Source organism: Aotus nancymaae, unplaced genomic scaffold (genome assembly GCF_030222135.1).
Source record: "Aotus nancymaae isolate 86718 unplaced genomic scaffold, 86718_ANA_hifiasm-v0.15.2.pri h1tg000018l, whole genome shotgun sequence".
Lineage (NCBI taxonomy): Eukaryota > Metazoa > Chordata > Mammalia > Primates > Aotidae > Aotus > Aotus nancymaae.
The window spans coordinates 4,623,788-4,757,345 of record NW_026988430.1 but is presented as its reverse complement, the minus strand read 5'-3'; the positions used below and the strand labels follow the sequence as shown (position 1 = coordinate 4,757,345).

General features: G+C 49.0%; 3 protein-coding genes across 9 annotated transcripts; 2 read left to right on the top strand and 1 right to left on the bottom strand.

Moving 5' to 3' along the window:
• The first annotated feature begins 18,114 nt into the window (after window positions 1–18,114).
• Window positions 18,115–32,379, top strand: NATD1 (N-acetyltransferase domain containing 1). The gene is made up of 3 exons (XM_021667282.2): window positions 18,115–18,220; window positions 27,138–27,256; window positions 28,047–32,379. Exons 1-3 carry the CDS (start codon window positions 18,115–18,117, stop codon window positions 28,161–28,163), a joined length of 342 nt encoding a protein of 113 aa, XP_021522957.1. The 3' UTR covers window positions 28,164–32,379.
• A 22,514-nt stretch (window positions 32,380–54,893) lies between these two features.
• Window positions 54,894–71,690, top strand: TMEM11 (transmembrane protein 11). 3 transcript variants are annotated; one of them, XM_012461789.3, is made up of 3 exons: window positions 54,960–55,037; window positions 58,114–58,404; window positions 70,789–71,690. In XM_012461789.3, coding segments are annotated over exons 2-3 (519 nt in total). In that variant the 5' UTR covers window positions 54,960–55,037; window positions 58,114–58,402; the 3' UTR covers window positions 71,306–71,690. The 3 variants fall into 3 exon arrangements, with proteins under 3 accessions (XP_012317211.1, XP_012317212.1, XP_012317214.1); XM_012461791.2 differs by lacking the exon at window positions 54,960–55,037 and adding an exon at window positions 55,431–55,507; XM_012461788.2 differs by lacking the exon at window positions 58,114–58,404 and having other exon boundaries at window positions 54,894–55,037.
• Window positions 71,691–76,966: 5,276 nt separating this feature from the next.
• DHRS7B (dehydrogenase/reductase 7B) lies at window positions 76,967–124,408 on the bottom strand. Of its 5 annotated transcripts, none has more exons than XM_012461794.3 (8): window positions 124,368–124,403; window positions 122,486–122,617; window positions 96,387–96,565; window positions 90,250–90,359; window positions 85,496–85,712; window positions 84,901–84,993; window positions 80,510–80,662; window positions 76,967–78,142 (listed from the first exon to the last, which is right to left on the bottom strand). In XM_012461794.3, exons 3-8 carry the CDS (start codon window positions 96,538–96,540, stop codon window positions 77,937–77,939), a joined length of 933 nt encoding a protein of 310 aa, XP_012317217.2. In that variant the 5' UTR covers window positions 96,541–96,565; window positions 122,486–122,617; window positions 124,368–124,403; the 3' UTR covers window positions 76,967–77,936. The 5 variants fall into 5 exon arrangements, with proteins under 5 accessions (XP_012317217.2, XP_064234216.1, XP_012317215.2 ...); XM_064378146.1 differs by lacking the exon at window positions 124,368–124,403 and adding an exon at window positions 123,638–123,778; XM_012461792.3 differs by lacking the exon at window positions 122,486–122,617 and having other exon boundaries at window positions 124,368–124,408.
• Window positions 124,409–133,558: the final 9,150 nt, after the last annotated feature.

The window sequence follows — 133,558 nt, the reverse complement described above, 5'->3', positions numbered from 1 at the left end:
GTTGCGGCACCCACGTGTGGTCCCAGTTCTTCGGGAGGCTGAGGCTGGAAGATCACTTGAGCCTGGCAGTTCGAGGCTGCAGTGAGCCATGATTGTGCCACTACCCTCCAGCCTGAGTGACAGAGCAAGATCTTCTTTCAAAAATAAATAAATAAATAAACAGAGTTTTTAAAAAGTAATTATAAAAAGATAATTCCGGGGCCAGGCACAGTGGCTCACACCTATAATCCCAGCACTCTGGGAGGCCGAGGCCGATGGATCACGAGGTCAAGAGATCGAGACCATCCTGGTCAACATGGTGACACCCTGTCTCTACTAAAAATACAAAAATTAGCCGGGCACGGTAGCACGAGCCTGTAGTCCCAGCTACTCGGGAGACTGAGGCAGGAGAATTGCTTGAACCTAGGAGGCGGAGGTTGCGGTGAGCCGAGATCACGCCATTGCACTCCAGCCTGGGTAACAAGAGCGAAACTCCATCTCAAAAAAAAAAAAAAAAGAAAGATAATTCCAAGTATTGATGAGGATGTGCAGAAACTGGAACTCTCACACATTGCTGTGGGAATGTGAAATGGTAGGATCACTTTAGAAAACAGTTTGGCAGTTTCTTATAAAGTTAAATACACCTACTTAGGACTCAGCCATTTCACTCCCAAGAGAAGTAACTGTGTTTACACACACACACAAACCTGAACACAAATGTTAGTAACAGCTTTTTCCATAATAGAGAAAACCTAGGAAGAACTCAGCTGTCTATGAACTTGAAAAGGGATAAACAAAACCTGCTGTATCCATCAATGCAATACTACTCAGTGACAGAAAAGGAATGAACTCCGGAAACACACCACAGCGCAGATGGAGCTCAGATGCGTTCTGCCGAAGAAAAAGCCAGATTAAAAGGCTGCCTTCAATATGATTCCATTCATGGGACATTCTGAAAAAAGCAAAACCATAGTGGCACAGAGCCATCCGTGGTGGCAGGGGACTGGGGTGGGGAGGGGATCAACTGCAAAGGGGCACGAGGGAAATTTGGGAGTAAAGGAAACGTGTATGATGATTGTAGTGGTGGTTTTTTGTTTTTTGTTTTAAACAGGCCTCACTCTGTCACCCAGGCTGGAGTGTGATGGCGTGATTTCAGCTCACTGCAACCTCTGCCTCCCAGGTTCCCAGGATCAAGCAATTCTCCTGCCTCAGCCTCCCAAGTAGCTGGGATTACAGGCACCAGGCACCCACCACTACGCCTGGCTGATTTTTGTATTTTTTTTTTTTTTTTTTTGAGACAGAGTCTCACTCTGTCACCCAGGCTGGAGTGCAGTGGCGCATTCTCGGCTCACTGCAACCTCCGACTCCCTGGTTCAAGTGATTCTCCTGCCTCAGCCTCCCGAATAGATTTTTGTGTTTATAGTACAGACGGTGTTTCACGATGTTAGTCAGGCTGGTCTTGAACTCCTGACCTCACTTGATCCGCCCGCCTTGGCCTCCCAAAGTGCTGGGATCACAGGCATGAGCCACCACACCCAGCCTGTAGTGGTGCTTATACAACTGTATACATTTGTCAAAAATCATCAAACTGTGCACTTAAATGGCTGCATTTTATTGTATGTAAATTACACTTCATTAAAGCTGAGGGAGGAGCAGAGAAGCCTTTTCAATGAAGGGAAAAAACCGTGAGCAGTCGGGGCCACATTACTGTCATGTTACACGTGAGGAACCTGAGGCTCGGAGGGTGACATGATGGGCCCAAGGTCAAGAAAAGAGTCTGTGGTGAGACTGGGCTTTGCCTGTACTCTCACCCTCAGGACTCTGCCTTGCATTTGCTATATGACTACAGGCTGGTCTCAGTTTCCCCTTTTTTAAAATGGGTGGGGGATGAGCAAAACCCAGGCCTTCTCTGGTGATGCAGCAGGAAAACCCATGCCCACATAATGGTGGCACTCAGAGGGACTGCGGGAGCCACCGGCTGGTGCCTGACCCAACCTGGGCAGAGGATGGGGAAAAGCTTCTCAGAGTGAGGACATTTAACCTGGGCTTCAAAGGATGAATAGGAGTTTGCCAATAGGAGTGTGGGAAAAAGGACATTCCAGATAAGGGGTGAGAATATCCCATATATCTCCCCAGGCGCTCTGCGTCTTGCTGCCTGAAATTCCACTACTAGTTTCTGCCATTCCTCAGGGCCAAAGCCTGGCTAGTGGCAAACCCTGACAGGAGGAAACACGCAGAAGCCTATGGGGAAGCTGGAGGCGGGGCGGGGAACATGTGACAGAACTGACCTCGTGCAGGGCAGCAGGGCAGGAGCTTTCTCATGGGTCACCTCATTAACTCTTCACCCCTGAAGCAGCTCAGAGATGTCAGGTGAATCCCCAAAGGTCACACAGCAAAACCAGGGGTCCGGCTGGGTCTGCTGATCCAAAGCCATTGCTCGCGATTTAGGGATCGGAGGAAGTGGAGGCCTCAGGACCAGCTCCCCACCCCAACTCACTGTGCGGCTCAAGCAAGTGACTTCTGCTACCAGGCCCTCAGCTTCCACCTCTGTGAAATGGGCTGTAACAGAACCACCCTCTCAGAGCTCTGACAGGAAGAGAAGAGACAAAGGGATAAGAAGTGCCGACTCAGCCTCTCCTGCCCAAACACTTGCTTGCACCAGGCGTGGCGTGAGGAGAATGGAATTAGGGAGGGAAGTCTGCTCTGGAAAGAGACCCTCCCTCCGCCCCTCTGGGCCTCAGTTTTCCCATCCTGCATTGGGGAAGGATTGGGCTGAATGACATGTCACAAACCAGGGGCCATTTCTAGCACCCGTATGTTTTGTTTCACCCCCGTGGTCGCTTTCCCCCACTTTTCCTCTGAATTTTTATTATGTAAAATTTAAGCACACAGGAAGTCAAAAGCAGAATCCACAGCCACCATCTGGTACAACCTGCCCGGTGCTGGCGCTCCACCGCGTGCACGCTCCCCTCTCTACACACAGCTATGCGCTGTTTTCTGAATCATCTGAAAGTAAGCTACTGGCCAGAAGCAATGGTCACGCCTGTAATTCCAATGCTTTAGGAGGCCAAGGAAGGAGGATCACTTGAGGCCAGAAGATAAGACCAGCCTGGGCAACATAGCAAGACCTCCCCATATTCCTCAATCTTTATCTAAAAGTCATTTAAAAGAAAAAAAGAGGCTGAGTGCAGTGGCTCACGCCTGTAATCCTAACACTTTTGGTGGCCAAGGTAGGTCGATTATGAGATCAGGAGTTCAAGACCAGCCTGGCCAAGATGTTGAAACCCTGTCTCTACTAAAAATACAAAAAAATTAGCTGGGTGTGGTGGCGGGCACCTGTAATCTCAGCTACTCAGGAGGCTGAGGCAGGAGAATCGCTTGAAATCGGAAGACAGATGTTGCAGTGAGCCAAGATCACTCCAGCCTGGGTGACAGAGTGAGACTCCATGTCAAAAAAAAAAAAGAAAAGAAAAAAAGAAAGTTTACCTAGACTAAATAGTATAAAAAGAAAAAAAGAAAAGAAAAAAAAAATACCTAGGCTAAATGGTATTAAAAAAAAAAAAGAAAGTTCGTGACTTTGTGACCTTTTGCTCCTCATCCGTCAGCATGCACCGGCTGAGAAGAAGGCAGTTCTCCCACAAGACCACGATATGCTTCCCTCACCTGTGAAAACGCTGTAATTCCTCGGATACCTAACACACAGTCCACACTCAGCTAACCCAGTTGTCCCCAAAATGTCTTTCATGGCTAGACTTTTTGTTTCAAAGTAGGAGCTAATCAAGATTCAGATGTTACATTTCGTTTTATCCCTTTTGGGGTGAGTAATTTTCTTATTTTGAAAAAATTAACACCTCCAGAAAAACAGCGAGGATTGTGCAGTGAGCCTGTACCTGGCCTTTGCTTGGACTCAACAAGGGTTTCCTGTTTACCAGAGTACCCTTCTCTTCTCCTCTCTCTATCTCTCTCTCTCTCTCTCTCCCCCCCACCCCCCGCCAACAACCATCAAAGTTACCAGCAGACACACCTAGCTGTGTTTTAAAATCAGTTACCATTTATTTATTTGTTTGCTTATTTATTTTTTGAGACAGAGTCCTGCTCTGTCACCCAGGCTGGGGTGCAGTGGCACCATCTCTGCTCACTGTAACCTCTGCCCCCCCAGATTTAAGCAATTCTTGTGCCTCAGCCTTCTGAGTAGCTGGGACTACAGGCATATGCCATCACACTATTGGCTATTTTTTGTATTTTTAGTAGAGACGAGTGTTCGCTATGTTGGCCAGGTTGGTCTCAAACTCCTGGCCTCAAGTGATCCCCCGACCTCGGCCTCCCAAAGTGCTGGGATTACAGGTGTGAGCCACCACGCCTGGCCTATTTATTTTTGAGACAGCGTCTCACTCTGTTGTCCAGGCTGGAGTGCAATGACTCAGTCTTTACTCACTGCAGCCTCAACCACCCGGGCGCAAGTAATCCTCTCGCCTTGGCTTCCCAGCCCAGCTAATTTTTGTACTTTTTGTAGAGGCAAGGTCTCACTATTTTGCCCAGGCTGGTCTTGAACTCCTGAGCTTAAGTGATCTGCCCACCTCGCCCTCCCAAAGTGCTGGGATTATAGGTGTGAGCCATCACACCCAGCCAGAATTAATTGCCTTTTTTTTTTTTTTTTAAACTTTTTTTGTTTTAGAGATGGGGTTTTACCATGTTGTCAGGCTGGTCTTGAACTCCTGACCTCAGGTGATCCACCTGCCTCGGCCTCCCAAAGTGCAGGGATTACAGGCTTGAGCCACCAGGCCTGGCCTAATTAATTGCCATTTAAACATCAAGAAGTCTCACATTCTTATTTGATTTTCAGCTCCTACTGAAAACCAGAAGACTCAGCCCAGGGCTCCTGTATGGAACAACCTGCTGGAAGGAGGAGAACCTGCCCCCAGGACAGACTGGGTGGTCCTACTTTGCCACACTCCACACTGCTCCCTCCTGTCTGACGCCCAGCCATCTCCTGCAATCATGTAAACTGCCTGGGCCCTGCACCGTGGAATTTTTGATCCTCAATTAATTCCACTATATATATATATATATATATATATATTTTTTTTTTTTTTTTTTGAGACAGAGTTTCGCTCTTTTTGTCCAGTCTGGAGTGCAATGGCGCAATCTCAGCTCACTACAACCTCCACCTCCCAGGTTCAAGTGATTCTCCTGCTTCAGCCTCCCTAGTAACTGGAATTATTACAGGCGCCCGCCACCACGCCCGGCTAATTTTGTATTTTTAGTAGACACGGGGTTTCACCATGTTGGCCAGGCTGGTCTAGAACTCCTGACCTCAGGTGATCCACCTGCCTCAGCCTCCCAAAGTGGTGGGATTATAGGCATGAGCCACCATGACTGGCCAATTCCAGATAATCTTTAAGGGCCTCAGCTCTCTTTGGGGTGTGAGACCATCCTCACCCTGGGGAGGCGACTGCCCATCAGTGTCAGTGGCTTCACAATACACTAACTTTGTAATCACTTATCCTCTGCTGTGGAGGTCAGATCCAAATTCCACGAGCTACCAACAAGGAGACCTTTGGAAAGTTCACAGGTTCCTCAGAGCCCAGTCCCCTCCTGCTCCCAGAGTAGGTGTGAGGACCGATGAGAGAATGCCCAGGAAGCACTGAGCATAGCACCTGGCCTAGCAGGAGCCCCCAGGGACCATTTTCCTGAGAAGACGATCAGGCAGGTGGGCAGAAAGGACTACAAACACACTCATCCATTGAAACGCAATAAAACAATGGAAATGACCTAAATTCCAACAAGAGGGAACTTGATAGATCGTGATTGTATCCCTAAGATCAAAGAATCAGGCTGGGCGCGGTGGCTGACGCTTGTAATCCCAGCACCGCGGGAGGCTGAGATGGGCGGATCATCTGAGATCGGGAGTTCGAGACCAGCCTGACCAATATGGAGAAACCTCGTCTCTACTAAAAATACAAAAAATTAGCCAGGCATGGTGGTGCATGCCTGTAATCCCAGCTACTCGGGAGGCTGAGGCAGGAGAATCGCTTGAACCCAGGAGGCGCAGGTTGCGGTGAGCTGAGATCGTGCCATTGTACTCCAGCCTGGGCAACAAAGAGGGAAACTCCGTTACAAAAAAAAAAAAAAAGATAAAAGAGTCAACAACAGAGGCCGGGCGCGGTGGCTCACACCTGTAATCCCAACACTTTGGGAGGCCGAGGCGAGTGGATCATGAGGTGAGGAGTTCAAGACTAGCCTGGCCAAGATGGTGAAACCCCATCTCTATTAAAAAAAAAAAAAAAAAAAAAAGAGGCCAGGTGCGGTGGCTCACACCTGTAATCCCAGCACTTTGGGAGTCCGAGGCGGGTGGATAACGAGGTCAAGAGATCGAGACCATCCTGGTCAACATGGTGAAACCCTGTCTTTACTAAAAATAGAAAAAATTAGCTGGGCATGGTGGCGCGTGCCTGTAATCCCAGCTACTCAGGAGGCTGAGGCAGGAGAATTGCCTGAACCCAGGAGGCGGAGGTTGCGGTGAGCCGAGATCGCGCCATTGCACTCCAGCCTGGGTAACAAGAGCGAAACTCCGTCTCAAAAATAAAAAATAAAATAAAAATAAATAAAGAGAGAGATTGAGAGAGAGAGAGAGAGAGAGAGAGAGAGAGAGAGAGAGAGAGAGAGGCCGGGCGCGGTGGCTCAAGCCTGTAATCCCAGCACTTTGGGAGGCCGAGGCGGGTGGATAATGAGGTCAAGAGATCGAGACCATCCTGGCCAACATGGTGAAACCCCGTCTCTACTAAAAATATAAAAAAATCAGCTGGGCGTGGTGGCGGGTGCCTGTAATCCCAGCTGCTCTGGAGGCTGAGGCAGAATTGCTTGAACCTGGGAGGCGGAGGTTGCAGTGAGCCGAGGTCGCGCCATTGCACTCCAGCCTGGCGCCTGGTGGTGACGGAGTGAGACTCTGTCTCAAAAAAAAAAAAAAAAAAAAAAAAAAAAGAATCAACAACCGAGACAAAGATGCTGTACTTTGAAACGACCAGATAGCCGTCGATAAAGGACTGCTGTATCCAGGAGGATGGTTAGGGTCTTGCGCTGCGAGTGCCACGCCCCCCAACTCCGTGGACTGCTGTGCGGTAGGGAGAGATAGGTGGGTCTCCAGGAGAGGCTGCTAAGTGATACGCCAACTTGCAGGTTAAAAGTGGGGGAAATAATAAACAGTTGTATTTACTTGTATTTATGTGTGGAAAACACTGGAAGCATTCATGAGTAACAAGTAAAAATGCTTCCCTGGGTGAAGTAGAGGAGCTTTGGGCAGATGGCAGATGGTGGACAAAGGCAGTGGGGAGATTTTTTCTTGGTACCCATATATACTTCATTTTAGTTTTTGAAACATTAATATATTACCTAATCAAAATTATCTTTTTTTTTTTTTTTTTTTTGAGACGCAGTTTCGCTCTTGTTACCCAGGCTGGAGTGCAATGGCGCGATCTCGGCTCACCGCAACCTCTGCCTCCGGGGCTCAGGCAATTCTCCTGCTTCAGCCTCCTGAGTAGCTGGGATTACAGACACGCGCCACCATGCCCAGCTAATTTTTTGTATTAGTAGAGACGGGGTTTCACCATGTTGACCAGGATGGTCTCGATCTCTTGACCTCGTGATCCACCCACCTCGGCCTCCCAAAGTCAAAATTATCTTTTAAAGTATTTTTTTTTTTGGTGGGGGGAGATGTTTCCCAGGCTGGTAGCAAACTCCTGGCCTCAAGCGATCTCCTGCCATGGCAGGAAGTGCTGGGATTACGGGTGTGACCCAGCCTGCTCAGCCTAAAACTATTCTTATAGAATAATTCTGTGGTTTCCTATATATTAACAAAGGAAAATGATCACAGTATATTGTTAAATTTTAAAAAAAAAAAGCTATAAAACAGAAATCTGATTTGATTAAAATTTTGTTGGAAAATATTCTTTTTTTTTTTTTTCTGTGAGGCAGGATCTTGCTCTGTTCCCCCAGGCTGGAGTACAGTGGTGCGATCTGGGCTCACTGCAACCCCTTCTTCCCCAGCTAAAGCGATCTTCCCACCTCAGCCTCCAAAGAAGCTGGTGCACGCCACCATGCCTGGCTAACTTTTGTATTTTTGGTAGAGACAAGCTTTCACCATGTTCCCAGGCTGGTCTTGAACTCCCGGACTCAAGCGATCTGCCCACCTTGGCAAAGTGCTGGGATTACAGGCGTGAGCCACCACACCCAGCCTTGTTGGAAAACATTCTATTTGCATATAAAGAGCTCCATGTGTGCAGGGCTTTGTCTGTCTGTTCACCGCTGTTTTCCCAGAATCCAGAACACAAAGCAGTTGCTCAATAAGCATGGTGTGAGTGAGCAAGTGAGTGAATGGGTAAATGAATGGATGGTTACAGGATCAGGAAGATGTCTGAGGTCATGTGGCCAGCTGAACAGTTGTGGATTTATGACTTTTATCTTCTTGATGTTTTTCTGTGTGTTTTGAAAATTTTAAATGAGCACTCCTCATGCTTCTAATCAGGAAAGAAAAACAGTAAAGGCAGGCCAGGCGCAGTGGCTCACGCCTGTAATCCCAGCACTTTGGGAGGCCAAAGCTGGTGGATCACTTGAGGTCAGGAGTTCGAGATCAGCCTGGCCAACATGGTGAAACCCCGTCTCTACTAAAAACACAAAAATTAGCCAGGTGTGGTGGCGGGCACCTGTAATCCCAGCTGAGGCAGGAGAATCACTTGAACCCGGGAAGTGGAGTTTGCAGTGAGCTGAGATCGTGCCACTGCACTCCAGCCTGGGCAGCAAGATCAAAACTCTTTCTCAAAAAAAAAGAAAACAGAAAAACAGTAAAGGCATGAAAAGAAAAAGCAAAGGCTCTGTCTGCAGGTGTCATGGCACCCGGGGCTGGGCAAGGGAAGGGGGTAGACTCACTGGGAAGGAGCCTGGGCTGGTGACTGGCACGTGTCCCACATGCCTTGCCCACACTGTTCTGCCCCAGCAGCAGAGCCAAGATTCCCGGGGTGGGCAGCTCAGGAGTACAGAGAGTCAGGGCTGCAGGAGCCCTGTGGTGGGAAGATAAGGCACAGAGAAGGGCTGTGACTGGCCTGAAGCCACACAGCAACACCAGGATGGAACCAGGCCTGCTCAGGTGTCACCCTCCAACACCAGGACACTTTGATGCTGGATGAAGCAATTCACACTTCTTCCCTCTGGTTCACAGATGGGGAAACTGAGGCCCAGGTGGGTAGAGCTAGAGGCTCTAGAGACAGACTTAGCATCTCAGCCTAGACCTATCGGTCACTAAACTTTTTTTGGTTCTCCTCCCTCTCCTGCAGGGGGCAGTAGGATCTGGGCCAAACCCCGGAGCTGCCTGCACACATGGGGGTCCTCACGCTGCTGTTGGCTAATAGGATTCTGGGGTCAAGCTTGGCTGCCACCCTGGAGTCAGTTCCCTGGCCCCACAGAGGGGGTCAGAAAATCTACAAATGTCCATAGAGCCCCTGGGGAGCCCTGTAGAGACTGCGTACTCCTGGAGACAGAACACAGAGGGGTTGGGTTTGAATCTGACTTTGCCACTTGCCAGCATGTGACCCAAGGAAGTGACCTCCCCTCTCTGTAAAGCGAGGCTGAACTGTGCACAGCACCTTCTGCACAGCACTGCCGTGAGAGGGAGGAGCTCAGGGCCACAGGCACCGCCACTGCTGTCACTGTGTGTAGGGAGAGGACAGGGGTCCCCTGCTCCCCACCTTCCCATCCAGGGTTCATCCCCCAAATGGAGGGCAGAGTGGTTCTCAAAAACGAGGCCAGCACATCATTCCCTGGAATCCCACGCAGCTGTGAAGGGAAAGACTGCAGATCTGTGCAGCACCAGGTGACCATTCTTTTTTCTCTCTCTCTCTTTTCTTCTTTGAGACAGGGTCTCACTCTCACCTAGGCTGGAGTTAAGCGGTGCAATTACTGTTCACTGTAGCCTCCACCTCCTCGGCTCAAGTGATCCTCCCACCTCCACCTCCCACGTTGCTGGGGCTACAGGCACGTGCCATTACACCCCTCTAATATTTTTTATATTCATAGAGATGGGGTTTCACTATGTTGCCCAGGCTGGTATCAAACTCCTGGGCTCAAGCAATCCTCCTTCCTCAGGCTCCCAAAATGCTGGGATGATAAACTGTTTCATAACTTTGTAGTGGTCGTGGTTAAACGATCAGATATGTTTGTCAAAATTTGCAGAGCGTGCTGAAAGAATTTCTACTCCATATAAACAGTACATTCAATTTTTCTTTTTATTTATTTATTTTTTATTTTTATTTTATTTTATTTTATTTATTATTTTTTTTTTTGAGACAGAGTCTCGCTCTGTCACCAGGCGCCAGGCTGGAGTACAGTGGCACAATCTCGGCTCACTGCAACCTCTGCCTCCCAGGTTCAAGCAATTCTCCTGCCTCAACCTCCCGAGTAGCTGGGACTACAGGCGTGCGCCACCACGTCCAGCTAATTTTTATACTTTAGTAGAGACGGGATTTCACTATGTTGGTCAGGATGGTCTCGATCTCTTGACCTCGTGATCCATCCGCCTCGGCCTCTCAAAGTGCTGGGATTACAGGTGTGAGCCACTGCACCCGGCCTTTTTAACTTTTTTTTTAAGACAGAGTCTCACTCTGTCACCCAGGCTGGAGTACAGTGGCACCATCTCAGCTCACTGCAGCCTCCACCTCCTGGGTTCAAGCAATTCTAGCACCTCAGCCTCCCAATTAGCTGGGACCACAGGTGGGCACCACCATGCCCAGCTAATTTTTGTATTTTTAGTACAGATGGGTTTTTGCCATGTTGGTCAGGCTAGTCTTGAATTCCTGGCCTCAAGTGATTGGTCCACCTCGGCCTCCCAAAGTGTGGGAGTATTAGACATGAGTCATCATGCCTGGCCATAAACAGTACATTTAATTTTTTTTAATGAAAAGAAACCAAACTCCTCAGCCATAATACAGGCACGTGGGGCTTCATTTTACTATTGTATATGTTTACATATATCTTTGAAATGTTCTGAAATTTAAAAAAAAAAAAAACCACTAAGATTGTCACTGGAAATGGGTCCCAAAGAGGGGGTTCTTGGATCTCACCCAAGAGAGAATTCAGGGCAAGTCCATAGAGTAAAGTGAAAACAAGTTTATTAAGAATGTAAAGTAATAGGCCGGGCATGACAGTTTACGCCTGTAATCCCAGCACTTTGGGAGGCCGAGGTGGGTGGATCACCAGGTCAAGAGTTCAAGACCAGCCTGGCCAACATGGTGAAACCCCATCTCTACTAAGAATAGCCAGTTTCTTTACTGCAAACTATTTTATCAGCAAGGTCTTTATGACCTGTAGCTTGGGCCGACCTCCTATCTCATCCTATGACTTAAAATGCCTGATTTACTAAGAATGCAGCCCAACAGGTCTCAGCCTTATTTTACCCCGTCCCTATTCAAGATGGAGTCACTCTGGTTCAAACACCCTCTGACAAGATCATGCCCCAAATCCTCCCAGGTCAGAGTCCAAGCCAAAGACCCCTCAATCCATCTATAGTACCTCTGGTCTCATCCCCTGTCCCCAGATTCACCCCCTCACTTCCTTCAAGTCTTTCTTTCTTTCTTTCTTTCTTTTTGAGATGGAGTTTCACTCTGTCGCCCAGGCTGGAGTGCAGTGACATCATCTGGGCTCACTGCAGCCTCTGCCTCCCGGGTTCAAGTGAATCTCCTGCCTCAGCCTCCCGAGCAGCTGGGATTGCAGGTGTGTACCACCACACCCGGCTAATGTATTTTTAGTAAAGACAGAGTTTCACCATGTTGGCCATGCTGGTCTCAAACTCCTGACCTCAGATGATCCGCCCACCTCAGCCTCCCAAAGTGCCGGGATTACAGGCGTGAGCCACCACCCCACCCCTGACTGCCTCTTCAAGTCTTTCATAAAAGACTCCACATCGGCTGATGTCTGTTCTGGCCACCCAGTCTGAAACCATGACCTCCTCCAGGAGCACACCCCGCCTCCCGCTGAAGCTCCCTCTGGGCCATGAGAAGGACCAGATCATCATTTTCTTCTTTGCTTATTGTCTCTCCCCCAGCTAGAGCATCAGCTCCTAAAGGACGGGGAGCTTTTCGTTTTGTTGACTGCTGAGTCTCCTTAAAATGGTACCTGGCATGCAGTAAGCGTCCAATATTTGCTAAATATTTGCTAAATGACTGACTGAATAAATGATATCCTACATCTACAACCTGGTCTCCACATGGTCTGGTTTCGGTACAGATTTCTTCCCCAGGGTAGGGAGGCAGAGCACATCCCCTGACTCAGCAGATGGTAAATGCTCACTTGATTCTTTTGTTTATTCTTGTTCCCTGAGGGATTTCTGCAAGGGTAAAAGATGCCAGGAGCTAAGGATATTCAAAAGTCGGGGAGAAAGAAGGGAGCCAGAGACAAGGAGGACCCTGGCTTTTTTTTTTGAGACGAAGTTTCCCTCTTGTTACCGAGGCTGGAGTGCAATGGTGCGATCTCGGCTCACCACAACCTCCGCCTCCTGGGTTCAGGCAATTCTCCTGCCTCGGCCTCCTGAGTAGCTGGGATTACAGGCACGCGCCACCATGCCCAGCTAATTTTTTGTATTTTTAGTAGAGACGGGGTTTCACCATATTGACCAGGATGGTCTCGATCTCTTGACCTCGTTATCCACCCGCCTCGGCCTCCCAAAGTGCTGGGATTACAGGCGTGAGCCACCGCGCCCGGCCCAGACCCTGGCTTTTTACTGGGCCTGGTGGGTGCTGGATTCTGCCAGGGACCGATCAGAGAGGAAACCTGCCCAGGATCTAGGCTAGCTGGGGGACAGACACTAAATAAATGTGACTGTAGACATGAGGGCTTTCCAGAGGAGGTGATATTTGGATAACAGCATGTGCACAGGCCCAGAGGTGGGAAAGCATATGGCCTGTTCATGAAATTCCAGTAACATGTTCTGGCCTCCCCACCCCACTTAAGTGCTCTGGAGATGAAGTCACCTGAGACACTCATAAGGTTACATCTTGCTTGCTCAGGACTGCAGGCGCCGTGACTCAGCAGAGGTCAAAGACTTCTCTGACTCCAGAATCCCTTTCTGTCTCTTAGCAAGTAATGACTCACTCTCTAGTCTTGTTTTGTTTACAAACTCCCCAATATAAGACACACTGGTTAAAACAACAATAAAAACAGGCTAGCAGAGGCTAGTCTCAGTAAATACATCTGACAAAGGAATGGCAACTGAACAACAAAAATAACTCCAATGAATTTTAAAATGAAAAAATTGGGCCAGGCGCGGTGGCTCACGCCTGTAATCCCAGCACTTTGGGAGGCCGAGGCGGGTGGATCACGAGGTCAAGAGATCGAGACCATCCTGGTCAATATGGTGAAACCCTGTCTCTACTAAAAATACAAAAAATTAGCTGGGCATGGTGGCACGTGCCTGTAATCCCAGCTACTCAGCAGGCTGAGGCAGGAGAATTGCCTGAACCCAGGAGGTGGAGGTTGCGGTGAGCCGAGATCGCGCCATTGCACTCCAGCCTGGGTAACAAGAGCGAAACTCAGTCTCAAAAAAAAAAAAAGAAGAGGCCGGACACGGTGGCTCACGCCTGTAATCCTAGCACTTTGGGAGGCTGAGGTGGGTGGATCACCTGAGGTCGGGAGTTCAAGACCAGCCTGGCTGTCACGGAGAAATCTCATCTTTAAAAAAAAAAAAATTAGAATGGAATACAATAGAACAAAATGGAACAGAATAAAACAGGACTGAACTGATGAATGAATCAGTGATTTCTCGGGAAGAAAGGAAAAAAAATAAAACCCACTGTGACACAAATCTACGCTTCTGGGCTGGGCGCGGTGGCTCACGCCTGTAATCCCAGCACTTTGGGGGGCCGAGGCAGGTGCATCACGAGGTCAAGAGATCTAGACCAATCTGGTCAACATGGTGAAACCTCGTCTCTACTAAAAATACAAAAAAAAAGAAAGAAAAAAGAAAAAAAAAAAGAAGAAATTGACCGGGGGGGTGGGGGTGGCTCACGCCTGTAATCCAAGCACTTTGGAGGCCAAGGTGGGCGGATCACCAGAGGTCGGGAGTTCAAGACCAGCCTGATCAACATGGTGAAACCCTGTCTTTAAAAAAAAAAAAAAGAAAATAAAATAAAAAATTAATTTTGGGCCACAAAAATTTTGGCACAAAAATAGGCCAAGGTGTTCACAACGGTGGATATCCAAATGGCTAAGGGGCACATAAAAAGAGGTGCAATATCTGCGTTCACCAGGTCACCGCAGATGACAGCTACGGTGTGATGTGACTTCACAAGCAGAACGGCTAACTTGGAAAAGACGGGGCAATGAATGAAACTCACAAAACTGTGGGCAGGTGTGTAAAATGGTACACCTACTTTGGAAAAAGCTCTGGCAGTTTCTAACAAAACTAAATATACACCTACTATAAGATCCAGCAAAGGCCAGGTATGGTGGCTCACACCTGTAATCCCAGCACTTTGAGAGGTCAATACCGGAGGATCACTGGAGGGCAGGAGTTTGATACCAGCCTGAACAACACAGAGAGGCCCCCATCTCTATGAAACTGAAAACAATTAGCCCAGCATGGTAGCATACACCTGTAGTCCCAGCTACTCAGGAAGCTGAGGTGGATCGCTTGAGCACAGGAGATTGAGGCTACAGTAAGCTGTGATCATGCCACTGCACTCCAGCCTGGGTTACAGAGTGTCTCTTAAAAAATAAAAAAGTCCAGCTACACACGAGGAATGCTATGGTGCAGACACTAAAAGACATGTTTAAGAATGTCCAGGCCAGGCGCGGTGGCTCACGCCTGTAATCCCAGCACTTTGGGAGGCCAAGGCGGGTGGATCACGAGGTCAAGAGATCGAGACCATCCTGGTCAACATGGTGAAACCCCGTCTCTACTAAAAATACAAAAAATTAGCTGGGCATGGTGGCGCGTGCCTGTGATCCCAACTGCTCAGGAGGCTGAGGCAGGAGAATTGCCTGAACCCAGGAGGCGGAGGTTGCGGTGAGCCGAGATCGCGCCATTGCACTCCAGCCTGGGTAACAAGAGAGAAACTCCGTCTCAATAAAAATAAGTAAATAAAAAAGAATGTCCATAGCAGATTTATTCGTAATAGTCCAGAACCAAAAGAGCCCAAATGCCCATCAACAGGTGAATGGGTAAACTGTGGTATATACCTCTAGAAACCAAAAAAAAAATTCTGAGCTCCCCAACCGATTGAATGGATCCCCCCTCTTCCCCAAGGGGATTCCAAAGGCACTTGAAAAGCTAGTTCAGGCCATGATGGGAAGGGAAGTGGGACATGCCTCATTTAAAACCCCCTCCCGTTGAAGTTGAGGCACAACTGACCAGCATTAACATTAAAATATACATCATTAGACTGACAAAACAGACTCTCTGTAGCACTAAGATACCAAATTCCAACCTGACTCTGGTATCTTATCACATGACAGATAACAGGCTCTGAAGGAAATGAAAGAATTTTACCCCAAAATATATTCTTCCACATATTCTGGAATGGCCCCGCAATGCCCTCTCTACTGTGGGAAATTTGCGTGTGTGGAGAATCTCCCTCCCTTTCTGAGTCTTTTCCTGATTAAGGAGAGATTTGACTAAGAGTCTGACACCTTTTAAAGTCCTAAAGGAGACATTTACCATCTATTCTTTCTAAAGCCTGCTACTCAGAGGCTTCATCTGCATAATAAGAACCCTGGCTTCCACAACCCCCCTTATCTTAACTCAAGTATTTCTTTCTGATATCAACTCTTTGGGCAAAGCTTAACTCTTTCAACCAACCGCCAATCAGAACATCTTTGAATCGGCAGGGCGGGTGTCTCACGCCCATAATCCCAGAACTTTAAGTGGTCGAGGCAGGTGGATCGCCCGAGCGTGGGCAACATGGTGAAACCCCATCTCTCCAAGAAATACAAAAAATTAGCCGGGTGTGGTGGCCTACGCCAGTGGTCCCAGCTACTTGGGAGGCGGAGGTGGGAGGATCAGAGGATATTCTCAGTAAATACATCGGACAAAGGAATGGCTTGAGCCAGGTAGGCAGAGGTTGCAGTGGGCCAAGACGGCACCACTGCACTCCAACGTGGGTGACAGAGACCCTGTTTCAAAAAAAGAAAATATTTGGCCGGGCGCGGTGGCTCACGCCTGTAATCCCAACACTTTGGGAGGCCGAGGCGGGCGGATTGCCTGAGCTCAGGAGTTCGAGACCAGCCTGGGCAACACGGTGAAACCCCGTCTCTACTAAAATACAAGAAATCAGCCGGGCATGGCGGCGAGGGCCTGTAGTCTCACCTACTCCGAGGCGGAGGTTGCAGTGAGCCGAGATCGCCCCACTGCATTCCAGCCTGGGCGACAGAGCGAGATCCGTCTCAAAAATAAAAAAAAGAAAAAAAATAAAATATTTGAACACATCTATGACTCGTAAGCCACTACCACCTTCTGGATGGCCGAACCAATGTACACCTTACATGTATTAGGTGTTTGCCTGTAACTTCTATCTCCCTAAAATGTATAAAACGAAGCTATAACCCAACCACCTTGGACACATGTTCTCGGGACCTCTTGAGGCTGTGTCCTGGGCCATAGTCACTCATATTTGGCTCAATATAAGCTCTTCAAGTATTTTAGAGTTTGGGTTTTTCCGTCAAGACAATGGAATAATTACTCAGAGGTGAAAAAGATGCAACCACAGGGATGAATCTCACAAATAAATATTGAGCAAAAGAAACCGGACATTAAAAGTACATATTGGGCTGGGCATAGTGGCTCATGCCTGTAATCCCAGTACTTTGGGAGGCCACGGCGGATCCACCTGAGGCTGGAAGTTCTAAACCAGCCTGGCCAACATGGCGAAACCCCGTCTCTACTAAAAATACAAAAATTAACCGGGCGTGATGGCGCAGGCCTGTCGTCCCAGCTACTTGAGAGGCTGAGGCAGGAGAATAGCTTGAACCCGGGAGACGGCGGCTGTAGTGAGCCGAGATCGCGCCACTGTACTCCAAGCCTGGGCGACAGGGCGAGATTCCATGTCACAAAAATTAAAATTAAAAAAAGTAACCTGTGTGATTCACTGCACAGCTATGGACAGCAAGCGTGCAGCTTCAGGTATGAACAAGAGGGGAGGGCTTGGATCTGAGGTTGAACCTTGTGGAGCCTAATTACTTCGCCTTTCAAAGAAGTCTGAGCCCCAAGAATCCTGCGTGTCTTCAAGCAAGTCCCTGCCCCTTTCTGGGACTGAGTCTCTCCATCTGTAGACTGGATCCAGGGATCCCCAAGGCCTCTCCCTACATTTCTGCCTCTTTGAGAGAGGTGGTATTTGACTCCTATCCCAAGCAAGGCTACAAGGGACAATTCCTCCCCAGTAGCCCAGGCTGCGCACACGGGTGAGTGCGCACTCCTAGCACCAATTGCCCCAGGGCTTCAACTGCATAAGAACTTATACATGTCTTTCACTGCCTTAGATCTCTATTTGCTCATCTGTAAAATGGAGTCAAGCATATCTATTGCTCAGGCTGTGGTGATACATCTCAGCGCAGTGTTCACTGAGCGCTTTCTGCGCGCCAGGGCTTTGCGATACACAGGCCATGCACACAGCAAGTGCTTAATAAATGGTGGCCGTCTTGGGGATGATTAGAATTTCCATACAGGTTGTTGCGTCTTTTTTAGAAGGGTCCTTGTGGTGGCTCCAAAGTTGCAAGTGGGGCAAACGCAAGAGGGAAAAGTAGCTCGGAGCTGCGGCGGCCCGTGTTGTTTTGTTTGGGGCTGCGAGCCGAACGCGGCCGGCGTGGCCCCTTTAAGAGCTGACTGGAATGTATCAAAACAAAAAGGCCGCGCGCCCACTGGCTGCGCGCCGCACGTGACCTCACAGCTGATTTCCTGGCCCCCGCCTCCTTTTTGTTGCTGCCGCCGCCGCCGCCGAGTGTCAGTTTCAGCGCCGCCGCCTGTGGTCTCCCAGGCCCGAACCAGCCCACTGCCCGCCGCCCGCGCCCGCGCCCGAGCCCCGCCGCGCTCCCGAGCCCTCCCCGCGCGCCCAGGCCCCCGCCGGCGTCACCCGGGTTCCCGCGCCGCAGCCGCGCGCGCAGATGGCGCACTCGGCGGCCGCCGTGCCGCTGGGCGCGCTGGAGCAGGGCTGCCCCATCCGCGTGGAGCACGACCGCCGGCGCCGCCAGTTCACCGTCCGGCTCAACGGTAAGGCTGCCCCGGCCCGCCCCCACCTTTTGTGTGCGAGAGAGCGGGGGCCGCCAGGGCCGTCCCCTAGCTGAGCGCCAGTCTCCCGCGCGCCCCCGGCCCGGCCCTGGCCCCGGCCCGCCGCCTGGGAGGGCTGTTGCGAGTGCGCGCCACGGGGTCGTCCCCGGCGGCCGGAGCTCTGGGCGCGGGCCGGGTTGCGCTCGGGGCCAAGTGGGGGCGCGGCCGGCGCTCCGGGAACGGGAACGCGCTGGGCAGGGGCGGACTTCCCCTGAGAGCAGGGGCCAGGGCGGACGGGCCCCTGGAAAACAGAGGCAGGAGCTGGGGCAGCGCGGGTTCCCCGTCTCAGCCGCAGGGGACCCACACCTGCTCAGGCCCAGTTGTTCACTGCTGTTGGGCACCCACTGAGAGCTGCTGTTTGAGATCCTGGAAAGCTGTTCAGCCGTCACCTGTCCCCTTCCATGGGTGTCATATGGCTTCTTGCTGCCCCGGGACCCTTAGTCTTTCTACACTGGGGAGATTGGAAGAATCCTCCCTTCGGACCTGGGTCTCACCGCGAAAGGGGCTTTTGGTCCCGTGGCGGGTGGGGCGAATGGCTCTCACTATCAGACTTTAGCGGCTCTGGGACTGGCCATTTGCGTCACTTCTGTGTGCCTCAGTTTCTTCCTCTCTGCAATGAGAATAGCACCAGTGCACACCCCATTGGCTAGTTGTAAGGATAAAACACTGTAACAAATGGAAAGGATCAGACCAGGTCGTGGGGCACTAGTAAGTGCTGGTAAACGTGGGCTGATCGTGATTCATTAAGCCAGAAAGCAAGGTCAAGTCCTCCTTTAGTGTAGAGAAGTTTGGACTAGCCCATCCCCCAGGAGGTCAGACGGGTAGGAAATAGAACTATAAAAACAAGGGCCTTTACCCACTGTGGCCCAGCCCGCCCCAGTGGGAATGTCCAAGCTGGACTGCCCCTTAGAGGCCACTGTGCCTGTTTTCAAGAAGGGAAGGTAGAAGGCCAGGAAAGGGAAGGGCTTGCCAGAGGTCAGGCCGAGAGTTGGGGCAGAGCTGGGATGGCATCCTGACTGGTCTGACTCCCTGAATGGTGGGGCTCTTGCAACCGGCACGTGGCTTCAGCCAGGAGGGGCCTCTGCCAGATCTCTGATGCCATTTGGAACGTACTGAGTGTTGAGCCAGGCCCCACTACAGCCTCGTGGATGGGGCTGTCACGATATCCTGACACTGTTTTGACACCCGGCCCATGTTATAGATGTGTATGCTGAGGCTAGGGGCCTCAGGAAGTGATTGTCCTGCATCAGCCAGATCTTCAGCGTTGGCCCAGCGGACCCTACACCACCAGGCAGAGGCTGCTACTGCTGTGGTGCCAGCGGGCTCAGCTGGCTGTGACACCCCGGGCCCTGGCCACTCGGGGAGAGAGGCCTCATGGCTTTCAAGTCCTCTTTTCTGAGGTTCCAGAGCAGCCTCTGGTTCCCTTGGGGACTCGGGAAGCCCATTATTACACTCAGGGAGAGAAAGAAGAGGGGAAATGTTTGGGTTTTTTTTTTTTTTTCTTTCTCTTCCAAGTGGGTACAGCTAAAGGACAGCCCTCCAGAGCTGGCAGTGGTCAGAGCTGGACATGCCCAACCATGTTTCTAAACTTGCCCCCTTCTGGAACTTACTGCCCAGATGGCTGACTACAGACGTGGCTGGGGATCCCCCCAGCCAAGCCCAGAGGAGAAAGAAGAGGGAGGCCAGAGGCCCCCAAGGGAGAGGCTGTGCAGCACAGGGAGGGCCTCCTCTGGGCCTCCAGGACGTACTGGGTTTGGGTGTGTGTCTTAGGGCCAGAGAGGGGTTGTCTGAGTCTGAGCCCAGGCGTCCCTGAGCTGGGGAGGGGAACAGGCTATGGTATCATTCCCGACCTGTAAGGCAAGCCTGGAGGATGGCACTGTTGTGCCCACTGAGAGATATGAACCCCGAGGCTGAGGGGTCAAGTAGTCCCGGGCTCCTGGTGCAAGAGTGTGCCTGGGCTGTCCACGTGGCAGAGCTAGACTGATTCTGTTCCTGCAAACTCTGGTTCTGAATGAGGGAAAAAGTTTGAGCAGCTTCGTTGATTAATCACTTACAGTGTTCTAGGAGGTCCTGTGCACCTGGAGTCACTTTATTCCATAGCTACACAGCACACAGAGAGGGAAGACTGTGTTGCCTGTATACAGCTGGGGAGACTGAGGCATGGGGAAGTGAAAGGACTTGCCCAAAGTCTTGCACCACAGAGGTGGAAACGCTGAGATTCACCCCGTAAGTCTTCACTGAGTGCCTACATGTGCCAAGCCCTCCTTTAGGTGTTGGGGTCTCGTGGGGCTGACAGTTTAGAGGGGAAGATGGACAAGAAATTGAGTTAGTTTTAACATGTCCTAGAAAACAAGGGCTCTCATGAAAGGTGCAGCAGCCAGAGGGGAGGCTGCGTGGGGGCAGGGCTGCTGTTTAGAATCGTGTGTTCAGGAAGGCCCCTCCCTGGAGGGTGGCGTTTAAGTGAAGACCTGAAGGGGCAAGAGATGGAGTTACAACAGGGAAGAGTGTTCAAGTGGGAGGAACAGCGAGGGCAAAGGCTCAGCGGCGGCTGGTGTGTGCAGGGCAGGTAGGAGGTCACGGTGGCAGGTGGTGCAGGGCCTGGAAGCCAGCGTCCTGTGGGCTTGGCTTTGACTCTCAGGCACCCAGGAGGGTCCTGGTAGAGGACGGAGGGGATGCGCCAGCTCCCTCTGGCTGCTATAAGGGGAGCAAACTCTGGGGGCCAGGACAGAGTAGGGAGGTGGCTGCTTTCCTAGTGCAGGCGGTGCAAACAGGCGTGGGCAAAACATCCAGATCCTGAACAGATGTAGAAGGAAACATGGCTGTGGCTTGCTGATGGGTGATAAGAGACGGCTTGAGCTCAGGCTTGTCTGATCCCACATCCCGGTTCTGAAATGCAAGCTCGTCATCACTTTGTAGATGGGGAAACTAAGGCACACAGCCTGTAGGCAGCTAAGCCAGAATCAAGCCCCTAGCCTCCATCTGAGGATGGTTTCTGAAGGTTGGAGGCAGCTGGAAGAGACCCTCACCTCCCAGGCAGCCCCTTCCTCGGCCTTCCCTCTCTCCCTCACAGGCAGGGCTGAGTATCCCACTTGCTGCAAGGGAAGGGTCAATCGAGGGTTGCAGAACCCTGGAACTTTCTGCATCCTCCATAACCCTCATTTTGCAGACAGGCGGACTGAGGCCCCAGAGAGTCAGCTGCTGCCTCTGGCCTCCCTCAGCACCCTGGATGCAGTGGAGCTGAGACCGCAGCCCCAGGTCTTGCGGGGTGCTCAGATCACAGCCCCAATATGAGGCCCCTGGCTGTGTTGGGCTGGGCTGGAACCAGGGTCCCGTGGGGAGGGGAAGGACCTATGGTTGAGCTTCTCCAGGCGCACAGTCACCTCTGCCTCACCCAGCAGTGAGCCATCAACATGTGGCCCCTCCCTGATCCAGACCATGCTTATGGAGTGCCTGAAAAGCCGGCCAGGGTGTCTGCTTGTCCTTGTTCAGTGCCAGGGCTCCGGGAGCCTGGGCTCTGCCTCTTGTCTGCCTCGGTTTCCTCATCTGTACATTGGCGTTTTGATCCGCCAGCTCTCCTTGAGGGGTTGGTGTGGGCTGAGTGGAGAAAGCAGAGGTCAACACCTTCTGCAGACTCCACATCTCCCAGGGGTCCTGCCTCTCTTCCTGACCTGCAAGCTTGGGTCTTTCTCCATGATCACCTCCCCTGACAACTTCCTAGGACCCCTTTGGTCCTGAGGTTGGGGAGGGGCAGAGACCCAGGGATGGGTCCCCCACTAGCAGAGTAGCTTTAACTTTGCTCAGACCAGTCACAGTCCATGACGTTGGTGGGGTTGTCAGGCCCAGGAGGGAAGAGGGTGGTGGGTGATCGTCCTGGGACAGATGAGGTCTCTGGGGCAGAGAGGGACTGGCCTGAGATCACCTGGCAGGGTTGAGACTGGAACTGAGGGCCCTGTTCTGCCCTCGGCTTGCTCCTGTGGCTCCCACGTGACAAGTATTGACCCATGTGCTAGTCTGAGGTTTGGAGCTCTCAGGGCAGCTCTTAGAGCCTAGCCCAGAAGGGGGAGGCTGTGCCCGTGTCACTGTGAGCTGAGATAGCAGGATCCATGGTGCCCAGAAGCAAGAGCGTGGCTGACAGTGCTGCCCTGGTGTCCTGCTGTCACATCATGTGGGCTGCGGGCAGCCAGGGGAGGCCTCTGGGCAGGTGATGTTTGGGCTCACCTGGAATGAGGAGGAAGGGCCCCTGGAGGCCTTGGGCAGAAAGGTGGCAGGCAGGGGCACAGCCACCAAGGCAGGGAGGCCAGAGAGGCAGCTGGACCCCAGGCACGTTCGGAAAGCTGCGGGTGCCGCCCTGCCGAGGGTCAGGTCGGATGAGAAACGCAAGGCGAGAAGGAGCCAAGGACCTTGGCTCAAGCTTTGGGGACTTGGGCATTTCCTGGGATCTCCAGGCAGGTTTGGGGCAGGACGAAGAGTTGAGTGCAAGGACCAGGATTGCATTTGTGGGACAGGTCATGGGTGTAGACACTTGTGACTGGGGGGCCTTTGAAGGCCCTCCAAGGTGGGGTTCAGGCCCTGGCCAGGTGCTCTGAGGCTGCTACCCAGGAGTCTGGCTCCTTGCCGGTGCAGTGCCATGTGATCTGGCCCATGTAGGGTGTCCCTTTAAACTTGGTGTTTTCCACACATGCAGCCCCACCACCATCCTGGCCACCCCAGACGCCCTCTGTTCCCCTTTCAGCCTGAAGAGTCTCCTTTGACTCAGCCCTATCCCTAGTCAACTCCACGCACCTCCATGACTCTCATTCCAGGTGAGCCCAAATGTCAGCCTAAGGTGATCTTAGGCCAGTCCTGACACCTCTCTGCCCCAGAGACCTCACCTGTCCTGAGATGATCAGCACATCCTCCTCCCTCCTGGGCCTCAGTTTCCCCATCTGTGTACTACATGGGGCTTTGGGAATCCTACCGAGGATTGCCATGTGGAGAGAGCAGAACACGAGCCTGCCCCGTGCTGGAGCTGCACACACTTGGGCCACCACCATTCCTGTCCTGCTGTTTCCCAGGAGCCACGGCCCGAGGCGCAGGCCCAGCTGTGGGAAGGCCAGCATGCTGGTCCAGCCAGTTGTCCACAGGTCTGCCGCAGGGCCCCAGTGTGTGTCTGGCAGAGACAGAACAGCAGTTGTTTTAGTTGGACGGATATTTCTAGGGTGTCTACCCGGAGCTGGGTACCTGGAATATGGTAGTGGCTGAGCTGTGTGACCACTGAGAGCCAACGGGAAGCAGAGGAGTTCTGAGGTCTCCCAGGGTCAGGCCCATCCATGGCCCAGGTGGCTACTCCAGAAACGTTGATCAGGGCCTGCACAGAGGAGCACTAATGAGCTTGCCAGTCTCCTTGTGTTCACCTCTCTGCTCACCCAGGCTGGAGTGCAGTGGCATGATCTCAGCTCACTACAACCTCCGCCTCCCAGGTTCAAGTGATTCTCCTGCCTCAGCAACTTCCTACCCCATGGCCTTTGCACTTGCTACTCTCGCCAGTGGACAGCTCACACCTCATGTGTCCTGTGGGGTCCCTGTATGCCCTCTTTATGGTGGCAGCCCTGCCCCTCCCCACCCACCTCTTCTGATGTGTAGTGATCCTTGGCATGTGTCAGCTTGTCACCTGTGTGCCCTCATTGATGTATGTATTTAGAGACAGAGTCTCACTCTGTCACCCAGGCTAGAGTGCAGTGATACAATCATGTCTCGCTGCAGCCTCGAACACCTGAGCTCAAGTGATCCTCCTGCCTCAGCCTCCCAAATAGCTGGGCCTATAGTTGTGTACCACCATGCTCAGCTAACTTTTTTTTTTTTCTTTTTTGGAGATGGAGTTTTGCTCTTGTAGCCCAGGCTGGAGTGCAATGGTGTGGTCTTGGCTCACTGCAACCTCTGCCTCCCAGGTTCAAGCGATTCTCCTGCCTCAGCCTTTCAAGTAGCTGGGATTACAAGCACCCGCTACCACGCTCAGCTAATTTTTGTATTTTTATAGAGATGGGGTTTCACCATGTTGGCCAGCTGGTCTCGAACTCCTGACCTCAGGTGATCTACCCGCCTTGGCCTCCCAAAGTGCTGAGATTATGGGAGTGAGCCACTGCGCCTGGCCAACTTTTTTATTTTTATTTTTATTTTTGTAGAGACTGGGTCACCATGTTGCCCAGGGTGGTCTTGAGCTCTCGGGCTCATGCGATCCTCCTGCCTCTGCCTCCGAAAGTGCTGGGATTACAGGCACGAGCCACCGTGCCCAGCCCCTGTATTATTTATAATGATACTATTGTGTAATAAGCAGATAAGATGTCCATGCTGGGCTGGGCGCAGTGGCTCACGCCACCCATGGTAGCTGGTTATTTTGCCAGGCTGGCCAGCATGGTGAAACCCTGTCTCTACTAAAAATAAAAAAAGTAGCCAGGCATGGTGGCAGGCGCCTATAATCTCAGCTACTCGAAAAGCTGAGGCAGGAGAATCACTTGAACCTGGGAGGCGGAGGTTGCAGTGAACTGAGATTGCACCATTGCACTCCAGCCTGAGCACAGAACCAGACTCCGTTTCAAAAAAAAAAAAAAAGATATCTGTGAGGAAGAGCGTCATCGGTTTTCTGCAGCCCAAACCCTACTGGGACATAGTAGGCCCTCAGTGAGCCTGGGGTAATTAAATGGCCAGGGTAGGTAGGCAGCTCTGTTGGTGACCGGGTCAGTCCCAAAATAGCCTCCCGCTCTCTGCTTGCCTGTCCTGGATGAGTTGAATTAACCCCAGTAGGTGAGGAGCCAAGAACCACGTCCCTTGCTGTGCAGCCAGGACAGGCGGCAGTGGCCACAGCTGGGCCTTGGCCAGGGTGGCGGGCACAACCCACAGAAGGACATTTAGGCCCACAAGGAGGAGGCAGCAGGGCCAATGGGGGGGTGGGGGCTGCAGGCCTGAGCAGAGTGGGGCTGGGGAACCCTCAGCTGGGCCTGGCAGGAACGGGGAAAGGACATCGGGCAGAGGGCAGACCTAGGTGATGGCAGCGCAGGATGTAGCAGGTGCGTCGCTGGAGCAGAAGGAGTGGCTGTGACTCAGGGCCATCAGGCCTGAGCTCCAGCATCCTCTTGGCCTGTGTGTGACTTGGATTCCCGGCTCTCAGTAGTTCCTCATCTGGAAATGGCGACATGAATTGTAGCCGCTCTCCTGAGGCTTGGGGAGAATCAAAGGAGAGACTGAGGGGCAGAAAGCCTCCTTGCTGCTGTTGGCCCCAGTTCCCGTGGCCCTGGACAAGTGGTTGGACCTCTTCCCCTCATGTCACCCAGCACAGGCTTTAGGGCAGTTCTCTGGGATTTTGAAGCTAAAACATATGAAACACAGTGTGCTCTTAAAGAGTGGAGAAAGACACGTGGCGATGAGCGTCTTTCAGGGCGAGCGTCTTTCAGGGCCAGCGTGGTGAGTTTCCCACCTGGGGCCCTGTGCCCCGGCCGTGCCCCGAACACCTTCCCTACGGAGGCTTCTCCTCGGAGGGGCCTCCCTAACGGCCCCACACAGCTTGTTCATTTCCTTCACACACTTGGAGCTCCCTGAAGCCAGAAACCTCGGTGTAGTCCTAGACTCCCCTTTCCCTGCTCGACCACGTCTGAGCCATCAGCAAATCCTGCTGGCTGCGCTTTGAAACCCCATCCAGTCAAAACCCCGATCCACACAGCCCTGCTGCCCTGCCCTGGTCTATGCCCCATCTTCACCCTCGGGGCTGCCTGCCCCCCATCAGTTCTCCCCATGGTGGCAGCAGGATCCTGTGCAGTCATGAATCACATCTGTCCTTTTGCTGACAGGCTTCCAGTGGGACCCAGCTCAGATGGCTTAGGAGGCTCTGCGGGACCTGCCCTGTCACCTCCCTGCCCCATTGATCGCCTCCGCCCTTCCCCTCACCGCTCCACTCCAGCTGCCCCTCATTCAGGCCCACTCCTGCCTCAGAGCCTTTGCACTGGTTGTGCCCTCTCGTCCTGTCTCCGCCTGCCCCCGTTCCCTGGCATCCTGCACATCCACTTGCTTTTCATGTCTATTCCCTTCCTCCCTTTTAGTTTCATGAGGGCGGGACTCCTTGCCTGGCTTGTTCGTTGCTGAATTCCCAGCTTCGGAAACAGTACCTGGGGCTCAGTAAATATTTGGTGGATGGATGGGTGGGCTGATGGATGGCTGGGTAAGTGGACAGAAAGATGAGACACTAAAAACTGTGGTTGGAAGAACTTGAGTTAATTGTTTGCCCAGCAGGAGTTCGGGGTGGGCTGGTGAGCTGCAGGCCTGGTGGAGTGTGCAGGCCCGTTTGCCGTTGCCTCCCGTGTCCAGCGTCCGTTTCTCATGGACTCTGCCAACAGGCCTCTGATCTTGCCCGCTGTGTCTCTGGCAGGTGACCCTGATGCGTGGCGCAGCGCTGCTTCTCTTGTCTCTGTGCTCTGCCTTCGTTGCAGATTTGCTGAACCCTGTTTTGTGTCCAGTGCTGGGTCCTGGGACTCCCAGATCCAGGGCTGTGGTGGGGTGGGGATGCAGAGAGCCGGGGTACAGAGGGGGTGGCAGGGCCCTGGGGTGCTGGGACTGACACAGTAGCAAAGGTTCACATGGGGCTTAAGTGTTCCAGGCATCGCTCTCAGCGTGTCACAGAGGTTAGCTCATTCAATCCTCTAAACCATCCTTTGAAGGACATTTTATTATAGCCCCACTTTATGGATGAGGAAACTGAGGCACCAAGAGGTTACTCAAGATTCAGCTGTAGCAGTTGAATGGCTCCAAATGCCTGTCTCTCCACCCCGGCCTCTGTGCCTGAGTCCGCTGGGATAGGAGTCTCCATAGGCTTACCTGTCTCCACAACCCCCAGGGTGTCATGACCGGGCCGTCCTGCTCTATGAGTACGTGGGCAAGCGGATCGTGGACCTGCAGCACACCGAGGTCCCAGATGCCTACCGTGGGCGCGGCATTGCCAAGCACCTTGCCAAGGTAGGGCAGGCAGGCGGCAGGGCCAAACAGGGGTGGGGACATGGGGGCCGCCACCCGCCGTCAGAGGAGGTGGTGGCCCCGGTAGCGAGTCCAGCCTGCTCTTGGCCCTGGCTCCTCTCGGGGCTGGTGGGAGCCTTTCTGGGCGCAGGCTCCTGTTCTGCAAGCCCCTGGCATAGCTGAGCCTCCAGGGTCCCCAGACACCTCCTGTGTGGCAGGTGCTTCATGGGAGCCTGATTCTATCCTGGGGCCAAAGGCCTGGCCTGTAGTAAGTGCTCAGTCAGGCTTGTGGATCCAATGGATGACTGTTCGGTATATTGGCTCCCACCCATTCTGGCCCCAACCCCTTCATCCTCACTGCATCCCAGACCCCAGGCTGCCTGGAGAGCAGATTTGGGCTTAATGAGGGGAGTTCCAGCCAGAGCCAAGAATGACCATCAGTCCTCTGAGGGACGCTGCTGGGACTTAGCTGGGCCCTCTGCCGGCTTCCCCTCCTCCACCCCCACCCCGCCAGGAGAATTGCAAGCAACCTTTGCCCTCCGTGCTGCCTGGGGCACTGCTGCCTGGGGCACGGGGCTTGTGCCTCCCTGGGGAGAGGTAATATGTTTTTTCCTTGTGCACTGGGCCAGTCTGTGGGGATCATCCCAGATGATACTGAAACTCGAGAGTGACTGACCTGGGCAAAGTGGGAGGGCAGTCTTGGAGCCGGGACCTGGGGAGGGAGCAGACGATGCCACCTCCCAGTGCCAGCTGCAGGCCCTGACCACTCTCCTCTCTGCCCCGCTGCTCCCAGGCCGCCCTGGACTTCGTGGTGGAGGAGGACCTGAAGGCCCATCTCACCTGCTGGTACATCCAGAAGTACGTCAAGGAGAACCCCCTGCCGCAGTACCTGGAGCGCCTGCAGCCGTAACCCTGGCCCGCAGGCGGGAGCGCTCCCTGCCGGACCCTTCCACGCGGCCTTCACCTGGCCCCGCGTGCTCTCAGGAACCTGCTCCTACTGGGAACAGACTCAAGAGTTATTTTTGTAAGGACACTCATCTGTGCCCCACATCCAGATTTCTGGAGGTGGCTGATCAATGCTGGGCAGTGACCCGGTCACTGAGGCGGAGAGGAGTCCGGGTGGTCCCCACAGCTCCCACTCTGCAGAGACCAGTGGCTTTTCGGGAGGCCTATGGGGAGCATGTCGGGGCTAGGGCTAGCCTGCATCCCGCCCGCCAGGCTCCACTCGGAGATCAGGAGGCCCAAGGCGGGACCCCTGCTGCCACCTCTCCTGGACCTGTGTTCTCTCTGGAAATTACAAGGGTGTGCCCCAGAGTCAAGAGGAGCAATAAGAAACCTCGTGTGCCAGCTTCTGAGGGTGGCAATGCCAGACCCCGCCTGCCACCAGCACTGCCCTCTTCCCTTTCTCAGACCCCAGGCCTGGTGCAGGCAGAGCCCCAGAAAGGGGCGGTTCTCCCTGACAGAGACCAGGAGAGTAAAGGACTGAGCACTGGGCCAGGCTCAGCCGCACGTGCGAGTCACACCTGTGAACCCACACAGATGCATAGGATGCAGCCTGTGGGCGGGCCGGTGGCGGGTGCTGTGGGTGTGTTTCCTCTCCTTGGTACCCCCATATATTTTTTGGCCTCTTGTGTGTAGGTTCTGCAGGATACTGAGGCCCCATCCGCATGGGCTGCTGTCCCCTATACCCCTGTCATCTGGGAGCAGCTCCAAGGGGGCCCGAGCAGCTGCAGTCCCGCCCCCTTGCTGGCCTTGGCCACCTGCCTGGGCCTTCTCGGAGGAGATGCCTTGGAGGTGGGGGTGGGAGAGAGGCGAACTGTTCTCCAGAAACCGCCCTCAGCATCAAAGAGGAAGAAACACACCAGCCGCAGGGATTTCTGTGTGCTGCCAGTCATCAGTGTCCTTTCATGGCTGCGCATAGCCAGTCACACTCACTGCCCATCCGGCCCAGGCTCCTCCCCTACCCAGCCTTCCTGGGTGCAGCCTGGGAGACACACCAGCACGCTTTGGTGGGACCAGCCTTTCTGGGGCACACTGGTTTCCCCTGGGGCTGGCTCAGGTCCTGCCCTCTTGTGTCAGCTTTAACAAGGGTCACATTCATCCCTGTTCCTCTGTGGGGCTGGAGGGCCACCCTGTAGCCAGGGGCCCTTTAGGGCTGAGACATTTGTCAACACCACATCCCTTGGGAGTGATGTATCCCAACCAGGCTTCTGGTGGTGTCAGGCTGGGCTCTGGGCAGTACAGGGAGAGGTTGATCAGGACCCCAGGACCCTGATGCCTTCCTTCTCCCCCATTCAGGGGCGCTGGTTGCCATGGTGACTCCTCCCTTTGACTCGTGCAGGCGCTGGCTGCCCTGTGGTTGCGTTTTCCATTCACCTCCTTGCTACCCCCAGTCTTGGCACTGAGACACCTCGCGTTCCTTCTCCAGCCACAGCAGCTCAGGCCTTCCTGCCAGGTCACAGGACCAGGGAGATCTTCATGTGCTCCCTGTCGGTGGGGTTCCCCTAGCCCCCGAGTCTCCTTGAAACCCCTGCTGTGAGTCACAGCGAGGAACAGTAGGGGTCACCATCCTGAGCAGCCCCCCATCCCTGCCCCTTGCCCTGTGGCACATGCTCCTGCCCTAGCCTCCAGGAAGTCAGCTCTGTTTGCAAAGGGCTTGTGTGAGAGGTCAGAGAAGGCCCTGGGCCTCCAGGGAGACACAGCTGGCAGGAGGCAGGCTCAGCTGCTCCCAGTCCCCTCCAAGGCTAGGGGTGGCCCATTGCTGGCAGAGTGTAAGGAAAGAGCAGGTTGTAGGCACAGAGGATGGGCAGCCAGGCCTGGACCTTCCCCTTACTGTCCCGGGGCAGCTGGGCTGGGGGCCACCTTTCCCCTCCCTAAGGTCACCCCCTTTCCATCCGCACGTCCCTCCCCAAGTTCGAGCACATACTCCATCATGACCATGGTGGGGCTCAGTGAGCTGGGGCTGTCCCTGTGGCCTCCAGGCCATCCACAGGCGGGTCCCCTGCAGTGGCAGCACAGGGGGCACTCACAGGAGGCCCTGAGGGCAGCATGGATGTTGAGGACCGGGAGGGAATGGGCCTGGCCCACCCTGTTCCTGCTCCAACCCGATTCCTCCCCCGTGTTCAAGCAGGTGGCTCCATCTATCCAGCCCACAGCACACTGACACTTGAACCAGGAGGCGTGGGGTCATGGAGGCCTGCACAGGCCGTGTGCCCGGGAACCGAGGCTAGGGCTTTCTGAGGAGACCTGATCCAAGCTCCCGCAGTTATGACTTGGGCCTCCTTGCCTTGGGCTGCCTTAAAGCACTGCTGACTCACACCGCGGGCCAGGCAGGACTCTCAGGGCCTGGCCCAAGGTCTCCAGCCAAGCAATAACCACATCTCCCCAGGTTGGGTCGCCACAGACACCCTGCCCTGGAGCCCCCAGCCCATCCCGTCTGGTGCTACACTGCCTGGCGGCCCAGCCTCCGCCCTCCCTGTCCTGGGTCACCTGGGAGTCCTCAGTGAGGATGCCGCCACGTGGGGCCGGTTTATGCAGCTGGGTGAGAGCCAGGGTGGGGCAGGGGATGCTCGGGGGGCCCTGAGGTCTCCCACAGAGCTGCTCTCCTGCCCACCTCACCCTGTGGGGTTCTCTTTCTTGCCAGGTCAAAATAGGCAGTGACTTGTGCCTTCCCTCCTCAGGCCCATGGCGGGGTGTGGGCCCAGCTGGTTCCTGGACCACCCCCTTCCTCACCGCAAGCTCCTCCACGGGTCTCAAAGGAACCTTTCCATAAAAGGTGTGGCCTGGTGCACAGTGCTGTCCCCGCACTGTCCCTCCCCCACAAAGCAACCTGCTGGTCAGCCCCGGCCTTAAACTGGTGGGGAGCGGGAGGCAGACTTCCCTCCCTGGTGTGTGACTTCTCGGTTGGTCCTCAGCACAGCCTTCAGTGTGTTGGGCGAGACCCTGAGTGGCACTGGGACTTGACTGAGGTCCTCCCACAGGATAACGGTGACCTCAGGACCCCAGGCGCCACACCACAGTTCCCGACCACCTCCAGGTGTAAAACGCGCCCCAAGGCCACAGCCCAGCTCTGAAGCAGCGTGGCTTTGTGGGGTTTCCTAGAACTGTGAGATTCGCTGTGCCGTAAGAAGTTGCTGCCTTTGGGATTCCTGGTCCAGTGCAGGGAGGTGAGGCCCAGCCTCGTGCTGACACATGACCGTCGGGGAAAGCTGTGGCCAATATTTCTAAAACAAGTGAAAATCTTGCACTGTGCCCAGGGCCACATCTCATTCTGCCCCAGCTCGCGAGAGCGGGAACAGCCTGCTGGAGGACAGCTTCTCCTCGTTCCCATTCAGGGTTATGTGGCTGCCCGGAAGGAAAGAAACGGCCAGGCCTGTTGCAATCTTACTCCACTTCGTTTTCACAGCAGCCCTGAGACATGCCTATTATTAGGCCCATTGGACGGATGGGACTGAGGCTCAGAGTCAGGGGTCACAGGCCAAAGCCCACGCTGACCCAGGGCCCAGCATCCAGCCCAGCTCCGGTCCGCTTGGTGGCGTGGAGCTTGTGTGATAAGAGTTCTCATGTCTGCCTGTGGTGACAGATGGCCTTGAAAGCAATAAACAAAACTTCCAGCAACTTTGCCACTCAGCTGCATGGTTGTGGCAGGTCCTGCCTCGAGCCATAAGGCGAGCAGCTAATCAGGAGTGCTGGGCTGGCGTGGAGAAGGCTGAATCCCATGGGAAGCCGGGGTCGTAAGCAGGAATATTCGTGGAGCCCCTGACCATATACTCATGCCGCTCTTCCTCAGTTCAGGGTTCTTGGATTTGCTCAAGTCCACCCAAATATCCTTTTACGATTCTCAGGGTCCCACTCCTTCCAGATCAAATGCCCTAAATGTTACGTAAGAGTTCCGGCAAGGCTGTGAATTCAACTTGCATCATAACTGCAACCTGCAGGGTCGGATTTAGGGTTTGTTTTCAGTTGTATCTGTCTTAGAGCTACGTGATATTAAAGAGATTTTTCTGTTTATCAAAGATGCTCTCTGGTTTTCTGTCCATGCCTTGAGCTGGGTTTGTCACTTCTGACTCCGGTGTGGTCAGAAGCCACCAGTCTCTCCAGCTGTCCCCATGACATAATGAAGGGCTGCAGCCGTTTGGTCTCTCAAGCTTTGCCTTCGAGAGACACTTCATCCCAGGCACTTACAATAGATGATGTTGTAAGGACTAGTTTTGCTGCTGAATGCTGTGATTTTCCAGGGTACCATGTCCCCTCTGCCAATGAGGGCATGACTGTGTTCCAGCCCAAGCCAGGCAGATAACCAGTCCCGATTTCCAGCATTAAGGGTCTATTTCTAGGAAGTCATTCCGGCTACCAAGGATATTATCAGTCAGTGAAGAGTGGAACTGGTTATGAAAACTGTTGGGGGCCGGGCGCGGTGGCTCACGCCGAGACCGAGGTGGGCAGATCACAAGGTCAGGAGTTCAAGACCAGCCTGACCAACATGGCAAAACCCCATCTCTACTAAAAATACAGAAAAAATCAGCTGGGCGTGATGGTGGGCATTTGTAAACCCAGCTACTGAGGAGGCTGAGGCAGTAAAATTGCTTGAACCCAGGAGGCGGAGGTCGCAGTGAGCTTAGATCGTGCCATTGCCCTCCAGCTTGGACAACAGAATGATATTCCATTTCAAAAAAAAAAAAACTGTTGGAAGAATGAGAGGAGTGAGAGAGAGATTACCCAAATATTGGTAATGGCAGGAAGCTTTTACATCGAGGCTGGAGGAACAGGTGTCACCCAGAGTGTCTAGGGATCACGGGACTGATGAGGGTGCTCCTGGTAGAACCTTGCTGGCTGAATAAGACCCAGATGTGCACCCCTGCTGATGACTGCTGTTGCCACCCCTAAAAACACCCCCAGATCCAGGAACTTTACTGCCTTCTAATTGATCAGTGCTTCCTACTGGCAGAAACAAATCGGAAGCCCACTGGTAAGGGCTCTAGCAAAGGTAGTTTGCAGGCTTCCAGCCTCTCTGTGATCAGAGGAGAGAAGGGATCTGCAACCAACAGACAATCAGGACAAGCAGAAATATTCACACTCGGCTATGACATAACGTGGCATATGACATAATGCCAGTTCATTGATACCAAGGCTGAGGCAAAGCATCTGGAGGACGACAGGCCTCAGAGCCAGGCAGACCCAGAATGGACGGATAGTAGGTAGATGATTGGGTGATGGATGGATGGGTAGATGAGTGTGAGTGGACAGATGGAGCGCTAAAAGTAAAAGGTCCCTTGTCCTGGGGTCGAAGGTCATTAAACAGGGAGTCATGGGGGAGGTCTGGCTGGGTGAGATTCTGTTGTTTTCTGAATTAGGGAGAGGGTGGAACCCAGGAGCTGAGTAAACCCTTGAGAGGTTTATTCCTGAAAGTTGTCCTGATTCAGGAGGAAACTTGATGATGGGGTCACACGTAGGGTGTGGAAAGACACCAAGACTGCAGGAATAAGCCTCTGCCTGGCCATTCTGGAATCTAGGGAAGGAGAACCAGGGAGTACGAATGCTTCGGTGTTTCATCTGCCATCCAAGACAAAAAGTCCAACTGGGTAGGAAAAGCAGGTCATCTCTTTTAAACTTCCCAACAAGCCATGAGAGAACCTGCATCCCTTTCAGGTGGAGCTGCTGCCCTTTGGAGATACGATGCCATCCGCACTGTGCTCAGTGAGGGTGACCCAGGCAGATGGGGCTCTATCTTCCCAGGACCAGAGTTCAGGGGAGGACGATGAGAAAGTGCACACGTAGTAAGAAACTCTGTGACCAGACTATTGGTGCACACGCAGGTGATGCACCCAGCCGCAATGTGGAGAACCTGCAAGGCTCTCTTCAAGAAAGGACATGTGGACTGGGGCCTGAAAGATGCGAGAGCTTTACAAGGGGCACAGCCTGCAGGCCACGCAGGATCAAGGCCTCATGGACTCTGGCCTCATCTCCCACTACTCTTCCCCTTCCTCACTCCACCCCAGCCACGCGGGCCTGCTGCTGGTCCTCATACCTGCAAAGCTGTTCTCACCTTAGAGGCTGTGCCCTCCGCCCAGAGCTCTCTTTGCCCAGATATGCTTGTGGTTCCCTCCCTCACCTCCTTCAGGTCCGTGCCCAATGATCTCCTTCTGGATGCGGCCTTCCTTCTTAATTCTTCCTACCCAACCTCTAAATTGCTACCTCCTCCACTTCTGATCCCCTTACCCTGCCCTATTTTTCCAACCATTGATTTCTTCTTAAGCAATGTATGATTTATTTATTTTATCTCGTTTACTATTCATTGTCTCTCCCAGCTAGGATACAAGCTCCATGAGGGCAGGAGTTTGTGGTTTTGTTCATTGCAGTATCCCAGCATCTGGATCTGTGCCTGGCACACATTTAGCGCTCAAAACATTTGTTGGATGGGTAAGTGTGGATAGGTGGGTGGGTGGATGGATGGGTGGGTGGATGGATGGATGGGTGGGTAAGTGGATGAATGAATGGATGAGTGGGTGGGCGAATTAGTGGATAGGTGGGTGGATGCTGGATGGATGGATGGATGGATGGGTGGGTGGGTGAGTGGGTGGGTGAATGGCTGGGTGAGTGGATAGATGGATGGATAAATGGAGTGTATGGATGAAAGGGTGGATGGGTGAGTGGGTAGATGATATGATGGATAAATGGATGGGTAAATGGGTGGGTGGATGGATGGGTGGGCGGGTGGGTGTATGAGTTGGTGGATGGATGGATGGATGGGTAGATGAGTGGGTGAATTGGTGGATGAGTGTGGGTGGATGGCTGGCTGGGTGGATGAGTTGACAGATGAGTGAATGAGTGGATGTGTGGGTGGATGGGTGAGTGAGTGGATGAGTGAATGGGTGGATGGATGGATGGGTAGGTGGGTGAGTGGGTGGATGGATGGGTAGATGAGTGGGTGGATGGGTGGATGAGTGGGTGGATGGATGGATGGATGGATGAAGGTGTGGGCGGATAAATGGCTGGGTGGATGAGTAGGTAGATGGATGGATCAATGGATGAGTGGGTGGATGAGTGTGGGTGGAGGCTGGCTGGATAAGTGGATAGATGGGTGAATGAGTGGATGTGTGGGTGGATGGGTGAGTGAGTGTATGAGTGAATGGGTGAATGGATGGAAGGTAGGTGAGTGAGTGGGTGGGTGGATGGGCAGATGGGTGGGTGGATGGATGGATGGATGAATGGGTGGATGGGTGTGGGTGGATGAGTGTCTGGGTGGATGAGTAGGTGGATAGATGGAGAAGTGGATGAGTGGGTAGATGAGTAAGTGGGTGGATGAGTGAATGGGTGGATGAGCGAATGGGTGGATGAGTAGGTAGATGGATGGAGAAGTGGATGGGTGGATGAGTGGATGGGTGGATGAGTAGGTGGACAGATGGAGAAGTGGATGAGTGGGTGGATGAGTGAGTGGGTGGATGAGTGAATGGGTGGATAAGCAAATGGGTGGATGAGTAGGTGGATGGAGAAGCGGATGGGTGGATGAGTGGATGAGTGAGTGGGTAGATGAGTGAGTGGGTGGATGAGTGAATGGGTGGATGAGCAGATGGGTGGATAAGCAGATGGGTGGATGAGTGGATGGGTGGATGGGCGGATGGGTGGATGGGTGGATGGGCGGATGGGTGGATGGGCAGATGGGTGGATGAGTGAATGCGTGGATGAGTGAGTGGATAGATGTTTGGGTGGGTGAGTGGATGGATGGATGGCTGGCTGGGTGAATGACTAGCACAGTGAGAGAGAGAAGGCTCCAGGAGGGCTAACCAGCATGAGAAAGTCCTAGAGATGAGAGAGTCTTGCCATCCTTGAGGGATTGAATTAAGATGAGTGAGGCTGGCAGGGATGAGGCTGGAGAGGTAGGACGGCTGGATGATGGAGAGCCCTGAGGTGTGGCGGAGATTGTTAGCAGTTCAGTGGGTTTTCACCCATGGGCACACAGCTGCACCTCCTGCCACCCACACAGCAGGTGGGGCCTGAGGTCTGCATTCTGCAAGGAGCATGGATATGGGCTCTCTCCAGGCTTTCTATTTCCCGATCCACTGCTGAATACCACTGGTGATTGGGCCTTGGGAAGGGTGAATCTACTCACTGTGAAGAACACGGGTTTCAGAATCACTTCATTCAGCTTTTCAGGAGAAAAGCCACATGCCACTAACGAGCTCTTTGGCTTGAATGTGTTCTGACTTATGTGAGTGAGAAATACATCTCTGTGGTGTTTTAATCATTCTGCATTTTGGGGTCTATTTGTTACAGCAGATAGTATGCACTGATGAGTACTTCAAAATACAGTGCTGCCATAACTTGAAACCTAAAACACATAGCAGCGGCTTAGTGGACAGGCAGCAGGGAACATGGAAACAGATGTTGCAGAATGGAAAGCGGGAGACGCACGTCATGCAGGGGTGAAATGTTTGTTGGAGCTGGAGCCTACAATAGCGTGGAGGGCAGAGTGGGGAGACCTAGGCCTGTAGCTCCAGAGGAATATGGCTAAGTGAGCTGCAATCAAAATGGATGTTGGGCCGGGCGCAGTGACTCACGCCTGTAATCCCAGCACTTTGGGAGGCAGAGGCAAGCAGATCACGAGATCAAGAGATTGAGACCATCCTGGCCGACGTGGTGGAAACCCCACCTCTACTAAAAATACAAAAATTAGCTGGGTGTAATGGCACGTGCCTGCAGTCCCAGCTACTCAGGAGGCTGAGGCAGGAGAATCACTTGAACCCAGCGGAGGTTGCAGTGAGCCAAGATCGCGCCACTGCACTCCAGCCTGGGCAACACGGCGAGACTCTGTCTCAAAAGAAAAAAAGTATGTAGGTCATTCGTTTGGAGTGTAGTAAGGCATTGTGAGGCAGAGACACACTCAAGCAAAATGTAAATAGTGTGCAAATGGAAGAAAGGGAAATATGAAGAGTTTGAGGCCGTGCAGTGTTGGAAAAATGAACTTTAAGTGGATCTCAAATAGCAGGAAATAAAAATGAAAAGGTTTGGGCTGGGCGCGGTGGCTCACGCCTGTAATCTCAGCACTTTGGGAGGCTGAGGCAGGTGGATCACGAGGTCAGGAGTTCAGGACCAGCCTGGCCAAGATGGTGAGACCCTGTCTCTACTAAAAAATGCAAAAACTTAGCCGGGCGTGGTGGCACATGCCTATAATCCCAGCTACTCGAGAGGCTGAGGTGGAGAATTGCTTAAACCCAGGAGCCAGAGGTTGCAGTGAGATTGCACCACTGCACTCCAGCCTGGGTAACAGAGAGAGACTCCATCTCAAAAAGAAAAGAAAAAGCTCTCAGCTCTACAAAGGCCTCAGTCCCGCAGCAGCGATCAAATGAAGTGGGTGGTCTTGCCGCACGGAGATGTTCTGAAGGTCGGTATCAGTAAATAGAGAGACAGAGACAGCAAAGACAGAGACGTGTGAGATGAGGAACCAAAGAAATAAAGCTGCTGGAGGAAGATGGTAGGAAAGTACCTCGGGTGTGGTCACATGGAACTTACTGGAAGGAAAACTCCCTAAAATCTGGAGGGAATTGTATCGCCAAAGACACACCACAAGCCTGTGTTGTAGAACGAGCCTTGGGCCTCCACCCTTGGACAGACAGGAAGAGAGCTGCAAAAACCATGTGGTCCCCACCTCAGATGTCGCCAAGGAGAAAACTGGATGAGGAGGTGCCTCCCAGAAACCAGAGCTGGGAAATCCTCCATGAGTAGGACCCGGGGCTTCACGACACCGCCCCTCACATTCTGCCATCGCGGGGTGGGGGCTGCCAGGTATCCCTATTCCACCCTTCCCTAATGAGAGCGCTAACTGCCCCCAGCCAGTTCAGAGGGAGCAGGGACTGGATTTTACTTGGGGGTCGCTGGATGGTGCTGGAGAGCATGGCATGTTCCAGAAGGTGCAGGGCCACAGGCAGAGACGGCTGGGGTTTGGGGTCATCCCTCTGGGGGAAGGTGTGATAGAAGAAAGGACACACTGGTATCAGGTTGCCAGAAGGACAGACCGTTACTGAGACTCATAGTGAATCATTACATTTTCTGACCTCCCTGGATACACAGACTATTTCATAGTCTCCCCTTACAGTCAATTGTGAGCAGAGGTGAACTGAGGCTTCTAAGAGGGGGAGGGGGAGGGCCCCTCCCTAACCTCTGTTTTCCCTTCACTGGCTGGATACAGAAGGGGAACAAAACAGCTGGAGCCTGGGTCCCTGAATCACTGTGTGGAGGAAAGCTATCCACTGGCAAGAGACACCTGCTTCGCACCACAGTGAGGAAGACCCAGACTGAACTGCATCCCAGCGATGAAGCATTTCTCAGCCCGTTTGTCCCAGCAGCTAACAACACAGGCCATGGCCAGGGGTCTAGACTTGCTGCTGAGGCTCGACTAGAAGATTCTAAGCAGAGAAACAGTATGGTTGTATTTATTGTTTTAAAAGAATTATTGTGGCTGGGCCAGGTGTCACACCTGTAATGCCAACAGTTTGGGAGGCTGAAGGGGGAGGATCACTTGAGCCCAGGAATTGGAGACCAGCCTGGGTGACACAGCAAACCTCTGTTTGAAAAAAAAAAAAAAGAAGAGAAAAGAAAAAAATATATGACTGTGGCTGGGATGTGGAGAAAGGATGGGAGGGATGAAGGCTAGAGGTAGGAAGGCAGATTAGGAGGCCATGACAGGTGCTAGGTGAGAGACCGTGACATCCCGCACTACAGTCGGGGCAGTGAGGAGTGAGAAAATGGGTAGGTCTGAGAGCTGACAAGTGGCAGGGTCAGGACTTGAACCCGAGTCTGTCTGGGCAGAAGAGGGTGTGTTGAGGTGTGTGTGGTGTATTAGATGCACGGCCCCCAGACTCCATCTCCGCTGCTGCCGAGTCAGGCCAGAGTCCACCACCCTTGCTTGATCTTTTGGCCTGACTGCCCTCTCGCCCCCTGTGGTCTCCATGCAGCAGCCAGAGAGATCTTTCTAAAACCTCCATCACATCCTATCTCTCCTGCTCAAAAGTCCCCAATGCCCTCTTATTTACTGCATGAAGGATCAAACCCGGGGGGCCCAGTGCGGCCGCTGCATAGCCGCGTCGCTCCACCTCATCACGCTTTAGCTGCACTGACTTTGTTTAGGTTCTTCAAGTCTTTCAAGCTTATTCCTGACTCAGGGACTTTGCACACGTGTTTCCTTTACCTGAAACCTTCTTCTTCTACATAGTCTCCTAGTTTGATCTTCCTTGTCATTTAGGCCTGTTTTAGTTAAAGATGTGTTCAGCTGCTAGAAAAACCTACCTCACGGGGCGTTTCATTTATTTCATGCATCATGAAGTCTGGAGGATGAAGGTCCAGAGTTTGTGCAGTGGTGCAATGATGTCACCAAAGGCCTAGGCTTTTCTCATCTTCCCTCTGCAGCATCCTTGCCGTGTTGTTTTTTGTCCTCACACTTCTTGCCTCATGGTCACAAAATGGCTGCTGTGTCTCCAAGTATCACATCCATATTCCAGGCACTGCCTTCCCTGACCGCCCCATCTAACTCTGGCTCCCTAGGCACTCTATCCCATTACCCCAGCTTATTCTGCTCCCATATCACTACTTGGAAGTGTCCTACTAGTTTCCTTGCTTGCTGACGATCTCCTGTCACTGCAGCGAAAGCCCCACTAGGCAGGCGCTTTCATTTCCATCTTGTTCATTGCCAAATTGCCAAAGCAATTCCATTTCCATCTTGTTCCTTGCCAGGGCCCAGCCCCGGCACAGTATCTGGCACATAGGAAATGCTCAATAAATATCTGCAGACTGCATGAATAATAAAGTCCCCCAGCTGGCTTGGTGCCAGAGGCAGGACTCGAACCCAGGCCTCCCACCTCACGGGCTTGGATATTTCCCAGTGTATCCTGGGGCCTCCCTGCTGCTCTCTGTGAGGGACCCAGGCAGTCCTGAGCAGCAGCCAAATCCTCTGCAGTCTTCAGCCACAGGAACAAGGAGCCTGTGTTTTGAGGTCCAGTGGAGAGACAGAGAATCCCACCACCAGGGTTTAGGGGCACTCCCTGCTCACAGGTGAGCAGCATTTCCTCAGAGGCACGCTGGCTGGCAGGCCGGCCTTCCTAGACAGTGCAAAGCCCAAATTCAATAGCAGCCCTCGCCTGCCGGGAAAGAGCCTCCCTCTTCAAGGATCTTGCAGTCACCTGTGTAGGTGAAGCAGGGCTCAGCTCTAGGCCAGCACACCCCTAACTCCAATAAATGCACAGCCCAGGTGCCAAGATGTAGGGGAGCAGCCAAGTCCATCTAGAATTTAATAATCGGCCTTGGTTTTGGGCTTCATTGTATTTACTTTCGCAGTTACCTGCACATGACACAGGTGTTCCATTTAGGTGGCTGCATAGAGTTTCCTTTTTTAAATGAAATGCTTATTTTTTGAGAAGGAGTTTCGCTTTGTCTCCCAGGCTGGCGTACAGTGGCACAATCACAGCTCACTGCAGCCTCAACCTCCCAGACTCAGGCAATCCTCCTGCCTCAGCCTCCTGAATAGCTGGGACTACAGGCATGCACCACCACTCCCAGCTAATTTTTTGATACTTTGTAGAGACAGGGTCTCCTGATGGTGCCTGGGCTTGTCTTGAACTCCTGGCCTCAAGCGATCCTCCTGCCTCGGCCTCCCCAAGTGCTGGGATTACAGATGTGAGCCATCACGCCCTTTTAAATAAATATGTTTCAGTGTTCAAAGAGTGAACCCACTTAAAAACCCATTATTAAGAGTAAATGAAGGGTCCAGCATGATGGCAGGGCTCATTTCTAAGCAGAGAGAGGAGGCGCAGAAGCAGGGGCGGCTGTTCAGGGCCGCTGCAAGCTCACGATGTCACTGAGGCCAGAGCCCAGACCGCTTACTCCTCGTCCAGTGCTCGTCAGTCCTAAGATCAGAGATGCCTGAGCCAGCCTTGGGCCAGATGACCCGTGCAGCTGACCACCATCATACCATCCATGGCAACATGTTTGTGTGGACGGGCTGCCTTCCAGAAATGGCCTGTTCTGCTGAGGTCATGTTAGTTTCCAAGGGCAGGGAGGAGGGCGGTGCTGTGACAAGCTTCCACGCCTGCCCCGCTGGGTGCTCTGGTGCAAGCATACAAGTGACAAGTGGCAGCACTCATAGCCCTGGAAAGAGGACCCTCTGCACTTTCCACAGGAGCCCTGCCTGCACTGGAGAGTAAGGACAGCCGGGCCCCACAGCTGCACAGCCAGGAGGGAACCAGGCGCTGCTCACAAAATGCCTGCAGTTCTTTCTGCACGAGTGTTGCTTTTAGAATTTACTGCACAACTAAGCCTAGCACAAAGCAGGTGCTCTTAAGTATTAGCTGAAAGAAAGACTTTAGGCCGGGCGCGGTGGCTCACTTTGGGAGGCTGCGGCGGGTGGATCACAAGGTCAAGAGATTGAGACCATCCTGGTCAACATGGTGAAACCCTGTCTCTACTAAAAATACAAAAAATTAGCTGGGCATGGTGGCGCGTGCCTGTAATCCCAGCTACTCAGGAGGCTGAGGCAGGAGAATTGCCTGAACCCAGGAGGCGGAGGTTGCGGTGAGCTGAGATCGCGCCATTGCACTCCAGCCTGGGTAACAAGAGCAAAACTCCGTCTCAAAAAAAAAAAGAAAGAAAGACTTTTGAACGAAAAAAATGGAGAAACTACACTTTTTTTCATTAAAAGATGGTTAGCTGGGTGTTGTGGAGCACACCTGCAGTCCAGCCAACTCGGGAGGCTGAGGCGGGAGGATCCCAGGAGTTCTGGGCTGCAGTGTGCTATGCCAATCAGGTGTTCACACTAAGTTAGGCATCAAGATGGTGGCCTTCTGGGAGCAGGGGACCACCAGGTTGACTAAGAAGGAGTGAACCATCCCTGCTGGAAACGGAGCAGGTCAAAACTCCCATGCCGATCAGCAGTGGGATCAATCACACCTGTGAATAGCCACTGAACTCCAGCCTGGCCAACACAGTGAGACCCCATCTCTGAAAAAAGAGGGAAAAGAAAAAATGAAAAATTAAAATTAAAAACATGAAAAGGATAGCAGGGTGCAGTGGCTTACGCCTGTAATCCTGGCACTTTGGGAGGCCGAAAGGGGCAGATCACCTGAGGTCGGGAGTTCGAGACCAGCCTGGCCAAACATGGAGAAACCCCACCACTACTAAAAAATACAAAATTGGCGTGTCTTTACTAAAAATACAAAAACCTGGGCTTGGTGACGCATGCCTGTAATCCCAGCTACTTGGGAGGCTGAGGCCGGAGAATTGCTTCATCCCGGGAGGCGGAGGTTGCGGTGAGCCAAGATGGCGCCATTGCACTCCAGCCTGGGCAACAAGAACAAAACTCCGTCAAACAAACAAAAAGATGAAAAGAATAAATGTATCAGATCACACCCTCCTGAACTCATTGTGGTCCCTATAGCCGGAGGGTGTCAGAGAGCAGCTCAGTGCTTCTCCCACAACACACACTACCCTGTCTCAGCTGCCCCAGGGTGGGTGGAAACTCAATTTGGGCTTATTCCTAGGAGAGCAATTCCCCCACCAGACACCACTGAGAACGCTCCAGAACAGATAAGGATGGGAGTTTGCTAGGAGGATACATTTACCTGACAGGCATGCCCACTCTAGACAGCAGTCTCAGGCTGGGCCTCCCCTGCTCTCTCTGGCCCTGGGGTCCCCTCACAGTCTCTCAGGAGACTCCTACCCACCGTCACCTTCCTTTTTTTGAGAGTGTCTCACTCTCACTGAGGCTGAAGTGCAGTGGCACAATCTCAGCTTGCTGCAACCTCTGCCTCCCGGGTTCAAGCGATTCTTGTGTCTCAGCCTCCCGAGTAGCTGTGATTACAGACACATGTTACCACGCCCAGCTAATTTTTGTATTTCTAGTAGAGACGGGGTTTCACCACGTTGGCCAGGCCGGTCTCGAACTCCTGACCTCAAGTGGTTTGCCTGCCTCGGCCTCCCAAAAATGCTGAGATTACAGGCGTGAGCTGTCACACCCAGCCACCTTCCTCCTAACCCTCACCCACCCCCAGTGCCTGGCACAATCTCCTGTACAGAGGACCAAGCTGGAAGAAACCTTCCATAATTCAACTCCTTTTTAAAGGAGAGAAACGGAGGCCCTGAGGTGGGGGTGACAGGTTAGTTAGGGGCAGGTGGGACAGAGATCAAGGTGTCCTGAGCCTCAGTGCAGGACTCCTGGCACACGCCGCCCTGAACACGTGTGTTAGATCTGGGGGCCTTGAGCGGCAGGAAGAAAACAGGAAGCGCCAGCAGCCTGGCAGGGCAGTACGGAGGTGGCCGCCCTGGCCTCCCTGATGCATAGGCCCGAGGGGCGCCTGATGGCAACTCCAGGTTATGCCCAACCCAGGCTGCTGTAGACAGGTTCAAAAATGTGCCATGTCAACACAGCTCTGACTCCCGCCACCATGAGCTGCCAGGGAAAGTTCCAGAGTGATCTGGTTGGGGAGCCTGTGACTGGGTGAGGAGGGGGTGGGCCCAGGCAGGAGCTGACAGCGGTGGTGAATCTACTCCCTTCTACTGAACTTTCAAACAATAGAGACACAGGTGTGAGCACGACAGGGCCGTGCTGCTCCCCTCAGGATGGGGGTGCTGAGGGCTGGGAGACTGCTGGGACCTCTGTAGCCTCCTAATCTCATCTACTCCCAAGGGCTCGCTACGCTGAAACTCCTGGCTCCAAGTCACCTGCCCGAATGTCTCCACAGGACACGCCACCTCTGATGGCCACAGGGTCTCTCCTTACTTCTGGGCTGATGGTCTCACTCCGTCACTTTGCAGCGGGTTGAATGGTGACCCTCAAAGTGACATGCCCACATCCTAATCCCTAGAACCCATGAGTGCCACTATATTTGGAAAAATGGTCTCTGTAAACATACTTAGGTTAAGGATCTTTTATTATGATGATGATGATTTTGAGACAGGATCTCACTCTGTCGCCCAAGCTGGAGTGCAGTGGCGTGATCTCAGCTCACTGCAGACTCGACCTCCTGGGCTGAAGAGATCCTCCCGCCTCAGCCTCCCAAAGTGCTGGGATTACAGTCGTGAGCCACCGCCCCAGGTCAGGTTAAGGATCTGGAGATGAGGAGATCATCCTGGATCATCTAGGTGGCCCCTAAATCCAACCACAAGTGTCTTCAGACGAGGGAGACGGAGGGAGAGCTGATACCAAGAAGGACCACGTGAAACCAAGAGGCAGAGCCTGGCACGATGAGGCCACGGGTCCAGGCAGGCCGCAGCCACAACATGTGGGAGAGGCAGGGAGCATCTCCCCAGAGGCTCTTGGGAGCATGGCCCTGCCAGCACCCTGTTTTCATTCCTCCAAACAAATGCTTGCTGTTTGAAGCTACCCCATTTGTGATTGTTTGCTGCGATGGCCACAGGAAGCTAAGACACACCTGTCGTCCCCCCACCCCCAATCCTGGGAAGCAAATCCGAAGTTCTTCCCAGGCCCCCTGCACTGTTCCCCCTCCCGGGCATCCTTCTTATCTCTCTTCCCTCGTATTATCTTCCTTCTTCTGACTCCGCCTTCCCAGGCCAAGTAAGCCCAGGAGGCCTGGGGACCTGTGTCCTCTCTTCTCCATCAATTCCTACCTTCTCAGGCATTTTTTCCCAATTCTAACCCCAAACCACGAAGTGAGATGCAGCCTTAAAAGGCAGCTTCTTTCTCCATCCAGAAGAGTAGAGGTGCCTTGGGCCCAGGCAGGGAGGTGAAGGCTGGTGCGTAAGGTATTCAGTCCTGGCTCTGCTGCCAGCTTGCTGTGGGGCCCCAGGGTCATCATAGGACCTCCCCAGGCTTTGCTGGGTTTCCCCTGCGGAAATGAGAAGAGTCGCACCAGATCCCTTTCAGAGGCCCCTCCGAGCTGCAGTGCTCTCTCTAAAGAATTGGAGAGGCCGGGCGCGGTGGCTCATGCCTATAATCCCTGCACTTTGGGAGGCCAAGACAGGTGGATTACAAGGTCAAGAGATCGAGACCATCCTGGTCAACGTGGTGAAACCCCGTCTCTACTAAAAATACAAGAAATTAGCTGGGCATGGTGGTGCGTGCCTGTAATCCCAGCTACTCAGGAGGCTGAGGCAGGAGAATTGCCTGAACCCAGGAGGCGGAGGTTGCGGTGAGCCGAGATCACGCCATTGCACTCCAGCCTGGGTAACAAGAACGAAACTGCGTCTCAAAAAAAAAAGAATTGGAGAGAAGTTTCTAGGAGTCCATGGGTTTCAGGGTCTGCAAGATAAGCTCCAGGTGCAAAATTCCAGAGAACCTGTAAGAGTTAGTATGAAGCAAAAGAATGCTAGCCGGGCACGGTGGTTCACGCGTGTAATCCCAGCACTTTGGGAGGCCGAGGTGAGTGGATCACTGGAGGTTGGGAGCTTGAGACCAGCCGACCAACATGGAGAAACCCTGTCTGTACCGAAAATACAAAAAAAAAGAAGCCGGGCATGGGGGCACATGCCTGTAATCCCAGCTACTCGGGAGGCTGAGGCAGGAGAATCGCTTGAACCTGGGAGGCGGAGGTTGCGATGAGCTGAGATCACACCACTGCACTCCTGCCTGGGCAACAAGAGCGAAACTCCATCTCAAAAAATATATATAATGATAATAACTTCACTTCTTTTTAACTTCACCTTTTTTTACTTTTTTTTTTTTTTTGAGACAGAGTCTAGCTCTGTCGCCCAGGCTGGAGTGCAGTGGCATGATCTCAGCTTAGTGTAAGCTCCACTTCTTGGGTTCAAGCGATTCTCCTACCTCAGCCTCCCGAGTAGCTAGGATTACAGGTGCCTGCCACCACGCTCAGCTAATTTTTGTATTTTTAGTAGAGATGTGGTTTCACTGTGTTGGCCAGGCTGGTCTTGAACTCCTGACCTCGTGATCTGCCCGCCTTGGACTCCCAAAGTGTTGGGATTACAGGCGTGAGCCACTGCCCCAGGCCACCTCTTTATACCTTTTTTTTTTTTGAGACAGAATCTTGCTCTGTCACCAGGCACCAGGCACCAGGCTGGAGTGCAGGGGCTCAAGCTTGGCTCACCGCAACCTCCGCCTCCTGGGTTCAAGCAATGCTCCTGCCTCAGCCTCCCGAGTAGCTGGGACTACAGGCACGCACCATGACGCCCAGCTAATTTTTGTATTTTTTAGTACAGACAGGGTTTCACCATGTTAGCCAGGATGGTCTCGATCTATTGACCTCGTGATCTGCCCTCCTCAGTCTCCCAAAGTGCTGGGATTACAGGTGTGAGCCACTGCACCTGGCCCTCTTTTTACTTTTTAAGTGTGGCTACTGGAAAATGTTAAAGGACCTTCATTGGTGACACAGTGTCTATCCTGCAGCTCTCTGCAGTAGTCTCCCTCAACTCTGTCCTGCTTGTGCCAGGGCCCCTGGCATGTGCTCTGTGGAAATGGTGTGTGGCAGATGCTGCCCAGATGTGTCCAGAACCTGCTATTTGTTGGTCTGGCCTGGGGAAGGAGACCAGCAAGGGGCCAGAGGGTTCGGCTTAAGTGATATCCAGGTGAGCCCGGGGGTTTCCATGGCTGGGACAGATTTTGCTCTCATGGTCAATTTCTTCTTTAAATTTAGGTGAAATCCACACAATGTACAATTAACCATTAAAGAGTGAATTCAGTGGCATTTGGTGCATCCACAATGTCGCACAGCCATCGCCTCTATCTACTCCCAAAACATTCTCACACCCCAAAGAAACCTCACTTGCGTCAGAAGCCATCCCCATTTTCCCTCCTGCCCCCAGCCCCTGGTGGTCACTCAGCTGGTTTCTGTCTCTGTGGATGTGCCTGTTCTGGACATTTCGACGTAGCTGGAATCATACACTACTTTCCTCTTGTGTCTGGTGTCTTTCACTTGAAACAATGTTCTCCAGGTGCCTCCCCGAGGTCCATGGACCAGGCACCACTCCCCTTTGGCTGAATCGCATTGCATCAGGTGGCTGCACCTCACTCCTACATACATACATACTCCTTGCGTGTATCCTTCTGTTCATGGACGCCTGGGTGCTGTCTCAGCCCCTGCCTGAGGCCAGATTCCACTTCTTGTGATAGCTGGCCCTGCCCATTCTTCTTGCAATCCCTAGGAATTCCTCATCCTACTGGGGTTCCCTTGTTTCTACAGCCATCACCTAGGGTGGGACAGGATTGAATGTAGCGTCAGACCCTCACTTCCATCCCCTTCCAGCCGGAGTCAGTAATGTAGTTGGCCCCAGCTCATACTCTGTGTGCTCCACCCTCTGTTCATGTCCTAGACCTCGGCTGCCAGGGAAGCTGCTGCCCTTCAGACCCCTCGAGCATGCTCCTCCATCAGCCTGCTGCCCCCAACCTGGGGACAAGGAGCAGTGTCCTCGCCCTGTGATGTCCTTGTCTCAAGTCAACCTCTTATCTTCAGCTCCCGCTCAGTCTCACAGCTTCTCTCAGAAGAGGCACAGGTGGAGTGAGACAAGCCTGTCTTCATTTTGAGGCCTTGATCCTATTGGGAAAGCGGGTGCTACGGGCTGCATTGTGCTCCCCTAGAATTCCTATGTTAAGGACCTAACCCCCAGGACCTCGGAATGGGTCTGTATTTGGAAATGGGGCTTTTAAGAGGCAATGAAGGTGCAATGAGGCCATAGGTGGCATCTTAATCTGACAGAAATGGTGTGCTTATAAGGAGGGGCCTGTCTCTGCTCAGCTATGATGCTCACTAGAGCCTCCACACCTGGCCTCTCCCTGTGGCTTGGGTGGGCTTCCTCAGCATAAGACTTCAGACTTCCATCACAGCACAGGGAGCTCCAGTGACAGAGCCTCTTTGGCCTTTTAGGAGCCAACCTTAAAAAGCACTCAGCATCTCTTCCTCTATATCCTACTGACTGAAGCTGTCGTAGGCCCATTCACATTCCCTGGGAGGGGACTCAGGCACAGTCACGGTATGTGTCAAAACTAAGAACCAACATCGGCAGTTACTATTAACTGAACTCAAGACTCCATTCAGATTTCACCTATTTTTTGTTGTTGTTGTTTTGTTTTTGTTTTTGAGATGGAGTCTCACTCCTTCACCCAGGCTGGAGTGCAGTAGCACAATCTCAGCTCACTGCAACCTCTGTTTCCCAGGCTCAAGTGATTCTCCTGCCTCAGCCTCCCGAGTAGCTGGGACTACAGGCACGTGCCACCACGCCACAGTTTTTTCTTTCTCTCTTTCTCTCTTTTCTTTTCTCTTCCCTTCCTCTCTCCCTTCCTTCTTTCTCTCTCTCTTTTCTTTCTTTCTTTCCTTCCTTCTTTCTTTTTTTCTTTCTTTCTTTTTCTTTCGTATTTTTATTAGGGACAGGGTTTCACCATGCTGGAAGGCTGGCCTCGAACTCCTGACCTTGTGATCTGCCCGCCTCAGCCTCCCAAAGTGCCGGGATTACAGGTATGAGCCACTACACTCAACCTGGATTTCACCTGTTTTTCCACAAACATCCTCTGTCTGTCCCAGGAGCCAATCCAGGCTACTATATTGCATTTAGTGAGATACCACTTTTAAATTTATCAGATTTGCAAAAAGAAAACACTTGCTAACAGACCATGCTGGCGCAACTGTGGGAAAACAGGCGGTGTAATATACTGCTAGAGGGAGTGGAGACCAGTTTGGGAACATTTATCAAAACAACAAGTGCTTACACTCTTTGACCCAGCAAGTTCTCTTCAGGAAACTATCCCAGTTTTATTTGCACATGGGCACCAGGATTTTATTGCAGCACGCTTTGAAATAGTAAAAGACTGTCTGGAGACTGGCTGATGAAATTATGGCACATCCAAACAATGGACTATCACGTACTGCTAAAACAAATCAGATATGCACTGATGCAGAGTGATCTCCGAGATACAATTACGCAGAAAAACCAAAAACAAACAAGTGGAGCAACGTGTATAAGATGCATGCTTTGGGCCAAAGAAAAAATTTGTTAACATATGTCTACCTTGTATCTGCAGAGGATCCATAACAAAGGTACCAGTGATAGCCTGCAGAGGGTGTGGACAGAGATGGAAAGACCCAGGTTACAGGATAATGGGCATAAATACCCTTATTTTCACTGTATATTGTTCTGTAATTTGAATTTTATAACATGAATATAGTACCCATTCAGACTTAAAAATCTACTTTTCTTTCTTTTTTTTTTAGACGGAGTTTCACGCTGGAGTGCCATAGTGTGATCTTGGCTCACTGCAACCTCCACCTCCCGCATTAAAGTGATTCTCCTGCTTCAGTCTCCCGAGTAGCTGGGATTACAGGCATGCGCCACCACGCCCGGCTAATTTTGTACTTTTAGTAGAGACAGGGTTTCTCCATGTTGGTCAGGCTAGTCTCAAACTCCCAACCTCAGGTGATCTGCCCACCTTGGCCTCTCATACTGGTGGGATTACAGGTGTGAGTCACTGTGCCTGGCCAAAATTCTACTTTTAAAATGCTCATTTTGATGCTTATAATGGTAAATTCAAAGCTTTATATAGGACTGTTTCACTTAAGATATTGTTTTGGAAGATTTGCCTTTCCCTGAATGCTACTACATGCTATGAGGAATAAAAATAGGGTTAGTTTCTACTCCTCAACAAAGCCCTACAAGATAGGTGCTGTGTGAACGGCATCTGTTTTCTCCCCTACACATGCCTTTTTTTTCTTTTTTGAGACGAAATCTCGCTCTGTCACCCAGGCTGGAGTGCAGTGGTGCAATCTCAGCTCACTGCAACCTCCGCCTCCTGGGTTCAAGTGATTCTCCTGACTCAGCCTCCCGAGTATCTGGGAATACAGGGGCGTGCCACCACACCCGGCTAATTTTTCAGTAGAGACGGGTTTTCACAGTGTTAGCCGGGATGGTCTTGATTTCCTGACCTTGTGATCCACCTGCCTTGGCCTCCCAAAGTGCTGAAATTACAGGCCTGAGCCACTGTGTCCCGCCTACACCTGCCTTCCTATACTCTCCATGCTCAGGGCTGGAAGCCAAAGAACTACATTTCCCAGAACTCCCTTGTCATCTGATTCAGCCAGTGGGAGGTACTGGTGGGAGTTTGGACCACACGAGGAGGGCAGAAGCCATTCCACTCTCTGGCTTCTGGTGGCACCCCAGGCCACAGTGGTGGTTCCAGTTGTGTCAGTAGCACCAGGCAGCAAGTGCAGCTCAGGCTCCTGCTCAGCAGCTGACGAATCAGTTTCTGGAAACAAATTTTCCTTTTGCTCCTCCAGCTTTGTGGGGGGTCATAGTAGCTACCTCCAGCTACTAGGCTTTGGGTGCCCTTATTCTCCTTTGCTTCGCATGCCCTTCCAACACCTTTGTAAACAATACCCTGTATTAAATTCCTTCTGGGTAAAGTAGCTTGGTCGGTTTTCCTCTAATTACACACTAGCTAATATAGATAAAATTTCTCATAGTTTACAGGTGAGAAACTGAAATTCAAATAGAGAAAATGACTTAGGGGCCGGGTGCGGTGGCTCACGCATGTAATCCCAGCACTTTGGGAGGCCAATGTGGGCGGATCATGAGATCAGGAGTTAGAGACCAGCCTGGCCAACATGGTGAAACCCCGTCTCTAAAAAAAAAAGAAGAGAAAGTGACTTAACCAAAGGCAAGTTAAGTACCATTCCTGTCTCATCATGCTCCAGCCACCTTGGTCCTAACCTTACTGGAACACCCCAGGCCCATCTGCACTGCAAAACCATTGCATTAATTCCCTCTGTACAGAACATTCTGTCTTCAGCCCTTCATATGCACACTCTTTTAAGTCTCACTCAAATGTTACCTTTTGAGACAGTCGAAGTTTTTTTTTTTTCCTTTTTTTTTTTTTTTTGGAGACGGAGTTTCACTCTTGTTACCCAGGCTGGAGTGCAATGGCGCAATCTCGGCTCACCGCAACCTCCGCCTCCCGGGTTCAGGCAATTCTCCTGCCTCAGCCTCCTGAGTAGCTGGGATTACAGGCACGCGCCACCATGCCCAGCTAATTTTCTGTATTTTTAGTAGAGACGGGGTTTCACCATGTTGACCAGGATGGTCTTGATCTCTTGACCTCATGATCCACCCGCCTCGGCCTCCCAAAGTGCTGGGATTACAGGCGTGAGCCATCGTGCCCGGCCCCCCACCTTTTTTTTTTTTTCTCTTTTAGAGACAGGGTCTCACTCTGTCCGTCAGGCTGGACTGCATTAGTACAGTCATAGCTTGCTGCATCCTCTCACCTTAGCCTCCCCAGTAGCTAGGACTAACAGGCACATGCCACCATACTTTGTTAATTTTTAAATTTTTTGTAGAGACAAGTTCTCCCTTATGTTGCCCAGGTTGGCCTCAAGCCATCCTCCTTCCTCAGCCTCCTAAAGTGCTGGGGTTATAGGTGTGAGCCATTGTGCCCAGCATTCAAATGTTACCTTTTTAGAGACCTTCTCTTACTACCTATGATCTCCAAGTCACTCCATTACATTATCCTGCTTTTTTTCTTCTTGATACTACTCTCTGAAAATATTTACTTAGCTGTGTATCCCATCAGAATGTAAACCCCCTTGAGAGCCAGCAACAGTTTGTCTTAGTAAACACTGTATCTCTGTGCCCAAAAGAATACCTGCAGAGTATGCCTTCAACAACGATTTGTTATAAGAATGAGTGAATGAAAAGTGTAGTAAGAGAAGGAGCAGATTACTTTGAGCACCAGCTAGGACATGCCCTTCCACTGGCTACCTTCGTACAGCAGGACAGAGGGCTCACGGGAGTCTCCACTGCATGACAGCCCCCAGGAACTGATTCCCACCACTCAGGCTGTGCCCTTGGGAGGTGCTCAGCTAATACACACTGAGTCAATGAGGCTATGATCCTTCCAGACAACCTCTGTGCATTCACCGTAACCAGGAGGCAACATTGTGAGGATCTTAGCCCAAGCTGGCAGACTGGAAGCAGATGGCCATACAGAAGTTAAGGGGAGAGCAAAAGCTGGAGAAATGGGAGGGTCATTAGGGCCACAGTTGTTTGCGCATTTACACTGACTGTGCACTAGACCTGCCTCCAGTGCTTCTTGAGAGGCACATGGCAGAGTGTAATCCCTGTAACTGGTCAGTCTGGACTCAAATCCCAGCACCTTTCCCGGCTGACAATGTGAGCAAGTCACTCAAGTCCTCTGTAAGTTGATATATCCTCATTTCAAAAATGAGATTGTTGATAATAACAGTATCACATTTTTATTAGACAATCTCACTCTATTGTTCAGTCTGGAGTGTAGTGACGTGATCTTGGCTCACTGCAACCTCCACCTCCTGGGTTCAAGTGATTCTTCTGCCTAAGCCTCCTGAGTAGCCTGGATTACAGGCGCACGCCACCATGCCCAGCTAATTTTTGTGTTTTTAGTAGAGATGAGGTTTCACCATGTTGGCCAGGTTGGTCTTGAACTCCTGGCCTCAGGTGATCCACCTGCCTCGGCCTCCCAAAGTGCTGGGATTACAGGCGTGAGCCACTGTACCCGGCCAACAGTATCACTTTCTTTTTTTTTTTTTTTGAGACAGAGTTTTGCTCTCGTTACCCAGGCTGGAGTGCAATGGCTCGATCTCAGATCACCGCAACCTCCGCCTCCTGGGTTCAAGCAATTCTCCTGCCTCAGCCTCCTGAGTAACCGAGACTACAGGCGTGCGCCACCATGCCCAGCTAATTTTTGTATTTTTAGTACAGACGGGGTTTCACCATGTTGACCAGGATGGTCTCGATCTCTTGACCTCGTGATCCACCCGCCTCGGCCTCCCAAAGTGCTGGGATTAAAGGCGTGAGCCACCGCGCCCGGCCAGTATCACTTTCATAGCGTTGTTGTGAAGATCAAGATGTAGATCACTCAAAATATAGAACAGCATTTGGCACTACATAATAATCAGTTGTTACTGTTACCTTGCGCTGTTTTTCTAAGTTCCATATATGTATCACCTCAGGAAATACAGCAATTCTCTGACAGGAGGTACCATAATAATATCATTCCATGATACAAACCAGGCAGCTGAGAAACAGAAGTTACACAAGCAGCCCCTGAGACAGAAGTGCGTTCTGGAATCCCTAGTGTACCCTCTGAATCACCACACTGATCCAGAGAAAAGACAGTCATATCTGCAGGCAGGGTCATACCGTGGAATTGTCCAGAGATCTCCAGCATGGGCTACACTGACACTTGGAGGCAGGGCTGTATGACCCAACTGGAAGACCAGGTACTTTAGAGACTGGACAGGTACAAGGTCTTGAAGCATAGAAGTTGGCTGGGAGGCAAGAAAGCATTTTAGGCAAGGCATAGAACATCTGTGTACCTACAAGCCCTGTGAATTTACTAGGCTGGTAAGTTCCAGACAGGAAAGGTAAGCAGTTGAATTTGGAGAGCGAGGCAATTTTCAAACTAAGGAGGGGCTTTTGGATTGTGCTAAGGAGTCCGAATCACACACCGTAGGTGATGAGGGACTGTGAGAGGATTGTAAACAGCTAAAACTGTGGTAGAATGTGAGCTGGAAGGAAATCCGAAAGAAACCTGAACAATGAGAGGGTCGCCTTCCGCCCGCTGTGGCCTGCGGGGGGGGATGGGGGCGGGGGTTCCACTGCACAGGAATGTGACACGACCGACTGGTCTGGATCTGGACCAGGTTTTTGCATTTAAGTATTTATGGGACCAACTAATATGTTTAGCAACGTTGTCTGTGGGAGCAGTAGAGGGACTGAGAAGTTCACAAACTGTAAGAGATCCCCCAGAGTCCACAGATCTGATGCAGCAGCACCTGGGAATCTCAAGGTTCCCGTTAGTCCTTCCTGACTTTGGCTCTTTACAGGAGTGTCCAGACAAGGAGATGTCGGGTCCTGGGTTCCCGTCAGGTGGATGGTTTAGCCCTGCATCTGCCTCCAAAGATCCCGAGATTATGCCATCGCAGCGGCAGGGCAGGAGTGGATGCAGGGCAGGAACTGAGTCTAAGAGGCCTGGAGGCCCTGTCTAAAACAGGGCTATCGCAGTCGCAGGGCCCTCTCTCCTTCACAGTAGTTATTACACAGCTATTCCCCTTCCGTGCTTTCAGATCCTCTCCTCTAACCGCCTGCACCTGCAAGCGGGGACCTCCGGTGGCAGCAGGGACCGCACGTCTGTCTCGGTCTCCAAAGTACCCCGGAGTCTAAGAGAATTGGGGGGATGGTGTGGGAGCAGCGCCTGCCTCCGAAGAGGGCCCGGGCGGCGCCTCCCGCCCCTCGGTGACCTTACGGGCCGAGGCTGTGAAGGGCAGGCGGGTCGACGCGGAGGGGCCGGGCGCTAGAGGCCCGCAGACAGAGCGGTGGCCCCCGGCCGGAGACACGGCCTGGCAGGACGGGGCTGCAGGGCCGGGCGCCTCCGCGCGGCGCTCTGGGAGTTGTAGGCACTTTGCTATCCTCTCTCCATCTGCTACTGACTCACGAAACCCGAGGACGTACCGGCGGGTAGGCGCCGGTGACTCCCAGGCTGAGAACGCCGGGAACTTAAGTTTCTTCCAACGTGCTCGAACCAGGACTGCTCCCGGGGGCCTCGCGCCCTCGCAGAAGGACTACGGGCCCGGGCGACCCCGGGGGCGGGGCTTCCGGCGCGCTGCCTTGTGGGCGCGGTAGTTCCGCCGGGTCGGGCTTCTGCCCGCCGAGCGGCCCACGATAGCGGGGTGGACTACACTTCCCGTCGGTTCGCCTGCTCTCCCGATGCCGCCTTGGCGCGAGACGTTGGCGAGCAGAGTGTCTCCAAGATGGCCGCTTGGGGAAGGAGGCGTCTTGGCCCGGGCAGCAGTGGTGGCAGCGCCCGAGAGAGGTGAGACCCAAGGGCTTGTTGCTCCCAGTGCAGGCGGCTTAGGGGCCGGAGAGCCCAGCGCGGCCTCCGGAGGCTGCAGCAGCCTTCCTGCCCTGGCCCCCCGGACCCCCGCCGGGCATACGGGGTTCCAGTTCCGGAGGATCCGGGATCCGGGTGGGAGCCAGGCCGAAGCTCGGCGGAGAGCTTAGGGGAAGGGAGGTTACCCGAGCTGGGTAAGGTGGGCAGCGGCCATGCGGGGCGGGGCCCGAAGCCGGGCTGTGCGGAGAGGAACGGGCGCCCCGCGCAGGCCCCAGGTACCTGCCTAGCTGCCCGCGGGCCGAGCGGCGGCGGAAGCACCCGCCCCGCTAGGCCACTCGCGTGGCCATCTCGGCCGCGGCCCCCGACGTGGCGAGGAGGACAGGGCCCCCGGAGAGAGAAAGAAGGGGAAGCCTTCATAGAGAAGGCCGGCCGCTGCAGGGGCAGTTTGATCGGTACGTTTACCAGGGAGCTTTAGCCCCCCCCCCCAACCCCCGCATGTGTGTCTTCCGGGCCTGGAGCCGGCCACTTCCTCGAGGGGCGATTCTGGAGACTTTTGGATTGTTCTGTGCGAGCGCTCCTGCCGTGGAAGTCTTTTAAAGTTACCTTTGCTAATGAATGGTGTGTCGCTAGGGAGCTAGGAGCGTGTTTCTTCCAAGGGGGACCTCCATTTGAATAACCAATTTCTAGATGAGATTGGAGTGGTTTCCGTATTTCATGTTGAAGTTGCAGTTTTTGCTTCTGGGAAGCAGTTTCAGCTAGTGGAAGTCACTAGAAGCTGTTCAGCCAGTAGAAGTTTGGGAGACGATGTATACTGGTTGAGCCACCTGGATTAACTATGCGCTAAAGCTTGATTGGAATAGCAGCCGTTAGCAAAAAAGGAAAGTTTTGGTTTTGCCGGGTCCCCAACTCCCCACCCCACCCCGTCTTTCTTTTGGTGAGGATTGTCTAACAGAAAAGTTCTCTTCCTCTCTACTATTCTGCATTATTCCTTTTCTATGACTGATTCCATCCTGTGTTCATTGCTATTGCTTGCAGATGGCTTTCCCAGCTGGGAAGATTATTCCTGTTTGGCAGTTGCGATAGAATCCTTTAGCTCGCCTTTTATTCTTGAGCCCGGTTATCCAACGTTGCCCATTCTGCATTTCCTCTTCCCTGGAAAAGCAATGGCAAACACTTTTGTTTTTCTAACTCCTGCCTGGTATTTCTTAGATTGGGCTATTTAAATGAGTTACCTCACTGGTTTTCACATGCCCTTAAAAAACACATTTTCAAGATATTCAATGCAAACAGTAATAGGAAATAACGTGTTTAGAAAACTCAAAGTATTAGAGAGAAACGTAGGCCCTCTAGTTGGATTAAAATCCACTGAAAAAGAGCTGAATAGGGACGCCCCAGGCAGGGAACAGGAGCCTTGCCAGCACGGGTTAAGCTTTTATTGATCTAAGAAAACGGATATTAAGAGTTGTTTTTGCTTTGGCTTGAGAAAAGTATTTATTCAAAATGGAGTCTGCAAACCAGCAGCGCAGTTGACTGTTGAACCTCAACAGTTGTTTTTTTGAGTCGGTGTTTCTCTCGTTGCCCAGGCTGGAGTGCAATGGTGCCATCTCGGCTTGCTGCAACCTCTGCCTCCTGGGTTCAAGCGATTCTCCTGCCTCAGCCTCCCGAGCAGCTGGGATTACAGACACACGCCACCACACCCAGCTAATTTTTGTATTTGTAATAGAGACGGGGTTTCTCCATGTTGGTCAGGCTGGTCTCGAACTCCTGACATCGGGTGATCCACTTGCCTCGGCCTCCCAAAGTGCTGGGATTACAGGCATGAGGCTCGCCAGGCCGAACCTCAACAGTTCTTAAGAGAATTTAAATTAGTTGCCAATAGATTTCACATAAAACGTTCCCTGAAAAGCTGCGTAGTGGCTGACTCTTTTTGGTCAGGACAAGCATCTCCAGTTCATGATTCCTCACCTGACAGCTTGACTCAATGCATTTACCTGCTTGGTCTCTGTAGGTGTTCAGGTTTGGCCTGGAGCTGAAGGCTCTACCCACACATGCAAGTGTTGTGTGCCAGCAGGAATGTGGCATTTGGTTTTGTAGTTTGGATGTCACCATCTACTCTCCTAGAACATGGTATGGGTGGAGACTACCCCTCTGTTTGCTTTTGCTATAAAGCCCTAGTCAGGTTCTGTTGGAAGAGTCACTTGCCCAGCCCAGCTTCCCTAAGATCTTCCCATGCTGAGGAGGGGCTGGAAACATAACCCGCTGTGGGGCTAGCGAGCTGACTTTTGGGCATCCCTCCATTCCTGCTTAGTTGGTGATGGGTGTTCAGGTGGGGCAGGGCGGATTAGCTGATGGCCTAGATTATAAGCTCTGACTGTATTATTGGCTCTTCTGACTGAAGTAGGCTGTTTATGGCTCTCTTAAATGACGTTGTTCCATGTCACATTTGTGCTGACTCAAATCTCAGCTCCATGTTATATGAGTGCTCTCCCCAGTTGCTGCCCATACCTGGTTGGCATCTGCTTTTGCTGAAGCTGAGGGAAACATTGTCTGGTTTGGGGCAGGGGGAACAGAGCAACACTTTGGGCAGACTTGCCAGATTTGCCAGTGGCTACCAACTCTTGAAGCATTCGTTGGCCATCCGGAGCCAGATTGTCCCCAGTATTACTGCCGGCGCTGTGTTTTAGATGCTCCAGCTTAGCACCTGCGGTGTGTGGGTTCCTGCTTTACCTTGCTGAGTCTAGAACACAGCTCTAGAATCAGTGCTCAGTTAACACAGCAGTTCAGTAGCCACCAGCCACATGTGGCAATTACATTTAAATTCATTAACATTAAATAAAATGAAGAATTCTGCTCCTCAGTCTCACTAGCCACGTTTCAGGTGTTCAGTAGCCACTTCTGGCTTGTGGCTACCACATTGGACAGCATGGGTGGAGAACATTCCATTACTGCAGAAAGTTCTGATATGGACGGTGCTGGTTTTGACTAAAGTTGGAGGGGTGGAAATAGCAAAATGGTAGTGCTTGCATGTTGATTTTTCTCTCCACTCCATTAAATCTAGGGAACCAACAGTGTTTGTAATGAAGAACATCAGACTCTGAGCTGTAACCTGAATTCTTGTCCAAAATTCAGCACACTGGCAACGAGCACATCAAACCGATTGCCACTTGTCCTGTCGGCGTCTTTGAGACACACTTGCCCATCTAGGAAAGCACAGTGCAGGTATCTGTGTTCTGCCGCCGTGTGCCAGCCCGGACCAGCTCACAGACAGCCCCGCCTGTCTTACTTGGGCTGCTTGGCTTCACTCTCTCAGGGCCCCTGAGCCTCCCGAGCCCTCCGTGATTGTTGGAATGTGAGTATAGCTGTGTGCTCCGAGTTCCTGTTTTTCTAATCACGTGAAGATGTACTTGATCTGCTTCTGAGCATGATATGAGGCAGCCTGGGGTATGCCGAGGGCCAGATGCACTGGGCTAAAGGTTCAGGTTTAAAGCGAAGTTCCTTGTTGTGGCCTTCCCCTCCCCTGGCTTGCATGGCTGTCTGCTCCAGCGCTTTACAGGCAGCCAGTTCCCTGGGCTGACGTCCATGGCTTTCCATGCCATACTTTATTCCCCAGGACCTGACCTCTTCTTTGTGAACTCAGGTGTGCCTGGGCCCAGGTGGCCCATGCAAGTTCATCCAGTGAGCAGATGGAACACAAGCCCTGGGCGCAGGTTGGATCATGGTCCTGGGGGGACAGCTTCCCTTTCCTTTTTGATCCTTCCCTTTTAGACTATCAGGGTTTGGGAGTATTTAATCTCTCTTGAAAGACTCCCATGTTCCCTTTGTGTGCGGTGGGAGTTTTTGTTTCCTTCTGGCTGGGATGAGATGAGCAGATATGGGATCTGCACCCAAATGTGTGGGGGTTTAGCCACTGGTCGTGGGGTTCTACTCAGCTACTTAACAAAGGAGCCACATGTTCTGGCTGCAGAAGTTGGATTCATAGGTTAGGATGGGGTTCATCCTCTTTGGCATTGATGTGCCTTCAAGTTTTCAAGAATTTCTTTTTCCCTTGGTTCACCCAAGCAACCTGGATTCCAAGTGCGTTAATTTGTGCCTCAGTGGTTCAGTCCTTTAGGTCAAAGTCACATTCCAGGGAAGACACCTCCCCCTACTTTCTGAAGAGGGGAGGGCTGCATCTGGGTCCACGGAGGTGGGGAGGTGGCTCCTCTGCCCCGGCGTGCGGGTGTGCACATATTCTTCAGTGAGCGAGGTGCCAGGGGTGGAGGTGGGCAGCACTCCATGAGTGAGCACACCCGGGAACCTCCCGGCCGCCACTGGGTTCCGCCCTGGTGCCAGCAGCCATGTTATGGGCACAGTTCTCAGGAAAAGCTGACAGCCGTGTAGTAGTCATAACCGCTCTTCAGAGCAGGGCCGTCCAGTAGGAGTTTCTGGCACGACAGATCCTGGTGTGTCCCTGCAGTTCACTGGGGCAGCCATCAGCCACTTGTGGCTGTCAGGACTTTGTAGTGTCTGAGGAACTGAGGTTTTATTTATATATTTATATATTTTATGAGACAAGGTCTGGCTCTGTTGCCCAGGCTGGAGTGCGGGTGTGACCTCGGCTCACTGCACCCTCTCTCCCTGGCTCAAACCATTCTCCCACCCCAGCCTCCCAAGTAGCTGGACCACAGGCTTGCACCACCACACCCAGCTCATTTTTGTATTTTTTGCAGAGGCGGGGTTTCACCATGTTGTCCAGGCTAGTCTTAAATTTGTGGGCTCAAGCAATCCACCCACCCTGGCCTTCCAAAGTGCTGGGATTATAGGCGTGAGCCACTGTGCCTGGCCAGGAACTGAGTTTTTTGATATGTCTAACTTTAATTAATTTAAATTTCATCAGCCGCATGTGCCTTAGGCAGAGGGGCAGTGCTTGGCGACTGTTCCCGTCTTCACTGCAGTCCTCTGGGAGAGCCACGGCCTCTGGCCCCCTTTGACAACACAGGAAACTGGCTGAGAGGGGCCGGGTGTGTTGCCCTTAGACACAAAGCCAGTAGGCAGCCGAGAGGGAACTTGAATCCAGCCTGTCAACTCCTATACTCAGTGCGCTGTGTTCCTGCTTCCCAGACAGAAGGGCTGATAGTTACAGTGCACAGAATAGGAAAGTGTCCTCTGAAGCAGACGAAAGGGCCAGGAGCCCTGTGAGAGTTCGTTGGCCTGTGGAGCCGTCCACAGGGTGTGGGGCCACCTGCCTGTGCCTTTGAGTCTGGGCACAGGCTTTCACTGCTGCATTCCTCTGCTTTCTGTAGGTCCCAAAGAAGCAGGGCTTAATTAGGCAGACGCAGGTGGAGGTCCAGCCTAGCACCTCCTGGATCATAGGTGAGCAAAAAGCAGCCAGACAGATGGACCTAGTTTGACTTTTTTCCAGTACTAGTTCTCTTAATAACCATAATTGTTTTTCTCCTCCCGTCACTCTGGTGGCGCATGCCTGTGATCATTACAAACGCCTTCCACCTTCGTCTTTTGGGAACCTGTTACATTTAGGCCCAGCGCTGGGGAAACTACGATGAAAATGCAGCCTCTGTCCTCGTGGAGTTTCAGGCCTGCCTGTGAGCCCAGGCCTCCCTCCAGGAAGGGGCTTAACGCGGATGCTTCCACTCAGATTTGGCTCTGCGGGGTCTCTCAGGACTGGGGAGGTGATGGTGGCTGGCCTGGCAGCTTGGCCAGTGTTTGCTCAAGGGAAACAGGGACCTGGAACTGTCCTCCTTTTGGGCAGGACTGTGGGCAGACATCAGCATGACACCTCAGCCATGAGAAGCTGTCTGCATCCAGACTACTGCCTCTTGTGGGCACCGAGAAGGTTCTGGAGCAGGAAGTGAGCCACTTCCTGCTCTTCTTGGCAGTGGAAGGAGGTCCCACGGGTGTCTGGTCTCTTCACCTCAAGAGATAGAATTCAACAGTTTTTAAGAATAAGTTTATAATTATTTTTCCCATTATAAAAGCAGCACGTTTGGTTTTTTTGAAAAATACAGAAAAGCATGAAGAAATTGAAAAGTCACCTATTAGTTCAATGGTGTAATCTTGGCTCACTGCAGCCTCTACCTCCCTGGTTCAAGCGATTCTCCTGCCTCAATATCCCGAGTAGCTGGGACCACAGGCATGCGCCACCACACTCAGCTGATTTTGTATTTTTAGTAGAGACACGGTTTCACCACGTTGGCCAGGCTGGTCTTGAAGTTCTGACCCCACCTCAGCCTCCCAAAGTGCTAGGATTACAGGCGTGAGCCACCATGCCTAGTTTTATCTTATATTTTTAAAAGTTATATGTTAAACACATCAAAAGTTATGTGTTTCTTTCTTTTTTTTTTTTTTTTTGAGACGGAGTTTCGCTCTTGTTACCCAGGCTGGAGTGCAATGGCGCGATCTCGGCTCACCGCAACCTCCACCTCCTGGGTTCAGGCAATTCTCCTGCCTCAGCCTCCTGAGTAGCTGGGATTACAGGCACGTGCCACCATGCCCAGCTAATTTTTTGTATTAGTAGAGACGGGGTTTCACCATGTTGACCAGGATGGTCTCGATCTCTTGACCTCGTGATCCACCCGCCTTGGCCTCCCAAAGTGCTGGGATTACAGGCTTGAGCCACCGCGCCCGGCCTAAAAGTTATGTTTTTAACATGTGAAAAGTAATAAACATGCCACAGCAGGATGGCCCTTAAAAACAAGGCAAACTGCAATCCCAGCACTTTGGGAGGCCGAGGTGGGCAGATCACCCGAGGTCGGGAATTCAAGACCAGCCTGACCAACTTGGAGAAACCCCGTCCCTACTACAAAATTATCTGGGCTTGGTGGCGATTGCCTGTAATCCCAGCTACTTGGGAGGCTGAGGCAGGAGAATCGCTTGAACCCAGGAGGTGGAGGTTGCAGTTAGCCAAGATTGAGCCATTGCATTCCAGCCTGGGCAACAAGAGCGAAACTCCATCTGAAAAAAAAAGAAAAAGCAAAATGAAAGAAGCCTTCTTCAGCAGAAGACCACATGTTATAGGGTTCCATTTAAATGAAATGCCCAGAATTGGCAAATCCAGAGTTGAGAAGCAGATTGGTGGTTGGGAAGGGCTGGGAAGGGCTGGGGGAGATGTGAAAGGAACACAAATTGTTACAGAGTTTCTTTCTGAGATGATGAAAATGCACCACGATCAGCCAGGATAGATGCTATTAAAAAAGAAAATGAGGCCAGGTGTGGTGGCTCACGCCTGTAATTACAGCATTGTGGGAGGCCAGTTGGGCGGATCATCACAGCTCCCTTGCCCTTTTGTATAGTGGCGCCACTGTACTCCAGCCTGGGCAAGTGAAACTTTGTCTCAAATAAATAAATAAATAAATAAGGCCGGGTGCAGTGGCTCACCCTGTAATCGCAGCGCTTTGGGAAGCCACTGCACTCCAGCCTGGGCAACAAGAGTGAAACTTTGTCTCCAATAAATAAATAAAACTGAGACCAGGTGCAGTGGCTCACGCCTGTAACCCCGGTGCTTTGGGAAGCTGAAGCGGGTGGATCACTTGAGGCCAGGAGTTCGAGACCAGCCTGGCCAACGTGGTAAAACCCCATCTCTACTAAAAATACAAAAATTAGCCAGGTGTGGTGGCTCATGCCTGTAGTCCTAGCTATTTGGGAGGCTGAGGCACAAGACTTGCTTAAGTCCCGGGAGGCAGAGGTTGCAGTGAGTTGAGATTACACCACTGTACTCTAGCCTGGCAGATACAGCGAGACTCTGTCTCAAAAAAAAGAAAATGGAAAATAAGTGTTGGTGAGGATATGGAGATTTGGGAACCCTTGCGCACTGCTGGTGGGAATGTAAAATGGTGCAACTGCTGTGGAAAACAATATGGAGGTTCCTCAAAAAACCTAAAAGATGGAACTGCCATATGATCCAGCAGTTCTGCTTCTGGGTATATATACCTGCGCAAAAAAGCAGGGACTCAAAGAGATGTTTGTACACTCATGTTTGCAGCAGCATTATGCACAGTAGCCAGTGGTGGAAACCTGAGTGTCCCACCACAGAGGAATGGATTAACAAAATGTGGTTTAATACAGTGGAACATTATTCAGCCTTAAAAAGGAAGAAAATTCAGATACATGCTACAGTATGGATGACCCCCGAGACTAATTATGCTGAGTAGAATAAGCCAGACACGGAAGGGCAAATACTATATATGATCCCACTTATATGAAGTACTTGTATAGTCAAACTGATTGGGGTGGAAAGTAGTAGAATGGTAGTTTGCAGGGGCCTGGGAATGGCGGGGACCGTGTAATGGGTGGAGTTTCAGTTTGGGAAGATAATCCTGGAGGTGGATGTTGGTGATGGTTGTACATCAGTGTGCATGTGCTTATTGCCAGTGAACTGGACACTTAAAAGTGCTTACGGTGGTGTGTTTTATGTGTATTTTACCACGCTTTAAAAAAGACAAAGTGATGAACCTCTGTGCTCCCTGCCCAGCATGATAGAGAACTAGTGTTACCCTGGCCTGCCTCCTGCAGCGGAGGCCCTGTGCCCAAGTGGGCCACAGCTTCCTTGCTGTCTTGTATAGTGGGCTTTCAGTGGCACATTCCCAAGCTCTGTGCGCCTTAGAGTGTGTGAGAGTTGTACCCTGGCTCAGGCCACTGGAGCTAGTTCATGTCACTCGTGGAGGAGGTGCGGTTCTGCCCTCCTTCTCCTGTCAGTCATCTTTTGCTCTCACTAAACAGTGCTCTGAACCTTCTTGTGTAGCTGTTGCATTCTGGGAAGACGCCTCCAGACATTGGCTGCTAGGACAGACACAGGGTGCCCACATCCCAGATTTGGAGTTGCTCTGCTGAGTTTTCAGTGTGACCGTGTTTTAACTGGAATGCTAGTGTTCCCAGGGGATTCCTTTGCTGACTGTGCGAGAGTTGACTGAGTTAGGCTCAGGTGGAGAGATGAGGGCCTGAAGGCTGACTCTGGTTGAAGGCTGAGGGAGGGAAGTTCAAGACACCCACTACAAGCACCTGTAAGCTATTCTGAGGCCAGAGGGGGATCCCATTCAGTGTCTGCAATAGCCCCCCTGAGGTGCTGGCACAGTCTAAAGGCTCAGAGTATACAAGGCGACCTCAGTGCTGGCATGGTGTATTTAGGAAAGTGATACTGATCCTTTTGCTTTTCTTCTTCCATATGTTAAGACCCACTTCAGACACTGATCTTTAGATACCAGAGATATGCCAGATTCAAAAAGATCAAAAGTCATTTACTAGAAAGGGCCTCCCTCCCTTTTCTTTCCTGAGCCCCTCAGTTCCCTCCCTAGTGACCAGTCAGAAATCTCAGGTCTTTGTGTATCCTTTCAAAAATGTTCTGTGCATATAAAAGCAAATAGAGACTTTTAAAAATATACTACAGATAGCATACTAAGGCAGTATGCTTAAAAAGTTCCTCTGAACTTCTTGATTTCGCTTGGAGACTTTGCTGTTCCCGGTGCTACCTTTTCCTCTTTTTTTTTTTTTGAAATGGAGTGCAATGGCGTGATCTCTGCTCCCTGCAACCTCTGCCTCCCAGGTTCAGGCGATTCTCCTGCCTCAGGCTCCTGAGTAGCTGGAATGACAGGCATGTGCCACCAAACCTGGCTAATACTTGTATTTTTAGTAGATTTAGGGTTTCGCCATGTTGGCCAGACTGGTTTCAGACTCCTGACCTCAGGTGATCCACCTGCCTCAGCCTCCCAAAGTACTGGAATTATGGGCAGAAGCCACCACACCCGGCCTCTTTTTTTTTTTTTTTTTTTAACATAGACTCTATTATGCTCTCTTACTGGTCATTTCACACCTGCAATGAAAAGCAAAAATACAGTCCCTTAGGAAGCTCAAAGCTCAGAAGATTCCAACTAGCTCTTAACAACAACAACAACAAAAAATACAAGGCCGGGCGTGGTGGCTCACGCCTGTAATCCTAGCACTTTGGGAGGCCGATGCGGGTGGATCACCTGAGGTCAGGAGTTTAAGACCAGCCTGGCCATCATGGTGAAACCCTATCTTTGGGGAAAAAAAAAAACCACACACACACACACACACACACACACACAAAAAAAAACTCCATATAATTTTTAAAAAAAGGAAAGAAAAAAATCTCCCACGCACCAGGTTTCAGGTCGCCCAAGTCCTAAAGCCCATGGCCTTACAAGCTGGGGGCAGCTGGTGATGCTCTCCAGTGGTTTGAGACACCTTCTGACTGGGTTCTTTGCTTCATTAGGTTTTGTTTGACCCACAAGCAGAAGCAAGCCATACATGGGTGGCTGCTGGGTGAGCGGGTGCTGGCTGGACACGGCTCTCTCCTGGGAGTACTTGGCAGTTTCTTTTTCTTTTCGTCACTTAGGCTGGAGTGTAGTGGCAAGATCTCGGCTCACTGCAACCTCTGCCTCCCGAGTTCAAGCAATTCTCATGCCTCAGCCTCCTGAGTATTACAGGCGCCCGCCACCATGCCTGGCTAATTTTTGGAATTTTGGTAAAGATGGTTTCACCACGTTGGCCAGGCTGGTCTCAAACTCCTGACCTCAAGTGATCGGCCCACCTTGGCCTCCCAGAGTGCTGGGATTACAGGTGTAAGCCACCGCGCCTGGTCATGGCCATGAGTTTCTGAAGTAAGAGAAGTCCAGCAGTCCCTGTCAGCAATGCAGACCTGAACCCAGGAGCCCAGCAGCGACAGCTTCAAAACCTGTGTCTGTGTGTGTTTTGGTTTGAACCTTGCTGTCTCCTTCTAGGGTCTGTCTCATTATGGAATCCCAGAAATCAGCGCAGTTGTGCAGGACGCTGCCTTTGTTTGGGGACAGTGTGGCTTATGCCCTTTGTGTTTCTGCTGTGGGTAGGTGTCTTAGATGGTGGGCAGCAAGAGTGCCCGGCCCACAGGAAGACACTGAGGCTGCAAGAGGCCAAGGCATTGGTTTGGCAGGCAGGTGGGGGCAGACCCATGCCACCATCTCAGGATGTATGCTGGCGAGCGCCCCCATGTCCACACACTTGTTCATGGCTGTGCCATTCACAGGACCGCCTGCAGCTAAGGGCAGAGGGTGCCCGGTCTCCTCACTCCCTGTGCTGGGTGGCGGGCCACACTTGGCAACAGCAGTGATGTGGGAGGGATCCTGGAAGGCCTTGGTCTCTCGCAGCTTCCAGGCTGGTTGGGACTCGTGGGCAGACCCACCCATCCCTCCCAGCAAGCAGTGGTGCCTGCAGAGGGGTCTGGGTGGATGTGGGTGCCAGCTGGGCTTGCATGGGGGCTGGAGGGCGTGAGGGGGTGGGATCTGCCCACTGCTGTGTTTCCAGATGGGGCAGTCTGTTCCGGTGGCTGTCTCAGTCGGACCAACAGTGGTTTTCACTACCTTCAGGATGACGCTGGCCTGCTGGGCAGAGAAAGGGACCGCACGAGGGTGGATTTGGGTGTTGGCGAGAACATTGTGTAGCCCCAGCTTTGCATCTCCCTTTTGCTTTGAGTGTTCCTGAAGGAGGAAGCCCACCTCTGGTGCCCAGTCCAGGGTGTCCCTGGCCTGGCTTTGACCATCAGTAGGATGCACAGCTGACTTGGAAGCAACTCCATTTTGGTCTGAAGATGGGGACAGGATTTGGTCCCCTACCCCTACCTTGTTCTCTAGCCTCTCTGCTCCTCTTGCCTGATGGACTTGAGACCAGAAGGGAGTTTTCTTTTTTCTTTTTCTTTTTTTTTTGAGACGGAGTTTCGCTCTTGTTACCCAGGCTGGAGTGCAATGGCGCGATCTCGGCTCACCGCAACCTTCGCCTCCCGGGTTCAAGCAATTCTCCTGCCTCAACCTCCTGAGTAGCTGGGACTACAGGCATGCGCCAACATGCCCAGCTAATTTTTATTTTTTGTATTTTTAGTAGAGACAGGGTTTCACCATGTTGACCAGGATGGTCTTGATCTTTTGACCTCGTGATCCACTCGCCTCGGCCTCACAAAGTGCTGGGATTATAGGCGTGAGCCACCGCGCCCGGCCCAGAAGGGAGTTTTCTTAGGAGTGCTCCCACTTGGGAGCGGAGGCCCCGCCCCTCCCCGCACTGTCGGGGCACTGCTCAGCCTTCAGTCCTCCAGCGCCAGTGAAGACCCTGCCTCTGGTCTGCTTGTTTGCTGAGTGTGGCTTTTAAAATGCTGAATCTGACTGGATGTGGTAGCTCTTGCCTTTGAATCCCAGGACTTTCAGAGGTTGAGGAGAGTGGAACACTTGAGCCCAGTTCGAGACCAGCTCCAGTTGAGGAGTTGGAGACTAGCCTGGGCAACATGGCAAAACCCCATCTGTACAAAAAAAAAACTTTTTTAGTGGCTCACGCCTGTAATCCCACCACAAGGTGGGCGGATCACGAGGTCAGGAGTTCAAAACCGGCCTGACTAACATGATGAGACCCCATCTCTACTAAAAATACAAAAATTAGGTGGGTGGCAGATGCCTATAACCCCAACTACTTAGGAGGCTGAGGAGGAGAATCACTTGAACCTGGGAGGCAGAGGTTGCAGTGAGTTGAGATCATGCCACTGCACTCCAGCCTTTGAGATAGAGTGAGACTGTCTCAAAAAAAAATTTTTTTTTTTAATTAGCCAGGTGTGGTGGCACACACCTGTAGTCCCAGCTACTCAGGAGGCTCAGATGGGAGGATCTCTTGAGCCCGGGAGGTCAAGGCTGCAATGAGCAAAGATTGCACCAGCGCACTCCTGCCTGGGTGGCAGAGCAGGACCATGTCTTAAAAATTGTTGGCTGGGCATGGTGGCTTATGCAATCCCTGCACTTAGGGAGGCTGAGGCAGGTGGATTACGAGGTCAGGAGGTCGAGACCATTCTGACCAACATAGTGAAACCCCGTCTCTACTAAAAAAAAAAAAAAACTTAGTCGGGCATGGTGGCACGTGCCTGTAGTCCCAGCTACTCAGGAGGCTGAGGCAGGAGAATCGCTTGAACCTGGGAGGCGGAGGTTGCAGTGAGCCGAGATTGCACCACTGCACTCCAGCCTAGGCGATAGAGTGAGACTCCATCTCGAAAAAATAAAAAAAAATTGTTGAATCCTGCCTGGGAATAACAGCTGACATGGCCTCCCCCTCACCTCTCCTCTGAGTTAAGACCAAGTGGAGAAACTCCACTGAGGACTTCAGAAGGAAAACCCTCCTTTCCCCATTTCATAAGCTTCTTGTGCAGTCTTACAGAAACAGCTCATCAGTTCACCCTGGCAAGGCAGGCGGCTTGGCAGCAACCCATGTTTAGGAGCCTCTCGTCCCACCCTCAGGGAACTGATTTCTCCCCAGTGCATGCAGTTTAATTAGGGCCTATGATTGAGTTAGGAGGCTTTGCCTTAGCCCAGCTTAATTACTTTTTCAGGATAAAGAGTTCCCTTTGCCCAAATCCAAGCCAGTGCCTTTTATGAAAGTGCTTCCCACCTGGGAGTAGGGCCCTCATGCTTGGGGGCACAGTCAGCCCATTACCAATGACTTTCATCTTCAGTGCAGCCACATGAGATGTTAACCAGTTGTTTATCCAACCAGAATGGAACCCTGCCTGTTAGGTTTGCTTATTTGTTTGCTGAAGGCTTTGAGCTGAGAGGAGTCACAGTAGTAGGAATACGATTGCCTGTTTTTTTCCCTTGAAGTTTGCCCTGACAGTCCGATTTCTACCACCCATCACTTGGAATTGCTCCCACCCTTGAAGGAGGCTGGGGTTACCTTCATGCTGGGCTGAGGTTCTGGGGTGGCTTGTTACGAATGTCTTCCCTCATCACTCCCATGTTACCACTGGCCAGGTGGCTCAGCTCCCCGTGACTTTCTTCTGCACGGCGGCCAGGCGTGCATGCCAGGACAGGACAGGCAGGCGGGCCGTTCGCATCTGGGCACACTGAGGGCTGTGCTTCTCGTTGGCCAGTAAAGGAACCTGCTTCCTGTCAGACATTTGGAGCCACAGGTAGATGGGCCATGTTGACCCTCGTGTGGCCGGAACACTGTTCCAGAGTCTCCCAGTTGGAGGGGCATGGGCTCCGGTAGGGGAGCAGTGACCAGCAGGTCCCTGGAGCCTCGTGTCCCTTAGTCGGATGGTTCTGACTGTCCTGGGGACCAGGGTTTGCTGAGGGAAGGGACTGCTTTTCACTGAGGCAGGTGATAGAACCCACGAGTTAGAAAACTTGATCCAGCCTCAAGAGTTGCGTGTAGCAGTGTCCCTATCAGGGCTCAGATAAAGCCTTCTTGCAGGTGAGGACAAGTAGTGTGCGGGGTCACTGTGCAGAGATTCAGAAAGATCTGTGCCAGCTGAAACCAGCCAAGGAGTGGACAGCCCTGAATTCAGGCCTGCCCGCCACAGGGGAAGAAGATCCTGCTTTGGGTGGGAAGTTTGCACCGGACAGGCCTGAAACCAGGAAAAAACCCAGATTGCCTAAAATGCAGCTTGGCCCACGGTCAGCGCCGGGGTGCAGCCGGGCCGCTGTCTGGCCTTGCTGCAGAGCTGAGCCTTCCATGGGCCGGATTACCCTCCTGCTGGTTGGGGTGGGGTCGTGTCGGGCATCCCCAGTCCCAGGGGGAAAGCCCCTTGTGTGGTCTCTGTGGCAGTGTTTCTTATGCAAATGAGTGGCTATAGCTGGTGGTGCAGGGGCCTGGGTCTACAGGGCCAGAATTGGTGTCATCGTCTGGGCTGGATGTTTTGAAACCCTTCAAGTGACCTTCCTGCCCATTAAATTTGGGGGCCACTACTGTTCATGCGTGTCTTTTCCAAAATCAGCAAAAGGGTCGCTTTTCCTATGGAATGGGCTAGTGTCCTGGGTCTCCTGTTCTCCCCTCTGAGATGGGGGCGGGGGTGGGTGCTGCTGCCGGCCCGTGAAGGACACCCAGGGCTTGTACAGCCTGGCCTCCCAGAATAGCCAAAGGAGTTTGGGTTTCAGTCACCCAAGGCAAAGCCCTTCCTTTCTGTCTCTGTTCTGCAGGGCCAGGATGACTACTGAGGAAGCATGCGGAGGGCAAGGGCTTAGCTTTATCTGTCCCGAGGTCTGTTGGTTTCCAGTGAAGAATCCTCCTGCAGTTGCCCTGATTAAGAGCGGCTTTCAGGCTGCCGGCCTGTGCTGCCATTTGTGTCCCTGTGATTCTCCACCCAGTCTTCTCTCCCCTTCAGGCTCGTTGGCTGACTCACAGGTCAGTTGGTCCACAGCCTTAGGCTAACCACCAGGCCTGCGTCTGTCATTTTAAAGTCAAGGCACTTCTTTTCCTGCCTTTTTTTATATTTCACTATTTTTTCAGGAAATTTTTTCTTTTTTTCTTTTTTTTTGAGACAGAGTCCTGCTCTGTTGCCAGACTGGAGTGCAGTGGTACAATCTCAGCTCACCACAACCTCCGCCTCCTGGGTTCAAGCGATTTTTCTGTCTCAGCCTCCTAAGTACTGAGACTACAGGCATGCATCACCACACCTGGCTAATTTTTTTGTGTGTGTTTTAGTGGAGATGGGGTTTCACCATGTCGCCCAGGCTGGTCTCAATCTCCTGACCTCGTGATCCACCTGCCTCGGCCTCCCAAAGTGCTAGGATTACAAGCGTGAGCTACCGCGCCTGGCCAGGAAAAATACTTTTTACTGATTGTCTTGTGTTGGGATGAGAACCTCAGCGAGATGTGCCCTCCGCAGTGCAGGCCGTAAGTTGAGTCGGAGGCTCAGACCTCCCCAGTGCTGAAACACACACAGTTAAGTGCTCCTTCGCCTAATCATCCTCTCTCTCTCTCCCGCCCTCTCCATCAAAAGGGTGAGCTTGTCGGCCACAGACTGCTACATTGTGCATGAGATCTACAATGGGGAGAACGCCCAAGACCAGTTTGAGTATGAGCTGGAGCAGGCCCTGGAAGCCCAGTACAAATATATCGTGATCGAGCCCACTCGCATTGGCGACGAGACGGCCCGCTGGATCACCGTGGGCAACTGCCTGCACAAGACGGCCGTGCTGGCGGGCACCGCCTGCCTCTTCACCCCGCTGGCGCTGCCCTTAGATTATTCCCACTACATCTCCCTGCCCGCTGGCGTGCTGAGCCTGGCCTGCTGCACCCTCTATGGGATCTCCTGGCAGTTTGACCCTTGCTGCAAGTACCAGGTAGAGTACGACGCCTATAAACTGTCGCGCCTGCCTCTGCACACACTCACGTCTTCCACCCCGGTGGTGCTGGTCCGGAAGGACGACCTGCACAGAAAGAGACTGCACAACACGATAGCACTGGCCGCCCTGGTGTACTGTGTAAAGAAGATTTACGAACTCTATGCCGTATGATTTCAGTAGCACAGGGAGAGAAGCAGAACCGCCTGGCCCACAAGAGACAACAGAGCATTCAGATCGCCACAGTCACGTTTCTTACTCTGTGAGGCAGCAGAGCCTGGGAAGGTGTTTGGCTTAATATTTGTTATTTTTTAAAAAATAACAGATCACGGGTGTACCCAGGGTTTTTTCAGCTCATTACACTAAGATGTGGATTTCCATAACCCAAGAGGAGGGTCTGAGGCTGTGGAAGTCTGATTGGGCAGTGGAACGCTGATGGAGGCAGACGCTGCTGAGGGGGTGTGGACGTGCTTTGGGGGAGGTCTTTAAGTATATTGTTTAACTGTACCATCCAGAGCCCACCAGAAGCTATTGACCATTAAAATTACGAGCATTTCAACTCCTGCTGTTCTCTCTTTCCCTGACTGTCTGCAGCTGCTGCTGCTGCACATCTGCTCTGGGCGGTGGCTTGCACGTGGAAGGAGCAGGAGCCGGTTGCCACCCTGCCCTACTCCTAGCGACAGCGCGGTGTTACCACTTGCAGCAACGACAAGCCTAGATCCGAGGTAGTCCTGGGGCCAGACCCCACCCAGGAGCCGTCTCCTGGCTCACCTTGGCCTCAGCGTTCCTAAGGCCAGCACTGCGACCATGCTCCTCAGGAAGATGGTAGCATAAGGCGACAAAGCTTGGAGGCCTTGGGGTGTCCACTTAGGTTCATGTGGGGAACTCTGGGCTCTAGGATTCCTCTTCAGAGATCTGAATGTGCTTCTTTGAAGCACAAAACTGGACCCTGAGTTTATTAACCCATTGCCCTAGGCTGACAGAAGAGCCCTCAGAGCAATCTTGGAAGCACCCCCTGGCCTCGGTGCTCCTTGTTCCACAGGAGCCAAGCCGGTGCTTCTCCCTCACACCAAAACGTGTGTCACCTGCCACGTTTTCTCTAAGGCAAGGGTGGTCAGTCTTTTTTTTGTTTTTGTTTGAGACTGAGTCTCACTCCGTTGCCAGGCTGGAGTACAGCGGCATGATCTTGGTTCACTGCAACCTCTACCTCTTGGGTTCAGACGATTCTCCTGCCTCAGCCTCCCGAGTAGCTGGGACTATGCCAAGCTAATTTTTTGTATTTTTATTAGTTTCACCGTGTTGGCCAGGATGGTCTTGATCTTTTGACCTTGTGATCCACCCGCCTCAGCCTCCCAAAGTGCTAGGATTACAGGTGTGAGCCACTGCGCCCCGCCTGGGTGGCCAATCTTTTGACTTCCCTGCACCACATTGGAAAAATAATTGTCTTGGGCCACACATAAAATACGCTAACACTAATGAAAGCTGATGAGCTTAAAAAAAATTGCAAAAAAATAATGTTTTAGGGAAGTTTATGAATTTGTGTCGGGCCACATTCAAAGCTGTCCTAGGCTGCATGTGGCCTGTGGGCAGCTGATTGATTGATTGGTGATTGGACAAGCTTGCTCTAAGGCCTTGGGAAAATGGGAAATTATCTCCTCCACAAAAAGGCTGAGGCTCCTGCCTTCAATTCTGCCTTCAAAGCCCCATTCACCCTTGAAGAGCCACATGGCACCTCTTCCTGAAGGTGAATTTTTTTTTTTGAGATAGATAGTCTTGCTCTGCTGCCCAGGATGGAGTGCAGTGACATGATCTTGGCTCACTGCAACCTCCACATCCCGACCGAGTTCAAGTGATTCTCAGGCCTCAGCCCCAAGTAGCTGGGACTAGGTGTGTGCCACCATGCCCAGATAATTTTTGTATTTTTAGTATAGGCAGGATTTTGCCATGCTGGCCAGGCTGGTCTCAAACTCCTGGCCTCAAGTGATCTGTCTACCTTGGCCTCAAAGTGCTCGGATTACAGGCGTGAGCTGCCGTGCCCGGCTAGGCCAGTCTTTAAGGGACAGCCAAAGTGGTTTTTCACCCAGTTTTAAAGGCTCCATCAGGAAGACCTGATGTCACAGAGTAATGAAGGGGTGCATGGGAGGGTTTCAAGAGGGGTGATGGGGCCATTTTTTGTAGGGGAGATTCAGAGCGTTTAAAGATTTTAAAAGGGACCCGTGGCCCACAGAAAGTTTAAGAAACTTTAATTCCGAGAGATTGAGAAATACTTATCACTCAGTTGAGTGCTGGGGATGTGATAGTGTTGGGTGTGTACCACTGTTTACGTGGCAGTCTCGGGCCACCTGGAATGATGTTAAAGAGGAAACTGTCTTGGCCACACAACTGATCCCAGAAAAACATGCCCCATCTCGGCAGTGTGACTGAAATGCAGGTGCGCATGAGGCCTCAGGTGTCTGCGTGCTGGCATCTGAGCCTGCTGGCAGTTTTTTTTTTTTTTTTTTAAATGCCTATATTTGGAAAAGCAGCCCCATGCCTGGCCTGGAAGTACTCTGCCTACAACTTAGATTTCATGGGGGATTTGACTAGAAGGCACAAGTTGGGTAAGTCGAGGCAACCTCAAGTCAGCTGAACAGAAGCCCTCACCCGAAGTACAAACCAGGTGCAAACGGGTAGCTCTGCCACCATTTCCCAAGCTGCACTGAACAAAGTGATTCTTGTTGGATGTCCTAACCCAGATTCTGAAACACCATCTTAGATACATGGCCCCTGGCCAGGGAGGTGCTGCTGTAGACAGCAGGCAGGGTTTGGTGTGCCTGAGGCCAGCAGCATGGAGGAGAAGCAAAAGTGCACCTCCCTCCCTGCTGTCAGCGCTGACTTCTCTGTTCCCACCACTGCCCCACCTAGATAAGCAGTCATGGCAGAGCTGCTCATCTGTGATATGCGACAGTATTTTTGAAGAAACAGCATTAGACGGCTGAGTACAGTAGCTCATGCCTGTAATCCCAGCACGTTGGGAGGCTGAGGCAGGAGGAGCATTAAATACTTGAGGTCCAGGAGTTCAAGACCAGTCTGGGCAACATAGGAAGACCCTGTCTATACAAAAAAAAATACAAAAATTAGTCAAATTAGCAAATGTCCCAGCTACTCGGGTCTGAGGTGGGACCATCGCTAAGCCTGGAAGGTTGAGGATGCGTGCAGTGAGCTGTGATCACAGCACTGCACTCCAGCTTAGGCAACAGAGTGCGACCCTGTCGACAAATCTTTTTTTTGAGATGGACTCTCTGTTGCCCAGGCTGGAGTGCAATGGCATGATCTCGGCTCACTGCAGCCTCAGCCTCCCAGGTTCAAGTAATTCTCCTGCCTCAGCCTCCCAAGTGGCTGGGATTACAGGTGCCCACCACCATGCCCAGCTAATTTTTTGTATTTTTAGTAGAGATAGCGTTTCGCCATGATGGCAGGCTGGGCTCAAACTCCTGGCCTCAGGTGATCTGCCTGCCTCGGCCTCCCAAAGTGCTGGGATTATAGATTACAGGTGTGAGCCACCACTCCCGGCCAAATTTTTGTTGTTGTTTAAACAGCATTCAGTAACTGCCAACTGAGAGAAAGCAAAGGCCAAGTTACTGGGGCCCTCCTGTGCAAAATCCACTTAAATGAGTCCTACATGGACCACTTTAGGGATAGACTGTGTCACTCATCTAGTAAATCAGTTTCAGCTACCCATCTCCACTCATTTTCAGAGAAGAATGAAGAGCCGTTATGTAAAAGGACAACTCATCAAACTGGATCCCGTTCTGGTCTGTCAGCTCGCTCCAAAGTTTTCACATCTGGTGCAGCAGCTGCTGGGCCCTGAGGGAAGGAAGGGAGACCTGCTGGGAGGTGGGCAGGGCGCCCAGGGGCTGTATACCATTTCTTGGATTCACTAATCAGCTACGGCCCCTCTACACTGCATGGAGATGCTGCTGTTTGGAAAAGCTAATTTGGTTTTATTTTTCCGTCTCTGGTTTGGGCATGATGTGAAACACCAAGGCGCTTGAAGAGCAAAGTGGAAAGTGCCTTTGAATTTCATCAGGTATCTGAAGGCAGAACCAATTAAAAACTGCTTTTTCAGACCTCCCCAGCAGAATTTAAGGATGAAAGAGAAGGGGGCAAAACCCCTCTAAAGACAGAAAAGAGAAACTGGAACAGCAGCATCACTAACCCCGCTGGCAAATGTTCCTATTCAAACACTGGTTTGAAAATCGGAGAGCAATGAAGGTTGCTCCGGGCCATCAGCTGCACCTGGGCTGTAGCTGGGCTTCTTGCTTTGGAGCAATGCACGTGGGGCTCACCCACAGGAAGCCGCTTCAGCTGCTAAGTTGGGACAATTCTAAAGGCTCAGTAAGTCCCACATTACCAAACCCTTGCTGTCTCCAGGAAGGGACACCGAACTCCAGGGACCTGAGATGACCATAGGAGCAGCATGGACATGAAAGAGCACAGCTGCTGGCCCTTAGTCCTCAGCCTCTGGGGGCAAGGAGAGCGTCTGTCTGGTGCTGGTGTAGGTCCCCTCTGGGAATTGCCGACCTCCTCAAGAACGGCGGGCCTCAAACTCTGCCTATGGCAAACAGCTTTATTTAGCTAGGTTTTAATAATTGTTCAGTTTGTGTTATAGTTTATATGGTAGAATATAAAGTTTTTCACGTTAAGTTTCACAAAGTGAGCTGAGGATTTTAGAATGTTAAGTAAACAACCAGTAGTACTGAGATCTAGCACGTCAGTCTCCAGCTGCTAACCCCTTTATTTAATTTGGGAGGAAATAAACTTTAGAAATGAACTTGACCTACTCAGTAAGCCTCAACATGTATTTTTAATAAATTAGAAAGGTGGTAGCCGGGCGTAGTGGCACACACCTGTACTCCTGGCTACTCGGGAGGCTGAGGCAGGAAAATCACTTGAAGGTGAATCACAGGAGATGGCGGTTGCAGTGAGCCGAGATTGAGCCACTGCACTCCAGCCTGGGCGACAAGAGCGAAACTCCATCTCAAAAAAGAGAGGTGGAAGCAGGTGTTCGTTCTGGCTGCAATCTAACCAATTACAACTCACAGGTGGTGTGTAGGTTAAGGAATCTTTAGTGCCAGCCCAAGCTCCATGCTTGCCAGCTGAGTCAGGTCACAACGGCCCCAAAACCAACCACCTCAAGAACATATTTGACGTTCCCGTCTTCTGATGACGGAGTACACAGTTGCTAAACTTGCATTCCTTTGAGGGCAGTCTATCACATCAACCTCCAGTTGCTGACCATGTTAAATAATGGAGAGGAAAGGACAGCACCTGGACACCAGGTGCCTCTGTGTGTGGCAGCCAACAGCATCCAACGAGAGATGTCCTCTCGTTTCCATCAGAGGGACAGCGCCCTTCATGGCTGCCATTTCCTGGAAACCTGCTGTGCACCTGGCACGTTCATTCAACCTCAGACTCGGGCTGAGCTTTAGAAAGGTGCTGTTGCTGTCTCGGTACCAGCTCTTGCCTGGGTTTACTGTCTCCACTGTGAACACCAAGGAGACCCTTCTCTTCCATGTCAGAAGGGAGGTTGGCAATTTACCTGGAAAATGAAGAACCACCCGTCACTATGTCCACATTTTACCAAAGGCTCTGGGAACGTCCAGGAAATGTTATGAGCTGGGGCAGGTCATCAGATCTAGTCACTCATTGGTCCTCCCACTCCCAGGAAACCTGAAACCCTCTGGCACCCTAACTAAAGGCTGGCTGTGGCCATTTTTATCATCTGTTTAGGGCAGCTGTGTAAAATACAATCTCAACAAGGCCAGAGTTGGGACATGGTACAAAATGTCAATATGATATGCTAGGAGATTTGTATTCCAATACATTTCAATTTTCAGTTTCAGTAACAGGAAAAGTTTCTTCCTAAACACTAGAAATGAACTTGACCTACTCAGTGAGCCTCAACCCTGTATTTTTAATAAATCAGAAAGGCAGAAACAGGCATTCTTTCTGGCTATGATCCAGCTAGTTACAGCTAACAAATGGCTCACTTCCACCAGACCGGGGGCTACTGTAGAATCTGCCCAGCTGGCCAGTTTGATGGTTTCACTTCTAGAGGATGCGGGGCCGTGCAGGGTTCTCCTCTCCCTTTTGGCTGCGCTCTCTTTAGTAAGTTTACCTTCTGCTTCGAGTGGTGCCTGGCATCCTGCAGGGATGTGGTGAGAGTTAAGAGAGAAATGGAAATTCCTATGAGGTGCTAAAGCCAGCATCCCTTGGGATACGCCAAATAAGTCATCACATACTGGTCCACTTTTTGTGTTGGATATCACAGGGCCCTGGAAATGGGCATGACTACTGACTTCTTAAAACGACTGAGTTTTCCCTTGAGTGCTGAAGGTGGTCTTTCTGCCAAAACAATGAGGTTTAAGTCAAATACGAAAACAGCTGGGTCAGGTGACATCACATCTTCTGATTCTAAGGTTGAAACAATTTCTAGGAGTTGGCAGGGCTGGAATTGACAGGACACAAGGCTCTAGTCCTTAAAGACTACAACTCTTACTGTTTGAGACGTTTATTTCTTATTTTCAGCGTTAAACCGGAGCTCCGTATTTATTCCTTAAGTTTTCCCTCACCCTGGGAAGAAGCTTGTTGCCTTTTTTGGTTCTCCTCCTCTGCCAGCAGATCTGCACAAGACATGTTTCTTCAGTCCTTCCCACTTGTAAGACAAATCTCCATTAAAGTCTTAACGAATGCAACTGCCCCTTGAAGAGGAACCGAGCCTAGGAGTGTGGCTTCTCTGCCCTGGCTCTGGCTGGTCGGAGCACTAGACGTTCTTGGATTTCCGCTCTTTTCTGGCCCTGGAGGCCATGAGGCTGAAGAAGAGCCCAGGAGCCAGAGTTCGAAGATAAACGGCCAAGGAAGGCAGCACATCAGCCAGGATCACATCTTTCTTCTTCTTCCCCACAGCAGCAAGAACGTCCTGGGCAACTTCCACAGGGCTTCGGCCCTGCGCTGTGGTCTTGTCCGTAACTAAAATAAACAAAGCAAAAGAAAACACAGTAACTTGGAAGCAGAGGTCCCTCTTGAGGATCTGAGCTGATGTCGGCCGTCAGGTCAGCCTGCTGCCTTTCCCACCACGAAGCTCTTCCCAGAGCCAGGAAGCGGTGGTGTGCCACCATCCCTGATGATTCTGTGCTCCAAGGAAACGAGGAACCATTTTGTGGTTGGATATGGGTCAGTGGGGGAAGCAAGAGGTAGGTGGGATGTGGAAACGAGGTAGACTGATGACCCCAGTCAGGGCTTGGAACCAAAGCGAGTCTGCCTGCCTGGTGGTCCACAGCAAAGGCACAGGGTGAGCCGGGTGAGCCCCTCACACCGCATCTGAAAAGCAGCCTCCTGACCTGGGAAGCATGTGCCTGTTAGAACAACCAAAGACTAAGAGATGCTGTGCCACCTCATTTGTCTTGGGTAGCTTGGCTTCAGGGTATCCACACAAGGTGGTCAGGGACTGTATGACCCCCATATGCACGACAAGCTCGCTAAGTCAAGAGCAGACAGATGCCCCTGTTCTCGATGTCAAGTATTAACTGGATGAGACACAGGAAGAAATCCTTAATTTGTTTTAGACGTTAGAAGGGACAGCTGGGAGAGATTAAGAGGAAGTGTTAGATTAACAGCAACTGATGTTCCTTCTACCCTAGTAATTTGACAATTTTGCCAGCAAAGTAGGACCAGCTGGCAGGCACACAGGAGCGACCATTACCACAGACCATGTAAAACCACTACTTTTTTTTTTTTGAGACAGGGTCTCACTCTGTTGCCCAGGCTGGAGTGCAGTGGCACAATCACGGCTCACTGCAGCCTCAACCTCCTGCCTCAGTCCTCCCGCCTCAGCCTCCTGAATGGCTGGGACTATAAGCAGTGCCACCATGGTTGGCTAATTTTTGTATTTTTTGTTGAGGCAAGGTCTTGCAGTATTGCTCAGACTGGTCTCAAACTCCTAGGCTGAAGTGATCTCCTGACTTCACCTCCCAAAGTTCTGGGATTGCAGGTGTGAGCCACAGTGCCCAGCCATATGAAACCACTCTCAAGTTGTCCAGATTGGCTGAGCTCTCTCACCAGTGTCTGTTCTCATTGTGTTTCTGTTAATGCAGAAAAACAGGAAGTTTTGGAATACAGCTTATTTTTAAGTGCCACAGAGATAATTTTTAAAGTGGTATCTTTTATGTATAAACAGGTATAAAGCTGTACCAGGCCCCACGCCTCTGTATAGTTTCTATTGTGGGGAAAACAAGACTTGCTGTGTGAGAGAGCAGCTGCTGCCAGGACACGGGCAGCTTGGTTCAGGTCTGGCTGGGCTGGGTGCAGGAGCATAAGGCCCCGGGCAGACACCACAGCACAAACCCCAGGAGATCACATCAGGGAGGAGGACACGGCAGGACAGCACTGGAGGGTGAGCAGGCCCTGTTCCAAGCATGGGGAGCAGCACCAGCTCCAAGGGCTCCGGTGCTCACGGCACACTGGTCTCTGCTTGGCCTGAGCCTGCATGCTGGTGCCGGCTGCTCAGCCCACGAGTGGTGACTGCAGGTCAGCTCTGCACTGTCTTCAAGTGAGACAAGATGAAGGTGCTGAGACTGCCACCCTCAGCCTCACCCTAAAGCCTGGCCCTGAATCAGTCATTTCTCAAGCTACGGGACAGAGGCAGACCATCAAGTGTAAGGCACACCTTACACTTGCCATGAGGTCAATTCACTCAACGCTGATACTGATACTCCTTGGACCATGGGATCTGTAAGCGGGTTAGTTGGAAGTCTGGTGGCATTTCATCATGGCAACTTCCTTTTAGCCCTTGAGTCCTGCCCACAGAGGTCCTGTTCTGAATGCTGCAATGGTTCACACTAAGGGTGGGCCATGGTGAGGTAAACGAAGATTATTCACTAGTCCATGTCGATAACCAACACCTCTGTCAAGCTTTTCCCCTTTAAAAGTTCTGTTCCAGATGAAAATGACCAAAGAATCACTGAGGTAAGAGCAGCATGGCTCACTGTGTCTGACCGACAGATTTTCTTTTTTTGAAACAAAGTCTTGCTCCGACACCCAGGCTGGAGTGCAGTGGCACAATCTCGGCTCACTGCAACCTCCGCCTCCCGGGTTCAAGCGATTTTCCTGTCTCAGCCTCCTGAATAGCTGGGATTACTGGCCTGCACCACCACGCCCAGCTAATTTTTGTATTTTTAGTAGAGAGAGGGTTTCACCATGTTGGTCAGTCTGGTCTCGAACTCCTGACCTCATGATCTGCCCACTTCAGCCTCCCAAAGTACTGTGATTACAGGCATGAGCCACCATGCCTGGGCAACTGACAGATTTTCATAGGAGAAAAGAGAAACCAGGCCTCACCTCCATACCTGGATCCATCTGCGGTGATGGCATTTACGGAGAGGTTGGTGTGGATGTAGCCAGGGCTAATGACAGTCACCTCAATTTCATACTGTTCCATCTCAGCACGCAGACAGTCAAAGAACGCCTGGGTTGCATGCTTGGAGGCTGCGTCTACACATGTGGATGGAGAGGCAGATGAGTGAGTGGGCATGGCCTGGTGCCCAACTATTCACTACCGTTCATGCTGTCTGTTTTTAAAACCTGGTTTTATTTGTGATCAGGTCTGGCTATGTTGCCTAGGCTGGACTCCAACTCTTGAGCTCAAGTGATCCTCCCGCCTCAGCTGGGACTGCAGGTATGGCCCACTGAGCCCAGCTCTAAAACCTGGTTTTATAATTTAAGATTATAGTATTATAACAATGTTCATTTCCTGACTTGGAAAAGTGTACTGTGCCCTTGTTCTTAGGAAACACACCGAAATAGGAATAAATGAGCATTATGTCTCCAGTTTCAAATGGTTCAGGAAAAAATTATACACTCTATTATATACACACACAGTTTTATATATATTATAAACTGTAACATGCATGTACACACAGAGAGAGAATATGATAATGGAAATTAGGTAAAAGGTTAACAGGGAATCTGCATGAAGGGTACATGGGAGTTATTTGTGCTGTTCCTGCAACTTTAAGTCTGAAGTTATTCCAAGTTAAAACTTAAAAAAAAAAAAATGCCTACTGGGTAAAACATTCAAATAGTACATAGAAGCATACAGTACAAAAAACAAAAGTCCTCCTAGCTTCCAAATTCAACTCCCAGAGATAATCAGTGCTAACAGTATCCCAGGATTTTGGTTTAATTATGTTTTGTTGCTGGGCATGGTGGCTCACGCCTGTAATCCCAGCACTTTGGGAGGCCGAGGCGGGCTGATCATGAGGTCAGGAGTTTGAGACCAACCTGACCAACATGATGAAAGCCCATCTCTACTAAAAACACAAAAATTAGCCGGGTGTGGTGGCGGGCACCTATAATCCCAGCTACTCAGGAGGCTGAGGCAGGAGAATCGCTTGAACCCAGGAGGCAGAGGTTGCAGTGAGCCGAGATCGTGCCTTTGCACTCCAGCCCGGGTGACAGAGCAAGACTCTGTCTCAAAATAATAATAATTATTATTTTTGTTTTTTCAGAGAAGGCATCTTCTCTGTCACCCAGGCTGGAGTGGAGCTATGATGATAGGATCATAGGTCGTTGCAGCCTTGACCTCCTGGCCTCAAGCAATCCTCTCACCTCACCCTCCCAAAGTGCTGGGATTACAGGAGTAAGCCACCATGCCCAGTGATTTTTTTTTTTTTTTTTTTTAAGACAATCTTGCTCTGTCACCCAGGCAATCTCAGCTCATTGAAATCTCTGCCTCCTGGGTTTAAGCAATTCTTTGTCTCAGCCTCCTGAGTAGCTGGGATTACAAGTGCACATCACCACACCTGGCCCCTTTTTTTTTTAAATTTTTTATTTTTATTAGAGACAGGGTTTCACCATCCTGGACAGGCTGGTCTTGAACTCATGACCTCATGATCCACCCACCTCGGCCTCCCAAAGTACTGGGATTACAGGCGTGAGCAACTGGGCCTAGCCAATTTATTTTTTTATATATCCTACATATATCCATGTGATTTTACACATTTTATATAAACCATATATATGTATATGTGTATATACGTGTGTGTGTGTGTGTGTGTGTGTGTGTGTGTGTGTGAGTAAATACAGAAATGAGCTCTTACCTATTCTACTGTTCCTGCAAGTACCTTTCTTTACTTGGTGGGAGGTAGGACAGCTCCCATGCTAGCCCTGCAGACCTGCCATGTAGCTCTGGCTGCCTAGTCCTCCCCGTGAGTTACCAGGTGACAGAAGGGGCCCCATCAGTAGGCCTTCATGGGTGTATAAAATCCAAGCCTGTCTTCTTATATATCTCATTTTGACAACATCCAGGCAGTGGCTTTTCATCTAGAAGAGCTATAGAGCTTACTCCACCTGCAAGAAACAGAGCTGTGTCTGCTCTGGAGCAAGGGCTTCACAACCCAGTAAAAGGTGCTCTGAATGGGAACACAGTGACCCTATGATGACATTCCGGGAAACATACCCGCATCTCCACAGTAAATCACAGTTTCCTCCAATTCAGCTTTCTAAATGTTTTAGCCTTAGGAAAGAAGGGGCATCTGTCGGCTAAGGAAACAGGAAGGGAGAAAGCGAGGAAGTGCCGCAGCAAGTCACAGGAGGCAGTTCAGCAGTGTCTCTGAGCTTGCTGCAGTGCCTTGCTGGGCCTGCTCCATTGCTTTGGGGCACAGTTGCTGGGGCTGGATGAGTTGGCTGTGGGTGGATGGAGAGGACTGCTCCTATCAGCCATGATTCCAAGAGCGCAGCCCAGGCTTGGGGACAGGAAAGAGTGGGTTATCCTGTAAGTCCCCAAAATAGACTGCTACACTCTGACAGCTGGGTCTCCCCAGAGCTCTCAGACTGTGAGTTCTCAGCCAGGATGTGCTGACCTAACCGACTGCTCAGCCAGGCTGTGCTGACCCCGCCACTGTTCACATCACTCACCCTGCCAGTGTGAGGCCCAGTACTAAGCACACTGCGTGGATGATGTGACGTGGTCTTCACTTTAGCAGCGTGACAGAGAGAATGCTCTTCTCCCCATTTTGTAGGTGAGAAGGCCGCTACTTATCTAGGTTAACCAACTTGCCCAAGAAGCACTCCATATTTAGCCTGGTCATTATAACGCTGAATATGGAGACCAACCATTGCATGCCTTGCAGTCAGCAGGCCGACTGGACAACAAAAATCAGTGGTATTATTATAAATCAAAGTAAAACTGAAGATAACTTAGTATAAGGAACTTCAGCTAGGCGCAGTGACTCATGCCTGTAATCCCAACACTTTGGAAGGCTGAGGTGGGCAGATCACTTGAAGTCAGGAGTTTGAGACCAGCCTGGCCAACATGGTGAAACCCCATCTCTACTGATAATACAGAAGTTAGCTGGGCGTCGTGGTGCACACCTGTAATCCCAGCTACTCAGGAGGCTGAGGCAGGAGAATTGCTTGACCCGGAAGGCGGAGGTTGCAATGAGCCAAGATTGCAGCACTGCACTCCAGCCTGGGAGACAAGAGCGAAACTCTGTCTCAAAAAACAAAAGAAAACTCTTATGTCCTTTACTCTGATTTACCTATTATTAACATTTTAACTCATTTGCTTTATCATTTCTGATTCCATATGTATTTTTCCTGAACCATTTGAGAAGCCTTAGATGGCTGTCCTTTCCAGTTGAAATAGAATATTAACAAACAGGGAAATAATGTATGTACAAGCATGTATGATGATTGTAAATCTCACTAATACGTAAGGAAACACGATCGGAATAGTTAAGCAATGTGTTGAAGAAAATACAACCAGAACCAAAAGGTAGAGCTGGGATTCAGATCTTGGAAGAAAGAATAAACTGTGTTACACTCCTAGTTCACAGCTGGCCCTACCGTGTCACGGAACTGGATGCTTGCGGGTGCCCTTGGAAAGTGCTACAGCAGCTCAGCTTTCCCTGCCTTTGCTGACCAGGCTGTGGCTGGGCCTGGCCCTTGGGTGGCGGAGAGGAGATGAGGCTGGTATAGGCAGTATTTCCTTTGAGGAGGTGATGCAAAGAAAGGACAGTATGTGTCATTACCTTAAAACCCTTTTTATGGAAACCTTCTGAGTGCCCAGACATAAAAATATTTGAGAATGTTCTACATAGCACCACTGCTAATGGTCAAGGACTGAGGGGAAAAAAAAATGCTCAAGTGTCTAGAAAAATGGCCAAATCAATTATGTCACACTCATTCATTGAATTACTCTGTATCCACGTGAAAGGATGAGGTAAATCCATATATGCTGATGCAGAAAGATTCACTGTTAAGTGGGACTGACAAGCCACAAAGCAATATGAATAATGCCGTCCCATTTTTGCTTATTTGAGTTATATGTAGAAAAAAATGTGGAGGCATATGTCCCAAAGTGATGGCGTGATGATATCTGTGCAACGATCATAACAATGAGAGTGGCTAGCCCATGCCTAGGACTTAGTGCCTGGGGCAGCTCCACGCACCGCACTCACAGCAGTCCTCTGGGCTGAGGCTGAGGCTGTCTCCATTTACACTTGAGGGCAGGGCACAGAGAAGAAGAGATACTTGCCCAAAGTCACAGAGGGGACAGAAAATGGAGCTGGGATTTGAACCCAGGCATGTGGCTCTGGAGAACACATTCTAAGTGCCTTTGCACTCTGGATAGTTCATTTCTACAATGTCTAAATTCTGAATAGTAAATGTGTTATTTTTATAATCAGGAGAAAACAATAAAGCATTTTGTGGGAGAGAGTAGTACTCACATGCTGATCGAAAAGGAATGCTGATCTTGCCCTGGATGCTGCTGATGGCGACAATGTGGCCTTGCCTCCTCTTGATCATGGACGGCAGAAGTGCTGAGGACAGAGGCAGAGGCTTAGACAAGTACCCTACTTCCAGTCATTAGTCAGAGTGAGGGAGAATGGTGAAAACCCCTTAGGGTGGAGGACTATCTGGGAACTCCCAGCCTCCTATGCCCCGCAGAGTGCCAGCAGGAGGGAGGAGAGAGGCAAGGAAACAAGGACGGAGGTCACTGCAGATGGGTAGCTCAGCTCCCTTTTCCTGCTGGAGCCTCTCCCCTGGATTGAAATCCGTGGTGGGACATAAAAATTTCCCACCTTGTAGGGCTTTGCAGGCACCATGAAAAAGACACACAGGTAAGGCTGCACCCATGAGGCTGTCACAAGGGAGAACATCTCGACTGGAAACTATAAAGCAGATACCAGAACTGTAACAGTAACAGCCACTCCAGGGCAATAGAGAGGATGGAGACAGGGAACGTTTAGCTGAAAAGGATCCAAGTGAAGTAAAAAGAATGGCAGCGTATCACTTGTGACTGCTGGTTTCTCAAACTGTTACCTTTCGTTAGAGCAATTGGGCCAAAGTAGTTTGTCTCCATGACCCTCTTGTCCACATCCACTGTGGTGTCCACGATGGCACCACGGTAGCTGATCCCAGCATTGTTGACAAGTATGTCCACACAGCCAAAGCACTGCAGGATCTCGGCTGCTGCTGCGACTATGGCCCCAGGGTCTGTGAGGTCGAAGGTCACCATGTAAGGCTTGTGTGTCTGCACCTGGTCAAATACAACAGACACCAAATTCACTTTCTGAGTGACAGGCCATCTGAGCTATGTACAGATATATGTAGCTACGGATCACTAAGGCTCAAAACAATAATGAACTTTATACTTTAAGGAACTAGAAAAAGAACAGCAAACTAAACCCAAAACCAGCAGAGGAAGGAAATATTATAATAAGGATTAGAGCAGAGATGAACAATATGGAAAAACAACAAAAATCAATGAAACCAAAAGCTAGTTCTCTGAAAAGATCAACAAAATTGAGAAAGCATTAACTAGACTGACAAAGAAAAAACAGAGAAGACACAAATCACCAAAATCACAAATGAGGGTGGAACCACTGACTTTATGGAAATGACAAGAGATATTATAAGAGATTACAGAAAATGATTATAAAAGAATACTGTGAACATTATTTGCCAACAAGTTAGAAAAACTAGAATAAATGGATAAATTCCTTGAGAAACACAAATTACCTAAACTGACTCAAGAAGAAATATAAAATCTCAGGAGACTTATAACGGATAAAGAGATTGGATCAGTAATCAAAAACCTTCCAACAAAGAAAAGTCCTGGACTGGATGGCTTCACTGGTGAGTTCTGCCAAACATGTAAAGGAGAATTAACACCAGTCCTTCTCGTACTCTTCTAGAAAACAAGAAGGAGAAAACACTTCCTAATTCACTCTGAGGCCAGCATTACTTTGATACTAAAACCAGATTAAAGATATCATAAGAAAATTATAGAGTAATATCTCTCGTGAATATAGATGCAAAAATCTTCAACAAAATACCAGTAAATTGAATTTAACAGCATATTAAAAAATTATTCACCATGACCAAGTGGGATTTATCCTAGGAATGCAAGCAAGGTTGGTTCAACATAGAAAAATTAGTCATGGCCAGGTGCAGTGGCTCATGCCTGTAATCCCCAGCACTTGGGGAGGCTGAGGTGGGAGGCTTGCTTGAGCCCAGGAGTTTGAGGCCAGCCTGGGCAACATAGCAAGACCCTGTCTCTTTAAAAAATAAATTAAAAAAAAAAAAAGAAAATTGATTATTATAATATACCACATTAATAGAATGAAGAAAAAAAACCCACTTGATCATCTCAAGTAATGCAGAAAAGAGATGTGACAAAATCAAACACCCTTTCAAGGTAAACATACTCAATAAACTAGGAATAGACCAAAAATTCCTCAACACAGCAAAAGATGTTTATGAAAAACCCACAGATAACATACTCAGTGGAAAAAGATGGAAAGCCTTCCTCTAAGATCAGGAACAATTCAAGGATGCCTGCGTTCACAATGGCTACTCAACATTATACTGGAAGCGCTAACCAGAACAATTAGACAAGAAAAAAAGAGACCCAATTTGGAAAGGAAAAAGTAAAACTATCTCTGTTTGCAGATGGCATGATTCTATATATACGAAATTCCAACAAATCCACAAAAGCTAATAAGAGTTAATTAACAAATTGAGCAAAGTGGCAGGGTACAAGAACAACATCCAAAATCAGCTGTGTTTCCACACACAAACAATAATAATCTGAAAAGGAAATCAGGAAAGCAATTCCATTTACAGTAGCAGTTAAAAAAATTAAGGTTTGAATGTGTCTCCTAAAACCCATGTGTTAGAAACTGAATCCCCAGTGCAACAGTATTGAGAGGTGGGAACTTCATGAATGGATTAATGTGTCATTGTGGGAGTGGCTCCCTTATCAAAGGATAAAATTCAGCCCCTTTCTCTCTCTCTCACCCATGTGATGCCTTCCTACATGTTATGATGTGGTAAGAAGGCCCCTGCCAGACACCAGACCCTCACCAGATGCTGGCCCCTCAAACTTGGATTTCTCAGCCTCCAGACTTTGGTAAATAGATCTCTTTAATAATTACTCAGTCCTGGCACTCTGGGAGGCCAAGGTGGATAAATCAGTTGAGGCCTGGAGTTTGAGACCAGCCTGGGAAACATAGCAAGACCCTGTCCCTACAAAAAAATAAAAAAATTAACCCAGCACAGTGGTGTGTGCCTGTAGTCCCAGCTACTCAGGAGGCTGAGGCAGAGGACTGTTTGAGCCTGGGATTTTCAGGCTGCATCGAGCCAGGATCACACTACTGCACTCTAGCCTAGGTGACAGAGCAAGACTATGTCTCTAAAAAATAATTAATAATAATAAAATAAAAATAAAAATTACCCAGTCTCTGATATTCTGTTACAGCAGCATAAAGATCAAGACAAATACTTGGCAATAAATCTAAGGAGGTGAAAGACTGTATACTGAAGACTATAAACAATGCTGACATAAATTAAAGAAGATATAAGTTCATGGAAAGACATCCTGCATTAATGGAATGAAGACTGTTAATATGGGAGTACTACCCAAAGTGATCAACAGATTTGATGTTATTCCTATCAAAATCCCACTGGCAGTTTTTGCAGAAATAGAAAAAATAACCCTAAAATTCATATGGGAATACAGTGGGCCCTGAATAGCCAAAACACTCCAGAAAAAGGACAGTTGGAGGACCTCAAAACTTACACAAATCTACAGCTATTAAAACAGTATGGGTCCTTCTCCTCCACGCCCCCCTTCCTGCCCTCATGCTCCACCCCTCCCGCTAAGGGGGAGAAAAACCAGTAGGCCAGACATATAGACCAACTGAATAGAACGAAGAACCTAGAAATACACACTTCAAATATGTAATCAATTGATTTTTGTAAGGATGCCCATTCAATGAGGAAAGGACAGTCTTCAACAAGTGGTGCTGGGAAAAGTAGATGACCACATGCAAAAGGATGAAACTGGACTCTTAGCTAATAACATATACAAAAGTTACCTCAAGTGGATCAATCACCTAAAATGTGAGATTTAAAACTATAAAACTTATAGAAGAAAACACTGGAGGAAATCTTCATGACGTTGGACTTGGCAACAACCCCATGGATATGACGCCAAAAGCAAAGGCAAACAACAGAAAAAAAAGCACAAATTCATCAAAATTAAAGGCTTCTGTGCACCAGAGTACTAAGAAAATGAAATGATGCTGAATGGGAGAAAATATTTGCAAATCACATATTTTGTAAGGGATTAATATCCAGAATACATAAAGAACTCCTAAACTCAACAACACACAACAACCTGATTTTAAAAGCAGGCAAAGGACCTGAATAGACATTTCTGTTTTTTGAGACAGATTCTCGCTCTGTCCCCCAGGCTGGAGTGCAATTGGGCCAATCTCAATCTCAGCTCACTGTACCCTCCACAGCTGGGGTTCAAGCGATTCTGCTGCCTCAGCCTTCTGAGTAGCTGGAACTACAGGCGTGCACCACCACACCTAGCTAATTTTTGTATTTTTTGGTAGGGGTGGAGTTTTGTCATGTTAGCCAGGCTGGTCTTGAACTCCTGGAAGTGATCCACTTGCTTCGGCCTCCCAGAGTGGTACAATTACAGGCGTGAGCCACTGTGCCCGGCCCTGAATAGATACTTCTCCGAAGATTTATAAATGATCAATAAGCACATGAAAAGATGTTCAACATCATTTTTAATTAGGGAAATACAAATCAAAACCACAGTGAGGAGGCTGACATGGGAGGATCACTTGAGGCCACAAGTCCAAGACCACTCTGGGCAACATAGTGAGACCCTGTCTCCATATAAAATTCAAAAAAAGAAAATTTAGCTGGGTGTGGTGGCACACGCCTATGCTACTCACGAGGCTGACGTGGGAGGATGACTTGAGCCCAGGAGTTCAAGGCTACAGTGAGCTATCACTGTGCCACTGCACTCTAGCCTGGGTGACAGAGCAAAACCTGTTTAAGAAAAGAAAACAAGGCCTGGTGTGGTGGCTCACGCCTGTAATCCCAGCACTTTAGGAGGCTGAGGTGGGCAGATCACCTGAGGTCAGGAGTTCAAGACCAGTGTGGCCAACAGGGTGAAACCCCGTCTCTACAAAAATACAAAAATTAGCCGGGCATGGTGGCATGTGCCTGTAATCCCAGCTACTTGGGAGGCTGAGGCAGAAGAATTGCTTGAACCCGGGAGGCGGAGGTTGCGGTGAGCCGAGATTGTGCCATTGCACTCCAGCCTGGGTGACAAGCGAGATTCCATGTCAAAAAAAAAAAAAAAAAAAAAAACTTTTAAAGTCATCACCAACCCCCATTCCCACCCAATGAGCAGAGCTTAGTCAGGTAAAAGGAAAGGGAAAACAAGAGGGAAGCTTCTAAACTCACAGTGCTAGCCAGCGGGGGCACGGGGATGTAAACCACTGCACAGTTCTCCCTCCCCATGACAAGAGAGAAGCTTCTAAACTCACAGTGCTAGCCAGCAGGGGCACTGGGATGTAAACCACTGCACAGTTCTCCCTCCCCATGCAGGGGGCCCAGTTTGCTATGGAGACCTGCTGCCTTCCCTGGAACAGTGTAACACATAGATGTCCTGCAGCTCGGCAGTCCAGGAGTGGGCCACCACCTCCTCAGTGCCTACAGAAGATGGCCTGCACTCCTTCCCCATGGAAAGCATGCCCCTGGCTCACCTTGGTGGCATGAGAAGCGGTGAGTTCTCTGATGAGCTCTTCCAGGGCCTCACCATTCCGGCCACAGAGCACCAGCTTAGCACCCACGGCATAGAAGACCTTTGCACATTCTAAGGGAAGAGAAAAGAGCCTTGACAGCCTTCTTCCCCAGTGCCGTTCGGTTCAAATTCACCCAGTGTTGCCGTTTGCTGTTTCACACCCTTGGCATGTCTGTGTTGGCCCCTGCTGTGTGGCCCAGCATGAAGCTGGGAGCTGGGGCCCAGTGCGGGGCTTATATCCAATGCTACAGACATCCACACGGCAAAGAGAAAGGCAGGCTGAGATGGACAGATGTGTTAAGTCCCACGCTCAGAACACCCTGTGATACTTCTGTTCACCTGGATCAGCTGTGAGCGTCAGCCATCTTCACAGCCGAGGGAGCTCAGCGTCACTCAGGCAGGGGCTTGTCTTGACAGGCAAGGACAGTCAGGACCAGCTATTATGGTGCCGTGCCCTGCCAAGGCTGTGTGGTGGCACTACCCAGGCACAGCTCTCTTGGAAATACATGGTCCTGTAGAAAAGCTGGGGCAGAGGACTGAGGCCTTTCCAAAGTCTGATGGGCTATTTCCCAGAGAGTCCTTGAGGCAGAGGGAGCAGAGTGCCTGAGGGGCCATAGGCAGATGGGGCTGGGACAGAAGGTCTAACAGCCTCACTGGCTAGGGAGGGGTCAAGTCAGCGCATGGGAGTGCCTGCCACACGCAGGACAATTAAGGGTGCCTGCCTTTGAAAAGGCTCAGTCCCACTGGGCAGGAGGGAGTGGGGACACTGGAGGAAAGCAGCCTCTACCGAGCCCACCGCACTATTCCAGGTGACAACTGATGAGGACTTCAACTAAGACCACAGCAGGGACAGTCCAAAGCTAGTCAGACACATGCTCTATATTGTTTTGGTGGCAAGAAACAGAAACTAAACTCACACTGGGGTAAAGCAAAAAGAGAATTTGCCAGAGGGATTGTGGGGAAGTTCAAGAATGGAGAGGAGACCCGAGGGCCGAAATCTAGGAAGGACCTAAGCGCTGGCTGCAGGGGCGCTCTCACGCGTGGGAGGGCCCCAGAGCTCACATCCACACAATGCCCCTGCCACACAGTTTTGTCTTGTCTCTTCCCACCCAGCTCTGATCCAATCCCAGGGAAGGCCATGATCAGCCTTGAATGGGGGCCCCAGAAGAGTCACAGGTTAATTCTCCCGTGGCTAAGCGGGAGGGCCCGACAGAAAAAACCCTGGATGCAGGAGGGTAAACCATCAGAACCGGGGGTGGAGGACTACCCTGTGGGGAGTCAGAAAGGAAACAGTGATGGGAGGTGAGGAGGCAGAGGGTGATGCTGCCACTTCTCGCTTAGCCTTCCCTGCAGCATATCCTTTATAAATAAATAGTGCCCTGAAAATGTACATACAGCTTATGAAAAGCAGCAGCCCAGCAGCCAAGAGAATGGACTTGAGCTAGACTTGAACTCCGGTAAGTTAGAACCTCTGTGTCTGACTTTCCTCTTATTTAGGATACTTTTCATCTATCAAGCACTGTAGTAAGAGATTACCTGCCTTAGCTCATTCAGTCCCTGGGGGTGTGGCTGTGGGACCGAATGAGCTAAGGTAGGTACTCTCCTACTGTAGTGCTCCCTAGATAAATAGCACTACAGCAGTGTCAACTGTTGTTTTTGTATTTCTATTTATTAAAATTTTTTTTCTAGAGACAGGGTTTGGCTCTGTTGCTCAGGCTGGAGTGTGGTGGCACAATTACAGTTCACTGCAGCCTTGAACTCCTGGGTTCAAGTGATCCTTCCACCTCAGCCTCCAGAGTAGGCGGGGCCATAGATACTCACCACCATGGCTGGCTAATTGTTATATTTTTGTAGAGATGGGGATTTTGCCACGTTGCCCAGGCTGGTGTCAAATTCCTGAGCTCAAGCAATCCTCCTGCCATGGCTTCCCAAACTGCTGAGGTTACAGGCATGAGCCATTGTGCCTAGCCATATTTCTGAACCACTTTGTTAAAATGTTGTCGCTGGGCACGGTGACTCATGCCTGTAATCCCAGCACTTTGGGGAGCTGAGGCAGAAGGATCGCTTGAGCCCAGGAGTTTCAGACCAGCCTGGGCAAAATAGGGAGATCTTGTCTCTATAAAAAATAAAAAATTAGCTGGGTGCGGTGGCACATGCCTATAGTCCCAGCTACTCAGGAGGCTGAGGTAGGAGAATCTCTTGAGCCCGGGAAGTGAGCTGTGATCACACCACTATACTCTAGCCTGGGTGACAGAGCAAGACCTGTCTCAAAAAAATAAAAATATAAGTGTAAATAAATAAATAACAATGTTCTAAAAACAGATGATGAAAACTGAAACATAGTTTTTGACTTTTTTTTTTTTTTTGGATACAGGGTCTCTTGGTCTGTCACCCAGGCTAGATTGCAGTACTCTGATCGTGGCTCTCTGCAGCCTCAACCTCCCGGGCTCAAGTGATCCTCCACCTCAGGCTTCCAAGTAGCTGGGACTACAGGCGCATGCCACCACACCTGACTAATGTTTGTAGAGATGGGGTTTTGCCATGTTGCCCAGGCTGGTCTAGAACTCCTGACCTCAAGCGATCCTCCTGCCTGGGCCTCCCAAATCGCTGGGATTACAGGTGTGACCCACCGCACCCAGCCGCATGCTGGTTTAAAGAGGCACTCCTGTCCTCACCTGAGGTGTAGTCTCCCTCAAATGCTTACCAGCAGATCTGTACAGGACACCTCGGCCCCTGGCCCACCCTGACCTGACACCAAGTGAGCCACCGACTTGGTTCCAGACCAAATCTTAGAGGCCCACATGACCAGGTGGTGCCCTAGCTCCCAGTTCATGGACGGGAATGGCCTTTGCAGGCTAGTTCCATCTCAGGGAGCCAGATGGTGAGGGGCCGATGCTGCGGGGTCAGAAAATCAGGGCTGCCATCTAGCTCCTCAGCTGGGAAGGAAGGAAAGGTCAGAGGGGCAGGCAGTGGGTACTGGTCTGAATAGCCCTTCCCTTAGAGAAATGTCAAACTTCCTTAAACCTAGATGGGCTCAAAACAGGGGAGGAGAGGAAACTCCAGTGTCCTTCAGCACCAGGGGTCCTGAGAGTTCTGAGGGGAGGCTCCCTGATGTCTGTCTCATGGTGTAAAGCCTCCCTGTGTTCCACAGCTCCTGATTCAGTTCCCCACACAGCACTAGCTCACCCCAGGCGCCTCTCCACAGACCCGACAGTCTTCGGGAAAGAGGTGCTAAGCAGTCTCAATCTAGACACACCATCTTCTTTGAAGGACATGAGGCTGGTGTGTTCATTGGCTCATCCCGACAAAGGGTGGAAGCTCAGAGAGAGCACCCACCCTGGGTAATGAGGCCTGGTGGCAGCGCTCCAGCCCCACCTGCCCTGGTGCACTTCTCAGCAGAGCAGCAAAGTCCCCACAGCAAGGAAGGGGGCGGTGGCTGCACTCCAAGCCAGATGCCCACATTCCTGAGGCTAGAACTGCTCATCTGGTTAAGAAATCATTCCCAAAGGTTAGGAACCTTGGGCCCTACTTGCTTCCTCACCCCATTTTGTCTTGTCCTGACCAATGCATAGGACATTTGTGAGGGGCCACCAAAGGGTGCAGATACAGAACCAAAGGTGGGAGGCCCACGGGAGTCTAAACAACTTTGGGAAGATGACTGCCTCAATCTGTTTCAGTTTTGCTTCCTAGCAAAGCTAAAAAGAGAGGAAATGAAGTTTGGGTAGGGAGCGACAGAAATGAAAACAACAGATTGGAAGGATTCCATTTTCATTTCTTGAAGAAGTTGATACTGGAAGGTAGGAGGGTCCAAGGAGAAAGGAGAACAACTCCAAGGTACCGTATGTGAAGGGCTGTGGGTGACTGTCCAGTGCCACCAGCACGCCTGGCCGGAAGTCAAGAGAGCTGTGCACAGCCATGTGGCTAAAGCTAGAGTAAGCAGGCATCCAGAACGTTCTGTTCCTTTAGTCAGCGGTCCCACTGTTCTACAAGGACAAGCTCGAGAAGCTTAAATACAAAACAGGAGACAAGATAGGATAGATATGAAAACTGAAGACTCATTGCATAACTCCAGACCTTCTGGGTGGCTGCACAGCAGGCAGAGCCACTGAGGACAGCATATAGCTCTGCCTCCTCAAAGAAGTAAGGGAGCAGCAGCGCATCCTTGGCAACATCAACAGTGGCTGTACTTGACATGGCCAGTAAAGAATCTGCCCTACTTTATCTGGATGGAGGGACTCTTGTTCCCAAGAAGTTAAATGGGGCAGAATATAAGCGGTGACAGGAATTCAGGAAAGGCCTGACATCTTATGATACATAGACAGGCCTGGTGACCTCTGTGACATTTTCTGTTCCCTTCATAATCTTGCTGTCAGGAGAGGAGATGCAGAATGAAGATGACAGCATGCTTCTTAAACATCCACGGATGGGAGCACCTGTGACTCAGAGCTCCACCTCTGCCATCTCTCAAATGCTCTTCAAGGACTTTCACAAAATGCTTCTCTTTGAGCTCAAGAGAAGTGGCTGCTGACCACTATATATATAGTAACTGAGTAAGGTCAGAGGACTGACGATGGCAAAGGGCCTGCGGACAGCTGTCCCTGTAAAGGTCTGGATATCCAATGACAGACATGGTGTTCACCCATGGAGACCTCACCTAACATCCACAGTGGTGCATAAATGAATCCATACTCCCTAAAGCCTTCCGAGGCCACCCCTGGCCAAGTGCAAGTCAGTTCCACTACAAAGGCCCATCTGCTCCTCTATGTCCATGTAGCACCCAACTGTTTATGAGTCCCTGTGCGACCATGTTGCTCCCACCCCTGGGCCCATCTGGAATGTCCTGTCTACCAGCCCACCTTTCCTTTTACCTGGCCATCTCCCCTGCTGAAGCTTTAAGACTGTGAGTTCTGGAGACAGAGAGATGTGGGTTTGACTCTTGGTTTTGCACTTTCTGGCTGGAAGTCCTGGTCATTCCTTCTCTGAATCTTAGCTACGAGAAGTCAGTGAGATAACGCATGTAAAAATGCTTAGCACCACCCAGCACATATACATGTGCCTTGTCCCCAGCAGGCTGGTTTGGGAGCATACATTACTGCAATGGCAATATACAGAGAGAAGTCCTTGCCTTTCTCCTTACAACAGTTGACGGTGACATCCTTGAAGGAAGGGACCCTGTCTTTCATCCGTTTGTCCTAGCACCTGGCCCAAAGCCTCCCACTTAGCAGGTGATCCATCGGCTCCAGCTGAGCTGTCAGCAGCCAGAAGATGCAGCAGCAGGTGGGGTCACCACAGTTCAGGGAACTCAGCCTTCTTCCATAGAACTCAGCGTGAGTATGGATGGCAGACGGTGTGGCATGTGCATGTGCAACGTGCCAAGTCAATATACATGTGTGGCAGGTAAACAGCGGAGCTCTGTAACACGCAGCCTTCCAGAAATGGGAGAAGGGGAAGCCCAGGTTTTGACACTCCAAGCCAGGGTCCCGGAATATCATTCCTGAGACTTAGAAGCTCATGGTGTTCACTGGGTTGCAATGGACCTAAAGTGGAGACCCTGGAACAGCTGAGGTGCCATTTATCCTGTCTCTGGCCTTGCTGAGACCATGCCGAGGGTACAGTCAGGGGCCTGGCACTGGGATGGCAAGGCTAACAGAAAGGGTGCACCAAAGCTGCGAACCGGAGGTCCCCGCTGAATCCAAGAAAGGACATGTTTTATTTGGTCCTCATAGAGGTAAAAACACGTTTTAAATTAGCTGTCCATATTTGGAAATTGGGAGATTTCACATAAAATTCGTACCTCAGCAAGCAACTGGGGCTGGGCAGGGCTGCCCTGCGAGGGGCATGCACCCCATCCCACCCACCAGGGCCAGGCTGCTTCGCTTGCTCTTGCCTCCCACCCTGATGCTGAGTCATTTCTTAATGCGCTTTGACTCCTGCTTTTCCCACTTGGACCAAGGACAGTGCCATCCGGCCCACTTCCCTTATCTGCACTTCCTGCTGCCGCTTTGGGCATTTGTGGTGGTGGTCCCTGTGCGGCTGGAAGGCTCCTCATCCCTGGCTGACTTCTCCCCACCCCCTGGCAGCACTGCCTCCGGGACCTACCTCTGCCCAGCCCTGAGGTGGCGCCTGTGATCACCACCACAGCGTTCCGCAGGTAGGCCTTCCCGCGCACCCACTGCAGCAGCCGGAAGAGGCCGAAGATGCCCAGGCAGCCAAACAGCAGGGGCAGGATGGCTGTGGAGGTGATGAAGTCCATGGCCTTCACCTTCAGCAGACTCTTCCTGGAAGAACCAAAAGCAAACACACCAGTGACAAAGTAGCAGAGCTCAGGGGACTTGCCTAGGCTCTTCCTCTCGTCTAATAGGAATCCCAGTTCTTCCTCTATGGACTCCAGCTCTAAGCCCTGGCAAGTATTGTCCCAGGCCCTACACCCCTGGCCAACGGTTCAGCATTGCGGAACTTCCTCCTCTCACTCAGTACTGACAAGAGCAGACAGAAAAGTCACAGGCCTCATGATGCCCCTCAGGGAACAAGCGGACATTGCCATTCAGTCTAGGACGCAGTCACCCACAGTGTTACAGGAAGAGGTGACGTGTCAGTACTCACCTTCTCTCCTTTGGAAACCTGTGTTGGCCTTACCTCAAATAACGCCTGTTTTCAATCCCTGAATATTTGTGAAACTAGAAAGGGTTTTTTTAAGGAAAGGAAAAAGAAATTGTACCAGTCTTATCCTTTTCAGAGTAGACCCTGAGAGGATGGATGTTTCTGGGTGGGGCAGCCCCTCGACTGTTACTGTGCGGGCCACAGATGGACTTCTGACCACAGGCCTCACAGACGCCCAAAGGCATTCAGTGCAGGGCCCTGTGCCAAGGACCAGCATGGGCTCTGGCCAGTGAGTGTGCTGCCCCGCTGTGCCCATGGCGTGTTCCCGCCCGGCATTCCCCATTGAGCCATGGTAGGCCAGATGAAACCCGGAGGCTGTATGAGTGTGTGTGCAACAGTGTGCAGCTGATTCTCAGGAAATATGTGTTTTTCCCCACCTGCCCTTATTTCTCCTGAGCCTCCCCCATTCCTCCACATTCACCTGTCCCCCTGTGTCCAAAGCAGGAGATGAGAGGGAGACCTTATCTCCTGGTGACCTCAGCTGGTGAGGACTGTGGTAAGCACCATGTGCTGTCGCTGGAAAGCAATGCCCTGGAGTCCACTTGAGGAACAAGCCAGAGTCAATGAGACAGAAGGCTCACGGTCCAACTCCAGGGCTGTGGTTTATGAGCACAGAATCCTTCTCAGGCAAGAAGAGGCTAGAAACCAAGAAGAGAGTTCTGGCAAACCAGCCTGTAGCTTTATTCATCAGCTTGGAGCAATGATGTAAAACCTCACCCACCTACTTTAATATCCCATCTCAAGGCCACTTTAATACCCCATCCAGGGCATCAACTCTGGATGCCAGAGTGAAGTCAGGACTACTGCGGACTCCCAACATGCATCTGTCTATGCACCAAGTAGCTCTGATCCTGAAGTTCACGTTCAGGGTGGCTGTCCTGATCTATGCTAAACTGCCCCCTGCAAGAGGATTCTACCGCAACTGGAACTGTCAACTAGTTTAGTATTTACTTTTTCACCTGCTTTTCCAGATACACCTGAATTCTTTTTTTTTTTTTTTTTTTGGAGACAGAGTCTTGCTCTGTCACCTAGGCTGGAGTGCAGAGGCGCGATCTTGGCTCACTGCAACTTCCGCCTCCCGGGTTCAAGCAATTCTCCTGTCTTAGCCTCCTGAGTAGCTGGGACTACAGTCACACACTACCAAGCCTGGCTAATTTTTGTAATTTTAGTAGAGATGGGGTTTCACCATGTTGGTCAGGCTGGTCTCAAACTCCTGACCTCAGGTGATCTGCCCACCTCAGCCTCCCAAAGTGCTGGGATTACAGGCGATGGGAGTCACCGCCCCTGGCCACACCAGAATTCTTGACCATAAAAAATAGCTACATTCTTAGACTGTAAAAATGACAGTTTCCCACAAACTGCCACTTAACCCACTTCTGAAGACTCCTCAGCTACTGTCTGCTGCGTGGCTACAGTTCCCTCTTGCTTTACACGAGGCCAAGCCTCCGCTGGATGAACTGGGGATTAAAGTGGTATCTAAAGCACCAAGCTCTTCGCCCAGACGCTACTGGTGCCACCCCTGCCCCACAAGGAAGCTCTGGCCAGGTGTTCTTGCCTGCAGGCTATACTGGGTCCTAAGGACCCTCTGTCTGGAACCTGAGAAGTGCTCAGGAAAGGTGGAGAGCAGGCACCAAGGCCTGTGCCACTCTGGGTTCTGTGGGCGCTGCCTGGAGTTCTGCACAGGACCAAGATCCTGAAAACAGGGAATATGGGAGGGTTGCCCAGGGGAAGGAGGGATAAACAGTAGGACACGGGAATGGTTACCAGTTTGTTGATAGAACTTTACCAGAAAATTATAACAATTGACAGAAAGCGAGAGCAGGCTCCAGGTAAGTATAGCTTAGAACTTGCATGTAATAAGCTGGTTGAGGAGTGCAGGCTTGGGTAGAGTTCAACCCAGCTGGATGGCTATTTGCTAAAAGCTTTTTTCTCACTACAATCCCAGGTCTTTGCACCAGGCAGGTCTCAGGGCAGGACTACCCTGCCTTGTCCAGAATAGCCCAGGGACCAGCCACTGCCCACAATGAGCTTGAGGTGTGAAAGGAGTGGGGGCCTGGGCTCAGGGAAGGATAGCCGGGCTCAGCCTCTGGGGCTGAGGCCCAGAGCTCCACTGGGCGTGTTGGGTGAAAACCCCTCTGAACACTCCTCCATGCGCTGCTGGAGGCCAGAGCCTGTGAAGTCCACCCCGTTTCAAACCTACAACCTGGGGCTAAGGCAGAACACTGCTGAGATTATGGGGGTCAAGAGCCAAGTATGCAGCCTGTTGCTTTCCAAAACTCAGAGACCACCTGAAAAACACAAACTGCAGCATAACAGTGGCAGTGCAGGGGTCATGAGGATGAACCTCAAGCCAGCCTGGCTGGGGTGACACCCTGACCCAGTCACTTGGCAGCCTGGCAAAATGGCCTCACTGCCCTGGGCCTCGGTGTCCTCACTTCTGAGCTGACGTTGTCAGAGGACCTGCCTCCTGGTTTGTTACAAGGTTGGATGAATTCATCTGTATGCACAGAGGGAACACAGCTGCCACCAGCATCATTGTGACCGTGACTAACTCAAAGCTCCTGGCCCAGGACCTCACCCAACAATCAGACTCCCAAGGCTCTCTGTAGGGACTCCTGGCTTATGAACAGTGGTTCTTTCCAAATAAAGGAAGTTCATTAAGTGTCCAGTGCTGTTTAACTTCTATATCTTCATAAACCCTTCAGTTTAATCGAATTAACAAATAGGAAAAAACTCTACAACATTGTCAGCAGTCAGGCTCTCATATCCCGGGTTTTATGTTAGAAAATGTGGTTATCAAGGCCAGCAAAGCAGGAGAGAGCAGACAGGTACTAAAATGTCCCTCAACCCCCTGCTCACACCCTGAGAGGAGCAGGATGAAAATAAACCAGCCCAGCAAGGCTCCCCAGTGGAAGATGATTAAAGCTCCCAACAAACTGCACTTTCATGCAACCTAATTAAAACTCAAGCCAGCAATCTATGACATGAAGAAAAGAGAGAAAACTACACACCGTCTTGTGTACTTCTGGGACTCCTTGAGCACCTGACACAACATCCAGCCTTGGTCTCCTGGCCCTGGGGACCACCTTGCCTGAGGCAAACATGGCACCAGGTGAATGGGATCCATCCTTGGCCTGGGCTGCTTGCTGTGGGGAGAGGGCACGTTGCATTCAGTCTGGTGGGTTGCTATCAAATCAGAATGCAAAGTAAATTAAAAGCCAGTGCCAAGGCCGAACGCAGTGCATCACGCCTGTAGTTCCAGCACTTTGGCAGGCCGAGGTAGGGGGATCACTTGAGCCTGGGAATTCAAGATCAGCCAGGGCAACATGGTGAAATTCCACCTCTACAAAAAATACAAAAACTAACCAGGCATGGTGGTGTGCGTCTGTAGTCCCAGCTGCTTGGGAGGCTGAGGTGGCAGGATTGCTTGAGCCTGGGAGGCTGAGGCTGCAGTGAGCTGAGAGTGCACCACTGCACTCTAGCCTGAGTGGCAGACTGAGACCCTGTCTCAAAAAAAAACCAAAAACAAACAAAAAACAAAATCCAGTGCCAACTCTCCCCTGCCAACACAGAACAACCATGGTGGGAAAAGATATCCCAGAGCAAGCCATTTATCTGAGAATCAGGTTCAATTCCAGCATAACTTTCCTGACCAGATGAAGCTGTTCATGTCCCGACTCCTTCTAGGAGTTTTTCAAATTCTGAAAGCCCTCCTAACTGTTATTCTACTCTTCAGGGCATCTGGCCACACTGCTGGGCCTCCTTGGGTGGGGAGAGGTACCAAAGCCCAGCCCCAGGCCCTGTAACATAACGGCACACGACTGCAGTGACAACAAACAGGAGGCAGAGCCCGTGCCAAGGATGCCTGTTCATTACGGCCCAAAAGCCCTCCTTAACAATTACAGCACTTAATATGGCTACCTAGGAACCTGGACACACACAATTTTGATTTTTAATGCGCTTGTCTTTGGAAGTCAAGATGGCCATGAGAACTAGCCAGGGAAACCCCCATCACCTTGCTGTGATGTCTAGGGCTTTCTGCCAGCAAAAAGGACAGCTTCACCATGGGAGAAACAGGGTTCTAGCTGGCCACATTTCCAGATTAGGAAATAAGTCTGCATAAAGCAAGGTCAAAGGGAAGCCTGTTTTCTTTGAAAATGACATACAAGGAGGACTTGGAATATATTTATCAATCATGTATTTTATACCAAAATCCTTATTAGCTGCTAGTTTCAGATATATAGCCAGATCATGGACTGAGAAGACAAGACTGATCATATAAAAAGGGACTGGGAAAAAGTATCTTGCTCACGGTTTTCAGCCTTTGGAGATCAACTTATAAAAAGAAAGGACAGAGTCCATCCAGCACCACTGTGAGCCATGGCAGAAAGCAGGACAGAGACATGGGGAGAGAGACTGAACCCAGAAAAAGGTAAGAGCCCCTCAAATAGAAACCATAGTGCACACGGCATCTGGAAGCAGGGGGCACCACCTACACATGGAATGTGTGCACTCAGTCACACCCTTAGTCCTTGGGCAAGAGATCTGAAGCATGGTCTCGCACTGATCATGAGCCTCACGAACCGGCCTGAGGAAGGGACAGAGCTCAGGGGCTCACATACCAATGCTGTCTGCTTGTATTTTCATCCCTTGCCAGATCAACGAGCTCTAGACCCAGGTTAAAAGAGTGCAAAGGTAGCAAAGTCCTTCTAAGGGCGAGTGTTCCTTGGGCCCAGGCAGCCAGAGTTCGGGGCTTCTCCCCGTGATTCTGGGATACTGCTGCTCCTTTACTTTCTGCTGAACCCACCACTGTCTAATTCCCTCACATCAGTTTATGCAGCTCATCCACCCTTTAAAGAGCTTCTGGAACCTCAAATTAGACATGAGACTATCACCAAGAAATCAACTCTGAGCACAAATGTCACCCTTTATGCCATCCATTCCATTCCTTCCACTTTGGCCAAAATTCTCCATTGCATTTCACAGATAGAATCTGTTCCTAAGATTCCTTTCTCTCAAGCATTTTTTTTTTAAAAGAACTGTTAATAAAAATAGGTCATCGGAATCTACTCAGAAACTACACAAAGAAATTAAACTACTAATAGTCACATCTGAGATTCAAAGGAGGGGATCTCAAAACCTATTAAAGTTTTTCTAAAAAGAACAATTTCAGGTCTATAAGAAGGATTAGCCAAGAAATAATTTGCCATGTTACACACAAGGAAATCGGGCTAAGGGGCAGAGAGGAGTTCCAACTGGAAGGCAAGACGCTGAAACCACACGGCACAGAGTGGCTTAGCACCGCTAAAGCAGTCAGGATCCTGTTCCCACAAACCTACACCTACTATTTTATTTTATAACCAACAGCCAGTTCTGATCAGCTGCTCTATTTAAGGTGACATAAACTATGGGTCATGCTTATGACCCGTGTCTTAAAATATATCTGAAAGTTCCTGTCATTTTCAGAAAGTAAAGGCAGGGTCAAACTGCTTTTTTTGTTTGTCTCAAACGTCTGAGAAGCCATAGTTACGGCTGCCTTCAACTGGAGAAAAAAGAACAATATCCTACCTCAGATGGCAGCTACCTTGCCAGTGGCGGGTCCTGGCGCCAGTGTCTTCTCTGGTCTTTTGACCTGGGCCAGAGGACACCTTCAGGTCAGCAAGCCCTCCCTGGAATGCCTAAACAAGCCAAGGCAGAGTGGCCTGTGGGGTATATTTTCAGAAGCCAGCCTTCAGGCCCCTGGTTTAAAAGAGTACAGGCTGGTTTTCATAAAAATAAAACCTGAAATAAGGCTGGAGATTTCAGACCAGGCTCCTGAGTGTTCAATCCTGGGAAGAGCAGCCACATTGAAGTGAGCTCTGCTCTTCAGTAAGACACTGAGCACATGCTTCCCAGCAATCCCATGGCGGGGCGGGGGGGCAGTGGGGGCAGGGAGAGGTGCCAAAGCCCAGCCCCGGGCCCTGTAACATGACGGCACACGACTGCAGTGACAACAAACAGGAGGCAGAGCCCGTGCCAAGGCTGCCTGTTCATTACGGCCCAAAAGCCCTCCTTAACAATTACAGCACTTAATATGGCTACCTAGGAACCTGGACACACACAATTTTGTTTTTTCACGTGCTTTTTAAAGTGAATTTAGATCAGACACAGTGACCACTGATTCACGTCTATAATCTGAGCACTTTGGGAGGCCAGGGTGGGTGGATTGTTTGAGCTCACAAGTTTGAGACCAGCCTGGGCAACACAGTGAAACCCCATTTCTACCAAAAATAAAAAGTAGCCAGGCACGGTGGCATACACCTGCAGTCCCAGTTACTTGGGAGGCTGAAGTGGGAGAACGGCTTCAATGCAGGAGGTGGAGATCATGCCATTGCCCTCCACCCTGGGTGACAGAGTGAGACCCTGTCTCAAAAAAAAAAGTGAATATAGTGTTACTGGGAGACGCTGGACTAATGTCACTCTTTCCTAGAAAACACACCAGAGGCCCAGGCCCCCTGCCCCAACCCTGACAGAAACTGGACAAGCACTCACTGTGGTGGTGAAGAAGAGAATACACCAGGTTGGCATGGGGAAGGGGGACAAGGCCACCGTGCTGCAGACTTGCTGTGCAACACAGGCAGATTCATTCACTACAGGAAACTAAGCACACTCACATCAGAATGGGGATGATCGCTCCATTGGGACAATGCATGGGAAAGCACTTTGTAAATGTGAAAATCTTGAACGACTGTGCTGTTGAATCATAAACTGAAAAAAGGCAATTCCCAGAGAGGATTTCAGAAACATTCTAAGCAATAGCAGCCAAGCTGGCGGCTTTAAGGACTCGCCATGTTTAAGTATGTTTGGTAGAAAGACCAACCTTCTTCCTCCACACCCACACCAGGGATCACCTCAGATCCTGGATGTTGTACACTCATCCGGTCAACTACACTTCTCGTGCTCCCTCTGGTACCAGGCACGGGGCTAGGGCTGGGGTGGAGGGCAACGAATGATGGAGAAAAGCTGTCTGACCTCATGGAGCCAGCCTCTATGGGAGACTGACAATACACAAAGAAACACAAAAATTAAATAATTGTGATAATGAAAGAAACAATCAATGTAAAACAACAGAGAGTAGTGGGCTGTCCAAAGTGCAAGCCTTGCCTGAAGATTTCATTCAAAGTCAGAACAATTCAAACTGCTGTGCTGGCCGGGGCCACTGCTAATTTGTCACTCCTAAATCAGATTATTGTCTTTAAAAATTACGTATAACAACAGCAACAAGACAGACAAGATGCCAGTGTAAGTATGAGGTCAGAAATCTAGGAGTTCAGAAATCTAGTTTAAAAGGAGATGTTAGAGCATCAACCAGAGTATCTAAGAGGAACTATATACAGGCATCAGTTTCAGAAACTTGAGAATAAAGCAAGGCCGGCCCAGTGGCTCACACCTGTAACCCCAGCTACTCAGGAGGCTGAGGTGGGAGAACTGCTTGAGCCCAGGAGTTTGAGACCGGCCTGGGCAACATACTGATACACCATCTAAAAAAGTGAAAAAATTAACCGGGTGTGGTGGCATGTACCTGTAGTCCCAGCTACAGGTGGGAGGATTGCTTGAGCCCAAGAGTTTAAGGTTATGGTGAGCTATGATGATGCCACTGCACTCCAGCCTAGGCGACAGAATGAGATCCTGCCTCAAAAAAAAAAAAAAAAAAAAAAACCAACCAGAATGAAGCACAATAAATGACAATATCTGCACTCAAGATTGAGCACGGCCAGGTGCAGTGGTTCTTGCCTGTAATCTCAGCCCTTTTGGGGGCTGAGGAGAGAGGATCGCTTGAGCTCAGGAGCTTGAGACCTGCCATATCAGTCAATCAACAAGCAACGTGGTAAAACCATCTTTACCAAAAAATGCAAAAATTATCAGGGTGTGATAATGTATGTCTGTGGTCCTAGCTACTCAGGAAACTGAGGTGGGAGTATCGCTTGAGCCCCAGAAGTCGAGGCTGCAGTGAGCCGTGATCATGCCACTGCACTCTGGCCTGTGTGACAGAGTGAGATCCTGTCTCAAAACAAATGAATAAAAATTTTTTAATTTAAATAAAAAGATTGAGCACAATACCCACTATGTATCTGCTGTAGCACAGATTCATTCAACAAATAATCACTAAACACCTACTGTGTGCTAACTGTTCCAGGCTCTGGAGTGCAGTAAACAAAACTGGGAATAAATTATTGTCCTCATGGAGATAATGCAGTAATGAAAGCAACAAACAATAAACAAGATAAATAACATGTGCATGCACGAATGTAACATGCCGAGAGCTGGTGAGGGAAAAGAAAGGCAGGCGAAGAGGGAGTAATGAATGGTCAGGGCTTCTGCCTGCAAACCTGAAGGAAGCATCCATAGTTGATGGATATAATTTGGATTCAGTGCTTTTTCAGTTATGCTCCCTTTATTTGAAACATTGGGCCCTTTATATTTCATTCCTTCTTTTAGTCGACCAACAATTATTGGAATACCCACTAAGGAATGTGGAGCTTGGACCCTATCGATGAATCAACAAGATCCAACCCGATGCCACCATGTGGGTGGACTAAGGCAGGGAGGAGAATGATCAGTCACAAACATTTAATTACCATGTGGCAAGGGCTACAAGGAGGCCACCTGATGCTATTTTAAGCACCTAGCTAATCCGGTCATTTGTATTGCTTTTCCATCGACTAAAATCCCTTGTAACATTTCACGGGATTTTCTTCATGGGGGCATTGAAATGGGGGCAGAAAGAGACCTCACTATTAACACTTCACTGCAAGCAGACTCTGGGAGATTTGTAGCAGGAATAGAAACACAACAAAAGCAGTTTTACTTTCTGATGTGCTCTTTCAAGTGAATTCAATTCACTAGAGTGGTCAGCACAAAGACTCAAGTGAAATACACAGAACTGACAAAAACTCGAGAAGTAAATGTCCCCCTAGTGTCCAGACAATGTATCAAAGCCATTTCTTCCTAATTTGATTATTTAGATTATACCTGTGTGTGTATGTGTGTTTTCTTTTTTTGAGACAGAGTCTCACCCTGTACCCAGGCTGAACTGCAGTGGCGCGATCTCGGTTCATTGAGACCTCCGCCTCCTGGGTTCAAGCGATTCTCCTGCCTCAGCCTTCTGAGTTATGTGGGGATTACAGGCGCCCACTGCCACACCTGGCTAGTTTTTGTGTTTTTAGTAGAGACGGGGTTTCTCCATGTTGGCCAGGCTGGTCTCAAAAGTCCTGACCTCAGGTGATCCACCTGCCTCAGCCTCCCAAAGTGCTGAGATTACAGGCATGAGCCACTGCATCCGGCCTATACTTGTATTTTAAATGGTACCAAGGATTCTCAAGACATATTAAATGATAATTTTAAGAGCCTTCATTATAGAAAACTCTCAATGCTAAATGCTTTTTGATAAGTAGAAGGTAGAAGAAAAAGTGGGTCTCTAGAAGTTTGTTCTTGCCTGCTGTCCTCTTTGGTAACTCCTATTCAATCTTCCAGTCCTGCTTGGGTACCATCTCCTGCCTGAAATCTTTCAAGCCACCCAGCAACCCTGACCTCCATACCTGGACAGTGTTAGTCACTTCCTTTTCAGTGCAGCCTCCATGGCGTCTCACAAAGCATCACAACGATTTCCCTTCACTGCCACGTGCCTCCCTAGACGGCAGTTCTCTGAGGATCTGGCCTTTCATTCTGACTCTCACACCATCTATGTGGTGAGAACTTCATAAATGTTTGTTGAATAAGATTGTATCGTGGAAGGCCGGGCGCAGTGGCTCACGCCTGTAATCCCAGCACTTTGGGAGGCCGAGGCGGGTGGATCACGAGGTCAAGAGATTGAGACCATCCCGGTCAACATGGTGAAACCCCGTCCCTACTAAAAATACAAAAAATTAGCTGGGCACGGTGGTGCGTGCCTGTAATCCCAGCTACTCAGGAGGCTGAGGCCGGAGAATTGCCAGAACCCAGGAGGCGGAGGTTGCGGTGAGCCGAGATCGCGCCACCGCACTCCAGCCTGGGTAACAACAGCGAAATTCCGTCTCAAAAAAAAAAAAAAAAAAAAAGATTTTATCGTGGAAATAATCTAATCCAATCCCCTCAGATTACAGAAAAAACAGAACCCAGATGTGTTATTTTGTTAGCCTACGCTCAGTATTAAGCTGAATCCTGAAGAACAAAAGTTCTCAGTCCATTTTAACTACTCACCAGCTGCCGTTAAGAAAACCAAACATTCCTGCAGCTTCATCTCGGCAAAATATCACTAAAACAAATTACAGCAAACAAATCACATCCTGGAGCAAAATATGTCATTCACTGGGGATAAAACATTAAATGTTGCTTAATTTCATGTAGTCTCATGGTTAAAATTGGAATATTTTGAATTCCAACAAATTCCTGTCTTGGTTTCCTCAGAGTTAGATCATCATGTCTCTGTTCACTTTTTCTCTCAGACAAATATGCCTTACTGTAATATATCTAGGATGATGGCTCACCCTGAATTCTAAGTTATTTTTAGAACTGAAAAACATTTTTGTGAAATTTATCTAGGAAATGCCCTTTACTCTGAAGCAAGTTTCTCTAACAGCTCTCCTGAAAACTTTTAGTACACTGACTTTTAATGCCAATAAACACACAGGAGGAAGGGCACATGCTGGAAAGACTGACTGGGAAGGCAAGTGTCATGAGTTGAGAAGGCTGTGCCACTCCCAACATCTATGATTTCACTTAAAAATAGCCTAGCAGGTGCCCTGTCATTTTCTTTACCAAGCATCCTAGCAAGTATTTCCTGAGGACACGGCTGTGTCTCTTTAGGACAGGCATACAGTAAGTTATCAATCTATTTCCCCCACTATTAGATTTCTCACTTTACTTCATAGATACATTTTGTTTTCCTCTTATTTCTCTCACAGGGCCTTCTTCCTAGGGATTCAAGATAATGTCTGGAGTCATTTCCTTTTAGCCTAAAGGACTTCCTTTAATACAGCATTTCTTGAAGGACAAGTCTGCAATCTACCAATTATCTCAGTCTTTGTTTATATAGGAATGTCTTTATTTTACCTTCAATTTTGAAGGACAGTTTTAGATACAGAATGTCATGCATATTCTTTGAATATATAGTTCTACTGCTTCGTAGCTGCCATTTTTTTATTAATAAAAATTTTAAGACTAACTTTAGGTTCACAGCAAAACCGAAAGGAGAGTAGAGTTCCCATACGCCTCTGTGTCCACACAAATACAGCTTCCCCCATTATCCACATCCCCCACCGGTGTTACATTGTTACAACCCACGCGCCTGCGCTGTCACATCATTGTCACCCAGAGGCCAAAGTTTACGTTAGTGTCCACTCTCTGCTATGCGTTCTCTTGTTTTGGACAAATGTATACCGACATATATCTATCACTGTAGTATCACACAGAATAGTTTGACTGCCCTCAAAATCCTCTGTGCTCCACCTATTCATCACTCCCTCCTCCCTAACCCATGAACCTTTATCTTCAGTTTTGCCTTTTCCGGAAAGTCATATAGTTGAAACCATATAGTACGCGGCCTTTCCAGATTGACTACTTTCACTTAGTAACATACATTTCAGTTTCCTCCATGTCTCCTCATACTTTCATAGCGCATTTTTTTTTAGCACTGAATAATATTCAGTTGTCTGCATGTACTAGTTTCTCCATTCAGACATCTTGGTGGCTTCCAAGTTTTGGCAATTATGAATAAAGCTGCTATAAACATCTGTGTGCAGGTTTTTGTGTAGATATAAGTAATTTATCTGGGTAAATATCAAGGAGTGTGATTACTGGTTGTACAGTAAAGTACATTTCATTTTGTAAGAAACTACCAACTGTCTTCCAAAGTGGCTGTAGCATTTTGCATTTCCACCAGTAATGAGTAAGAGTTTCTATCGCTCCACTTCCTTGCTAGCATTTGGTGATGTCAATATTCTGAATTTTAGCCATCTATTTGGTGTGCAGTGGTATCTCAGTCATTTTAATTTGCGTTTCCCTTATGAAATATTATGCAGAGCATCTTTTCCTATGCTTCTTTGCCACTTGTATATTTTCTTTACCCAGATGTCTCTTCAGATCTTGTGTCCATTTTTAAGTAGTGTTATTTTTAATTTTTTAACTTTTGAGACAGCGTCTCACTTTGTCACCCAGGCTGGAGTGCACTGGCATGATCTAACATCACTGCAACCTCTGCCTCCCAGGCTCAAGTGATTCTCCTGCCTCAGCCTCCCGAGTGGCTAGGATTACAGGTACGCGCCACTATCACCCAGCTAATTTTTGTATGTTTAGTACAGACAGGGTTTCACCATGTTGGCCAGGCTGGTCTTGAACTCTTGAACTCAAATGATCCACCAACCTTGGCCTCCCAAAGTGCTGGGATTACAGGAATGAACCACCATGCCCAGCCCTATTTTTCACTGATGAGTTTTAACAGTTGTTTGTATATTTTAGATAACAGTGGTGGTGTTTGTTTTGTTTTGTTGTTGTTTTTGAGAAAGCGTCTTGCTTTGTGGCCCAGGCTGGAGTGCTATGACTCACTGCCACCTCAACTTCCTGGTCTCAAGGGATTCTCCTGCCTCAGCTTCCCAAGTAGCTAGGACTACAGGCATGTACCACTGTGCCCTAATTTTTAAAAAACACTTTTGCAGAGACAGGGTCTTGCTATCTTGCCCAGGCTGGTCTCAAATTCTTGGGCGCAGTGATCCTCTCATCTTGGCTTCCCAAAGGGCTGGGATTATAAACATGAGCCACCTTTCCAGCTGATAATAATCCTTTATAATGTGTCTTTTGGAAACATTTTCTACTACTCTGTGGTTTGTCTTCTCATTCTCTTGATATAGTCTTTCTTAGACCAGAAGCTTTTAATTTTAATGAAGTACAGTTTATCAATTATTTCTTTTTTGAGGCGGAGTTTCCCTGTTGTTACCCAGACTGGAGTGCAATGGCGTGATCTCGGCTCACCGCAACCTCTGCCTCCTGGGTTCAAGCAATTCTCCTGCCTCAGCCTCCTGAGTAACTGGGATTACAGGCGCGCACGACCATGCCCAGCTAATTTTTGTATTTTTAGTAGAGACGGGGTTTCACCATGTTGACCAGGATGGTCTCGATCTCTTGACCTTGTGATCCACCCGCCTCGGCCTCCCAAAGTGCTGGGATTATAGGCGTGAGCCACCGCGCCCGGCCCCTCAATTATTTCTTTCATGGATCATACCCAGAAGTCACCACCATATCTGAGGTCATCAAATTTTCTCTTATGTTGGTTTCTAGGAGTTTTGTAGTTTCGCATTTTACATTTTGGTCTGTAATCCATTTTTGAGTTAACTTCTGTGAAAGGTGTAAAGTCTCCCCAGAAAATGGGTTAAAAAAAAAAGATGTAGCCAGGCGTGGTGGCTCACGCCTGTAATCCCAGCACTTTGGGAGGCCAAGGCGGGTGGATCATGAGGTCAAGAGATCGAGACCATTCTGGTCAACATGGTGAAACCCCATCTCTACTAAAAATACAAAAATTAGCTGGGCATGGTGGCGCGTGCCTGTAATCCCAGCTATTCAGGAGGCTGAGGCAGGAGAATTGCTTGAACCCAGGAGGTGGAGGTTGCGGTGAGCCGAGATCACGCCATTGCACTCCAGCCTGGGTAACAAGAGCGAAACTCCATCTCAAAAAAAAAAAAAAAAAAGTGTAAAGTCTGTGTTTACATTCTTTTTTTGCATGCAGATAGTGTTCTAGTACCATCCGCTGAAAAGACTTACCTTTTTTCCATTGTCAAAGATCAGCTGGCTCTATTTATGTGAGTCTAGGCTCTCAATTCTGTTCCATTGATCTACTTGTTTCACCAATATCACTGTCCTGATTAATGTAGCTTCATACTAAGTCTTGAAGGCAGGTAGTGTCAGTCCTCTGACTTGTTTCTCCTACAATATTGAGTTGATTATTCTTGGTGTTTTACCTCTCCATATAAACTTTAGAATCAGTTTTTCAGTATCTATAAAATAACTTGTTGGGATTTGGATTGGGATTGCATTGACTCTACAGATAAATTAGGAAGAAATTATATCTTGATATTATTGAACTGTTCTGTCTATGAACATGGAATAGCTATTTAGTTGATATATTTGATCAAGTTTTATAGTCTGCCTCATTAAAAACTTATTCATACTGTAATTTTGTGTGTGTGCGTGTGACAGAGTCTTGTTCTGCCGGCAGGCACCAGGCTGTAGTGCAGTGGCATGATCTCGGCTCACTGCAACCCCCACCTCCCGGGTTCAAGCAATTCTCCTGCCTCAGCCTCCCAAGTAACTGGGATTAGAGGCACGCACCACCACGCCCAGCTAATTTTTGTATTTTAGTAGAAACACGGTTTTCACCATGTTGGCCAGGAAGGTCTCAATCTCTTGACCTCCTGATCCACCCATCTTGGCCTCCAAAAGTGCTGGGATTATAAGCGTAAGCCACCGTGCCTGGCCCTGTAATGTCTTTTTAATTTCAAACTCTACTTGTTCACTACTGGTATATAGAAAAGTGATTCATTTTTGTATATTAACCTCGTATCCTGCAACTTTGCTTAATCACTTGTTCTGGGAGTTTCTTGTTCTTTCAGCTTTTTTACATAAATGATTGCCATCTGTGAACAAATACATTTTTATTTCTTCCTCCCCAATCTTTAAAATTTTTATTTCATTTTATTGTCTTACTGCACTATATAGGAATTCCAGCATGATGTTAAAAAAAAAATTAAGGCCGGGCGTGGTGGCTCACGCCTGTAATCCCAGCACTTTGGAAGGCCAAGGCGGGCGGATCACAAGGTCAAGAGATCGAGACCATCCTGGCCAACATGGTGAAACCCCGTCTCTACTAAAAATACAAAAATTAGCCAGGCGTGCTGGCACGTGCCTGTGGTCCCAGCTACTTGGGAGGTTGAAGCAGAAGAATCGCTTGAACCTAGGAGGAGGAGGTTGCAGTGAGCCGAGATTGCACCACTGCACTCCAGCCTGGCAACAGAGCAAGACTCTGTCTAAAAAAAAAAAAAAAAAAAAAAAAAAAATTAATGATTCAATATAAGATTTGGGTGGGAAAACAACTTTTTAAAGTAATGGTGAGAGGGAACATCCTCACCATGTTCCTGATCTTAGTGGGAATGTTCTGAGTTTTTCACTGTTAAGTATAATGTTGGCTGTAGTTTTTTGTAAGTATTTTTTATCAAGTTGAGGAAGTTCCCTTTAACTCCTATTTGCTGAGAATTTTAATCATGAATCAGAGATGTATATTGTCAAATACTTTCGCTGCATCTATTGATATAATCATGTGCCTTTTTTCCCTCTTTAGCTTGTTGATGTGATGGATTAATTTTTTTTTCAGACAGGGTCTCACTCTGTCAAGCAGGCTGGAGTGCAGTGGCGTGATCTTGCCTCACTGCAGCCCTTACCTCCCAGGCTTAAGTGATTTTTCTGTCTCAGCCTCCTAAGTAGCTGGTACTACAGGAGTGCGCCACCATGCCTGGGTCATTTTTGTGGAGACAGGGTTTCACTATTTTGCCCAGGCCGGTCTTGAATTCCTGAGCTTAAGTAATCCACTAGTCTCGGCCTCCCAAAGTACTGGAACTATAGGAATGAGCCACTGTGCCCAGCCAGATTATACTAGTTTTTTTTGTTTTTTTTAAAGACAGGGTCTCACTTTGTTGCCCAGACTGGAGTGCAGTGGTGCAATCATGACTACCTGCACCCTCAACTGCCCAGGCTCAAGTGATTCTCCCTCTTCAGCCTCCTAAGTAGCTGAAGCAAGACCACAGGTATACATTACCACACCTGGCCAGTTTTATTATTTGTAGAGACAAGGTCTTGCTCTGTTGCCCAAGTTGGTCTTGAATTCCTGGGGTCAAGCAATTCTCCCACCTCAGCCCTCCCAAAGTGTTGGGATTACAAGCATGAGCCACTGTCCCTAGCCTGATTTGAATATTGAACAAGACTTGCATATCTCAGACAAATCCCTCTTGGTCATGGTCCCGGTCATTTTCATACATTATTGCATTCAATTTGCTAATATTTTGTTGAGGATATTTGCAACTATGTTCATGAGAGATACTGGAATATATTTTTATTTTCTTATATTATCCTTAATTTTGGTATTAGGGTAGTGTAGGCCTCATAGATTGACTTCCAAAGTATTCTTTCTGCTTCTGTCTCCTGGGAGAGATTGTAGAAAATTGGTATAACTTTTTCTTAATTGTTTACAATTCATCAGTGAATCCATCTGGGCTTAGTACTTTCTGTTTGGAAAGTTATTAGGGATTCCATTTCTCTAATGGATATAGGCCCATTCAGATCGTTTATTTCTTATTGTGTGAGTTTTAGCAGATTGTATCTTTTCATAGAATTAGTCTATTTCATCTAGGTTATCAAGTAACAGGCACAGAGTTATTAATAGTATTCTTTTATTCTTCATTTTTGTTTGTTTTTGAGATGAAGTCTTGCTTGTTACCAGGCTGGAGTGCAGTGGCACGATATTGGCTCAATGCAACCTCCACCACCCAAGTTCAAGAGATTCTCCTGCCTCAGACTCCTGAGTAGTTGGGACTATAGGCGCACGCCACCATGCCTGGCTAACTTTTGTATTTTTACAGAGATGTGGTTTCACCATGTTGGCCAGGCTGGTCTCAAACTCTTGACCTCAAGTGATCCACCAGCCTTGGCTGGTGACCAAGATGAAGATGCAGAGGACCATTATCATCCGCTGAGACTACTTCCACTACATCCACAAGTACAACCGCTTCGGGAAGCACCACAAGAACACGTTTGTACACCTGTTGTTGAACAAAGTAGTTTATACATGTTAATTATATCCAACTGACTGCTGTTGAGTTGAACTATGTTCTTAATAATTTTCTGCATGCCAAATCTGTCTTTTTGATAAAGGAGCACTGAAATCTCTAAATATAATAGTGGATTCATCTCTTTCTCTGTGCAGTTCTATCAGTTTTTGCCTCACATATTTTGATGCTCTATTACGTGTATATACATTAAAGACTGTTGTCTTATTGGAGTACTGATCTGTTGTCATAATGTAATGCTCTTTATCCCTGATAACTTTCCTTGCTCTGCAGTCTGCCCTGTATAGAAGTTTAGCTACTCCCATTTTCTTTAATCAGTGTTAGTGATGGATCTTTCTTCATCTCTTTACTTTTAATCTATATGTGTCTTTATACTTAAAGTGGGTTTCCTGCAGACAACATATAGTTGGGTCTTAATTTTTATAAACTCTCCCAATCTCTGCCTTTTAACTGATGTAACTGACAAAACCATTGACATTTAAAGTGATTATTGACATAGCTGGATTAACTGCTATCATATTTGTTACTGTTTTCTTTGTTTGTTGCCCTTGTTCTTTGCTTCTCTTTTTGTCTTCCACAGTTTTCTGCCCATTGTAGTTAACTGAGCATTTTACATGATTCCATTTTCTCTCTTTTCATAGCGTATCAATTATGCTGCCTTTTTTTTTTTTCTTTTTTTTTGAGGCGGAGTTTCACTCTTGTTGCCCAGGCTGGAGTGCAATGGCACAATCTCGGCTCACCACAACCTCTGCCTCCTGGGTTCAAGCAATTCTCCTGCCTCAGCCTCCAGAGTAGCAGAGATTACAGGTATGTACCACCATGCCTGGCTAATTTTTGTATTTTTAGTAGAGATGGGGTTTTTCCATGTTGATCAGGCTGGTCTTGAACTCCCGACCTCAGGTGATCTGGCTGCCTCAGCCTCTCAAAAGTCTAGAATTACAGGTGTGAGCCACTGTGCCCAGCCAATTATGCTTCTTTGTAAAAAAAAAAACTTTAGTGGTTGCCCTAGAGTTTACAGTATACATTTCCAGTGAATCCAAGACCACTTTCAAATAACACTATAGGACTCCACAGGTATTGCAAGTACCTTATAATAACAAAATATTCCTGATTCTTCCCTCTCCGCCCTTGTACTGTTGCTGTCATTTATTTTACTTACAACAAAGAATACATAAACACATATATATGTTCATTTGTATACATATATGTATTGGTATATAAAAGCAAACATAATAAAATAAATTGTTGCTATTATTATTGTGAACAAATTTTATCTGTTAGGCCTATCAGGAATAAGAAAAATAATGTTTTTCTTTTACCTTCACTTATTCTTTTTCCAATGTTCTTTCATGTAGATCAGAGTTTCTGACTCATCATTTTCTTTCTCTCTGAAAAACGTTTTACATTTCTTGCAACGCACATCTACTAGCAACAAATTCCTTCAATTTTATTTATTTTTGGTCTGAGAAAGTCTCTGTTTTTCCTTTACTTTAGAAGGATAATTGTGCAGGGTACAGAATTCCAGGTTGGTAGGTTTTCTTTTCTCTCAACGCTTTAAATATTCTCCCTTACTGTAATCTTCTAGTTTTAAGCAACTGGGATTTCAGGACCCCAATTGCTACCCCAAAGAGTCAGCAACCAGCAACAACTACAAACCCAATAAACCCATCATAAATTTAAAATGTCATAAATTTAAAATGCATTTAATACACCTAACCTACCAAACATCATAGATTAACCTAACCTACCTTAGACATGCTCAGAATGCTTATACTAGTCTACAGTTAGGCAATATCATCTCAGATAAACCCCTTTTATAATAAAGTGTTGACTATTTCATGTAATTTATTAATACCATACTGAAAGTGAAAAAGAGAATGGATGTATGGGTACTAAGTATAGTTTCTACATGCATATTACTTTTGCATCATAAAGTTGAAAAATGGTTAAGTAGAACCATCATAAGTTGGGGACCATCTGTAGTTTAATTTTCCTTATCTCTCCTTATCCAGCAATGGAAAACAAAGTGACCTTTTAAAATTCCCCTTTTCATTAACTGAGATGCTCCTACATAGTATAATATTCTACCATATGCAACATATTAAGAAAGGTAACATTTTCCTGTAAAACTGCATTTAAATGTTTTCTTTTTAAAAACATTTTCTGAAGAGTTACTGAGAAATACTCCATTAAGTACCACAATTTAAAATTTTACATGTTGATTTTTTTAAAATCTACTAGAGTAGTGAGGGTGTCTACCTTTTCTCTGTATAGATTCCTTTGGAAATCTGATTATTACTATGTCTGCTAAAAGGCAAGCATATACAAAATTGTGGAAATGATTTCAGGAGACCTACAAAACCCTTGAAGACTATCTGTATGCTCCAAGTTATAATACCTACCTTTACTGGAAAATCTTTTTATTTTTTTGAGACAGAGTCTCACTCTATGACCCAGGCTGGGTGTGATCTTGGCTCACTGCAACCTCCACCTCCCAGGTTCAAGTGGCTCTCCTGCCTCAGCCTCTCAAGTAGCTGAGAAGTAACCACCACACCCGGCTAATTTTTGTATTTTTAGTAGAGATGGTGTTTCACCATGTTAGCCAGGCTGGTCTCTAACTCCTGACCTCAGGTGACCCACCCACCTTAGCCTCCCAAAGTGCTGGGATTACAGGCATGAGCCACCATGCCCAGCCTGGAAAATCCTTCTGCAATGCAAATATTCACCATTTAAACCTGGTTGAATTAGTAAACCTGGGTTTTTATAAATCTAGATTCCTTAAACTAAGCCAGTCCAGCATGACAAATAAAATGCTTGTTTTTATTTCCTGCATGTCATAGCAACTGGTTTGGAGTAAAAATGTTGCCACCATTTACTTTGTTTGACTTGGGAACTTATCCCCTTTGGACTCCAGTTTTCTCACCTCCAGAATGAGTGGATCCTCCTTCTATCTGCATCTCAAGGCAGTTATGAGATAAGACCTAAAGAGGTAATAGTTCCTCATTTACCATAAAGCATTACATGTTGAATGGAGTCTGCTGGAATGATCTATACTCACATCTGTCCTCAGCTGCTATAAGCATCCTCTACTGCTGCATGTCTACATCAGGTGAGTGTTTCTCAACCTAAGGGTAAGGAATTAGATGAAGAAAAAGCACAGAATTGTCTAGAGCCTCCTGCCAGAGCTCCTAGAACCCTCAGTTGCACCTGACCTGTCCACAAGTGGTCTCTCTCTGGTGGCCTAAGAAAGGCCACTTGATTCATCTCTGTTTCCTATGCCATGCACAAGCTTGATGCTGAATAAACGTCTGCTGACTTAATGATGAACAAATGAAAAGTAGATGTGAAAAGAGCAAACATTTTTAACACCTTAGGCTCCCTCACTGTAATCTTCTAGTATTAAGCAACTGGGATTTCAGGACCCCAGTTGCTACCCCAAAGAGTTAGCAGCCAGCAATAACTATAACTCTTTTGTGCAAGCTGCCAGGTTAGATAGATTAGATCCTCAGAAGGGGCACACACAGGCGTCTGAGAACCACTATTTGACTGTCATAATTCATAAATATCATGGGTTAAAATAAAAGGAAAAAGACTGACCCTCTGTAAAGACCTGACAATTGATAAGAAGAGAGGAACTATGCTCCTTTCAGGTGCTTTTTATGTAATGCAAAATGCTATAATGTCACAATCCTTCATTCCTTTGAAAATGTCGTAGAAAGCACTAATATGCCAACTCCACAAATCAGAAGTAGCTGGGCATGATGCTGCATGCTGTAGTCCCAGCTACTCAGGAGGCTCAGGCAGAAAAATCACTTGAACCCAGGAGGCGGAAGTTACAGTGAGCCAAAATCACGCCACTGCACTCCAGCCTGGATGATGGAGCAAGACACCATCTCAAAAAAAAAAAATTAGCTGGGTGTGGTAGCAGGCGCCTATAATCTCAGCTACTCAGGAGGCTGAGGCAGGAGAATTGCTTGAACCAGGGAGGTGGAGGTTGCAATGAGCCGAGATCGTGCTGCTGCACTCCAGTCTGGGCAACAGAGCAAGACTCCATATTAAAACAAAAACAAAAACAAAAAAAGGCCAGGCGCACTGGCTCACACCTGTAATCCCAGCACTTTGGGAAGCCAAGGAGGGTGGATCACAAAGTCAGGAGTTTGAGACCAGCCTGACCAACATGATGAAACCCTGGCTCTACTAAAAATATAAAAATTAGCTGAATGTGGTGGCGGGTGCCTGTAGTCCCTGCTACTCAGGAGGCTGAGGCAGGAGAATCGCTTGAGCCCAGGAGGCAGAGGTTGTAGTGAGCTGAGATCACGCCATTGCACTACAGCCTGGGCAACAGAGAGAGATTCTGCCTCAGAAAAAAAAAACAACAACCAGAGTCAGAGATGAAAAAGAAAAAAATAATGAAAAGCCATGAAGATTGCCCATAAGATACAGTAAACTACCTGAAAAGGCCAAAATTAAGAATTATTGAACAGGAAAAGCAGAAAACATCAGATCTGACCCAAATAAGACCCAAGGCATAGAATAATTAGACTCTTAAAGGTCAACAAAGAGAGAATCCTAAAAGCAGCAAGAAAAAAGAAGCAAATAATGTATAAAGGAGCTCCAATTTGTCTGTCAACACATTTCTCAATGAAGAAGACTCACAGGAACCACAACGCAAAAAACCACACAGGAAACCATACAGGCCAGGAGGGTGTAGAACAGCATTTTGAAAGTGCTGAAAGAAAAAGAAACTGCAATTCAAAAAATACTGTACCCAGCAAAACTGTCCTTCAACACGAAGGAGAGATAAAGTCTTTCCCAGACAAACCAAAGTTGAGAGAATTTACCACCACTAAACCTATCTTACAAGAAATGCTAAAGGGAGTTCTTCAAACAGAAAGAAAACACTCATGAGCAAATAGGAAAACATTTGAAGATATAAAACTCACTGATAAAGTTAAGTACATGGACAAACCCAGAATACTCTAATACTGTAATTGCGGTATGCAATTCACTCATAACCCTAGTATGGAGTCCAAAAGACAAATCTATTAAAACAATATTAGGTATACCAACCTGTTAAGAAGTAGGTAATATAAAATTATGCAAATTGAGACAACTAAAAGTCAAACTGTGGGGGAGACTAAGATAAAGTGTACAACTCTTTTGTGCAAGCTGCCAGATTGGATCCTCAGAAGGGGCATACACAGGCATCTGAGAACCACTATTTGATTGTCATAATTTGTAAATATCAGGGGTTAAAATAAGAGAAAAAAGACTGACCCTCTGTAAAGACCTGGAAATTGTTAAGAAGAGAGAACTATGCTCCTTTCAGGTGGTTTTTATATATTGCAAAATGCTATAATGTCACAATTCTTCATTCCTTTGAAAATGTCATAGAAAGCACTATACATGCCAACTCTACAAATCTGAAGGTTTTTATTTCTAATATAATTAATCTTTCACCTGTTAAAACGTGCATTCTGAATGAAGAGACCCCCAAACAGGCTTTGTGTGAACAACATGGCTGTTTATTCACCCAGGTGCAAGTGGGCTGAGTCCGAAAAGAGAGTCAGTGGAGGGCAGAGAAATGGGAGTTAGTTTTATAGGTTTGGGTTAAGCAGTGGAAAGTTACAGAAGTTACAGTTTAGGTCAGTTTTTTGCAAGCTGGGAGGGCATCGTTAGGTTTGCAAGCTTGGAGGAGGTCGTAAGGTCTGGAGTCACAAAGTTGACTAAAGTTGGTTACACAGTCCAATGGCCTTATCAATTGGAGCTGAGATAAGAAACAAGAGAAGAATGTCTCAGGTTAGTTAGGCACCACAAGGGTTGATCGCTCTTCTACTTTTCTTTTTTTTAAAGAGACAGGGTCTTGCTATGTTGCCCAGGCTGGAGTGCAGTGGGATTATCAGTTTACTGCACCTTCAAACTCCTGGGAACAAGCAATCCTCCTGCCTCAGCCTTCGGAGTAACTGGGACAACAGGTGCACACCACCATGCCTAGATAAATTTTTATTTTTTGTAGAGATAGGGTCTTCCTATGTTGCCCAGCCTAGTCTCGAACTCCTGGCCTCACATGATCCTCCCACCTCAGCCTCTCAAAGTGCTAGGATTATAGGTGTGAGCCACCACACTCAGCCTCACACAGGTCTTTAAGTAACAAAATACAAGCTCCTCCTGGTCTCAAGACTTCACACATGCTCCTCCCTTCTTCTGTCAGCTCTTTGTCCAATTTAACTCCAACTCAGTCCTTGAAGTCTCAGCTAAATATTATTTTCTTGGGAAAGCCTTCCCTGTCTCTCCTCATTCCCTCCCACATGCCGGTGACTCCATTATATATTCTCACAGCACCCTCTACTGTCCTCCACAGCATGCATCAGAATCGTAATTAATATTTAGTTTTGTTTATATATTTATTGTCTATCTCCCGTTAGATTTACAGGCAATTTAAGGACAGGGGCTTTATCTGTTTTGGTCATCATTGTATCCCAACACCCAGCACACTGCTGATACACTGTAAGTGTTCAATAAAAATCTGTTAAGTGAAGGAATGAATGGAATTTGTAGCTAAGCACTACATTCTGGAGTGACATGGTATTAGCTTTGCCTTTACTAGCTCTATGCCTTTGTTGCTGTTGTTGTTTGAGACAAGGTCTCACTTTTTTTTTTTTTTAAAGACGGAATCTTGCTTTTGTCACCCAGGCTGGAGTGCCATGGTGGAATCTCCGCTCACTGGAACCTCCACCTCCCAGGTTCAAGCGATTCTCCTGCCTCAGTCTCCCAAGTAGCTGGGATTACAGGTGCCCACACCATGCCTGGCTAATTTTTGTATTTTTTCAGTAGAGTCGGAGTTTCACCACATTGGCCAGGCTGGTCTCAGGTGATCCGTCCACCTCAGCCTCCCAAAGTGCTAGGATTATATGTGTGAGCCACCGCACCTGGCCAAGACAGGGTCTCACTTTGCCACCCAGACTTGAGTGCAATGGCGTGATCTCGGCTCACTGCAGCCTCAACCTTCCAGGTTCAAGGAATCCATCTGCCTCAGCCCCAACAAGGAGCTGGGACTACAGGCATGTGCCACCATGCCTGGCTAATAGCTCTATGCCTTTGGATAAATTTATTAACATCTCTAGGCCCATTTCTCCCTCCATAAATGAAGATTATAGTTCCTATTTTTAGGGTTAATATAGGATTGAATAATTCAGTAAAGTGATTAGCACAGTGCCTGGAACATAGCAAACAGTCAAAAACTATCAACTGTAATTAAGAAATAGAGAAAAGGGGACATGTACGTGGTAGGGAAGGCATATCCCACACCCTTGGCAAGGGCACAAACATAGTTCCTTTATGCAAATATACTGTTGCAATCGGAATAAAATGAGTATTTTAAGTATACCACAGAAATGCATTATCTTTTTTTATTTTTTTCCAATTTAGGTTGTCACCAACAGAAATGCACCACCTAAAAGAACCCGAAACAGGGATCTGTTTATAAAGCCAAGAATCTTTCTGGATATGAAGTGATCATGTACTCACTTATCTAGCTTGCACACTTCCGTGTATGGGATCAGGTTCTTTAAGAGCAAAGCACATCAGGAATCAATTACTTTGGCAGCAGGGTTCCAATTCTGGGCTTGAAAACCTACAAGACCACAGCCAAGCTAGCTGTGCTGCCCTTGGCCCAGAATATATGAAAAAGGCAACAGGCTTATGTCTTTAAGATGTGTCCTTCCCTTCCTGTAGGAAACTCCATGTCTCAATGAGAAAATGTACCTTCACTCTGGTGTTCTTCTGCATCCCAGTGTCACCCTGGCCACCCATTCACCTCACTTCCTGGTGCATCCTCCCTTCCCCAATATACCCTCTTTAGCTTTGTTTTGGTCTTCTCTTAGATTTTCCCACTTTGGACATATTGTTTAACCTTCCCAAGTCTGAATTTCTTCATCTGTAAAAATGGAACTAAAACAGTAATTCCCTCTTGGATAACATAGCACATGCCAAAAATTAGCAAATGGTAACTATTGTTTTAATGATTCTTTCCTTTCTCTTTTTTGTTTTGTTTTTAAAGACAGGGTCTCCTCCCTCTGTAATCCAGGCTGACGTACAGTGATAAAATCACCATCACAGCTCACTGCAACCTCAAACTCCCCGGCTCAGGTGATCCTCCTGCCTCATCCTTCTGAGTAGCTACAACTACAGATGCACCGCCATGCTCAGCTAATTTTTAAATTTTTCTGTAGAGATGAGGTCTTACTACATTGCCCAGGCTGGTCTTGAATTGCTGGCCTCAAGCAATCCTCCCACCTCAGCCTCCCAAAAGGCTGGCATTATAGAGGTGAGCCACCACACCAGGCTTTGTTTCAGTCTTTCTACCAGATCCCTAATCAATCTACAAGCCAGAAAAGAATTAGAACAAAGATCCTTTCCAGTGGTATGATTTTTTAAATTCAGACCCCATGTTTTCTATAATAAAAGAAACCTCCATCTACCCCATTAGCCAATGTACCATAATAAAATGTTTAACCCTCAAAAAGCTCCAAATGTTGCAAAGGACAAAAAATTAGTAAGTGAAATAGTACTCATTTCCTAAAAAAGATTAATTCAGCAAAACATAATTTATATATAATCTATTTTTATAAGGCCTTCCTTTAAAGCAAGTCATAATACATAATCTTCAGTCAACTGTTAATCTGGAATCCTCACCATATTGCTTTTGGGATTAGCAGAATGCCATCCTGGGGAATCCCTGCAGAAAGGCGCAGTCTTACTGGTCACCCCAGGGCAAGGCCCAGTCATGACCTCTTCCTTCCATCTCCATTTCATCCCATCATAAACCTCAGGAAAAATAAAAAGCATCATCATCTTAGGAACAAGTGGCAGGGGGGCTCAATATGTTGATCACGTTATGGCAAGACTCCAGATTATCTTTTTTTTTTTTATTTCTTTTTTTATAAAAATTAAAAGCTGAAATCACAATTCCTCCTTGCATTCTTTTTTTTTTTTTTTTTTTTTTTGAGACGGAGTTTCGATCTTGTTACCCTGTCTGGAGTGCAATGGAGCGATCTCGGCTCACCGCAACCTCGGTCTCCTGGGTTCAAGCAATTCTCCTGCCTCAGCCTCCCAAGTAGTTGGGACTACAGGCGTGCGCCACCATGCCCAGCTGATTTTTGTATTTTTAGTAGAGACGGGGTTTCACCATGTTGACCAGGATGGTCTCGATCTCTTGACCTCGTGATCCACCCGCCTCGGCCTCCCAAAGTGCTAGGATTACAGGCATGAGCCACTGCGACCGGCCAGATTATCTCTTAAATATAAACCCTTTAACAAAGATCCATTCAAAGGCAACCTTTTGTACTTGAATGAATACAAAGTTCTGCAGGGAGGCCTGGGTCTAAAAACCTGCCTTCCCCACTTATTTGTGACAGGTAATCTTAGCTTCCTAACTCTTCTAAAAACATACTGTGATACCACCCATGTTACTCTGTCGCTGTGAGGAGGAAGAAAGATATTTAGATATTTTGGAATGGCCATTCTGGTACGTGCTCAAAAAAGTTCCCCCACGGCCTTTCAGAAAAAATTATTATTATTATTTTGCTAGTTCTAACTGTATATCGCCAAGCCCAGGATCCCTTTTTCCACCTACTACTTCTCTAGCAACTCTTTTTTTCTCCCCCATACAGGTTAGAGAACCAGAAAAGCAATTCCTGGCAATTCCACTAACAGAAACGAGTATATATGTGTAAATGAAACCCAAAAGTTACTTCAAAAGTAACTTCACGATTCTCAAAACTTTACACCAAAGGTTTGGAAACTGAAAAAAGAGCCTTATGCGGCTACCATTTGTTGAATACCTACTATGTCTCAGACACCAGCTGAGCACCTTGCACGCACAGTCTCATTTACGCTTCACAACAACCTTATGAACGGGCTTGTTATTCCCAAATTTACAGCTGAAGAAATAGAGACACTAAGAGTTTAAAACATTTGCCCAAAGCCGCACAGCAAGTATTGGAAGAGCAAGATATCACAAACAGCCATTCCCGTGGATGCTCGAGTCAGCGCCCTCCTTCCGCCTTTTGAAAAACCGGAGATCCTTTGCTAGTCCTAACTCGCCGTCATTGGCCAAGATGCCACTGGCTCCCAGCGCTCAGTCCTCGGCCCCGCCACTCGCACACGCTGTGGGGCCTCCCCTACGTCGCGCAGAAATAGGGAATAAACAGGCGCGAGCCAGGAGCCCTCTGGGCGCACAGGCCTTTCACACACAGCGCCCAGCGCAGGTCCGCCGCATCACGACGCCCATTTCTAGCCGTGGAAACCTCACTCAGAGACCTCGGCAACATACAGAGTTATCCGCCAAGCATAGCCGGAGCCAGGGCCTTGGTCCCAGCGCCTGAGCTGAGTTTTCCTTCAGTGTTCGGCGTCGTGGTGATCCGGAAGCCGCCCGCGATCCCCCGCGCTCCCCTACGGCCCGCGGCCTTCGCTGGACCACTACACCGCTTCCCCTCACCTAGGCCGGGGAGTCGCCTCAGCTCAAGGCGGGACCCTATCCCCTCACCTTGGAGGTTCCTTCCTCCCCAGCACCCACCTGTTCGCCGGAGAGGCCATGGGCAATCAATTCATCCTCCCGCCTCGGAAGTGACGTGTACGCAGCCGGGGCGGGTCCGTCCAATCCCAGCGTTGAGGCTGCGCATGCGCGTTGGGCGCGTGTCCCTCATAATGCAGGTGTGACCCGCGGGACCCGAGATCTGAATAGGGTCCGCCTGTCTAACTACCGTGCCTTCATCTTCCGAAGGGAGATTCCAAAGGTCGTGGTTGGTGTTCCGTGGAATTTCGGTGAAGAACAAAGTTGGAGAATTCACAATGCAGTTATCAAGATGATTATAGTGCCACAGTAATCAGAACAGTGTGATAACTGGTACAAAGGTAGTAACAATGAATGAGAGAGACAGAGAGAGGCCGGAAACAGACCCACAGCTGTGTACACTTTTTTCCTTCTACAAGTAGCCACTGTAATGCAATGAGGAAAGGGTCAATTGAATGTCGATTGGGGGAAAATGAACCTTGACTCCTACCTCAAGTAAAATAATTCTAGATGGATGATGGATGGTAGACCTGAATGTCTCCCATTGTCTAGACATTGTTTTATTGTCTAGAGATAAAATCGCAGAATATCATGACCCATGGAGAGGAAAATATATTTTAGCAGAACACAAAAAGTGCCAGTCCTAAAGGAAAAGGCTGGTAAGTTGGGCGTCAGTAACTATAAGACACCAAAAAGACCCCACTGAGAAGGGAAAGAGAAACAATAGAACAGACAAGATATTTGTAATACATATATCTGAAACTGAATTTTATTCAGAATATATATGCACTTCTTAAAAAATAAAATTTTTAAAGGACCTGAAGTGATTTTTAAAAAAATCATGAAAAGGGGGTATTGAGAGAGTAAAGGGCAGAAGAAGGAAGGGGCAGGCAGACTCTCATCGTTCAAAATTCACAAGATGGCAAAGGTGTGTAAGGTGGAAAATCTTCCTCTGTTCTCCAGGCACCCTCTTCACCTCCCCCTCAGTAACAATGCTATTAGCTGTGTGTTTTCTTCCAGAGCCAGTTTATTAATAATCAAGCAATTATGTATATGTTCAGCACCCCCCCATTGTTACACAGCATTCTGAAACACCCTACTGTTTCTTGCTTTTATTCACGTTAGTGAATTAATATATCATGGAAATTATACAGATATCCACAAAATCTGAAAATGGGAAATTTTATTTTTAAATAATTTTGACATTTTCACAGAATTTGTATACCTTCCTGGCCCCTCTCCACTGTTCTAGAAACTCTAGATTCCTGCTTGCCAATTCACAAAGTTTGAATATCCTTGTAACAAATTCAATATGAACCGTGAGGCAGGAGAATAAATAGAGTCTGAAGGCAGGGAACCTAAGACTAATACACGCTGACTTCCTAGAACTAAATCAAAAGGAAAACCTGAACTTTCCATGCCCAAGTAACAAAAGGACCAGAAGCTACTCCCTTTGCAACCTGCCTGCTTTTCTGCCTGGCAGATGAAAAATCGAAGGTACCTCTGATCGGTCCCCTCCTGCAACCAATCAGGCTAATCACCGGCCACTACTTTCATTTATATAGGGTGTACACCAGGTAACCAATGGGAAACCTCTAGAGTGTATTTAAACTCCAGAAAATTCTCTAACCGGGCTCTTGAGCCACCTGCTAGGCAGGCTCCCACCCTGTGGAGTGTGCTTTCGTTTTCAATAAATCACTGCTTTTGTGGCATCATTCTTTTCTTGCTTTGTGTGTTTTGTCCAATTATTTGTTCAAAATGCCAAAAACCTGGACACCCTCCACTGGTAACACCTGAGTCTTTACTGCATGACTAAGTCCATTTCCTGGGATTCATTTCCCTGGCCTGCTACCTTCTTAGCCAACCCACTCTTCGATCCTGCATGGAATTTGTTTTAGAAGCAACACAATGCATTGCAGTGTTTTGGTAACCAATTTGAATTGCATCTGTCAAATGCAAGTGTAAGAACTCTAACTTCACAACCAGGATATTATACAAATAGATTTCAATGGGCCAGGTGCAGTGGCTCACACCTGTAATCCAGCACTTTGGGTAGCCGAGGCTGGCAAGAGCTTGACACCAGCCTGGCCAACATGGTGGAACCCCATCTACTAAAAATACCAAAAATCAGTCGGGCATGGTGGCGTGTATCTGTAGTCCCAGCTACTCAGGAGGCTGAGGCAGGAGAATCACTTGAATCCAGGAGGCGGAGGTTGCAGTGAGCCGAGATTGTGCCATTGCACTCCAGCCTGGGTGACAAAGTGAGACACCATTGCCAAAAAAAGGATTAATGGCATACACATTCTGTTGCCTAACCTACATTAACCAAATTGCTTTTCAGAATAACAACATTTTTTAAGTGAAAAATGTTTACCTTCTGTTATCAATAATTCTCTGAATACAAAATATTTATTTTTAAAAAACTTTAAAAGAAATTGAAAATATCTACATGTTACTAATCTGAAATACAGGCTCTGGGTTTATATGGTGTTAACATGTCTTCGAAATTTTAAGGAATATGTATTTAAATGCCATGTACTTTGTTTTCAAGTTTAGAAGATGTTTCAACCTTTTGTCTGGGCATGGTGGCTCATGCCTATAATCTCAGCACTTTGGGAGGCTGAGGTGGGAGGATCACCTAAGTCCAGGCATTCGAGTCGAGCCTGGGCAACATGGTGAACCCCATCTCTACAAAAAATTACAAAAATTGGCCAGGCATGTGGCACCACCTGTAGTCCCAGCTACTTGAGAGGCTGAGATGGGAGGATTGCTGGAGCCAGAAAAATTGAGGCTGCAGAAGGTAAAGTGTTGAGGCTAACAGATGGTAAATATTTTATTTTTCACTTAAAAGAAATATCAGTTACATTAAGAAGAAATCTGATTAATGTAAGATAGATAAATTTCTGTTAAAAAAAAAATTAAGTGACTCTTGTTAACACTATTGCACTCCAGCCTGGGCAATAGAGCAAAACCTGTTGAAAGAAAGAAAGAAAGAGGAAGGAGGAAGGGAGGGAGGGAAGGAAAAAGGAAAGAAGGAAGGAAAGGAAAGGAGGGAAGAAAGAAAGAAGGAAAGAAAGAGAAAGAAAGAAAGAAGGAAAAATGGAGAAAGGGAAGAAAAAGAAAACAAAAAAAGAAAATGTTTCTAGCTTTACAGCAGCAAAGCCACCTGTAATGAATAAACAACAGAACCAAAACGAAAAAAGGATTCTACTGACCAATCTAACCACAATACAATTGCAAACTTTTGATTCAAATATCAAAAACCAATATCAATAATAAATATATGATATGAAAACTCCACAAAGGTCAAGTAGGATGTATTATACTTGAATGAAATTATGAGTTGAGAGTAGGAAATCTACAAATTTAATTAAATAAATTGGATTATGAGGAATTTGTACCTCTAATGTATTATTTGGCAAGCTATTCAGTAGAACACAGAGTTTTTTTCTTTTTTTTTGAGGCTGAGTTTCACTCTTGTTGCCCAGGCTGGAGTGCAATGGTGTGATCTTGGCTCACTACAACCTCCGCCTCCTGGATTCAAGTGATTCTCCTGCCTCAGTCTCCCAAGTAGCTGGGATTACAGGCATGCACTACCATGCCCAGATAATTTTTTGTATTTTTAGTAGAGACAGGATTTCTGCATGTTGGTCAGGCTGGTCTCGAACTCCCAACCTCAGGTGATCCACTCCTCTCAGCCTCCCAAAGTGCTGGAATTACAGGCGTGAGCCACTGCACCCAGCCAAAACTCAAAGATATTCTTAATGAAGTTGCATATATATTTTAAAATGTTATAATTGAAGTGGATTTTTAAAAATGAGTACATGGATAAATTGAAAAAGTATTCAGGGATAGAGAAAAATAAATTTAGATTGTTTACATATTTAAAATATATTTTACAAGATAGGCTTGTCCTTTTTTATTTCTTAAATAAAAAGAGCAGATATTTAAATCCCATGTCTTTCATTTTAAAATTTAGGAAATGCTTACAATTTCCCACACTGAAATTTATACTAACACAACTAATCTAATCAAGGGATAATAAAATCAAGACAAACGGAATTCTCTTGACCAATCTATTTTTTAAATTTATTTTTATTTATTTATTTTTTTAGATGGAGTTTCGTTCTTGTTGACCAGGCCGGAGTGCAATGGCATGATCTAGGCTCACCGCAACCTCTGTCTCCCGGGTTCAAGTGATTCTCCTGCCTCAACCTCCCAAGTAGCTGGGATTACAGGTATGTGCCACCATGCCCAGCTAATTTTGTATTTTTAGTGGAGATCAGATTTCTCCATGTTATTCAGGCTGGTCTCAAAAACTCCCAACCTCAGGTGATCCGCCTACCTCGGCCTCCCAAAGTGTTGGTATTACAGGCATGAGCCACCACGCCTGGCCTATTTTCCTGATTTTTTAAAAGTCTAGGCCTGGCGCGGTGGCTCACACCTGTAATCCCAGCACTTTGGGAGGCTGAGGTGGGCAGATCACGAAGTCTGAAGTTTGAGACCAGCCTGGCCAACATAGTGAAATCCTGTCTCTACGAAAAATAAAAATAAAAATAAAAATAAATAGCCGGACATGGTGGTGGGTGCTTGTAATCCCTGCTACTTGGGAGACTGAGGCAGAAGAATTACTTGAACCTGGGAGACAGAGGTTGCAGTGAGCTCAGATTGAGCCACTGCACTCTAGCCTGGGTGACAGAACGAGACTCCGTCTCAGGGGGAAAAAAATCTAAATGTATACTCAAAGAAAAAAAGCCATTAATAATTGACTCTGTTATTTGAAAATGTTTACTGATCATTTACCTTACACTAAGTGATCTCCAGCTCACGGAAGTATATCAGTGGAAAAATATATAAAGTTACCCAGCTTTGTTAAGCTTATATTCTAATAAGAGAGACAAGAAGTAATTGAGCAGGTACTTTAAAACAAGAGTGTTAAGATACAGCTTGGAATTCTAAAAATTACATACTGGGGTTGCTATGTAGAGACTGGATTGAAAACAAGGGCAATGATAAAAGCTTATTAAATTTGTGTAGAATATGGCTATCCTATAATTTTAAGGGTCCCTGAAATTGGAATGTGTATAAGATTTCATTTTCCCAAGATCAGGTTCACAAATGTTCTGGAGGAAAAATAATAATAATAAAATAATAAAAATTTCATTTTCCCAAGAAATCTCTGCAGTAGAGCCCTGACCTTGTGAGGGAAGTACTGTAGTTACCAAGTGGTGAGGGTGCGAGGGTGAATTTGAAGACACCATTTGGAATTACTGCACTTTAAAGGTAAAGCTGGCAGGTTTGCCATACACATCAGAACTGAAAATATGTGTGTGTGTGTGTGTGTGTGCACGCGCATGTGATGGATAGAGTGAGAATGAAAACCAGACAGATACAGAGAGAACTAAAAGGCGACACAAAGAATACTGAGCTGAGAAACTATAAAATGGGAGTTCCCCTTAAACAGAATGGGGAGAGTGAGTTTAAGGAGTATCACTGCCTCCATGGGGATGTATTAATTTTGAGAGTCCTAACTGGCATCCAAGTAAAGAAGTCAGACAGTATTGGGTGTAGTCTAGTGTTGAGGTATAATATGAAATGTCAGGAAATTAATCACACAAAAATTAGTGAGAAAGCAAAGATAAGAAAGATAAGTCCAGGTCCTGAGCTTAGTGGTTCTCTAACATTTAAAAAGTAGTAAAGATGAGAAGAAACCAGCAAAAAAGACTAAAGGTAATTATCAAAAATGTTGGGGGAAAAGTGGCTTAAGTGTTCTGGAATTCTATCAAAGAAAGTTTTGCAAAAAGGAGGGAGAGATCAACTGTGTCAAATGCTGCTGATTCATAAATTAGGACAAAGGCTGAGGAATTATGCTTCAATTCGTAATTTACCAATGTGAACATCGTTTGTGCTTTGATAAGAGCAATTTTGTTGGAGTAGGTGAGAAACCATATTGGAGTTGTTGCTCAAAGGAATGTCTGACCACTGGATTCTTTTTTTTTTTTTTTTTTTTTTTTGAGACGGAGTTTCGCTCCTGTTACCCAGGCTGGAGTGCAATGGCGCGATCTCGGCTCACCGCAACCTCCGCCTCCTGGGTTCAGGCAATTCCCTGCCTCAGCCTCCTGAGTAGCTGGGATTACAGGCACGCGCCACCGTGCCCAGCTAATTTTTTGTATTAGTAGAGACGGGGTTTCACCATGTTGACCAGGATGGTCTCGATCTGTTCACCTCGTGATCCACCCGCCTCGGCCTCCCAAAGTGCTGGGATTACAGAGATTCTTTTTTTTTGAGACAGAGTCTCGCTCTGTCACACAGGCTGGAGTGCAGTGGTACGATCTTGGCTCACTGCAACCTCCACCTCCTGGGTTCAAGTGATTCTCCTGACTCAGCCTCTTGAGCAGCTGTTTTGGGGTCACCCCACGTTGGGAGCATCACTGTTGGGTCACCACTTGCAGGGGTCTGTCCTGCAGACTCTGCCTCAGCGATGGATGAATAAAGTACACTGACACACACAGATATTACGCTTTGCCAGTCCGGCTGAGGGTCCGTGGCTGCTTACAGACTCCCTGGAGAGTGCTGTAAACAGACTGCAGCCACCAGCCCTCCCCAGCCAGTGAGACTTGCATTTATTTAGTTAAGTTTAATAGACAAATGCTTGAGTCAACACCACCAGTTTCAAGATTAAAGCACTGGTTCCAATGCCCAAAGCAAACACCATTAGTGGTAATATCCCTGGTCAAATCCCCTTTGAAAGGACCATTGGCTCAAAGGTTAGTTTTAAGACCACATGAGTAAACAAGTTAGTTAGGTAAACTCCCCCACATACCCTAGCTATTTGCTGCACTTACCAAGTAAATGTAAGGAGGATTTAGGCTGCCTTCAGCTGAAACTTCTACTGAAACTATGAAAAAAACCCTTAGGTCTTCCAAAAGGGTTTGAGACTATATTTTATAACTTTCTCTACTATTTTTCCCTTAATATTTTTGCCACTGCCCTGAGTGAATTCCCACACAGCTAGGACTATAGGCATGCACCACCACACACAGCTAATTTTTGTACTTTTAGTAGACATGAGGTTTCTCCATATTGAACAGGCTGGTCTCAAACTCCTGACCTTGTGATCCACCTGCCTTGGCCTTCCAAAGTGCTGGGATTACAGGCATCAGCCACCATGGCTGGCCTGACCTCTGGATTCTTAAGGAAATTTTTTATTAAACAGTGGAGGCACAAATTGGATTAGTTGCAATTCTAGTGTCAGGACACACTCTAAACATGTGCTTCTGCATGCCCTGCTGTTTTTCAGCTAGGTATTCTATTATCTTTTAATAATATAATAATCACCTGCAAAACGAACACCCATTTAATTGACAAACTTTACAAACACTGATACTAGAGGTTATTGGAGAAGACGTAGTTTCACGTAATATCTTATGAGTCACTGATGGGCAAGTAAGCTGGTGAAATGTCTTAGGAAAACTGGTCATACCTGCTATACTTAAGCATTCAGATACCAAACACCCAGAAATTCCATCTTGTAATATATTTCCACTAGAAAAAACAAGAGACCTATATTAAAATATCAATTATTATTAAAAGTAATCACACTGGGTTTCCTGAAATTTGTATTAGCACCTCACTCTCTGTCTGTTTTCAGCAGTACAACCTCTACCCAATATATATTTTGCATTTTTTATCTACCACTCTCTAAGAACAAATATTATATTTTCTATCAATTCTACATTCAGTGTCTAGAACAGAAACCAGCATTGTATAGATTCCAAAGAATTATTTGTTAAATAAATTATGAATAACTTAAATAAGTCATTATTTATAGTATCTCTATACAAATAATGTATCATCTCGGAATACAGTGGTACCATTTGTTATGTAGAAAATGATTTCAATCTCATTTAAAAATATTTTGGGCCTATGAGTTACTATCACCCATAGATGGTCACGCTGTTTTGTTTCTATGAAACTGTAGTTAATGTACATTTTTGGTACTTAAGCCTTTTGGTCTTGCTGCCGTAGCAAATAGTGTGCTACTTGAGAACATGAACCTGGCTGGGCACGGTGGCTCACGCCTGAAATCCCAGCACTTTAGGAGGCCGAGGCAGGCGGATCACAAGGTCAGGAGTTTAAGACCACCCTAGCTAACATGGTGAAACCCCTTCTCTACTAAAAATACAAAAAATTAGCTGGGCATGGTGGCGCACATCTGTAATCCCAGCTACTCAGGAGGCTGAGGCAGGAGAATCACTTCAACCCGGGAGGTGGAGATTGCAGTGAGCCAAGATTGAGCTGCTGCACTCCAGCCTGGGTGACAGAGAGAGACTCCATCTAAAAAAAGAAAAAAGAACATGAACCTGAGTTATACTTCATTTTCTAACAGATCTCTTAATGAAATATATGCTGTACTATTTTGTTTAATACATAAGCAGACACCCTGTTGAAAGCAAAGAGCAACCCACTCCACCATTACCACCCACCCCTCCACTAATGCAGCTCCTGAAGATGTCCCATCGCAGAAGACAAACAGCTTGTTTGTTGACTTGGAGGCTGGGGCTGGTCTGCACTTAATCTCTTTCTTCCTAATTTCCAGCCCTAGTGGGCAGCCCTTAGGCCTGGCTGACGTGCACAGTGTATCATGTTCCTGCTACATTTCTGACCCCTATGCTCAGCCTGCAGTTGTTGTAGGAGGTAGCAAGGGTATTTACAAGAGTCAGCTGGATACCAGCATCTCGGTGTTTACTGTTTCACGTCTTAGTTCCTGAGTTGGGGGTGGGGTTTGATAGGGAAGAGGTGGCATAACTAGAATTCGAACTAAGAACTTCTCCATCTGCTTTACTTTTTCTTCTTTGACAGTCACTTTTCTTTTCTTTTCTTTTCTTTTCTTTTTTTTTTAACCCCAAACTGACCAACAAGTTGTATTGGCCATTTCTGGCTACTCAAGCCTTACTGTTCAGTCAAGGGCCGCTACAACGTCTCAGCCCAAAAGGTTGGTTTACAAAAAAAAGAGAGGCTGGGTGCGGTAGCTTACGCCTATAATCCCAGCACTTTGGGAGGGTGAAGTGGGCAGATCAACTAAGGTCAGAAGTTTGAGACCAGCCTGGCCAATATGGTGAAGTCTCGTCTGTACTAAAAATATCAAAAATTAGCCAGGCGTAGTGACAGGCACCTGTAATCCAGCTACTTAG

Excerpts from the sequence above, each read along its gene's own strand:
- DHRS7B (XM_012461792.3), bottom strand. The coding sequence starts at position 124,387 with ATGGCCTCTCCGGCGAACAG. Across the intron at positions 96,566-124,367 it reads ATGGCCTCTCCGGCGAACAG|GAAGAGTCTGCTGAAGGTGA; the intron begins GTGGGTGCTGGG and ends TGGTTCTTCCAG. Across the intron at positions 78,143-80,509 it reads AGATGGATCCAGGTATGGAG|TTACGGACAAGACCACAGCG; the intron begins GTGAGGCCTGGT and ends TGTTTATTTTAG.
- NATD1 (XM_021667282.2), top strand. The coding sequence starts at position 18,115 with ATGGCGCACTCGGCGGCCGCCGTGCCGCTGGGCGCGCTGGAGCAGGGC. Across the intron at positions 18,221-27,137 it reads GTTCACCGTCCGGCTCAACG|GGTGTCATGACCGGGCCGTC; the intron begins GTAAGGCTGCCC and ends CACAACCCCCAG. Across the intron at positions 27,257-28,046 it reads TTGCCAAGCACCTTGCCAAG|GCCGCCCTGGACTTCGTGGT; the intron begins GTAGGGCAGGCA and ends CGCTGCTCCCAG.
- TMEM11 (XM_012461788.2), top strand. The coding sequence starts at position 54,976 with ATGGCCGCTTGGGGAAGGAGGCGTCTTGGCCCGGGCAGCAGTGGTGGC. Across the intron at positions 55,038-70,788 it reads GGTGGCAGCGCCCGAGAGAG|GGTGAGCTTGTCGGCCACAG; the intron begins GTGAGACCCAAG and ends CTCCATCAAAAG.